We start from the raw sequence: 142,304 nt of genomic DNA, 5'->3' as shown, positions 1-142,304 counted from the left end.
ACTCGGGGCTTGTCACCTGTCTGGGAATCGGCGCCTATGTTCGGCTGGCAGGATTTGAGTTGCACCGAGGTCTGCTACCGCTGTTGGTGTGTTAAATTCAATTTTACGATCCTGCACTGCGCAGTGTTAATAATAGACCTGCACTGCTTGAGAAACATGTACGGGTTTGTTCTGTTTAAGAGTTGGCAACCCTAGATAATGGGGGCTGCGAGTGTATGGTCCTATTGTAGATCCACTGCTGGATGAGCATGGTGGAGGTTATTTGACCCGGTTATCACATCGATGTAACAGTGTACAAGTACAGTACAACAACCCTCTGCCACCCACTCCTTAGCCCCACAGCAGCGTCGAGCACCGGTCCTGAGCTGGGTGGTCACACATCCGAGCCCTGTCCAGGTTCAGCCAGGCCGCTGGAGACTGTGGACACGATGCGAATCTTCTTGAGTTGCGTCACGGGAATGCGATTCGAGGCTTTAGATGAGGTGACTCTTGGAACGTAAACCGAAAACACGCCTCTTCATCACGTTTAGTTGTCAATCGGGAGAAGGAGGGGGAGGGCCGATCGCCGAGACGGGCAGTGGAGCGGGCCCCACAAGTCCGACGACTCAAGGGAACAGAAGGCCAACGAGTAGACGGTGGGAGACTGCCAGGGCACATCGTAGAGGCCTGCTGCGTGGCCCCTGTGCAACATCAGCAGCTCGTGGTGGAGGTGGTAGTGATGGGGTAGTGGAGCGGGAGTGTCGTGGCGAGCGCACTGCGCTACGAAACCGGCGACGCGTGTTCGATTCCCGCTCACGGCCAATACCAGTGGCAGTTATTTGGGCCTCCCCTAGGTGGACTTAGTCTCAAATGAGTACCTGGTGATGCTGGCCACCCACCCCTCGTGTGTCGTACCGGTCTTCATAGGTGCTCGCTAAAAGCACTTGCCACAAGAATCTGTTAAGGCTATACGAGGGATCTTTGGTGGTGATGGTACATCTCCCCTCTCGTCTAAGTATACTCCCCCCCCACACACTATCCTAGCCCTCCTTTCTCATCGCACTCGACTCTGCTTTGCTCCACGCTTCCTCTACTCCAGCAGCCAAGGTTTTCTATAGAAGCTATCAGTCAAAACCTTCGCTCAGTGGATGGTCGTACTGATGACGATCATCGTGCCCCACTTATACCATGTAAACATACTTCGCCATAGTAGCAACGTGTGTTATACACCGGGAAATTATAAACGACGTATCACAAACTACCATTGCGCCCTCTTATCAGTTCCCCAATTAGATGATTATCCCTCCACTTCTTGGCAGCTCATCGCAGTGGCGGAAATCGAAGTGGTTAATGAGGCAGGGCGGTTTGTTGAGAATGAGGCGGATTATTTAAGATCCGTGCCGGAGCGAGACCGTGAGCCGGCGGCGGGCTCGGAGGAGTGGAGGAGGAAGAGGAGTGGAGGAGGAAGAGGAGTGGAGGAGTGGAGGAGGAGTGGAGGAGGAAGAGGAGTGGAGGAGGAGTGGAGGCGTGGAGGAGGAGGAGTGGAAGAGGAGTGGAGGAGGAGGAGTGCAGGAGGAGGATAGAAAGAGGAGTGGAGGAGTGGAATAGGAGGAGGAGTGGAGGAGGAAGAGGAGTGGAGGAGGAGGAGTGGAGGAGGAGGAGTGGAGGAGGAGGAGTGGAGGAGGAGGAGTGGAGGAGGAGTGGAGGAGGAGGAGTGGAATAGGAGGGGTGGAGGAGGAGTGGAGGAGGAGGCATGGAGGAGGAGGAGTGGAGGAGGAGGAGTGGAGGAGGAGTGGAGGAGGAGTGGAATAGGAGGGGTGGAGGAGGAGTGGAGGAGGAGGCGTGGAGGAGAAGGAGTGGAGGAGGAGGAGTGGAGGAGGAGTGGAGGAGGAGTGGAGGAGGAGTGGATCTGGAGGAGTGGAGGAGGAGTGGAGGAGGAGGAGTGGAGGAGGAGGAGGAGTGGAGGAGGAGGAGTGGAGGAGGCGTGGAGGAGGAGGAGTGGAGGACAGGAGGAGGAGGCGTGGAGGAGGAGGAATGGAGGAGGAGTGGAGGAGGAGGAGGAGTGGAGGAGGAGTGGAGGAGGAGGAGTGGAGGAGGAGGAGTGGAGGAGGAGTGGATCTGGAGGAGTGGAGGAGGAGGAGGAGGAGTGGAGGAGGAGGAGTGGAGGAGGAGGAGTGGAGGACAGGAGGAGGAGGCGTGGAGGAGGAGGAGTGGAGGAGGAGTGGAGGAGGAGGAGGAGTGGAGGAGGAGTGGAGGAGGAGGAGTGGAAGAGGAGTGGAGGTGGAGGAGTGGAGGAGGAGTGGAGGAAAGGAGGAGGAGTGGAGGAGGAGGAGTGGAGGAGGAGGAGGAGTGGAGGAGGAGGAGGAGTGGAGGAGGAGGAGTGGAGGAGGAGGAGTGGAGGAGGAGGAGTGGAGGAAGAGGCGTGGAGGAGGAGTGGAGGAGTGGAGGAGGAGGAGTGGAGGAGGAGGCGTGGAGGAGGAGGAGTGGAGGAGGAGTGGAGGAGGAGGAGGAGTGGAGGAGGAGTGGAGGAGGAGGAGTGGAGGAGGAGTGGAGGTGGAGGAGTGGAGGAGGAGTGGAGGAAAGGAGGAGGAGTGGAGGAGGAGGAGTGGAGGAGGAGGAGGAGTGGAGGAGGAGGAGGAGTGGAGGAGGAGGAGTGGAGGAGGAGGAGTGGAGGAGGAGGAGTGGAGGAGGAGGAGTGGAGGAGGAGTGGAGGAGGAGTGGAGGAGGAGGAGTGGAGGAGGAGGAGTGGAGGAGGAGTGGAGGAGGAGTGGAGGAGGAAGAGGAGTGGAGGAGGAGGAGGAGTGGAGGAGGAGGAGTGGAGGAGGAGGAGTGGAGGAGGAGGAGTGGAGGAGGAGTGGAGGAGGAGGAGGAGTGGAGGAGGAGTGGAGGAGGAGGAGTGGAGGAGGAGTGGAGGAGGAGTGGAGGAGGAAGAGGAGTGGAGGAGGAGTGGAGGCGTGGAGGAGGAGGAGTGGAAGAGGAGTGGAGGAGGAGGAGTGCAGGAGGAGGATAGAAAGAGGAGTGGAGGAGTGGAATAGGAGGAGGAGTGGAGGAGGAAGAGGAGTGGAGGAGGAGGAGTGGAGGAGGAGGAGTGGAGGAGGAGTGGAGGAGGAAGAGTGGAGGAGGAGGAGTGGAGGAGTGGAGGAGGAGTGGAGGAGGAGGAGTGGAGGAGGAGGAGTGGAGGAGGAGGAGTGGAGGAGGAGGAGTGGCGGAGGAGGAGTGGAGGAGGAGGAGTGGAGGAAGAGGCGTGGAGGAGGAGTGGAGGAGTGGAGGAGGAGGAGTGGAGGAGGAGGCGTGGAGGAGGAGGAGTGGAGGAGGAGTGGAGGAGGAGGAGTGGAGGAGGAGTGGAGGTGGAGGAGTGGAGGAGGAGGAGGAGGAGTGGAGGAGGAGGAGGAGGAGTGGAGGAGGAGGAGTGGAGGAGGAGGAGTGGAGGAGGAGGAGGAGGAGTGGAGGAGGAGGAGGAGGAGGAGTGGAGGAGGAGGAGTGGAGGAGGAGGAGGAGTGGAGGAGGCGTGGAGGAGGAGGAGTGGAGGAGGCGTGGAGGAGGAGGAGTGGAGGACAGGAGGAGGAGTGGAGGAGGAGTGGAGGAGGAGGAGTGGAGGAGGCGTGGAGGAGGAGGAGTGGAGGAGGCGTGGAGGAGGAGGAGTGGAGGACAGGAGGAGGAGTGGAGGAGGAGTGGAGGAGGAGGAGTGGAGGAGGAGTGGAGGAGGAGGAGTGGAATAGGAGGGGTGGAGGAGGAGTGGAGGAGGAGGAGTGGAGGAGGAGTGGAGGAGGAGGAGGAGGAGTGGAGGAGGAGGACTGGAGGAGGAGGAGGAGTGGAGGAGGAGTGGAGGACAGGAGGAGGAGTGGAGGAGGAGTGGATGAGGAGTGGAGGAGGAGTGGAGGAGGAGGAGGAGGCGTGGAGGAGGAGGAGTGGAGGAGGAGGAGGAGTGGAGGAGGAGTGGAGGACAGGAGGAGGAGTGGAGGAGGAGTGGAGGAGGAGGAGTGGAGGAGGAGGAGTGGAATAGGAGGGGTGGAGGAGGAGTGGAGGAGGAGGAGTGGAGGAGGAGTGGAGGAGGAGGAGGCGTGGAGGAGGAGGAGTGGAGGAGGAGGAGGAGTGGAGGAGGAGTGGAGGAGGAGTGGAGGACAGGAGGAGGAGTGGAGGAGGAGGAGGAGTGGAGGAGGAGTGGAGGAGGAGGAGTGGAATAGGAGGGGTGGAGGAGGAGTGGAGGAGGAGGCGTGGAGGAGGAGTGGAGGAGGAGGAGTGGAGGAGGAGTGGAGGAGGAGGAGGAGGAGTGGAGGAGGAGGAGTGGAGGAGGAGGAGTGGAGGACAGGAGGAGGAGGCGTGGAGGAGGAGGAGTGGAGGAGGAGTGGAGGAGGAGGAGGAGTGGAGGAGGAGTGGAGGAGGAGGAGTGGAGGAGGAGTGGAGGAAAGGAGGAGGAGGCGTGGAGGAGGAGGAGTGGAGGAGGAGGAGTGGAGGAGTAGGAAGAGTGGAGGAGGAGGAGTGGAGGAGGAGGCGTGGAGGAGGAGGAGTGGAGGAGGAGTGGAGGAGGAGGAGTGGAGGAGGAGTGGAGGTGGAGGAGTGGAGGACAAGAGGAGGAGGCGTGGAGGAGGAGGAGTGGAGGAGGAGGAGTGGAGGAGGAGGAGGAGTGGAGGAGGAGGAGTGGAGGAGGAGGCGTGGAGGAGGAGTGGAGGAGGAGGAGTGGAGGAGGAGTGGAGGAGGAGGAGTGGAGGAGGAGGAGTGGAGGAGGAGGAGTGGAGGAGGCGTGGAGGAGGAGGAGTGGAGGACAGGAGGAGGAGGCGTGGAGGAGGAGGAGTGGAGGAGGAGTGGAGGAGGAGGAGGAGTGGAGGAGGAGTGGAGGAGGAGGAGGAGTGGAGGAGGAGTGGAGGAAAGGAGGAGGAGGCGTGGAGGAGGAGGAGTGGAGGAGGAGGAGTGGAGGAGGAGGAGGAGTGGAGGAGGAGGAGTGGAGGAGGAGGCGTGGAGGAGGAGGAGTGGAGGAGGAGTGGAGGAGGAGGAGTGGAGGAGGAGTGGAGGTGGAGGAGTGGAGGACAAGAGGAGGAGGCGTGGAGGAGGAGGAGTGGAGGAGGAGGAGTGGAGGAGAAGGAGGAGTGGAGGAGGAGGAGTGGAGGAGGAGGCGTGGAGGAGGAGGAGTGGAGGAGGAGTGGAGGAGGAGGAGTGGAGGAGGAGGAGTGGAGGAGGAGTGGAGGACAGGAGGAGGAGGCGTGGAGAGGAGGAGTGGAGGAGGAGGAGGAGTGGAGGAGGCGTGGAGGAGGAGGAGTGGAGGAGGACTGGCTGATGCGGCTGTTGCGTTTGGCAGTAGTGCACAAGTACAATTAATAGAGCAAAAATCACTCCACACATCCCGTCTCAGTAATAATACCATGTCGCCTTATTCCAGCAGCAAGATATATAAAAGGTGACCTTTTGGGAAATGCCCTTTCTCCAAAACACATATAGAGTTTTTGACCCATGGCACGCATGGGTTTTCTCTAGGCGCTTTGATTTCCTCTCACATGTATGAACACTCATTCATTGGATGAAAACATCTTAATATATCGAGGACCGAAATGCTTGGGCAATTGTCGGTCGCGCTGGCTCCTCACCTCGTGGCTGCTGCTGGTGCCTTCCCGCTCGCCCGTGGCTCCTCCTCCTGGCGCCTCTGTGCGCTGCAGAGCGTTTAGCGACTCGCATGAACGACCACGCAATATGAAACTATATTATTTTATTTGATGATTTAGTCCGATAGCAATGTGACTTCTCCGCATACCTCACTAACCACCGAATTCCCAACGGTGATGCAGAGTTCACGAACGTGAGTGTGCGAGCGGAGGCGCCGACGACACGGCAACACTGCGAGTCGCTTTGCTCACGGGGCTAAAGGTTCCTCCACGATCCTAATGGAGTCTGGCAAAAGGATAATGATGACGGATAATTAAGTGGCGGGGATGTGCCCCCCCGCCGCCGCCACCCTCTGCCGGGGTCTATCATCCCTCGCTCACCTCCATCTCCCCGTGGCCCGCGTGCCACCACGGACGCCGCTCAGCGTGAGCTGCCTGCGGCTCGCGGGGCGCCTCGTAGCCGGCGCCGTCATCGCGGGCCTTGGTGGCGCAGAGAAGACTGCTCTTGCCTCGCGACAAGAAACCCCTCGGCTCCATTTCCAACTCGAGCGCCTTTTTGTGCGGATTATGTGTTCTCCCGCTGTGTCCGGAGAGTGCTCAAATGAGAATCTGGTGCGCTGTGTGAAAATCGCCACTTGGGAGACAAAGGCGGCGAAGCGTGGTGCTGACCACCAACCCCCGAGTGTGCCGTGCGGCTTTGATAAGTGCTACTCGCTAACAGCACTTGCCCCAACAGTCTGTCACAGGCTATAGGGGGGATCTTTGTTCGTGAGTTCATGTAAGTGAGAGTGTGTGAGTCTGCATATGTTCCCCCCCTGACGTTCGTGGTTTTCCCCCGGGTTTTCTGTGCAACTGCGCGCGGAAGGAAGGGCCACAGGGGGCGATGCGCGCGGGGTCGCGGAGCGCGTGGCCCCGCGCCTCCCACGGCGAGGGAGGGAGGCGAGGGAGGCGAGGGAGGGGAGGGACGCGAGGGAGGCGAGGGGAGGGAGGGAGGAGAGGGAGGGGAGGGAGGGAGGGGAGGGAGGCGAGGGAGGGGAGGGAGGAGAGGGAGGGGAGGGAGAGGAGGGGAGGGAGGGAGGAGAGTGAGGAGAGGGAGGCGAGGGAGGGGAGGTAGGAGAGAGAGGGGAGGGAGAGGAGGGGAGGGAGGGAGGAGAGGGAGGGGAGCGAGGGGAGGGAGGAGAGAGAGGAGAGGGAGGGGAGGGAGGGGAGGGAGGAGAGGGAGGACGGCGCGGGTCGCCCGCGTCCCCGTCTCGCCAGAAATGAGTCTTGACATTTTTTGAAAATCATTTGTGTATAATATATTTATTTATGTTAGTGGGGTGGTGATTATTCCTTACATCTCATGATCATCGCGTTAGGATGGTCGTGTGATTTTGATGTCATCATCAGGACGATGTTAGATGTGTATGACGACAATGATGGCGTTAAGATGATGATGCTAATTGATAATTATGAATGTTGATGGAAAATTATGATGGAGGCGATGATGAAGAAGACGATGCTAATCTCGTGTTAATGATGATCATGTCTGAGTGGTGCGTTACTCGTTTTGAATGTCATGATAGTGATGCATGAAGGTTTCAATGCCTTATCGTTTTAATACCTTGAGGATGATGACGGAACCATGTTAATATATATCTGATGCACCTTCTAACCCTCGTTTTATTCTCAAATGTTCACTGAGTCAGACCCATGTCCATTCACCGACTCACGTCTCTTCAAGACCTTCTCTGCCCCCTCCATCACCCCCAACTCTCAGAAGATCTCCTCCCGCGCCCGTCAAGTCACAAGTTTATTCCCGACTACACTTCGCACGTGTGCTACACAGAACAGAAGCAAATGGAACGTTACTGACATTTCATTAATCGCCCATGGGCTGGCCATTAGCCTTGGCATGGGAACGCGCGGTGACATTTTAACGAGATATAATTGCAACGTGCGGTCGCAACGTGATCGGTTCAAAATCTATTTTAATAATTGCTTCCCTTGAATTATCCGCAGTGAAGGAGTAAAAATAAAAATCCTGAAGCCTTCCATCGGTGCCTCATGCCATCTGCCCCGTGCACGCCATTAATGAATTCCCACGCGGTCCTCCGCCTCCTCCGCCTCCTCCTCCCCCGCTGCTTGGACACCGTCCGCAATCGCGTGTCGCTCTGTGGTCCGGGTCCCGGATAATAAATAAACAAATACGACTCATGTTCAGTAAGATATAATTGCGTTTCTCGCAACCGCTGAGTAGCAACCACAGACACGAGCTGGAAGGCTCTAGTCTGGCAGTGAGCCGGCGCTGTCAACAATAGTTCTGCGGTTCTCGACATATTCAGATGTGTTCAGCCGATTAGTGAACGTTGTCCATACGCGTGGGAGGAAACCGGAGCAGACGGAGAAAGCTCACACATGCGAGGAGTGCAACACTCTGTCCCGTCGTAAAGAAGAGACATATCATATCAGTCCACACTTTGCCTCTACTGCATTCTGCTGACAGAGCCAGGGTACGGCTCCTCCTCGATATCGCAACATTTGTCATTGTGGTGATCCACCAACCCTCGCTGCTGCCTGCAGAGCCCACGTGCACGCGCCGCCTCGCCATGATCAATCCACTGCTGGATGATGATGGCCTCCCCAAGCTGTCGCCATTCGTCGAAGTGGCACGAAATATGAAGCCGCGCAACAGCGGCTGCGCACAAGCCGAGCTTCAATCCCCGTGGTGGGCGCTCCCTCGGGCGCGTTCCCACCGTTGGATGTCGTTCAGTAGCTGGCCTCGACCACCGACCTCGTGAGCTGACGAAGCACTCTCGCTCTCCTTAGCAGTGAGGGTCTCCAACCTGTGCGCGTTCTCGAATTCACGTGTTCCTCATGAAGCTGGACTCGGTGTGGGGTCTGTAGTCCGGCCGTGCCAGGTCCCTTGAGTATAAATGAGGGTTGGTTTAGACCAGGGTTGGTTTAGACCAGGGTTGGTTTAGACCAGGGTTGGTTTAGACCAGGGTTCGTTTAGACCAGAGTTGGTTTAGACCAGGGTTGGTTTAGACCAGGGTTGGTTTAGACCAGAGTTGGTTTAGACCAGGGTTTATTTAGACCAGGGTTGGTTTAGACCATGGTTGGTTTAGACCAGGGTTGAATTAGACCATGGTTGAATTAGACCAAGGTTAGTTTAGACCAGGGTTGGTTTAGACAATATCCGATTGTTTGACGAACTTGTTGCACGTGATTTTTGCATGTCTTGTCTTAATCCCGAGCCCAACGTTGCAGACTCCTCTCCTGATTCCTTCCAGCTCTTCCCGCAGCTAATTCCCATTGGAATATTTGAATTACGTTACGTGGTCGCCGTCATGTTAATTGAATGCTCAGTCGCATAACAAATTTGACGCCGTGGGTTTTTTTTGGTTTGAAAACCCGAAAGCCACCGTGAGTTTGTTGGGCGATTGTGGCCACCAACTGATTCTCAAAGCAACTCGCCCGCTGTTTCACTCGATCCCACTGCGGTAGAAACTCTGAATGCACTTGCTCTGTTCGTCTATGACGGGCTGCTCCGTGAACTCTGCTCCATTATGATCCGATAAGAAATAAAACTTAATTTAAAGTTGCGTTCCAATTTGGGACTTTATTCTCTATAACAGGGCGGGTGAAAAAGTGCTGCCCCCGACAGTGTGAACCAGCAGTGACATTGAAGAGACCTCAGAAGGAGTTCTGCGATATCCGCTGCCGTGGGCTGCTCTCAAAGGCGAAGAGTTGAACTGCTCTGCGCGTGTTCCCAATGGGTTCTTTGTCTCACCACGCGACGCCGGAAGCCCAATCGGGATGAACTTGGGCAAATGAACAAAACAAGCGATTCTCTTTGTGTGCTTGTGGTTCGAATTGCTTCGATCCGAGAATGCAGATGACGTCACTATTGTATTCCATTTTCCTTCATTTCGTTCAGAATGAAAAGATAACGGAGGGGATTTGAGACCCATCCGAATGAGAGTAGCGCTTCTCAAAGTACCGCACGTGTCGCGTTGGAGAGAAAACGCATCGCCGGTGCCCCCCCCCCCTCTGTCTCGTGCACCCAATTACAGGGCAAACACGCGCGTGGTTGAAGATGAGCAGGAAATGACCCCTTCAGCCGCACGTCACGCGGCCAGCAAATGAGCCTTGCGCATTCATTCTCCTTTGAGCGGCTCTTCCACGCAGACACGCGATCCAGCGGAGACGATAGAAAGGAAGCTACCATCATCATCATCATCACCACGAGTTTGTGCACAACCGCACTGCAGTGCCCCCCACCCCACCACACGCACTTACTCACCTATCCACTCACCCACCCACTCACCCACTCACTCACCCACCCGCTCACGCACTTACTCACCTATCCACCCACTCACTCACTCACTCACCCACCCGCTCACCCACTTACTCATCTATCCACTCACCCACCCACTCACCCACTCACTCACCCACCCGCTCACGCACTTACTCACCTATCCACCCACTCACTCACTCACTCACCCACCCGCTCACCCACTTACTCATCTATCCACTCACCCACCCACTCACCCACTCACTCACCCACCCGCTCACGCACTTACTCACCTATCCACCCACTCACTCACTCACTCACCCACCCGCTCACCCACTTACTCATCTATCCACTCACCCACCCGCTCACCCACTCACTCACCAACCAGCTCATTCGCTCGCTGGATCGCGCGTCTCCCTCTGATTACACTATACATGGCACGCTAGGTGCATCAATACCAGAGGACGAAATGTAATTGGCGATCGTGCGGTAGGTGTCGCGTGACGAGATGAAGCGTTCGTTCCGAATGCTCACAGATCAGTGCAACGCTTCGTGCCAGAGAACGATCCGTGGAAGCAGATATCGCAGAACTACTTCTGAGACCCCTTCAAGCGACCTGTTAGAGCCACACATGATGAACTTGCAGGTTCCAAGACTTTAGCATTTTCCTGCTGGGGAGGCAAGTATGTCGCGTGACGTGATCAGCATCAGGGTCGCAAAGTCGAGGGGAACCTTCGCGTCCAACCAACGAGCGCCCTCGGGCGAATATCGCGTGCGGCCCCTGTGTGTCCCTGTGTGCCCCTGTGTGTCCCTGTGTGCCCCTGTGTGCCCCTGTGTGTCCCTGTGTGCCCCTGTGTGTCCCTGTGTGCCCCTGTGTGCCCCTGTGTGCCCCTGTGTGTCCCTGTGTGCCCCTGTGTGTCCCTGTGTGCCCCTGTGTGTCCCTGTGTGTCCCTGTGTGCCCCTGTGTGTCCCTGTGTGCCCCTGTGTGTCCCTGTGTGTCCCTGTGTGCCCCTGTGTGCCCCTGTGTGTCCCTGTGCGTCCCTGTGTGTCCCTGTGTGTCCCTGTGTGTCCCTGAGCCGGCGGGAAACAGGGCGACGGCACCAGTGCGCGGGGCAGCTGACGGCGGCCTTCGCCCTCAGAGCCGCACGGCCACGCCTCGAGCGGACGACGCTGCCGCGGCGCCAGGCCACGTGGGTGCGCGACAGCAGTCGCCGGCAGGCCTGGGGGATGCCGCAGCCCGGTCGGAGTGCCGGGAGGTTGGCGATCCACGCCAAGATCGGAAACCGCGTGCCGATCCGACGGACGGTGTCGGGCGGTTCGTGAGGAGGCGGTACACGGCCCAGGGGGTGTGCAGTGGTCGACACCCTCCACAGCGCTCTCCCTGCCGATATCTTGTCCTGCCACGTGTGTCCTGCCACGTGTGTCCTGCCACGCTCGTCTTTGCACGTTTGGAGCTGACATCTAATGCCAGATGAAGTGAGAAATCGAATTAAATTGTTTTTTTTCCTATCGTGTTCATTTGGGTGACACGGTGTGTACAACATACAAGTCTTGCTTTGCACATCACATATTGCTGAACATTAGACGGAAATGCAAATTAATGAAGATGTGAATCCGGTCCCCAGTCTTTTACGAGTCACGTATTCTTTGGGTAAACGAGCTCAGGGAATGCTGCGCAACACAGCGCACAGACGCGACACTTGAAACGCTCGCGAAGCGCGTGCACGACGGCGCTCAGGTGAGCGGCGCCCCTCACGAAATGTTCCCCTCTGATGGCTCCCACGCCGCCGCTTTGATGCAATTACCCCGCGCGTCTCATCTCGGAGCCGCGTCTCCTCACGCGGAGGGAGCTTCCTTTGAATCCAACTTTTTCGGCAATTAGCGCAAAGGTGAAATGCGTCAGCAAAAAACAAACTGCATGCGTCAAATATATATTCACGTTGTTGTTGTTGTTGTTGTTGTTTGTTTTGTGCGCGCACGTCCTGAGCGATTGATTAAAGTAATCACGGTGAGTGTCTCTTCCTTCCGCCGATCTCTGTTTGCTTCCAATTACGAGGCCGCCCCCGCCATTGTTGTTGTTGTTGTTGCTGTTGTTGATGTTGTTGCTGTTGTTGATGTTGTTCTTGATGTTCATCATCATCGTAATTCGCGTCCTCCGCCGGGAGCCGAGCGGAGCCGCATCTGGCGCGGCGCTCCCAGGGGCGGCGGGAGGAGCGCGAGTCGCGCTGCGCTCACTGATCGCGGGGCGTTCGCTTGGTAGTGGTCGTGGTGGTGGTTGTGGTGGTGGTTGTTGTTGTTGTTACAGAGTCGTCCAGGTGGCGCGGCTGTTAGAGTGAGTGGCTCGCAGGCGGAAGGTTGCCGAGTTCAAATCCCAGTTTGGGGGGATGGGGGGGGATAACTCAGTCCATCATCCTTCCCTCAGGGGTCGATAAAATCCCTACCACTTTGCGGAGAAGTCAACAGTGGATGTCCTATGGATAGACTTGCCCCCTTCATTCCCAGTTTGGGAGGGGAGGGCGGGGTTGACTCAGTCCATCAGCCCTCGCTCCGGGAGCGATAAAGTAGGTAATGATTTCAGGGAAATCAAGAGTGGCTACATTTCGATTTAAAGCTTTCGTGACTGCAGGGATTCATATTCTTGGTTATTTCGGTAAAGTCGCATAGAAGGGAAATAACAAAGTAATAAAAATAAAACATAATAAAATAAAATTCTCGCATTTTATTTGTATTTAATTTGATAGTGTTTAAATATTATTTTATTATTTCCCTTCTGCGTGACTTTACCGAAATAATCTCAAGAGTGTTTCATACTCTTAGGTTTAAATCTAGAATCAAGAGGTGGTTGTTTTATGAATAGACTTGCCCAACACCACCGGAATGTGGAATGTTCACCACTCATCCGCCTTCTTGGTTTGTGTCATGATTCGGAGTCACGATTGGATTCGATACGTGACTCAAAACAAGTATTACTGTCATTGTGGAAAAAGTATATAACAAAGTAGATTGGCAGACAGTCTCTCCCTCACATCTCCGTCTCTCCACGGAAACAATACCATCTTTTTTACACAACCCATCAGCCGCATGGCCTCTGGGAGTGCGTCATTTCACCAGCATTGATTCAAGACAAACACACTGTGGACTGATCTATCGGATGTCGAACTCATACCCATATCTGACTGAGAGCGTCTTTACTTTTCGGTAGTACACCGACACTGATTCAAGCACGCTAGGTTCTACTGATGAGACACTAGAATGGCTAAACTGGTCCAGAGTTTGCTTGAGTTGAACTCGATGCTGCTGAAATTGGAATGTGTAATAAATGCGTTCATTATTGTACTTGGAGAGATGGAGATGTGCAAGAGATTCAAGAAGAGAAAACAAATTTCACCTAATTTTCCCCTCTCCTTTGTATCGTTACTTTTTATTTTCTCTCCCCCGTTAGCCGCATTACCCTCCCTGTCGCTTGTGCAAATCGCAAACTATAGATTTTCACACGTGAGATTTGATGCATATGTCATTGTGAGAGGAAGAATTGATTTTAAATCGGGTTCTTATGGGTCTCTACGCGAGGCGATGGATCTCTATGTGTCTCTTTGTGCGTGTGTGGGTCTCTATGAGTCTGTGAGTATCGTCGTGAGTCTATAGGTCTCTATGCCACTCACTGGTTCATGGTCGGGCTCAGACCACCACATCACTGCACTTGGAAGTTGATTTCTTTAGAACTGCTTTTTGTGTTTAGTTTGTCATCCTTCCCCCGCACCTCGGATTAGCGCGATTGGCTACGTACGGTGCGAACGAATGTCAACATACAGACTTGAGAACCCGGCAGCGACTGAGACCCGGGTTCGAACTCAGGCATCAGCGGTGCCAGCTCCGCGCCCTCACCCCTGAGCCACGAGATGTTTATATTTTAAATGTAAATGGAGGGTAGAGACAAATTGCAGAAACCCTAAGAGTTGCTCATTTCAGATTCCGCGCGGTGTTTACCGAATGCAAATTGGGCAACTGCCGGCACGTGGCTTGCAGCGACCTGGCATTTGTCTGCGCGGCTCGCGGTGACACTGGCGCCCCACAGAGACCCCCCCCCCAGCCGCAGCGGGGCCATGGGCGGAGAACTAGTCACGTGGGCAGAACACCAGCAGAGAGCACCAGCAGAGAGCACCGGCTGAGAGCACCAGCTGAGAGCACCAGCAGAGAGCACCAGCTGAGAGCACCAGCTGAGAGCACTGTCTGAGAGCACCAGCAGAGAGCACCAGCTGAGAGCACCAGCTGAGAGCACCAGCAGAGAGCACCGGCTGAGAGCACCAGCTGAGAGCACCAGCAGAGAGCACCAGCTGAGAGCACCAGCTGAGAGCACTGTCTGAGAGCACCAGCTGAGAGCACCAGCTGAGAGCACCAGCTGAGAGCACTGTCTGAGAGCACCAGCTGAGAGCACCAGCTGAGAGCACCAGCAGAGAGCACCGGCTGAGAGCACCAGCTGAGAGCACCAGCAGAGAGCACCAGCTGAGAGCACTGTCTGAGAGCACCAGCTGAGAGCACCAGCTGAGAGCACCAGCTGAGAGCACTGTCTGAGAGCACCAGCAGAGAGCACCAGCTGAGAGCACCGGCTGAGAGCACCAGTTGAGAGCACCAGCTGAGAGCACTGTCTGAGAGCACCAGCAGAGAGCACCAGTTGAGAGCACCAGCTGAGAGCACCGGCTGAGAGCACCAGCAGAGAGCACCAGCTGAGAGCACTGTCTGAGAGCACCAGCTGAGAGCACCAGCTGAGAGCACCAGCTGAGAGCACCGGCTGAGAGCACCAGCAGAGAGCACTGTCTGAGAGCACTGTCTGAGAGCACCAGCTGAGAGCACCAGCTGAGAGCACCAGCTGAGAGCACCAGCTGAGAGCACCAGCAGAGAGCACCAGCTGAGAGCACCGCGCGACAGCAGCCGAGTCGCGGTGGCGGCTCTGCGATCCGAGCATTGGTGGATCGCGTGGAGATTTGTGAATCTCTCAAACCCCGCAGGGGCTGCGATATGGCAGCATAGCAAGTTGGTGAGTCACCCCACATGTGTTCAACTCCTCTAATACGCGTGGTGGGGTTTGTCCGGGTTCCTTCACGTTTAAATATTAGTCTGTCTAGGAATTAAACAAGCCAAACATCCCAGCGCAGGACTTTCCTGACAAGTACATCTTGAGATTCACCGATGCTCTTCTCACCAATGTGCACTGATGCCTACTGTAGTGAGGGTGACATTGGCAAATTAAAAAATAACATTGATGGAGTTTATAGAAATAATATAATTATTGTCAGACACGCGTGATCCAGGCTTTGACTAAATCAGCCGCGAAATGCTCGAATCCGAAGCTAAGCTCCGCGGGTTTCGCCTGGATAGCTCTTGGATTGGGGATCACCATCGACTGCGTGTCGTGTGTCATCCCACTTGAGGAGTATGCAGATTGTTTTCACCATTGCGATGTTTCACCAATACCAATTACGGGAGAACGGACAACATCCACACACTCACACGCTCAAACAACAAGACAAAGATCCCCGTATAGCCTTTATAGAATGTTGGGGAAAGTGTTGTCAGTGAGCACCTATGGAGGCCGGCACAGCAGACGAGGGGGTGGGTGGCCAGCACCACGTCTAGCCGCCTTTGTCTCACGAGTGGTGATGTTTACACATCGCATCATGTACTCATTTGAGTCTAAGTCGACTTAAGGAAGGCCCAGGATCGGTTCAGATAATTGTCACTGGTGTTGGCCGTGATCGGGAACCGAAATCAGGTAGCCGGGTTCGAAGCACAACGCGCTAATCGCTACACTACGGCCCCCCATTCACTGACACGCTGAAGATTAGGGGCAGAACATGCAAACTCCACACACTCACACACTTCACCCTCAATCGAACACATACTCCACATAACGTAAGGACATGCAAACATACACAAGTTCCCACACAGAAAGGCGCCCGAGTCGTGAATCGAGCCCAGGCACTGCTTGCTGCCACCCGTCTGCCACTCAGCATCAGCCGGGATGGTTGATGAGCATTAATGCGGCACTCGTAATGAGCGCGCAGGCCACGCGGCAGTGCGTCAGCGCACGTCTAACTCATGCTAGCGGCGTGAAAGGGCGCGGGTTAGATCTCAGCGAAGCCTCCGGGGGAAATGAGAACCATGGACAAGAGATCCATGCGTGCTGCTATTTTTAGGCAAATCCTTTTTATGTATAAATTTATCTTTTTTTGTCAATTGCATCGCAATCGTGCAGCTATCAGGGTCGCGGTGTCCTGAAACAAATCAAGGTCCGTCCCGAATTCTCACAGTGAGCAAGCGCATCACGGTCCGGGGAAGTTGACCTAACAGAACTACCTGCGAACTCCCTTCGGTGGCCTCGATGCCCTCTCCCCCGTGCATTCACGGTATTCGCCGCGTGACAGTCAACCCGGAGACCGTGAGTCCTTATATCTGGAATGTAGTGATGTAAAACAAAACCAACACCGAGTCACATGTTCCCCGTGTGGTCACTACAGACGATGCTGACGCGATAACGCGCAGCCGGAACGCGGATTCACATCGCGGTGTGGGCGGCACGCGCACAGGGCACTGACCCCTCAGCCACTCGGCCAGCTCCCCGTGATTGGTGTCGTTGTGCGGGCAGTGGTCACCAGGCTGAGACCCATCGGCTCACCGCACTTCACGGGACTTCACGGTCGGGTGGCGAAGACCCGGATTCGAATTCCGGACCTAACGACCCGGCCACCTAATATATTAACCAATCTCAAGGCTGATACCCATTACAAATCCGCCTCTCCAGAAGCCCACTAAAGGAACGCCGCCTTGGTTAGCAGGACGCGCACTCTTTCTACCTTCCCTGTGCACGCGGTTGCATTCAGCCTCATTGCTTCTGCTCCGTAAGCCCCGTTTCACACGGAGCACTCTCCATATCAAATCGATCGATTGATTTGTCTCAGTCGCAATGCACTGCCTTTCCACAGACTCCACGTGAGATCTTGAGCTCAGAGTGAATGTTGTGCTCTCTGTCCACCCGACTGTCCCTATGTCTGTTTGTGTCTGTCGACCTGTGCAAGTGTTCGTCTGGCTGGCTGTGTCATCCATTCATCTGTCCGTAGGTATGTCCGTCCGTTTGTTTGTATGTCCGTCCCGTTCTCTACCTACTCGTCTCTATGTCTGTATGTATGTCCCCGCGCCTTTTGTCGTGTCTGTCTCTGCCTAACTCCCTTTGTGTTTGTGTGTTTTCAGTGTGTGTCTGTCATTGTGTCGAACTCCTTGTCTTCCTTTCTTCCCAATAGTCTACTTCGCTATCCATAAATCTGTGATTCTTTCTGACTGCCTGTTTGTCGACTTCTTCGTATGTCTGTCTATCTATCCCTTTGTTCGCATCATTCTTTCGATCGCTGAGTATATCTGCCTACCTGCCTGCCTGTAATTCCGAATCTTTATCTAACTGCTCGCATGTTTGTTAGACATATCTCTCTATGTTCTCTCCGTGCAGAGTCACCACGTGGCGCGTCTGGTACCGCTTGCTGAGCGCGTGTTGTGCGCATTATACATCAGACTTATTACTATTGTACTCCTGTATACTGCTGGGGCAAGTGCTGTGAACGAACATCTATTAAGGCCGACAGGGCTCGCAAGAGGGAGCTGTATACAGCACCACGCCCACCCGACCGCCTTTGTATCCCCAGTGCTAATGTTTACACACCGCACCGGCCTGACTCGATCGAGTGGGGAGGTCCAGAACGGTTATGATCCCACTTGCCACTGACGTTTGGCCGTGGCCCGGAATCGAACCGAGGACGCTCAGGCCAGTACACGAAGAAAAATCAGTCCCGAGACCAGTTCAATTATCGCTCGCCACTGATGTTAGCCGTGAGAGGGAGTCACACACACGCACGCACTCGCTTGTAAAACCGCTGGGCCACGTTATCTTTAGAACAAACCTTCCCACTAAAGCATTGTGCCAGCAGCATCTGAGACAAATTCGTTTATTTAGTAGTAGTAGTTATAATACATTTGTGATCATTGAAGGGGTATATTTGTTACGCAACATCTACTTCTGCTTCCGGTTGGCTGATGCAAATTCAGAGCAACAACTACAATTTCACATTCAGGTGGTCAAGCCGGACAACCGCGTGCATTTATTCATGTAACTATTCATACGCCTGTTTAAAAACTTGTCATGAGAAAACACAAAAAATTCATTGTAATTCTCATCAGTCCCCCACTGTAGCTTTGGCATCACTATATGTATGTGCTGTGAAGAAGGGTCATTGGCCGAAACGTCGCCGTTCATTTTTATGCTTTAAGGCCACAGTGTTCTTGACGAATGTGCTGAGTATTTATAGGGCCGGTGGCTCCACAGAATCTCTCCTGGAATTGACGCGCAGGTCAAATGTCTCAAAGGTGAACGGTAGCCCAGAGCTCGCACGCCTCTGCGCCGCTGGCAGTCTCGACCCAGCGACATCAGCGGCAGCAGCAGCGACATCAGCAGCAGCAGCAGCCGCCGGGACCTCGTGCCGCTTCATCGATCCCGACGCGCGTCTCTAACGCCGCCGAAAACGCAATAAGTCCGGCGATTGCTTCATTCGCGACACGAGACAAAATGTCAAAAATGTTAAAGGTCGCGGCGCCTTCGAGATTTTGTTCTTCTTCTTCTTATTTATCCGTTTTGTGTTCATCCAGGAAAGCCTCGCCGAGTCTCATGACGCGTTGTTCAGGAGGCTCCCTGCCGTTTGATTCCAACTGAGTCATTTGCAGTGTTTTTTTACCATTCAAATTTAGTTGATGACGCCGACACACAATGGCCTCCTCTTTCGAACGACCTCACGGGATCTATAACATCAACCGTGAATCAGACGGCGGGTCGTGTTTTTCCCGTTCATACCCAACCGCAGTATTAATCTGGGCGGCCGCTGGATTCGAACCGGCAACGTCTACAACCAGCTGCGACCGCGCTCCCGCAGGGCCGCGTCGCCGCCCCTCGGCCACGCCAACTGAGGCGAGGGGCCTTCTGGGTGAAGGGAGCGGGCAGCAGCCATGGCGCCGATTGCTTCTCATCGCTGGTGTTTGGGCTCTGCTCATTGCTCACGGGAGTGTGAAAGAGACGTTTCAGATCGTTAGAGAGGGGAGAGGGCAGGCGAATGATTCATGAGATGACACAGCTGATGCACTCTTAGACTGTGGGAGCAGAGGAGTACAACTGTGGATGTTGATGCCGATCGGTGATGCCTATGATGCTGCACGTGGCTGCCCGTATTTCGTCACTGTCGAAGCAGCAGCGAGGGTTGGTGGATCACCGCACAGATGCTGTTGTGGAACTCCCTTTCTACCACGTGGGTGGGCGTCGAGAAGGAGCCATTACCCCTGGTTTGCCAGGAGAAGGCGGTATAGCAAAGTGTGGAACTCACTTCCCGTGGGTGTCGAGCTGTACCTGGCTCGCCAGGAGAAGGCAGTCCAGCAAACGTTAACTAATCTCCATCTGTTCCATATTGAAGTCTGTCGCCTTGCACGCGTGGATGTTTCCCTACCGCGTGCCCCGGCTTCCTCCACCGTGCATGAACGCTAATTGATTGGTCAAGAACGCTTTCATATGTAGAGGACTGCAAAGCTCGGGCAATTGTTTTGCGCCAGCTCACCGCGTGGCTGATGCTGCTGCCTTCCCGCTCGTGTGTGGTTTCTCCTGACGCCTCTGAGTCGTCCTCTCTCTCTCTCTTTGAGAGCGAGTGAGTACTGCTGAGCACAACTTAAGCACACCTTCGACGCATCCTATGATTGCCTGGCATGTATGGTGGTCGCCCATCCAAGCACTGGCCAGATCTTGCGCTGGGATCTGACTATGTTAAAATGTGAGCAATCAGTCAAATCGCCTGCTTCACACAGCTGTCCCTCCACGTGAAACAATAATTGTATTTGTGTACACACATTCCATCAGCCACTCGGCCTCTCGGAGTGCATAGTTTTCAGCTGGAGTTGTGTGGAGGGACTGAGATGTGCAGCAGGCGAATTGTCTCTGTATTCATATTGTGCATTATCTTGTCCACAAGTGCACAGTTGATTATGTGTGGTAATAAAGGGCAGCTCTGTTAAAAGAATTATCATCATCACCGTCATCATCACAAGAGACTCGTGTTCTCAATGGGCTCCTACCTGCTCATAAAGGTCGTATATCTAGATCCTCGTGACAGCAATCTGCATACAAAACGAGAGTGCTGAAATCCGCTCATGAATATTCTTACATCCTTTGCGTGTGTGTGTGTGCACATGTGCGCTCCGCTATGAACTCGGCTACCCGAGTTCGATTCCCACTCATGTTCAAGATCGGTGACGAATATCTGCACGGGACACCCTTGGATCTCCTCTAGGTCGACTGAGCCTTAAATTAGTACCTGCATGGTGCGGTCGAGCGTACTGGTGTCGTGTGCCGTGTTGGCCTTCATCGGTACTTACCACAGCAGTTACCCCAACAGTCGGTTAAGGCTATGGGAGGGATCTTTGTATTTTTTATGAGCAGAGGCGCAGTGGTTAGCACACGTGGATACGAACTAGTTAGATTCCCTGCCAGGGCTCACAATGGAAAGCGTTATCTGAAGGTGCTGCCGTACGACTGAGCCTCAAACGGGAAGCTATAGCGCGGTGTGTGAACATCAGCACTGGGGAGTGAAAGGCTGGTCGAGCGTGGTGTTGGCCACGCAATTGCATCGTGCATGCTCCGTGTCGGCCTTGGAAGGTGTTCACCAATCGTCGTTGCCCAAACAGTCTATGCTACTGGACATTTGTGAAAACGATCTTCATAGCCCCTCGTACTTCCACCAGTCTAAAAACAGCTTCTGAGTCGATGCGAGCCGGTGGATCTTTGCCTTTTGAGAGCGTGGCCATCACAGCTTGCGGGTCGCACGTCAGGGCAGGCGATTCATGAGAGCATCGCTCCCTCTGATAATTACGACAACACATTTACATACCACGATAGCTTCTCTAATCCCATTTGTAATGATAATTGGGCACAGAAATGCATCACTAAGTGGAATATGATAATTATGGAGACAGATATGCCATTTTTGTCAATAACAATGTGGCCTTAAAATTATGATATGCGACGTTTCGGGCAACGGCCCTTCTTCATAGCAGATACATGTGTGAATTGTGCTTGTGCACCACTGCCACCACAGCATCGCCAAATAAAGCAATCCGTGATGGGACCTATAGCCGTGGTTTGAGAGTTATTTTCAGACAAACAAGCGGTCAGTGCCATGTTCATTGACACAGCGGCTGGATGCGTCGGCATCTCACGGCGCTGTCCAGAGAAAGACACAGGGACGCCTCGTATTAACACGACTGGCTATTCACGGTACGGAAGAAGTTAAACATTCATACACATACCACAAGTTCAACATTCATACACATTCTAGATTTGAAGTTGTCGTGACTGCAAGGATCCATATACTCTTTGGTTCTTTCGGTAAAGTCACGTAGATGAAAAAATAAAATAAAATGAAAATAACTAAACTAATTTAGTTATTTTCATTTTATTAAATTAGTTTAGTTATTTTCATTTTTTTTCATCTTCGTGACTTTACCGAAAGAACCAAAGAGTATTTATGCACATACCACAAACACGCGCGGCCAATCCTGGCCAGACGGGCCAAGGACGGTCATGAAGCTTGGTGTCAAGTGCAACATGCTTTCGTTCGCTCGTATTTACCATCAGTGACTTCCTTACAGGGAGATTATTATCCTTTACGGGGTTTCATGCGACTGTCCACTGGAGCTCCCTTCCCCAGCGAGGATTGCTGGGGAAGGGAGTGCCAGACAACAGTCCAAGCTGTTGCAGCTACCCGGTTCAGGGCTTTATTTCGGCCGCCTCTGTCCGGATCGGCGAGATGATGACGCAGCCACCAGTGCACATCCAGAATACTTCGTGATATGACTGTGGCAAGTACGAGGAGTTACGATCCTACCCGCATAATTACGGTGAAACGCAAATGGGTTCAAAGCCTCGACGCGATTGTGAGGGTTTGAGGGTTATTATTTTATCCACGCTGATATCGTGGGTAAAATAATGATACCGTGCTGTCATCATATTTGTGTTTCCACGAGAGCCAAACGGAATCGTAGGACTCATTTTCATGAGGATCCTGCCGCTGCTGCTGCATATAGGGTATTTATTTGTAAGATGTTTTCCGCCGATTAATAATGAGTCGTGTTATTATTCATGTGGGGAGGAAACCGGTTCACCTCTAGTCAACCCACGCCTTGCGCGAGGGGGCAACACTCGATTCCCCCCGTATAGATGGAAACAGATAAAGATGATTCCACTTGCTGTACCGCCTTCTCCTGGTGGCGAGCCAGGGTGCGGCTTCTCCTCGGCGCCCACCCACGAGAAAGGAGTTTCAGAACCATCTGTGCGATGATCCACCAACCCTCGCTGCTGCTGCTGCTGCTGCCTCCGCACTGCTGGACCACAGAGAGTCAAGTGCAGCGTAGCCACCACCTCCACCACCTCCACCACCACCACCACCCCCACCGTCACCGCCACCACCGCCACCGCCACCGTCACCGCCACCGCCACCACCACCGCCACCACCACCGCCACCACCCCCACCACCACCACCACCACCGCCACCACCACCGCCACCAACCCCACCGCCACCACCACCACCACCGTCACCGCCACCGCCACCACCACCGCCACCACCACCGCCACCACCCCCACCACCACCACCACCACCGCCGCCACCGCCACCACCACCACCACCACCCCTACCACCACCACCACCACCGCCGCCACCGCCACCACCACCACCACCACCCCTACCCCCACCGCCACCACCACCGTCACCGCCACCGCCACCACCACCGCCACCACCACCGCCACCACCACCACCACCACCGCCACCGCCACCACAGCCGGTTGGTCATGGCCCTGCTGGGAGCGCCTGGGTCCCACGCCTCTCCACTCAGACGCAGCAGCAGCGCGGCTGCCCAGGGGAGCGGAGCCGCACGGACGTGACGCCCCTTGAGGCATCATTAGCGCAGATCGCTCTCCCCACCCACACCTCTCCTCCCGTCGCCTCTCATCATCATCACCAACCACCACGTCATCATCATCACGGTGGTTTACACGCCACGGCGTTGTCGGGTTCATCATCGTTAAATGTTTATTCATATTTCTTCAAGGAGCGGGGTTACTTGCAGCATTCACCCCCACCGAGCTCTGCGCCTTCTCGCCTGCTCAGCTCGTTCTTCAATCGCATGAACCTCGTGTGGACGCTAGGTTCGGCCGGGTAGTTCATCGGCAGAGTGGGCGGTTCGCAAAAAGTCCAATCAATTCAACGCTTTGACCAGAGTTTAGTAGTCACATTTGGAAAGGTCGCGAATTTAAATCCTGTTTGCCGAATGCCGCAGCCCCATCATCAACCCCCCACACAGCGTTCGATACAATAAGTACCGCTTTGTGGGAAGTGAAAACAGTTTGGTTGTTCTTCGTCCACGCCATAGCAAAGTGGAATTTCTACCAGCTGAATGCGCCCGGTGTCAATGGATGGTGAAGGCGGCTCGAGCCTGGTCACTGCAACCCAGGAACCCAACCCCCTCGTGCACAGCGCGGCGCTGCGTGTTCCACGGTGTCCTCCCATACGAAGCCCGGCTCGTCACGATTGGGGTTGGCCAAACATCGCAGCGTAGCAGTTCCCTTCTGAAAGAAGAGCGATTTCTTGGGTAAATAAAGGCATTGGAACTTTTGTGAAACCTTTGCAGCCGAGGCACGCACCGCGCGAGGCGCAGTCGAGCCGAGGGGAGGATGAGTGGGAGACGAGCGAGGGGCGGGAGAGGGGAGGGAGCCCGGGACAGAAGCCCCCCCCCCAAAGAGGGTCAGAGAGGGGGGAGGGCACGGCTCAAGATGACCAGCAGTGGACTCAGAGGCAGAAGTGGTTGGTTGACAACTCGTTTATTATTCATGAGTGTACAGAAGTGAAACTCAAAGGGACTTCCGTTGTACGATCAGGGGATGACCATCGATGAATATCAATGCACCGAATAAGAACATCGGCTCCCGAACGCGTCACCTTAAATCATTGACATCTTTTTCGGCTACAATCATCACAATGTTCACACCGAATCGAGACCCTTAATCGCGAGGGAGGGATAAAGGGTTAAACAAACAAGGAACAACAATCATGCCAACAATGGAATATCAAACAATTTTCACAATGCCTATCTAAAACTAATTGTTTCCACATCCCACCAGCCGTACGACCTTCTGGGAGTGCATCCTATCAGCAGCATTGATTCAGCGCAAGCAACAGGGCGAATGCGTGGACTTTTTCAAGCTCATTTGGGAAGCTGAGAAAGATAACTCTTATCGCCACGTCGTTACTCCACTTGCGTCTCACTGAGTCTCGAGGCTCTTTTCTCAGGAGGGTCCTGCCAAGTCTTCGCAGTAGATGAGGGCTGCTGCTGCTGCTGTGATATCAATTGAGTGATTTGAAGTATCATGTTACATTCGTGTGGTGTTGTTTAGCTATGGGAGGAAACTGGCGAACCCGGAGCCAAGCCAATGGAGTGGGGGGACATGGACATTTACAGATAGACAGGAGCCCGAACGCGGTATCGAACCCAGGTTCCTTTTGCCGCGAAGTGGTACCACGCCACATGGTATAACACCGAGGACTATGTTACACAAAAACGACGTTGGTTGTGTTTACCTGACTCAAGGATTTGCACCCAAACCCCAGGTAGACAGCTCGCACCGTGTCGCCGTTGAGACGTCGTCAGTGTGAGGGCCGCCACGCATTTGAACCCGTTGGGGTTGGCAGCAGCACGATGGGGATGCTTTCACATTTTGTGAATTGTCAGGGGCCGAACTAAAGTCCACCAGGGGCCGCCAGGGGCCCGCGGGCCTGGCAGTGGAGGACGCTGCTGGAGCGAAACGCTGAATCTCGAGCTGCCGCTCCACTTCATGCCATGTATGGAGCACAACTATCGAATGGGTTGTGTCTATTCCACCAGAAGGGGCGGGGCTGTAGCGACCGAGGGGAGGGGCTGCAGGGGGATAGATCAGCGAGGGACGGCACCACGTAGTAGTAGTAATAACAGCAGTACTGGAATAATAACTCGTAACGAGGAGTCGCGCGCTCTCGATGAGAGAAGACGACTCAGAGGCGCGAGGAGGAGGAACCACAGACGAGCAAGAAGGCAGCAGCAGCCAAACCCCCCTTCTCCCCAAGTTCTGCGGTCCTTTATATATGAAAGCGTTATCGGCCAATGAATGGACCTCTAAATGTGGAAGGAAAGCCCACGCGTGCTGTACTGCCTCCTGGCGAGCCATGGTGCGGCTCCTCCTCGACGCCCACGGGAAGGGAGCTTGACAACATTCGTGCGGCGATTCACCAACCCTCGCCGCTGCCGCAGCACAGTGCTGGATCACAGGCACACGATGCATGGGGACTAAGAGCAGCAAGTTGGCAGAGATGGAAATTGAGGACCGTGCGTTACCAATACCGAAGCAATGCGAGATGCAGTGACGTCCCTGGTGTGACGCGTTCGTACGCTCTCGTGGCGGCACTGCGGTACGGCAGCCTGGATGCGCAAGTGCAGGAGGACTGCAAAGGGCTGTAACGACGCATCCGTTTTTATCGATGACTATGGGTGATGTGCACATCGTATGGTGCGTGAGAACACGTGGTCTGGTGACGCCGCCGCCGCTGCTGCTTTCGTGGGCAGTGGTGCACAAGCACAGCCAATAAACTCACCACGTCCCATGTCAAGAACAACACCGTGACCTCCGTCATCGGACATATATAATAGGCGACGTTTTCGGGCAATGGCCCTCTATGTGATGTGAAGAAGAGCCATTGCCCGAAACATCGCGGATTGTATATATGTAATGCCACAGCGCTCTAGACGAATGTATTTTGAGTTTCAAGGCGGTGCAGATTCTTTGCGCGCACGAGCGGATGTGTCGGGGGCGCCAGGGATAACCGAGTCGTCGTGGCGTCGTGATGAGAGGAGATGGTCGACGTGCGGAGATTGCTTCAGATCATCACGCACGCCGGGACAGCCGCGCAGCGCTGCTGCTGGTGTTTGATGCCTCTGGTTGTTGTTGTTGTTGATGATGTTATTTTGTTGTTGTGTTATCCTCCGGTCTGAGTGTTCGGCAAGGCACATCCTGGGTTTTACATTCCCGACATCTGCAAATGGAAATGTACACACAGAACCGTGACGACGATAACGATGCCCACTCGTGTCGCATCGCGCACGGTGTTCTCTCCTCGCTCTCGCAGAGAGAAAGAGCGCGGAGACGACTCAGGGGAGGAACCACGGACGAGGAGGAGGAAGGCAGCAGCAGCAGCAGCAACAGCCACGCGGTGCTTTAGTGTTCATCCTCCCACTGCGCTACGAATCCGGCAACTCATATTCTTTGGTTCTTTCGGTAAAGTCACGTAGAATAAAAAAAACTACGACGTTTCGATCGCAACACAAGCGGTCGTCATCAGGAAAAGGGGGTTCGCCTCTAAAGGCAAACTGTTGATAAAGGTTTAAAATGAGCGTAGCCCAAGTGTCAGCAGCATGGGTGGGGCAGCGAATGTTAATGTGAGTGATGGGCGATGGCCGGCGTTGGTGGTGGGTTTCCACCAATTAAAGGGCTGCCAGGTAAAGTTTTTTTTTACCGAAAGAACCAAAGAATATGAATTGCTGCAGTCACGAAAGTTTTAAGTCAAAATCCGGCAACCTTTCCACATTACTGTGACAGTGCCAGTCTCCCCATAGAACAATCACTGCGAACGACTCAAGTGCGCAGAAGACCGTGACAACGTTACGCGGACGGTGGTTTAGCGCGACGAACCCCGCGACCTGACCTCGACTCCCGGTCACAGCTCTCATCAGTTCTATGTGGCTCGATGTGGCTCTATGTGGCTCGATGTGGCTCGATGTGGCTCGATGTGGATCGATGTGGCATGAGCTGCCCTGCTGCGGCTGGGTGCCGCGGTCAGTCGTGGTGAACGCGAAGAGCGCAGGGAGACTTTCCGCTCTCTAACGATTCTGGGCGCATTGGTGCTCACTCCCGTGTACAGCTCTGCAGAGCCAGTGGTGGCCATTCCACAGTCCCATTGCGGCGTGAGTCTCGCTAGAGGACAATAGCTGTTGACTTGCCCACAAAGTGGTCGCAAGTTTATCAACCGCTTGGAGGAATATTGGGCTGAGTCAACCCCCAACTCGAATTCGAGCTCGTGACCTCAGGATTGCGAGCCGCTCGCTCTCCCACCGAGGCACCGCGGCTGGGATAACGAGGCCGAGGTGACAACTCCCAGTGACGTCACTGAGGCATTACCATGACGCGGGATTGGCGAGTGACGTGCTGCGGCGTGCTACATATGAAGTCTCCCGCTGGGTTGACGACGATGCCGTCCCCAGAGTTCTACAATGGAGCAGCAGTTCGGTGTGAGGGCTGGGCCAGCGATGGATCGGAAAGTCAATTGCCAATGAGAGCCACTCTCCTCGGCCACCGAGTGCCAGGGCCTTCAGAGGGGCGCTTGTGCCAGACTGGGTGCACCTGGGTACCTGCAGCGTGATCTGTATGAATTCCTTGAGCTTCTGGAACTCGCCCGTGTCGCTGGACCCGTAGACGGGCGGCGGGTTGTCGAGGAGCAGGCTGTGTTTGCGGCTGCCAGGAGCGGGAGGGGGAGGGCAAGGCGGCACATCAATCCCGGCAAGGCGGCACGTTAAGGGGGGGCCTCCTGTGGTTTCCTGCCGCGCGTGCCCAGACAGGCAGACTTGGCACGCGGACTTCGACCTGCATAGAGACCCAGTCAGAGGCACAGAGAGGTAGTGGCCTTTATGTGTGTTGTTAAGAAAGGTGATTGCCCGAAACGTTGCCTATTCTATATTTTCCTTTCATGCCACACACTGTTGCTGATGAGTGTGTTGAGTTTTTTTTATTTTGTTAAGTAACAGCTCACACGTCTTTTAACGTGGCCGTCCGTGCATCTCTCCAGCCAGCAACACTGTTTGTAGAAAAGAGTGTCGTGCTCCCTCCCCCCTCCCTCCCTCCCTCCCTCCCTCCCTCCCTCCCTCCCTCCCTCCCTCCCTCCCTCCCTCCCTCCCTCCCTCCCTCCCTCCCTCCCTCCCTCCCTCCCTCCCTCCTTCCCTCCCTCCCTCCCTCCCTCCCTCCTCCTCCCTCCCTCCCTCCTCGCTCCTCACCCGCGGCGGCTCTCGAGCAGAGACAGCAGCAGCTTGCTGGCCGCCTGCTTGTGCCGGTAGCGGCTGAAGCCGTTGGTGAAGATGGCATCAGCCTGGCGCTTGCCGAGCACGGGCTCGCTCGTCTTCATGGCGTAGCTGCACACAGCGCCGGGCGGGGGGGGGGGGGGTCCAGGTACCGGCCACGACGCACATCAGAGGGCGTGAATGTCCCAAGCGGTTCCCCTACGCATTGCCCAGCAGCGCCGTGAAGCCTCAGTGAGTGAGTTCCTTCATGAAGTGGTGGAGCCAGCTGGCCAAGATTGGGAAAAACGTAGCCCACTTCCACCCAGGCAACTGAAGAGCACTGCCTTAGTGTTTATAATCTAACACTAAAACTCACAATAACATTTAAGAAGCACAGTTAAGAGACAAAGACACATACTATATGTTTTGACGTTTTTTTACGTAACATCTCATCAATGGTCATCGTAGTGGGCCAGGGACCCAGTGGTGACGCTCGCGCCTCACAGTAAGAAGCGTTCTGGCTCGACTCCCGACTCGGGCGCCCTGACTGTGTGGAGTTTGCGTGTTGACGACTCCTGGCTGCGTGGAGTTTGCGTGATTGTCGACTCCTGACTCGGGCGTCCTGACTGCGTGGAGTTTGCGTGTTGACGACTCCTGGCTGCGTGGAGTTTGCGTGATTGTCGACTCCTGACTCGGGCGTCCTGACTGCGTGGAGTTTGCGTGTTGTCCTCCTGTCCTGCAGAGTGCGCGCGTGGGCGATTGGTGGGGCGTAAAGGTGAGTGTGCTACGAAGCCGACAACCCGAGTTGGATTCCCGCTCATGATCAACATCAGTGATTAATATTTTAAACCGTCTTGTTACTGGACCTCCCTTAGGTCGACTCAGCTTTAAACGAGTACCTGTTGCGGTGTGTAAACATCAGCACTAGGGAGATAAAGGCGGCTAGGCGTGGTGCTGGCCACCCACCCCCTCGTGTGCCGTGCCGGCAATGATAGGTGCTCGCTCACAGCAATTGCCTCAACAATCTGTTAAAGTCAGAGTGTGCAAATGTGTGCGTGGTGTTTGTATATTCTCTCCCTGTTCTTGAAAGGTTTCCTCCGTCTTTTCCGTGTTCTTCCAATAGCTAAAACAAACACTCAATGCTGACTAATTACACTGCACATTACTCAGTTGGGATTTACCTGCAGCAGCAGCAGCATCGTCTCACCTGCTGAGACCCTCCCCCTCGCGACCAGGCGCCACGCGACTAAGCGAGGCTGCCCTGGGCGAGCGAGCGAGCGAGCGACAGACCCCGAGCTGAGCCCCCCCACTTACCCGAGGCGTGCCGCCACCAGCCCGTCCATGTACCTGCGCGCAGACATCTGGCCGAGCACGTGGCGGTAACCGCTCGTGAACAGCCCGTCCGCGTGGCGCTCCGACCTGCGCACAGCGCACAGCGATCACCTATGAAGCGGGTGGTGTGGCGAGGCGCAACGCCTGCCCGGTCGCCTTTGTCTCCCCAGTGCTCATGTTTACGCACCGCACCAGGTATTCATTTGAAGATGAGTTCCACCTGGCGGAGACCCAGGCTCCAGGACCGGTTCAGATAATCGTCACTGATGTTGGTCATGGGCGGGACAGTTCCCTGCTCTCTGCGAGTTACGAACAGACATTGCTTGCTGCTGTATCTCATCACAAGATGACGTCAATGACAGCACAGCTGGAATAGCATCGGGGGTGGGGGGTGTAATAATTGTATGATTACTATGATAATGTGTCATATCTGTGTGTAAGCCAGGCGCTTTCGGTGTACTAGGCGGTGTTTATCGCGACGGCATCGCGCGCGCAGGATTAGGGGAAAATGATTCACGAGAAGAGACCCGCTCTTCCCGCCGCTCTCAGCCCTAATCCCGGCCGCGTTCCTTCCGCCCAATCACCTCGCCCCGCGTGGCGAGAGCGCGCGCGGACACATTTCACGCCGAGTGAGATCTCCATTGAGCAGTGCAGAGAGAAACTCTCCTGCCCCCCCTATCTCGCTATCTCCCCGACATCCATTCCAGCGTCGTAGCTTAATGCGCTCACCCCCCACCTCTTTCTCTCTCCCCTCATTTGCGTTTACAAGGTCGTTTGCACGCCTATTTATGAGACCGCTGATCAAGAGCTTCTGTAAAAACGAAGTCGCTTGCTTGTCAATCAAAGAGCAGATATGACGTCAACGTGACCAAAGCCGCTACGACCTCTCCGCCAGGTCGCGCAGCTGCTTCGCAGGAGGCGCGCAGCGATCTCCAAGCTCGGCCCTGGGAACCTCATTACACCGTCTGCTCTTAGACTCACACAGAGACCCATAGACTCACACAGAGACCCATAGACTCACACAAAGATCCACAGACTCACACAGAGACCCACAGACTCACACAGAGACCCATATACTCACACAGAGACCCACAGCCTCACACAGAGACCCTTAGACTCACACAGAAACCCAGAGACTCACACAGAGACCCACAGACTCACACAGAGACCCATAGACTCACACAGAGACCCACAGACTCACACAGAGATCCACCGTCTCACACAGAGACCCATTGACTCACATATGGACCAATAAACTCACACAGAGACACGTAGACTTACGCAGAGACCCACAAACTCACACAGAGACCCAAAGACTCACACACAGACCCATAGACTGACACAGAGACCCAGAGACTCACACAGAGACCCATAGATCTGCCCCGACAGGCTCCCACCATCTGCTCTTAGGTATTCTCTTTCCCTTGGTCGCTGGACTCGTGGAGACCGCTCCACTGTCCGTCTGGGCCCCCATCCCCTCCCTCCTCCCCCTACCTCCCCCATGCTGACCTCGCATCCCGCATGGCGATGGGAGTAGTGGGAGTGGTGGGAGGCGATGGGAGTGGTGGGAGGTGATGGGAGTGGTGGGAGGTGATGGGAGTGGTGGGAGAGGTGGGAGATGATGGGAGTAGTGGGAGAGGTGGGAGTCGGTGGTGGAAGGGCACCCTTACCGCGTCGAGTCCGTGGGTGTTGGGGCCGCCCAGGGGTGCGGGCTGGCGCACGCGACGAGTCCCAGCAGCAGCAGCAGCAACGCGGAGCGGCACGCGCCTCCGCGTGCCATGACGCGGCCACCGGGCGCGGGAGGTGGGGGGCTTGGGGGCTCCTGCGTCCATCGGGCACACAGCGCAGGCGCCATCCCACCTATCAACATCCCCCAACCGCCATCCCTCACATCAACATCCCCCAACCGCCATCCCTCCCATCAACATCTCCCAACCGCCATCCCTCCCATCAACATCCCCCAACCGCCATCCCTCCCATCAACATCCCCCAACCGCCATCCCTCCCATCAACATCCCCCAACCGCCATCCCTCCCATCAACATCCCCCAACCGCCATCCCTCCCATAAACATCCTTCAACCGCCATCCCTCCCATCAACATCCCCCAACCGCCATCCCTCCCATCAACATCCTTCAACCGCCATCCCTCCCATCAACATCCCCCAACCGCCATCCCTCCCATAAACATCCCCCAACCGCCATCCCTCCCATAAACATCCCCCAACCGCCATCCCTCCCATCAACATCCCCCAACCGCCATCCCTCCCATCAACATCCCCCAACCGCCATCCCTCCCATCAACATCCCACAACCGCCATCCCTCCCATCAACATCCCCCAACCGCCATCCCTCCCATAAACATCCCCCAACCGCCATCCCTCCCATCAACATCCCCCAACCGCCATCCCTCCCATCAACATCCCCCAACCGCCATCCCTCCCATCAACATCCCCCAACCGCCATCCCTCCCATCAACATCCCACAACCGCCATCCTTCCCATCAACATTCCCCAACCGCCATCCTTCCCATCAACATCCCACAACCGCCATCCCTCCCCTCAACATCCCACAACCGCCATCCCTCCCATCAACATCCCACAACCGCCATCCCTCCCATCAACATCTCACAACCGTCATCCTACCATCAACATCCCCCAACCGCCATCCCTCCCATCAACATCCCACAACCGCCATCCCTCCCATCAACATCCCCCAACCGCCATCCCTCCCATCAACATCCCACAACCGCCATCCCTCCATTCATCTGCCATAACCTCCCATCACCTCCGATCCGTCTCACCGCTTCTCCTAACCTCCCGTCCATCTCATCCCTCCTATCACCTTCCATCACCTCCCTCAGCCTCCCATCCCTCTGCCAACCTCTCATCCCTCCGATCTCCGATCATCACCTCCGATCATCACCTCCTATCTCTCCCATCATTCCCAACTCCGCTCCCCACCTCTCCCCACAATAGCGCACCCATCCCCATCTCCCCTAAACAGACGGGAGAAGCGCCAGTGTCATCGCTATTATGCCAACGCCTTACCTAAGAAAGCCTCACGCAGTCTCAAGCCTCCTTTCAAGAGGATGCTGCTGAGTCGGGATATTTGGCCAATTCCATGAATGCGAGCTGGGCTTCGTGTGCGAGGAGAAACCCCGAAAACACCGCGCGCTGTGCATTCGGCACTGCCACCTGCTGGCCACCTCGCAGCCCAAGCCTTTACCACCTCGAATTCCAATCCAAGTCGTGCACTGACCAGGATCAACGCCGGCTTAGCTTCCCAGCTCCGGCGCGATCGTGAGCATGCAGCGTGAGGTGTCACGGTGCACCGTGTTGATGGTGTCTGTGTGCGTGGTGATGGTGTCTGTGTGCGTGGTGATGGTGTCTGTGTGCGTGGTGATGGTGTCTGTGTGCGTGGTGATGGTGTCTGTGTGCGTGGTGATGGTGTCTGTGTGCGTGGTGATGGTGTCACGGTGCACCGTGTTAATGGTGTCTGTGTGCGTGGTGATGGTGTCTGTGTGCGTGTTGATGGTGTCTGTGTGCGTGGTGATGGTGTCACGGTGCACCGTGGTGATGGTGTCTGTGTGCGTGGTGAAGGTGTCTGTGTGCGTGGTGATGGTGTCTGTGTGCGTGGTGATGGTGTCTGTGGGGAGCGCATTGCTCTACGAGTCCAGCGACCCGAGTTCCGATTGTCATTTACGGCCGACATCAGTGACATGTTTTTGAAGCGATGTTTGGGCCTCCCCCTAGGCTGACTCGGCGTTAAATAGATACATTAAGCGGTGCGTGAATATCAGCACTGGCGAGACAAAGGCGGGAGGGCGCGGTGTTTGGCCACTTAATTGTTCGTGTTTTTTTTCCAGCCCTTAACACGTTTTCGTTAACAGCCCTTGCCCCGACCATCTATGCAGGCTACACGTAGAAGCTTTGTCGTTGTGTTGACTCCGGCAGGTGGCCGCGTTGTTTTCTAGTTCAGCGGTAGCATCCGGCGCCAAGAGGCGCGGTGTCTGTGATGAACGCGCCGCGTGCCCAGAGATCCCCAGCCCGTTCGCTGTGCTGACACGGGGATGTGCTGAGTTTTGTTTTTAGTACACAAGGATACTCTTAATATCGCCCTGTTATCATCGTCATCATCAGCCATGATCGATCTACTGCTGGAGGAAAGCCATCACTCTGGCTCTGCAGGGCTGTGAACAGGAGATGAGCACAAATGTTTCAATGCTCGCGTGAGCAGCAGAAACTCGCTCTGACTTCGCTTGATGTGGTTTGACATTGTGTGGTGGTGGTGACGATGATGATGGTGGTGATGGCGTTCGTGACCCAGCTGACGCTTGACAAAGAACGAGGCTCGAACCGGGATCTACTGAGCTGGTATTAAGTGAAGCATTTGACTCAATGAAGCTGGTCGTGTTCTACAGAGTTGCACGTTACCTTAACGTCACCCGACGATGCCGATGCTGCTGATGTCGTGGTACGGGACCGCTGTCCACGGCTCTAGGACACAAGCCACTCCTGCTGCTGTGTGTGTGTGCTTATTTGGCTAATCGTGTCCACGCGAAACTTCAGCGAGAGCGGACGCGTGGAGTCATCGAGGCGTTCACCCGCTTGGCAGCAGCAGCAGCACGGAGCGATCCAGCGAGCCGGCCCAAAGCACGCGTTTAAGTACACGCGAGAAGTGGCGGGGGAGAGGGGAGGGGGGAGAGAGAGAGCGGGCGAGGCAGGGTGGAGAGCAAGGAGGTTTAGAACGAGTTGAAGAAGAGCGAGGGACGGGTGGGTGAGGGTGGAGCGTGGGTGGAGTTGATGCGCTGGAGAGTAGAATGAATGGTGATTATGGTGATGACTGTGGTCGTGGTGGCGGCTGGGATGAGAGGACTGTGCCTTGTAAGCCCCACTGAGCCCCCCAATATGCGATGTCTCGGGAGCCCGTGGCTCTCCTATGCGACTCATCGCAGACTCCTCACTGGAAACTGGATAAGAAGAATCTGGTCCACGCAATTACCGCCGTGCGAGCGTTCCCAGCCAGATTACGGGATTCTGATCTCCACTCCTCCCTCTCCTCGCTACTCGCACGCGACACAGAGCGACCGAGTTGCACTCCGCGCCGTGGCCATGGCGCTCTGCTGCTTGGCAGAGCGGTGGAGCAGCGTTCACACTCGCGCCGCTTCACCGCAAGAAGCAGCCACTGGGTTCGATTCCCGATTAGGGCGCCTATCTGCGTGGAATGTGGAAATTCTCCCCCTGTTCTGTAGAACGCATCTACAGTGAGGGACAAAAGTATTTGATCCCCTGCTGATTTTGTACGTTTGCCCACTGACAAAGAAATGATCAGTCTATAACTTTAATGGTAGGTTTATTTGAACAGTGAGAGACAGAATAACAACAAAATCCAGAAAAACGCATGTCAAAAATGTTATAAATTGATTTGCATTTTAATGAGGGAAATAAGTATTTGACCCCTCTGCAAAACATGACTTAGTACTTGGTGGCAAAACCCTTGTTGGCAATCACAGAGGTCAGACGTTTCTTGTAGTTGGCCACCAGGTTTGCACACATCTCAAGAGGGATTTTGTCCCACTCCTCTTTGCAGATCTTCTCCAAGTCATTAAGGTTTCGAGGCTGACGTTTGGCAACTCGAACCTTCAGCTCCCTCTACAGATTTTCTATGGGATTAAGGTCTGGAGACTGGCTAGGCCACTCCAGGACCTTAATGTGCTTCTTCTTGAGCCACTCCTTTGTTGCCTTGGCCGTGTGTTTTGGGTCATTGTCATGCTGGAATACCCATCCACGACCCATTTTCAATGCCCTGTCTGAGGGAAGGAGGTTCTCACCCAAGATTTGACGGTACATGGCCCCGTCCCTTTGATGCGGTGACGTTTTCCTGTCTCCTTAGCAGAAAAACACCCCCAAAGCATGTTTCCACCTCCATGTTTGACGGTGGGGATGGTGTTCTTGGGGTCATAGGCAGCATTCCTCCTCCTCCAAACACGGCGAGTTGAGTTGATGCCAAAGAGCTCCATTTTGGTCTCATCTGACCACAACACTTTCACCCAGTTGTCCTCTGAATCATTCAGATGTTCATTGGCAAACTTCAGACGGGCATGTATATGTGCTTTCTTGAGCAGGGGGACCTTGCGGGCGCTGCAGGATTTCAGTCCTTCACGGCGTAGTGTGTTACCAACTGTTTTCTTGGTGACTATGGTCCCAGCTGCCTTGAGATCATTGACAAGATCCTCCCGTGTAGTTCTGGGCTGATTCCTCACCGTTCTCATGATCATTGCAACTCCACGAGGTGAGATCTTGCATGGAGCCCCAGGCCGAGGGAGATTGACAGTTCTTTTGTGTTTCTTCCATTTGCGAATAATCGCACCAACTGTTGTCACCTTCTCATTAAGCTGCTTGGCGATGGTCTTGAAGCCCATTCCAGTCTTGTGCAGGTCTACAATCTTGTCCCTGACATCCTTGGATAGCTCTTTGGTCTTGGCCATGGTGGTATTTTGGAATCTGATTGATTGATTGCTTCTGTGAATAGGTGTCTTTTATACAGGTAACAAGCTGAGATTAGGCGCACACTATTAAAGGGAGTGCTCATAATCTCAGCTCGTTACCTGTATAAAAGACACATGGGAGCCAGAAATCTTTCTGATTGAGAGGGGGTCAAATACTTATTTCCCTCATTAAAATGCAAATCAATTTATAACATTTTTGACGTGCGTTTTCCTGCATTTTGTTGTTGTTATTCTGTCTCTCGCTGTTCAAATAAACCTACCATTAAAATTATAGACTGATCATTTCTTTGTCAGTGGGCAAACGTACAAAATCAGCAGGGGATCAAATAATTTTTTCCCTCACTATGTGTGTGTGTGCGTGTGAAATGTTTATGGGGAGCGGTAGTATCGCGGTTAGCAAGCTGCGCTACGAACCCGGTCACCTGAGTTCGAGTCCCGATTCCCGTCAATACCAGTGACGATTATCTGAACCGGTACCGGGGTCCCCCTAGGTCGACTCAGCCTCAACTGAGTACCTTGTGTGCTGTGTAAATATCGCCACTGGGGAGATCAAGGCGGTCGCGCGTGGTGCTGGCCACCCACCCCTTCGTGTACCGTTCTGGTCTTCATAGTGCTCGTAAACAGCACTTGCCCCAACATGCTGTTAAAGCTACACGTGGGATCTTTGTCTGTGAGTGTGAATGTTCCCTCCTGTTCTGCATGGATTTCTTCCGGATTCTCCGTTTATCTCCCTTCGCGAAATAATTTGGCCAAACATACCAAAGCATAAAACAAATCTGAAAATTACTCTATTGGGATTGCACACATCAGATATATCCCCCTGACTGCGAACACTTGGCAGACGATCGTGGCTAAGGCGATGATTCTAATGATGTTACAGGATCAGACAGCTGATATTGACGCAATATGGTCCATACTCAAAACCAGAAACATCTGAACGCCAGGTCTAAGGGTCATCACGCAGACAGCAGGGTCAGCCGAAATGTCGAGCTTTCGTTTAAGCGAACCAATCAAAATCACACGAGGGCCTGCATGCTTAGCGGAGTGTCACGCTACAGCCGATAAAAAGCAGGCGGCAAGGAAGACACAACGATCGCAGCAGCAATGAGCACAGGCACAAAGGCCCACAACTCCAAGCGGCCCGCAACAAACAGCACTATCAAAGTTGTAGTATTCTACTCTTGCGCATGGCAGCAGCAAGATGGTTCAGGAGCTCGATGTCAACGTTGAGGTCTGTTGCTGGCCACGACGAGAGGGCTTCAGTCGGGGGCTCGTGTCGTTCTGCTGTCCATAGCCTGGGCTGCATGGCCACAGTCGCACTGCTGAGTGAGTGAGTGAGTGCCTGTAATCTGTCTCCATGAGTCGATGTATCTCTGGGTCTCTATTCATCTCTATGAGTCTCTGTATTCGGCTATTATTTTGTCTCTGTAGTTTGGATTGGATGGCCACAATGGAACTACTATGGCTTGCCTTTAACGTCTCATTTATCGCCCTGTTGATGTTCTGATGCGGTTGATGGTTCCAGTTTCTTAGAGGTGAAATGCCAAAGCCAGGAGGTGTGATGATGTTTGGGTCTCAAATTAGGAGTTTATTCTGGACGTCCGCGTTGTTCCGCTCTGTTCTCACAGCAGCAGCAGCTTTCTTCCCGATAGGTGTGGTTTCAGTTTGTTTCATTTATTAGGTATGACCCTTTGAGCCGTGCGGCTCTTGACTCAGGTGCAGCCGCAACAAACAAAGACATGAACAAGAAACATCTTAAAGTGACTACACGCAACAGAAAAATCCAGGAAAAAATAGCAAAGTCTTTTGTGCGCGATTCTAGGATGGTGACAGCAGCAGCAGGGCGATCCCAGAAGGGGGATCAGCACTTGAGTCAGAGGTGAGGGGCATTGCTGAGGTCTTGGTTGATAATGGGTGGGTGGTTGTCGTTGGCAACAAAACAACGTGTAAACTACCAAGCAATTTGCATGTCTCGGAGGATATTTGGTGACAGAATGTTCGCCAGAACAGGGGGCCAGGGGGCCTGGTGTCGGGTTCAGTGTTCCGTGAGCCCCCTTCTCACGATGGCTCCACTTTTTGCGTGTCGTCACGTGAAACACAACAACTGCTGCCATCATCTGGGCGAAATGGACGTCGTTCATTCTTATTCAGATATGATGGGTAAGGGCAGAGCTCAAGTTGTAAAGGAAAATATGGCAACACGCTCCTTAAATTGAGCGAGGTTATTGTCATGAGAGCTTGGGGGGAAGAGACGATGTTGCTGCGAGACGGAATTCCAAAGCAGAGCGGTGCAAGAAAATGGAAAAATAGAAGCGAGGTGACCTGCAGTGTGGTGAGTGAGTGGGTGAGCGGGTGAGTGAATGAGTAGGTGAGTGAGTGAGTGGGTGAGTGAGTGAGTCAGTGGGTGGGTGAGTGGGTGAGTGAGTGAGTGGGTGAGTGAGTGAGTGGGTGAGTGAGTGAGTGAGTGGGTGAGTGAGTGGGTGAGTGAGTGGGTGAGTGAGTGAGTGAGTGGGTGAACGAGTGAGTGGGTGAGTGGGTGAGTAAGTGGTTGAGTGAGTGGGTGAGTGAGTGGGTGAGTGAGTGGGTGTCTGGGGAGTGGGGAGCGGTCGTGTCGTGGGGAGCAGTGGTGTCGCGGTTAGCGCTCTGCGCTACGAACCCAGCAGTCTGAGTTCGATTTCCATGCACGGCCGACACCAGTGACGATTATCTGAACCGGTCCTGGGTCTCCTCTAGGTCGACTCAGCCTCAAATGAGTACCTAGTGCGGTGTGTAGTGAACATGACCACTGGGGAGACAAGGGTGCCCGGGCGTGGTGCTGGCCACCCACCGCCTCGTATGCCATGCCGGCCTTCATAGGTGCTCGCTAACAGCACTTGCCCCAACAGTCTGTTAAGGCTATACGGGTGATCTTTGTCTTTTTTTCTGGACTAGGGTGTTGTTGTGGCCTGCAGTGGGCAGTTGGAGGCAGTCGCCCTTCAACAACAGCGAGCGACGCTGACAACAACGAGCGGAGCGCCGGGCGGCTAGACCACGAGGTGGCCCAGTGGGGGACACAGCCGGTGCATCCCCCCAGTCGTCTCAGCCAACCCATGGCACCTGGCTCTGTTCCGTCACCTCCTGCCAGCGAGCCTTTGGCACTTCACGTGTCCTCAAGATGCACCTCGTCTGCCACAAGTGCCGTGGTGATGTCACCACCATATCGTGGCAAATTGCGGTTGTTGTTGTTGTTGAGTAGGTGGATGAGTAGGTGGGTGATGCTGTGTGTTGTTGGCGGGAGCGGTGGGGGAGCGGTTAGCGCGCTGTGTTACAAACCTGGCGACGCGAGTTCAATTTGCGCTCACGGCCAACACTAGTGCCTGGTGCGGTATGTTAACATCGCCACTAGGGAGACAAAGGCGGCCGATAGTGGTGCTGGCCACCCACCCCCTCGTATGTTATGCAGGCCATAATAGGTGCTACTCGCTGACAAAACTTGCCCCAACAGTCTTTTCAGGCTATACGGGGGAACTTTGTATTTGTTGTTGTGACCTACAGTGTGGTGGCTGATGAGACGTAGCAGTGAGAGTCTGGCAGACCGACGCCTCAACACGGGAGGAGGACTGAATGGAAAGGAGTCAGTTACACGGAGAACGAGGCAGAGAGATGCTGATTGTGTTCAACATTGACTTCTATTTGTAGTCGTGGCACATCGCCAGAAGGGGAGTCAATGATGTAATGCATGGGGAAAGGATCGGAAAGAGGGGAGAGAGAGATAGAGTGGGGGGTCAGAGGAAGAGGGATGGAAAAGGGATGGAGAAACGTGAGCAGAGAGGGTCGGGAGAGACGAGGAGGGGGGAGGGAGAGACGAGGAGGGGGGAGGGAGAGACGAGGAGGGGGGAACGGGGAGGCTGCGTCAGGGCCTCTGCTGCTGCTGCACGGAGCGGCGTCTGTTTCCACAGTGGGCGGGGGGAGGAGAGGGAAAGGGATCAGAATGAAAAAAGGGCCACTGCCTGAAACGTCGCCTATTATATGTTTTTCCTTTGAAGGCCACACACAGTGTTGTTCCTGACAGGCAGCGTGTTGAGTTGTTGTTGGTGATTGTGCACCACTGCCAACGCAATCACCACGGCAAGGAGGCGTTTCTTTGCCGGTTCCCCGTCGGATCCCCGTCGCCTCGTGGGGAGCGATGCGGGCAGTGGCCACGAGAGGGCGAGCTCGGCCCGCGCGGCCTCCTGGGCCCTGCAGAGGAATCGGGTCAATTGAGAATAATAATAATAACGACTTAATACTTTTTAGTGATATATCGAGGAGAGTCACAGTAGTCGGGCTGCAATGGGTGTTTGTTCGTAAGCCGTTTTCACGTGGGGAAGAGGAAACCGGAGACAACCCACGCCTTGCGCGAGGGGTATCAACGCTCGGTCCCCGTACAGATGGAAACAGATGCAGATTAGTCCACTTGCTGTACTGCCTTCTCCTGACTCATAAGAGATGTGCGGTGATCCACCAACCCTCGCTGCCTCCACAGTGCTGGGCTACGGGCCACGTGCCACCACCAAGGGCGAACTGTCCATGGACCCTCAGCTGCGCTCAAATAGAGATCACACAATGATAACGACAACTCAGCAATGCGCTACCTTTCGTTATTCCACTGCTGGATGAAGGCCTCCCCACGCCGTGTCGGTTGTTTGATCATACTTCACCACACTCGGTCAGTGCGGGTTGCGAGAATGCGGGGAGCATCGCCGTAGAAGCACAGCAGCACGACAGTGCGCAGTGAATCGTTGCTGCTCTGATCTCTGCTGCCCCATCACGGAGCGGTGCAGCAGCAGCCTGTAGCCTGTAGCAGTAGCAGCAGCCTGCAGCAGCAGCAGCAGCCTGTAACAGCATCAGCCTGCAGCCTGTAGCCTGTAGCAGTAGCAGCAGCCTGCAGCAGCAGCAGCCTGTAACAGCATCAGCCTGCAGCCTGTAGCCTGTAGCAGTACCAGCAGCCTGCAGCAGCAGCAGCCTGTAACAGCATCAGCCTGCAGCCTGTAGCCTGTAGCAGTAGCAGCAGCCTGTAACAACATCAGCCTGTAACAGCATCAGCCTGCAGCCTGTAGCCTGTAGCCTGTAGCAGCAGCAGCAGCCTGTAACAACATCAGCCTGTAACAGCATCAGCCTGCAGCCTGTAGCCTGTAGCAGTAGCAGCAGCCTGTAACAACATCAGCCTGTAACAGCATCAGCCTGCAGCCTGTAGCAGTAGCCTGTAGCAGTAGCAGCAGCCTGTAACAACATCAGCCTGTAACAGCATCAGCCTGCAGCCTGTAGCAGTAGCAGCAGCCTGTAACAACATCAGCCTGTAACAGCATCAGCCTGCAGCCTGTAGCCTGTAGCAGTAGCAGCAGCCTGTAACAGCATCAGCCTGCAGCCTGTAGCAGTAGCCTGTAGCAGTAGCAGCAGCCTGTAACAACATCAGCCTGTAACAGCATCAGCCTGCAGCCTGTAGCAGTAGCCTGTAGCAGTAGCAGCAGCCTGTAGCAGTAGCAGCAGCCTGTAGCAGTAGCAGCAGCCTGTAACAGCATCAGCCTGTAACAGCATCAGCCTGCAGCCTGTAGCAGTAGCCTGTAGCAGTAGCAGCAGCCTGTAGCAGCAGCAGTCTGCATTGAGCAGCAGTTTGCAAGAGCAGCTGCCTGTCGCAGTAGCAGCAGCATGCTCCTTTTGCGAGGTCATCTGTTCAGGCACCACCCACTCAGCCAGGCTCATCACCGCTGAGCTTGCACCACGCACGTCAGTACGGATTGCTGAATGGTGATGTTAGCGAGCACCTATTAAGTCCGGGACGGTGCACGAGGTGGTGGTGTGGCCAGCAATCACTCCGACCGTCTTTGTCTCGCCAGTGGTGACGTGTATCGTTTATATATCGTAACATATACAGTAGAACCTCTGGTCACGAATGCTTCTGACCACGACCAAATCGGGTTCCGACCAATAAATTCACGACATTTTTGAATCTGGTCACGAACACAAACTCGGGTGGCGATCAAACACGGCCGAGTTCCCCTTCCGCGCCATTTTTTTTTGTTGAATTACACAAAGCGTAACAGTTATGTACATAACTTTTGTTATATAAAATTCCTAGTAAGATATTAATTTTGTGAGTGTAGTCATACCCATACCCCCTCATTCAAGCCGTAATTTCGAGATCGAAAGCGCTGAGTACGTAAATCGCTAACATAAGAACCCGTTAATCTCTTCTTGCATCATTCATACGATGATGCGGTGAAGTAAACGTTCATACGATATTACGGTGAATGCTTCCAAAAACAATACTGTACCCAAATATTACTGTTAACTTACTTTCAATAGAAACATGAATATTATCTCTCTCTCAGAATCGACCGACTGATGTAGCAGACGAAACAATCATCTTGTTGAACGATTCTAAACCTTGACGCGGCAATGTTAGTTTTCTCTGTTGTTCAAGGTTTTCTAAGTGTTATTCAATGTTTTTACATTTAGTTTACTATTACACTGTGAATTCTATGGCATAATTAACTATTTTTGTGCTTAAAAGTCTTTAAAAACAATATTTATATACAGTTCGTAGGAGTCTGGAACGGATTGATCATATTTACATACAATCCGATGGCGAAATTAGGTTCGAGTCACGACCAAATCGGGTTGCGACCAAAGTTATGGAACGAATTATGGTCGTGACCAGAGGTTCTACTCTACTAATTTTCAGGCTGAGTCGACCTAGACAGGGACCACGACCAGCTAATATATCACTCGCCGCAGATGTTAGCCGTGGGCTAGAATTGAACTCAGGATTGTGAAGGGGGGGGGGGCTCATAGCGCTCTCACCATTGCTCAATCGCTTCCCACAAGTCAAATTAGCATTGACTCGGTGCAGTTAACGCAGTTGCTTTACAGCGACGATGTTGGCCTCGTGAGTGATGATGGAAGTGTTTTTGTGCACGGGCTGGAGAGCCGAGATCTGGTACAGTCGGTGCCTCCTTCTGCTCGCCTGTAACCAGAAAAACTCGAAACCCGACATATTTCCGATTTTGTTCCACAACCATCGGTGCTGCCCGCAGGCGGGTAGCGGTCTGATTTGTTGCGTATAGAGAGCGGCTCGCAGTCGGGAGGGTGTGAGTTCATATCCTGGCTGGGGGTTCACTCAGCCCATAATTCTTCTGGGGTCGGTTAAATAAGTACCACTCGATGGGCGAGAAAACAGTGATTGTTGTTTCACATATAGACGTTCCCTCCGCCAAAGGAATGTGGAATTTACGGCGTCGGAACTGGAAACACTTGGGGTAAACGTATTACAACACCAGCAACCGCTTTCTGATGGAGCGCGACTCATCCATCCACCTCGGTTCGCGTCCCAGCCACAGCGAACATCAGTGGCGAGCGTCATCCCAAACGGGTCCCACACTTCATCAAACCCGGCACTGGCCATTGTGGTGAAGTATGGTCAAAACAACCCCCTTGATAAGGGGTCAGCAAGTAACAAGAAGAGACTTTTTTTCCAATTCGGCAAAAAACACCATCCGCAATAATTAACGAGCCGCAATGTCCTGTGGTGCACACGAGACGGCGGCGTCCTCAATAAACGACGTCACGAAGCATTCTTTAAAGAGCCACCGCGCATACTGCTCGGGAGCTGGAGGCTGCCGAGCCCTGTCCTTGACACGGCTTTGCTCATCCAGCAGTGGATGCACAAACGAGAGGCGAATGCTCATGGTGACTGCGGCTGCGAACACCGTGGCGACTCGATCCGCCTGCTGAGTGATCAGCGAGCAGCAGCAGCAGCGCCACCCGCCGCGAGCGGACACCGCCTCGGAACAGCGGCACCACGGCTCCGATTCCAAATCATCCTCCACACCACTACCCCGCTGTGCAGGCTTTGTCATCCTGCATCGCTTCTCACCCCCTCCCCCACCCCTTCCCTACGTCCCTCCTCCCTCTCAGTCTCCCTCCTATTGATTCGGCACGTGATGCCGAGTGCCTGAGCGGCGTTTGGATCTTACGTTGCGTGGTGAATAGGAGTGGGTGGGGGGTGAATAGGGAGTAGCGAGGAAGAGGAGTGGGGAGGAGGCGCGGGAGGGAAGTAGGAACGGACTGGGGATACGGCGGTCTGGGTGCACGCGTGTGTGTACAGATGAGGGGCAGGGTGGGCTGGTGAGTGGCTGTGCGGTTGGGTGGTTGTGTGTGGTTGGGTGTGTGGTTGGGTGTGTGGGTGTGGGGAGCAGTAGTGTAGCGGTTAGCGCGCTGCACCACGAACTTGGCGACCCGGGTTCGATTCCCGCTCACGGCAAACACCAGTGACGATTATCTGAACCGGTCCTGGGCCTCCCCTAGGTCGACTCAGCCTCAAATGAGTACCTGGTGCGGTGTGTAAACATCGCCGCTAGGGAGACAAAGGCGGTCGGGCGTGGTGCTGGCCACCCACCCCCTCGTGTACCGTTCCGGCCTTCATAGGTGCTCGCTAACAGCACTTGCCCCTACAGTCTGGTAAGGCTATACGGGGGATCTTTGTGTGGTTGGGTGGTTGTGTGTGGTTTGGTGGGTGGGTGTGTGGTTGGGTGGGTGATTGTGTGGTTGGGTGTGTGGTTGGGTGTGTGGTTGGGTGGGTGTGTGTGTGTGTGTGGTTGAGTAGGTGGATGTGTGGTTGGGTGTGTGGTTGGGTGGGTGGTTGATTGTGTGACCGGCTGGCTGTCTGGGTGGGTGGCCTTGGTGTGGTTGGGTGGCCTTGATGTGGTTGGGTGGATGAGTGGCTGTGTAGTTGCGTGGTTGAGTGGCCGTGTGATGGGGTGGGTGTGTGGGCGGATGGTTGTCTGGATAGGTGATTGTGGTGTGGTTGGGTGAGTGGCTGTGTAGTTGGGTGGGTGGGTGGGTGAGTGGCTGTGTAGTTGGGTGGGTGGGTGGGTGAGTGGCTGTGTAGTTGGGTGGGTGGGTGGGTGAGTGGCTGTGTAGTTGGGTGGGTGGGTGAGTGGCTGTGTAGTTGGGTGGGTGGGTGGGTGAGTGGCTGTGTAGTTGGGTGGGTGAGTGGCTGTGTAGTTGGGTGGGTGGGTGGGTGAGTGGCTGTGTAATTGGGTGGGTGGGTGGGTGGGTGAGTGGCTGTGTAATTGGGTGGGTGGGTGGGTGAGTGGCTGTGTAGTTGGGTGGGTGAGTGGCTGTGTAGTTGGGTGGGTGAGTGGCTGTGTAGTTGGGTGGGTGAGTGGCTGTGTAGTTGGGTGAGTGGCTGTGTAGTTGGGTGGGTGGGTGGGTGAGTGGCTGTGTAGTTGGGTGGGTGGGTGGGTGAGTGGGTGTGTGTCTAGGTGGGTGGATGCGTGGCTGGCTGTCTGGGTGGGTGGGAGGTTGTGTGAGTGGGAGGGAGGCTGAGCGAGTCGGCTGCTGCTTTGTGTCCCGCCCAGTCCGTGCTGTTGGAGGCGCACGCTGCAGAGGCTGCTGCTGCTTCGCCCGCGCGTCTGTCTACCCCGTGCAGGTACAGGACCAGGTGTCTCTGCGGCCTCTCTTTGTCTCTCCGTGGCTGTCTCTGTGTGGGGAGCGGTGGCGCAGTGGTTTGCGCGTTTCGATACGGACCCAGCCTGCCACGCCATTTCGTTTTGCAGGCACGGCTAACATGAGTGGCGAGCGGTATCAGTACTTGGACTGGTCCTCACCATCTTAAGTCGACGCCGCCTTAAACGAGTGACTTGGTGGTGAGGTGTGTGTGCGTACATCGGCAATGGGGAGACAAAGACCGAGGGCGGATCCCAACACCGCCGTCCACTTGTGCGTTGTGCCGGGCGTTATAGGTGCTCGCTAACACAGCACGTGCTTGACTGTTCATGGGATGCACGTGGGTATTGGTGCAGTGAGGCTGCATCACAAGGCTAAGTGAGTGGTGAGTTTGTGAGCGAGAGAGTGGTGAGGATTACGACACGGTGTGCAATTGTGGTGAGTGTGCAATTGTGGTGAGTGTGCAATTGTGGTGAGTGTGCAATTGTGGCAGTGTGGAATTGTGGTGAGTGTGTGTGAAAGGGTGACTGGTGAGTTTGTAAGCGAGAGATTAGCGAGGTGTACGCTGCGGTGTGCGCGAGTGGGTGAGCAACATGCGGGGACCACACGCGTTGCGTCAACTTGGGCGCAACTTCCACCGTCGCCACAGTCCGAGGCTCCCACTCAATCCGTCGATTCGGGGAACGAATCCGTTGAGCTCCGAGCTCTCATCCACAGCTCCCTTTCTATTCATCACCACGCTTCACCTGGATAATCCCTGGAGATGGAATATGCCCGATGCGAGGGTGTCCCGGGATGTCAACTAACGCTCAGCGAACACGCAGTGGGCACGTGCACGCACGGTTGAAATTACTAAACCTTCCACAATAACTCCGCCGCTCGTCATCATCCGCCGTGGTCTATAAACTGCTGGATGAAGGCTTATCTTCACATCGTCGCCATCCCTCACGGTCCAGCGAATGCCACGATCCATCTCCCTTCTTGCGACGTTTCATAACTTACGTGGTCGCTCCATATCCGCGGTGGTCATGCCTCTGGAGGGTGTTCCATCACCCACCAATATTGTTCGCCATCCCCAACCCGAGCTCCCCTTGTGCTCCTCACCCATGAGACTCGTGTCGATGGTTACTCGCCTGGTTCTCAACAAAGTCGCGTGTCTGTGTGCGGTGAGCGGTGGCGCACTGGTTAGCGCACTCTGCTATGAACCAGGCCCACCTGGATCCGATTTGCGTCCGCGACTACTGTCAGTGGCGAGTGATATTTTAGCCGGTCCTGGACCCTATGTCGACTCAGCCTGAAAGTGAATACGTGGGGCGCTCCGATTAGCACGGTTGACTACGTACGGTGCCAAATAAATTAAACTCGCATAGCACTGGCGAAACAAAGACAGCCAGGCATGAGTATTGGTGAGTGCGCCGTGCCTGTATTGCCAGGTGCTCTCTAACAGCACTTTACCCACAGAGATGGCAAGTTATATTCGGGTGCTTGTCGCAGCGAGCGAGGGGATTAGTCAACGTGTGGTATCATCCGATCGCTACGTTAATGCACGAGGCCTTGTGAGGCAAAGGTGGCCGGGTCACGCCACGCTCGGTCTCTCCAGTTTGAACGAAATTATTTGTTCACGTGTCACATCGCCGACGATTGTAACCCCAGCCGTTGGCAGGTGCTATACTGTACGTGGTCCCGTCATGTGAATGGGGAATTTATGTTACTGGCTTGGGCCCGCACACCGCGCCGTGAGAGGGGAGTCAGGCGAGCTGCGATGAGCGCTGTGAAGTGCCGCAACGCAAGTGCCGTTGCAGCGCAATTACCGGCTCGACATCAGCCACGATCAAGCCACTGCTGGGTGAAAACCTCCCCAAGCCGTCGCCGCCTCTCACAAGCCTGCCACGTAATCATCCATCTATCGATTTGCGCTAGAGCCCGATTTCATTGCTCCATCTCCTCGGCGAGCGCCTTAAACATCAAATCGGGTGACCAGGATGAAGGGTCCGACAGGAGCTGCCGTGCCACGCGGTGTCCGTGTCAGCGCGGCTTGCGCTCGAGCGCCCATTGGCTGCTCGCGTCGACGCTCCGCGTGGGCGAGCGAGGCGAGGAGGAGGAGGAGGCCTCGGGCGACGACGCTGGGGGCGAGCGGGGAACCCGGCCACGTGGCGCAGCGGTAGCGCCAGCGGCTCGCAGCAATCGGAAGCGTGCGAGTACAAATCCTGGATGGCATGGGTTGACTCAGCCCCACCATCTCTCCCCTCCGGAGTCGATACAATAACTACCAGCTTGTGTTGAGATGCCAACAGCGGTTGCGAAATGGATAGATTCACCTCCCGACATAGGAATGTGGAATGGTCATCATTGGATCTGCAGGGTTGTGAACGGGAGATGAGTACCAATGCCTCAATGCTCATTTGAGCCGGAACTCGCGTTTTTTTAACTTTCCACAGCGCTTCTGGAGGTTTTTTGTTATTCATTCGTGGAAAAACCCGCACGGCTCTGGGCTTTGTAGGCAGCCACTGCGCGTCTCCGTGTTCACCAATCAGTGTGGACCAGGCAGGGCGCCTGCTTAACTTCTGTCTCTCCATGTACACACACGCGGTATATATTTTACCCATCCCATCAGCCAAACGGCCTTTTGGGGAGTCGATCTTCTCAGCAAGATCGGTTTAGCACAAGCTAACTCTGGACCGGTTTTAATACTCGGCGAAGAAGAAGGACGTGTGGCTGATGGGATGTGAGAAAACTCTTAATTGTATCATGTAACGAGAGGAAGATGTGTGAAGGAGGCGAATTGATCGCATATTTATTTTGTAACATTCTTCACGACCACGCTGATGATGATTGTGTGTGGACCAGAGGGTCACGCGAATTAATCTAAGCATTAGCCCTGTGATATCCGCTTCTGTGGGTCTCATTGCTCTGCCCTGGCACCGAATGGATTCGGAGCACGAGCGGGGCAGTGTTGATGGAGACGATTTGAACAGAACTACTCGCTGGCGTTTTAGCCGTGGGGGAGGGCGGGTGGGGCTCGCCCCGATCCCCGCTCACCCCCCGTGTGAGCCTCGGCTTTTGTCAAATCAACACCGTGCCGCGCATATTTCGGCACGTCCAGACCGGGTCCTCGGGCCGCACCTTGGCCTGCCGAGGAGCCACGCGGAGGGGGGGGGGGGGCTGGAGGGGGATGAGGACGGCCGAGGAGCCATGAGGGGGGAGGTGGGGGAATGGTGGGGGAGCCACGAGGGGAGATAGACAAGGACGGTCGATGAGCCACGTGGAAGAGAGGGAAATAGACGAGGACGGCCATGGGGCCATGACGCCAAACAGTCATAGGCAGCAGCAGCAGAGAAGTCAATCATTGACGTGCCGGTTTTCTGTTGGCGCTGGAAACCAGCTTCTGTGAGGATGATAGAGGCAATGATCTGTTAGCAGCAGAAGTTCCGGTTGGTTTGGAATCCTCCGGCTCTTTCGGGAGGCAGTTGAGGGTCAATAATGGGGGTGTGGCGAGCACGGCACGTTCCACGCGCGGGGAGGTGGAGGACGCGAAGGATCGTGGCCTGGAGCTCGAGGGCGAGTCTTGTGGCTTTCCGGGTTTCAGGATGGCAATGACTTTGACTTCCATGCTTTCAGGATGTTGCCTGTCTTGTGGATGGCGCACCAAACCCATAAACATCACCAAGACCAATAATCCAAACTAAAACCCTAGCCCTAACCAATAACCAAGACCATTAACTCTCACCAAAACCCTACCCCTAAGACCAATAATCCTAACCAAACCCTTCGAGCTAACAAAGACCCTTAACATAACCCTAAACAATATATCTCATAATTAGATCTCCTTTGCCCGTACCAAAGTTTAGTAATAGAGTTTCCCCCCTTTTTTCTGGCAATAAAACTGAAACCTTTTTACAAGGAATCATGTGTGCATTAACCACAATACTTGTGGTCAAAATGCAAACAATAAACACACTCCCTATTGTAAAAAGGTTTCAGTTTTGTTGCCAGAAAGAAGGGGAAACCCCCTATTATTCTACTTTGGCACTGGCAAAGGAGGTCTAATGATGTAGATGCTTACCCCGAGCCCTCATTACTCTGATGGTGCATTGTCTTTGAGCTGTACGCCATTTGGCGTGCTCTGGTCTAGCACCAATTGAGACGAGGCTCAAAAGAAAGCCGTCTCTGGTGTGGACCAATCAGTTTCAAGGACAATGCCAATATATTATTAGATATCGTCATAGGGGTTTTCCCCTTTTTTCTGGCAACAAAATGGAAACCTTTTTACAAGGAATCACGTGTGCATTAACCAATGCTTGTGGAGAAATTGCAAAAAAAAACACTCTGATAATATATTTTCTCCACAAGTATTGGTTAATGCACACATGATTCCTTGTAAAAAGGTTTCAGTTTTGTTGCCAGAAAAAAAGGGAAAACCCCTATTAAGATATATAATGTAACCCTAACCCTTACTACTGATGTCAGCCGTAGCCAGACATCGAAATTGGATAATTTCGGTGTAACTGCCATTTTGCAGTCACCCCCAAACACATCCCAGTGGATGATATAATTGCCCAGGTTGATGTATCCCTCAAATGCTTGGGACACATCGCAGCAGATCCCACACCGGCACTGAACTTGGCTTTGTGCTCTGGCCATGCCAGGTCGGCCTGCGTGGACCTCCCAGCAGCGACCATGAGACTACACGTGGCGAGTTTCGTGGCCTGGGCCTGTCTCCTCTCCCTCCACCTCACACCGCCCACCACCGCTCAAGGTAACATGCAAACACGCTGACATATAATGCATGCACACATGCCCACGTACGTGAACAGTGTATGGACAACACTGGCATACGAACACGCGGACACATGGATGCACAAACACATGCACACACTCATGCGCGGACAAACACGTGAACACGTGATTCAACATGCGAACCCGTGCAAACATTCACAAATGGACACACGCGCACACACACTTCAACACGCACACACACTTCAACACGCGAACACACGCGCGCGGGCACATGAACACACGCGTTCATTACCCATTGGCCGTCACGCTGCCATGAGCCGCAGGCGTCGGGCCCCGGCCACCCAGGGGCAACTCGACTCCCTCAGCAGTCACGTGGGTGGCGCCCGGAGGTTTCAATGGTTGGTGGAAGTTCACGCGGCTGCTGCCCACTGCTTTCGTTGAGGGTGGTGCTCTTTGTGCTTTATTAAAAGTTTACACTCCACTTGGGCTCTCAACGCCACGAGACGGCGAGAGGTTACAGCTGCCAGCAGCGAGCAGTGAACTGCCCTGCGTGAGAACATTTCTCCAGAAGATGATAATGAGGTTCATGGGCTCCTGGGACAGACGCGTCACTCAGCCTCTTCCTTCACATGAGAGGCACCAACAAGCTCGCGTGGGTCGTGTCACGCGTTATTGTAGTCGACTTAAATCCAAGGAACAAAAGCAAAATGAGCACAATCGCAGTTGCTGAGCACAGGTCCAGTGGCCACAGAACGCCTCGCGGCAAGCAACAAATAGCACCATTGAGGTTGAAATATATATATAAATAAAGACCTTCATCTGTAAACCTCTAGGGTATTTCCCGACAAGGTAGAAAGCTGAAATTTGTTACGTAGGTAGATTTTAGGATAGAAACAACAGGAGAAATCTAAACATCCTAGATTTTTCATTTTAAGGCCCCCAAATATCGATTTTAAGTGCCCCATGAGCATGTTTGTGCCTGGTGTCATTCGGACACCGTTCAAAATATAAGATTGAGTGTTTTTGTTTGAGAGAGCATGAAACATCAAATCACATTTAAGCGAGAACCATTGTTCTATCTTTTATTGTTTGAGATGTTTCGGATTCAAGCGGTTTTGAACAAAAAAAAACGCATTTTATGATATTCAAATCTGAATAATTAGAAAATGGTAAAAAGTAGAGAAGCTTTCCCTCAGGGTATTAAGTTCATACATTTTTTAGATTTCTAATAAAAAAGAACAGAATCTTTAAATCTAGCAGTTTCTGATGGGTATTTTTTAAATATAAGAAGTTTAATCAAGTCGTCAACAATCTTTGCGTTTTTTTTGCGGAAATGTTTTTAAGTAGTTGTTCACGTCTGATCGTAGATACAAATTTTATAAATCATATCAGGTCAATTATTATATTTGTTGAAAACATTTGCCGAGCAAAGAAAGCCTTTATGAACTAGTTGAATAATAAGAGTGATCACACTTCTTGAATTGAGCAAGGCTTTACACAGCTTGTAAGGAGAGACGGCGGTGAGGACATTCCAGAGTCACTTAGAATCAATAGATGCGGTCGCTTGCAGGCCTCCCATCGTCACGTTTAGTTTCCTGCCGCAGTCAAACAAGAACCAAGGCGTAAAGCGTTCCCCTCACCCCAAGACGATTCCCCTCTAACTTTTATTTTCTACGCTTTTGAGTTGAATATTTAACAGAACATTGATGCGTTTTTAATCGCCCGCCGTGGAATATAAAACAACAACCACCCACACAGCACGGAGTCCGAGCCAGGCACCGACTCTGCCAGGGGATCGTTGGTTGATGGAGATCCAGCCACGAGTCTGGCTCCGCTTGCCGTGACTCACGCGTAATCCGCGAGGCTGCATCCACTGAGCCGAACCAACCGCACTGGCGTCGCCAAGATGGCAGCTGGCAAGCTCGAACTGCAGATGGGCCACACGGGTGCAGATCGACGACTGGTGGATAGATAAATGGATGGACAGGATTAGATAGACGGATGGACAGACAGGAAAGATGGACACGATATTTCCCAGTCATAGCAATAATGGCCACACCTTGTGAGCCGAGTAAAACTGATTCAATTCTTCACTCAGAGAGGCCTCGTGCTGGGTGGGTAGCAATACCTCGTGCTGGGTGCGTTATGGCCCGGCCGGAGAGAATGGGCTGTGCCCACAAGCGGAACTCTCAGCCCGGCAAGACGCCGCCAGGCGAAGATGCCAATAGACGGAACACTCGCAGGACACAACCACGGTGAAGTGACATTCCCCACGGCCGAGAACGGAGGCTGCCCGGAGCGAACTGAGAGACGGAGCCACGCGCCACATTCGTGGAGTCAGGGAGATGGGACGTTGGGTGCAGTGGCCGCGACTCCAGCGGCCGCCCGGCGCTGCCTGGTGCCGCGTGCTGCTCACGAGGGGGCAGGGGGCGTCGCGTGCGCTTCACGGGGCGGGGGTCGCGCTGCGTATAAATCCATGGATCCACGATGGTCTGGACCCGAGCGCCACGAGGGGGAGGCGATGCCGGAAGAGAAGAGGCGGAGCCGAGTGATGCCTTGAGCCACGCCGAGTCGGGCGACTCGCGCAGAGGAGGACACCTCGGAGTGACAAAGCTGCTGCTGCTGCTCAAGTTGGTGAGACAACAGTGGGTGGTGGTGGTGGTGGTGTGGACCATGGTGGCAGCGGTGCTGGCTATGGTGGTGGTGGTTCCGGCTATTGTGGTGGTGGGGCTATAGTGGTGATGGTGGTGGTGTTATATTGGTGGTGGTGCTCTACATCACGCGTGCTGGTCGCTCCTGGTTGCTATGTTTGATTATTTAAATATGGTTAGTTTTCAAACATATTTAATAAGCTTAATAATAGGGGTTCCCCCCTTTTTTCTGGCAACAAAACTGGGGAAATAGGGGAAATCTCTATTATTATATTTTTGTACTGGCAAAGGAGGTCTAATGATAATTTAATAAGCTTATTTAGTATATCCTCAATTATCGACAACATTAAATACGTAACTTAATTTTGCCAATAATTGAAGATATATTTAATAGACACTCAATATATTACTTTAAGTCAAACATGTATAACTAATCCAACATAGCAGAAGTTATGCAATATATGTTGCCATTAATTTAGTATCTCCAAAATAAATGTATGAAGAATATTTATGAAAATCAAAGATATACAGTACTAAAAATCAAACGAAGCAACATACATATCTCCATACACGGCCATCCACCGTCACGCGTGGGAATCATCCATGATTCAATATTTTCGGCGTAATGCGTCCATGTGAAAACCTTTCAACAGCCACTAAAGGCCGCTACAATTCCCCACAGTGTAAAGAAAATAATAATACATTCTTTAATCGATTCACGATCACGGATCGAGATAATTCTCCGACAGCCCCCCCACCCTAACCCTTGATGAACTGTATCGCAGGGTCACCATTCAATCCGGTTCTTGTTTACCCCGTCCCATTTCTAGAGTTGCGTCCAACCCCTCCCCTCCCTCTGGCAAGGGCCTCCTCGCTGGGGCGCTGTGCCAAGCTGGCGGAGCCTCGCTACGCTCCGTGGGCAGCAGGGGGAGGGATTCGTGCCCAGTCTGTTTGGGTCAGCAGGTGTCAACAGTTAGCAGGCGGTGGCACCGGTGTGCGCGGTGAAGGGGAACGCGTCCGGAATCGCAGCGGCGCTCTCCCGGCCACGCGACGGGCAGAGCCGACGATGACGCGAGGCGCCTCGCCACGTCGAGGCAGCGGGCGAGAGTGATGACGTGGCTGGCCAAAAAATAATTTCGCGAGTTTGCTGAGCAAAGCTTTTCCGACTCTCAAGACTGTCTTTCAGGAGGGCCCTACCAAGTTATTGCAGTAGGGGAGGTGGGGGGTGAGCAGCGACGTTGCTGCTGCGTGTGGAATCCCAAGTGTGTGATTAGCGGGTGATTTTTCAACATTGGGATGATTTGGCCAATACCAGTTCCACTGTGTGTGCACGTTTAGCTATGGGGAGGAAACTCATGCAGAACAGTAAAAAAACAGACAAAGATCCCCGTATAGCCTTGAACAGATTGTTGGGGTAAGTGCTGTTAGCGGGCACCTATACAGGCCAACACCACGCCTTTGTCACCCATTGCTGATGATGGCACATCACACCAGATGCTTTTTTTAGACTGAGTCGACCTAGGGGAGGCAGGAGAGATTCAGGACCGGATCAAATATTACGACTGTTATTGGTGGTGAGTGGGAATCGAACTCGGAACCCCAGCCGTGCGGTAACCCACTGTGCTGCCGCTCTCCATGTACACACACAGGGGGAGTTGTGTGAACGGCCTCGTATGTTTACTCCGGGTTCTCTAGTTTACTTCCATTAAAGCCAAACTGGAATTGGAAAAACATCCCAATGTGGCAGCACCCTCATGACAAGGAGTCTTGAGACTCAGCGAGGCTATCCCAGGCAAATTAAGGTCCACCTTGATTTGTTTTTACAACTTCGCTGAGAAGGGAAATCGATGGGGAGGCATCGCCACACTTCTTGGCTCATCACTCGCAATTCCAGCGCGGGTGCTGGCGCACGCCGTTTGTATCGCCGTGACCTCCTCACCCCCGACATTGCGGCTCTCTCCCCCTGGCTGTCGCCCCGCACAGCGGTGCCGGCGCCGGCCAACATGCAAGTCAGCGTGCTGTCCGAGAGCAGCGTCAAGGTGTCGTGGAAACCAGCGCGTGGGCGGTTCAAGGGGTACCGCCTCATTGTGCTGCCCAGCTCGGGTCAGTACCCTGCCAATCTCTCTCTCTCTTCCTCTCTCATTTTCTCCCTTCCCCTCTTCTCGTCATTCCCCTCTCTCGCTGCCCCCTGAGCTCAACCGACCGTGGCCTCTCTGACCACTGGGCTATATGCGGAGGGTTGTATCAACTCCTCGACTACAACTGATTCTTCCGCTTAGAGATTTGTCTGATCACGTGCCCCCAAATCGATTATTTATGATTTACGTTTATATGATTCGCGATTATTTGCTAATTTCTTCTTAAGGACAACGCAGTGAGAAAAACTGCACAGATGAGAGAGAAAAATATTTCAATGTTATTGCTTGTGCGGATAATAGGAGTAGATGTGGCGGATATTAGGATCTGTCCTGAGTAGATCTCACATCGGGGAGGTGGAGAGAACCCTCACTGCCCGAGCACGTGCAGTGCGGAGAGAGGGGGGAAGTTCTTCAGAGGGAAGAGAATTCTTTGTTACACACGAGACTTGAGCAGGAAATCATAGAGCAGCGCATAAGTCGTGCTCCATGGGTTTTGGCTCAGGGAAGCAAAGAGAAAATAAACTTGAAAAAAATAATATAATTACACTCGGGCGGCATTACAGAACGCCAGCACGGATTTGTTCTGGGCCTGGGGGGTGGGGTGGGTTTCTGGCTCGGCTGGAAGCGTCTGGCTCTGTGCCCCCCTCCCCCGCCCGCCCCCCCCCCATTTCCCCCCACCCCATTTCCCCCCACCCCGCGCTGTAAGCGCTGTGTCTCGCGGCGCCTCCTCCATCGGTCGGTGTGGGCGACTCGTGCGCCGCCCGCTCACGGGGCGTCCCTCTGAGCAGCCTGAAGTTGGTGTGGGGGAGCGAGCCCCCCCCCCCTCTCCTTCCCCTCGCCACACGGCGGCAGAGCGGCGTCCTCGGCTCCTCAACCTTCTCTGGGTCACGGCGCTCGCTTCCCATGGCTCCCCACGTTTCTCTCTGCCAAGTCCTCAATCCAGCAGTGGAATGACCATGGCCACTGCTGCTGTTGCTAATGATGGTGACATCCTCTTCGCGCTTCCAATCCTCTTCGCGCTTCCAATCCTCCTCTTGCGTGGCTGCCCCCTACATCTCGGTCTCGCCACGTGGCAGTGCAGGGTCACCGATGGTGGTACTCTAATGCCTTCCCTTCTGGTCGCATGTCCAAGACACGGGAGTCGGTGTCGTTCTCTGCGTCTCGTGCTGACCCAATCCGTTCAGCATTTGTAGTCTCAACGCTTCCAGGATCAACCTCAGCTGGATCATTGCGAACAGCGTTGGTTCAAGCAAGTCTGACTGCTGATGAGACATGTTGAATCCAGTCCCGAACTTGCATGTCTTGAACCAATGCTGTTAAAATGATGCACTCTCCAAACGAAGGCCGTGTGGCTGATGGGATGTAGAAAAATAATTTTAAATGTTTCGTGTTGGGCCAGATATGTGAAGGAGGCGTGGTGTCCCATGATTAAAATGTTCGCTTACGTTCTGCACGAACGACGCTAATGATTTAATTTCGACCGCGAGTGATCGCCAGTGCCTCCTAGAGCCTGGTCTGGCTGCTGGTGCTGATGCTGAGGTCCGAGCGAGCGGTGTGGATCTCGCCAAGAGAAGAGCCGCTATTTTAGCGAAGTGCACATCCATCGCTGGTGTCGCCAATCAGTGCCCCCCCACACACACAGGAGGGTTCTAGAACCCCAGACATAACAGTTGCCCCCCCCCCCCCACCCCGTTTTGGCCATGCAACGGAAGACTCGGGTTGTCACCAGTCTGGGAATTTGTATTGTGTGTGAGAGTGTGCCAATGTGTTCTACATTCTGATGGGTGCGCAGTAAACATGCATCGTTGGCCCAATGTCGGTCAGAAGTTGGCTCAATGTCGGTCAACATTGCACGTTCACTGTGCGTGCCAGTGTGCTCGATACATCTTGACGGAAAGCGTGCATCTGCCGCTCGCCGAGTAGGCGAGGGCTCCCCACAGGAGATGACGCTGGCACGCGACGCCACGGGGGCGGTGGTGCGCGAACTGGAGGCCGGCGTTGAGTACATGGTCAGCGTGGCCGCGTATGGTCCTCACGGGGAGAGCACGCCGCTCGTCAAGCAGATCGTCAGTGAGTCCGCAACCTCCTCCCCAATGTAACGACTCACGCACGCATGCACGCGTGTAAATATGCACACGCGTGTAAATATGTCTTCACCTCGCACCCTGTGTCTGTGCATTTGCTTGGCGAGGCCGCGGCGCAATGGTGAGCACACTGCGCTACGGACCCGACAATCCGAGTTTGATCCTCGCCCACGTCCATCATTGGTGACAAATATCCGAATTCGACCTGGGCCTCCCCTAGGTCGACTTAGCCTTAAATAAGCACCTGGTGGGGTGTGTAAACATTAGCACTCTGGAGGCCGGGCGTGGTGGTGGCCACACCCTCCTTGTATGTGTTCTGCCGGCCTTCATAGGTGCTCACTAACAGCCCCAACAGCCTGGTAAAGGTTATACAGGGGATCTTTGTCTTTTGTGGGTATGTGAGACAACCCCCTCCACAAAAGTCGAAAGCCCCCCACGCCTTGTGGAGGAGTGTTTTTTCTGGCTCTGAGGCCAAGGCTAATGGCCCATGGCATGCGTGGGGAGGCGCGTGGGCGAGTGGGTTGCTGTTGTTCATGAACAATTCGCTGTGCCGTCTGTGTTGGTCTTTGTGTATAAATGTTCGCGTCACTTTGTGATAGTTGTCTGTGTATGGTTACATGTGTTTCTTCGTGTCTGTGTCACTCATGGCCCTTTACCTGCATGCCCCCACGGATTTTCATCTTCAGTAGGGACGCAGGCCACCACCTCCACCACCAACATCGCCATCACCACAACCATCATTATCATCACCACCATTCCTTGCCTGCTATTGATTGATGGGGAGGTGAGCCTACAATAGACTCAGACTCACGGCTTCCCTCACCTCGTCGCCACGATCCTTGATGTTTGGCAGTTGCCTGTCCCAAGTTAAGAACTGGTCCACTCGTGCTGACTGGAGCCAGAAATAGCCCTCCGGAGCTCCCGTATTCCTCAGGTCCAAGCAGTGCTGGTCCAGCTTCTGAAAGACGTATGGCAGCCTCCTCTGCTCCCCAGCGAACGTTTGGCTCTTCCACGTGGCCAGCCACCGTGGTTTATTGCTGTTTCTGGAGAAACCCCAAGGGGCGAGGGGGGGGGGTATGGGGGGGGGGGGGAGTTGTCTCCTGGCTTCAGAATCTGGGGTTTGACCAAGAGACGTCATCGACCCACGTTCCCTCGGGGTCTCCGGCACAAGCTCAGTTTGTTTTTTCCGTGGTTCTTTGGTCAATAATTACGGCTCTTCGTGCCCGCGCCCCCCGTGAGCCACCTCAGTGGCTGTAAGCGCCATGAGGATAAACGGCTATTTTCAGCCTTTTCCTCCGATGGCATTGCTCACAGCAGCACACACCACGGTGGACCTCCAGTCCCCATTCCTCGCGTGATGTACGCATTACAACGCCCCCCAGAACCCTTCGGTAATTCATCAGCACGTTCCACGAGAGGGACCACCTTATGAACGTTCTTGAGAAGTCATCGAGCGGTGTGGTGGGACGAGCAGGACGTGGCTGACATCTCCCTCACGCTCCCTATCCCCCATCCCTCCCCCTCTTCCTTCCCCCTCCACCCCTCCCTCCCTCCCCTCTCCAGTTGAAACAACATCAGCCTCTCTGGCAGAGGCGCCGAAAATTCAGAAGGAAAAAGAAGAGAGCAGCAGCCCCACGCACATCAGAGGTACACATGCGTGGGTACACGTGGCAGTGTGTGTCAGCTTTGTCTTGTGAGTGTGGGTATGTGCGTGTGAAAAGGGCATGGTGCAGGCCACCCACTCCCTCGCGTGTCCCGTTCAGGCCTTCTTAGGTGGAACTCACTCACAGCACTTGCCCCAACAGTCTGTTAAGCCTATAAGTTTGTATTTTTTACACCGAGACGGCGGGGAACGCGTGGGGCAGAGGAGAGGCGCAAGGTCGAGGTGGGAGCCTGGGCAGGCAGCGGGAAGAGGAACACATGGATGTGGAAGAACATGAATAACAACCCTTCCCATCATCGACCAAGACCTCGACTGTGAACCTCATAACCTCCGGCAATTCAAATCCCGATGCCATCCCATGTGGGATCGCGATGCTGCTGTTGTCGCCATCCTCCTGGAATGTCACCACACAGATCCAGAGGAACGTTGCTGCTGCTGCTGCGCGAACAGAGGTAGAACAACGCGGTCATCCAGAATCAACTCCTCATTCAAGACGCAAACATCAACTCATCTCCTCATGGCTTTAGCATTCCTCCTCCTTGAAGACACTGGTGGGACCATCAACTGCATCTGCACATGAGCAGACGTATGTCCACATCTTCTTCCTAAATTGAACATTCCAGACAGGAGTCACAGCGGTGCGATGATGGCCATGCAACACAAACTATGGACCATGCAGTAAGCCCACTTTGGTCTGCGCTCCTTCATAAGAGGAGGAGGAACAGGAAAGTGACACGAACCCTCTGCTGAGCCATCTCATCGTGGCCGGCACCGCACCTCGAAATTGGCATCGAGCTCCTGAACCATCTTGCGGCTGCCGTGCGCAAGAAAAGATTAGGAGACCACGTGGGTTATTCGGCATTGACGGTGGTGCACAGGGACATAATCACACATCAAACAAGTCCCACCGCTCTGTGTATTGTCCTACTCTACGTGTTGTATACACGTGTATAGTTGCACACGCATATATAATACTAAGCTGTGACATACGGGGCATTCACATGACCGCTCATGCATGAGGGAAGGAGGGGGGAGGGAGCGAGTGAGTGAGGGGGAAAGGGGGAGGGAGGAGAAGGGGAAAAAACCCCAAAACGCGGAGCTCCCCCAGGAGATTCCTCTCGTCTGGGCTGCTGCGAGGTGGATTAAGGTTGAGCAAGACGCAAGGAGGAGGAGGAGGAGGCGAGAGGGGAGAGCGAGGGTGGGAGATGTGAGTTTGTGGAGTTTGGGGTGAAGGGGGGAGGGGAGGCGGGGCCGGTTGGCCGCGTGCTCTGCCTGGGGGAGACTCGGCGCGGATTGCCGCGATGTCCTCGCGGTCACGGAGCCATCTGCCACCGCTGCTCTTGAGTGGCGTGCGATTTGCCGATTCGCGAACCCCGGTCCATTACATCCGCTCGGCCCGGTCCGGGTCTTGGCTCTTGCCGATGGCCATCCCACGGGGATGGGGAGCAGAATCAATGCAGGACATTGTGAGATTACTCTTCTTTAATTTTGCCTCCGTGGTTAATACAGTAATGTGGAATCCTCACCTATTGATGGACTCGCCATGCCACTTAAGGGGGTTGTTCGTCCGTAGATCACAACTCTCGTCAGCGCAGGTTGGAGAATTGAGGGCCCAGGACCGGTACAGATATTACTTCACCTCAACCACGGCAGCCTCCTTAGCTCACCCTCCTCACCTTACCCTTATAATACCTCACAATCACCTAGGGGGACAAAGGCGGCCTGGTGTGGTGCTGCCCCCCCCCCCCCCCCCCCACCCTGCCTTGTGTGTCGTGCCGGCCTTCATAGGTCCTTGCTAACAGCACTTGCACCAAGAGTCTGTTACAGGCTATACGGGGAACATTTCTATTTTACGAGTGAGGTGGTGGGAAGAGGAATCTCAGGAACAGGTTGATGAGGTCACAGTCCGCACTGCCGGTCAGGGAGAGGAGACAGTGGCTTTATGAAGGAGCAGACGAGGTCAGCATCTAGCAAAAAGAAGCCGGCCACAGAGGAGGAGGTGGGAGATGAGGAGTTGTGGGCAGTGGAGGCAAATTGGGGTCACGTGGCGGTGAGAGACACGAGGCGAGTCCGCAGCTGAAACGTGGCGGAGTATCATGCATGGCGTGTCGACTCGGGCGTCCGTGAGAACACGTGCTCAGCACCACGGGAATGATTAGCTGGCCTTGACGCGTGCACGTGAAGCCAACCCCTCCATCTCCCCGTCCCTCTCACCACCTCTCCTGTCTCTCCAACCATCTCACCATCTCTCACCATCTCAACATCCCTCTCACCATCTCCCCATCCCTCTCACCACCTCCCTGTCCCTCACCACCTCCCTGTCCGTCACCACCTCCCCATCCCTCTCACCACCTCCCCATTTCTCCCACCAAGGCTGCCCGCCGGACGTGCCCGCGGAGCTAGTGTTCGTGGTGGACGGCTCGCAGGGTGTGAGCCGCGCCAGCTTCCAGCGCGTCAAGGCGTTCGTGTCGGCACTCGTCTCTGCCTTCACCTTGGGGCCGGACCGTGCGCGCGTCGCCCTTGTGCAATTCTCGGGCGACGCGCGCCTCGAGTTTGCGCTGCACCGCTACCGCAGCAAGGCGGAGATCTACAAGGCCCTGCGCGCCGTCACACTCAAGGGTGGCAGCGCTACCAACACGGGTGAGCGGTGCCACGGTCGCCCCGGGCCCCCCCCCCCCCCCCACCCTTCGTTGACTACGGGAGATGTCCAGGGCCCCAGGCAACCATTCGCCTGGTAAACACGCAACGTTGGACAAACGTTGGCTTGTGGTTGGAACTGTTGGTTCAATGTATAACACGTAAGCTTTCGCGACCAATATTATGGTTCAACGTTGGCCCGACGTTTTACGTTAATTGGGGAAGTTCACGATGTTCATCTTAACTTAATTTTGTAGTTATTCACGTGAGTGCTCGTGTTTACGCAGGAGCATTTCACCGAGTCTCCACACTCCCTTCTCAAGAGGGTGCTGCCAAGTATTTGCAATAAGCAGGGGCCACGATGTTGCTGCTGCTGCTGCTACTGTGTAAATCCCAATTGTGTCATTTAGAGGTAATTATCCTGCAGTGGGATGTTGGTTTGACATCGTATGGCTCTTTGTTTAGCCCTTAACGTCAAGATGCGCGAGTCTCTTGGCTCGCTCGTAGCAACTCTTTGCTTGTGCCACCTGTCGAGTTGGGTCCATGCCGACCCTGACCCCAGGGGGCCCCCGGTGGTGCCCTGAGACTCTGTCCAGACCCCCTTGGCCTCGCCTGGGAGGAGGAGGAGGAGGGGCACAGCCCCGTCGGCTCCCGGAGCCCTGAGGGCACGTGATCTGTGCCCGCTGTCCTCCTAGGGTGGCGGCCTTGCTGTTGCTGCTGTTGTTAATGTTGTTGCTGCTGTTGGTAATGTTGTTGCTGTTAATGTTGTTGCTGTTGGTAATGTTATTGCTGTTAATGTTGTTGCTGTTGGTAATGTTGTTGCTGTTGTTGCTAATGTTGTTACTGATGTTGTTAATGTTGTTGCTGTTAGTAATGTTGTTGCTGTTGGTAATGTTGTTGCTGTTAATGTTGTTGCTGTTAATGTTGTTACTGCTGCTGGTAATGTCGTTGCTGCTCTTGGTAATGTTGTTACTCGTAATAATAGCAAAGGTTTTTGTGTTAGTAAATCGACAACATTTTAATCGAAAACATTTACTCTCCAACACACCGGTGGGCTGAAGTAGTCACTATTTGGTGTTTTGTTTACGTGACAAATCCCTTACAAATTGGCTGTGCCGGGTGGTGGAGGGTTACGACGCATTTCTACTTTTATTATCAATAATATTGGTCGCGACAGCCTACGTGTTAAAGTGTTGTTGCTGTTGTTCGTAATGTTGCTGTTGTTGGTAATGTTGCTGTTGCTGCTGTTGGTAACGTTGTAGTTGCCATTGTTGCGACGGCACGCAGGCGAGGCGCTGCGCTTCACCCTGGCCTCGGTGCTCACGGCGGCATCGGCGGAGGGCGGCGGTGCGCGGCGCCGCGTGCCGCAGCTCGCCGTGCTCATCACCGATGGCCCGGCCGACGACGGCGCCGACGTCGCCGAGCACGCACAGGAGCTGCGCGACGCCGGCGTCGAGCTTTTCGCCATCGGTGCGAGCACTCGCCTTCCCGCTGAACCGCTCGCTCGCTCAACTGCTCACTCGCTCAACCACTCGCTCGCTCAACGACTTGCTCGCTCGACCACTCGCTCGCTCGACCACTCGCTCGCTCAACGACTCGCTGGTTCATGAATTCATACACTCTCTCACTCACCCATTTACCTGCTACCGGCATTAGTCTGCTGGGAGTGGGTAATGACTACTGCTGCTGTGTGCGAGCTCATTTGATCTCGATCTTCGTGCCATTAAAATGAGTTTGTTCCGCTGACCGCCTTCCCGTCGCTTCTCTGCGTCAGGCGTGGCCCAAGCGAACAAGAACGAGCTGCGTCTGGTGGCGTCGCCGCCGCTCTCCACGCACGTCTTCTCCGTGCGGGGGTTCGAGCAGCTCGAGTCGTCTCAGGGCGTCGTCATCGGCCAGATGTGTGCCGGCGTGGAGGCGCAGCAAGCGCGCATCGAGGAAGAGACCAGCCGTGAGTGACCCCGGTCACCAAACGTCGCTTGCGGCCGACCGCCATCGGCCAAGGTCGCCTGCCGTCGACCGCAATCGCCAGCGATCCCGCGGAATCGCCAGCAGCTTATCACGATTGCCCAAATGAAACCGATTGCGAACCCTTAAGATCACCGCCATTGTCTCGTTTCTACATCTCTCCCCTCACTATCCCCCCCCACCCTTTGCCCCCCCCCCCCACCCACCTCACCGCCCCCCACAGAAATCCTACCTCCCCAGAACCTGCGCACGCTGGAACGGACGGGCGACTCGATCCGCCTGGGCTGGGACGCGCCGGGCCCCGAGGTGTCGAGCTACCGTGTGTTCTACCAGCCTGTGGGCGACGACGAGGGCACCGCGCGGCGCGAGGCGACAGCGCCCGGGGGCGCCACGCACGTGCAGCTGTCGCGCCTGCAGCCCGACACCGAGTACCAGGTCAGCATCTATGCCGTGTCGGGCCAGCGCTCCAGCGAGCCGCTCGTCGTCACCGAGAGCACCACCGAGGACCACGGACGAGGTGAGACACACACACTCGCATAGAGACACACAGACTAATGTAGAGACACACAGACTCGCATAGAGACACAGACTAACATAGATAACTATAGACCACTATAGACCAATCCTGAATGTATATAGCCATTCCCACCAGGTCTATGATCACAAACTGTGCAGTGCAGTATTATATGGTAGAGTTCAACACCGCTACCAGACCTTGAACAAATCAATTCCTTGCCACCCACGCACCACTCCCACCCTGTCTGGGTCCAACCCAGAGAGCTGGTGACCCTGGTGTGTGGGGTGCTGAGGGTAGCGAACTGGCAAGTGATGAGGGTAGCAGACTCGCGGGTGATGAGGGCAGCAGACTGGTGGGTGATGAGGGTAGCAGACTGGTGGGTGATGAGGGCAGCAGACTGGTGGGTAATGAGGGCAGCAGACTGGTGGGTGATGAGGCTAGCAGACTGGTGGGTGAAGAGGGTGGCGAACTGGTGGGTGAATGTGCTGCCTGTGCCGTGGGGCTCTCCTTCTGCTGCCTCAGGGGAGCTGACCCCGCCAGGCGACGTGGTGCTGACGGAGGCGTCATCACGCAGCCTGCGAGTGTCCTGGTCGCCCGCGCGCTCCTCTGTGCGGCACTACCGCATCGAGTACCGGAGCCTGGTGCCCGGAGATGACAGCGACGAAGACGAGGAGGATGATGAGGGTGAGGACGGGCGTCATCGCCCCATCCTCCTCATCCTTTTCCCTCCCACCATCAACATTTTCCTCCCTCTTCCTGACTACCTCCCTCCTTCCTCCGCCTTCTCATCCACTTGCTCATTGTCTCTTCCTATCTCCTCCTCCACCCCCCCCTGCTCTGGCTGATTGTGGTGATGGTGGTGGTGGTGATGATGGTGGCGACCATAGCGGTGGTAATCTTGGTGATAATGATAATTATGATGATAGTGACGATTGTGATGATGATCATGATGGCGACCTCTGCCTCAATCACGCAGACCGGGAGCGGCCGAGCCTGCAGGAGGCCGAGGTGGATGCGGCAGTGACGATGCTGGCGCTGAGCGACCTGCAGCCTGAGACGCGCTACCGCGTGCACGTCGTCGCCGTGTACGACGGGGGCGAGGCTGTGTCAGGGGCCGTTGAGGAGACCACGCTCGATGGTACGGCCACTGCCTCCACTGCGGTGCCACCACTCCCTATGCCGCCCACACGAGGCTCCGGCCGATTGGCTGGGCGGGTGCAGCAGAGGTGGCTGGGCGCTCGTGCACCGAGGACACAAACTTGTGGGGAGTGGTCAGCACGCTGTGCTCAGAATGCGCTCATGACCAACAACAGTGGCAAATATGTGAGCCTGTCCTGGGCCTCCCATAGGTTGACTCAGCCTTAAATGAGTGCCTGGTGCGGTGTGTAAAACATCGCCACTAGGGAGACAAGCTCGGCCGGGCGTGGTGCTGGCCACCCACCCCCTTAGTTTAACACATAGGCTTTCGCGACCAATATTATCCAGCCAATTAGTAAGGTTTGTCACGTTAAAAATAATGCCAATTCGTTACTAGTACAGCACACTGGTGTGTTGGAAAGTACTCGAATTGTAAATGTTGTGGGTTTACTCTCCAACACACCGGTGTGCTGTACTAGTAACGTGACAAACCTTACTAACCGTACTAATTGGTTGTGTCGGGTGGTGGCGGGTTTAACGACACATTTATATATTTACGTGATCTAACCCACCCCCTCGTGCGCTGTGCCGGCCTTCAAAGGTGCTCGCTGCTAAAGGGTTAGGTTTTAGGTTTTATTGCGGCACAGGTAAAACCCTTTGGGCAATAAGCACTCATTTATAACCTGGTTACAGCAAAAACACGAACAAAACCTGGTGAAGTTCTTGGTGGCAAGGTCATGCATTGACACGGTCCGACCAGCACAAAGAACATACCGCGAATAGAATGCATTGCATACAAGAGAAAGATTTATAATTGCAAGATTGCAAAGCGGCTACATGGGGCGTCTCCGTGTGCAGAGCGGGGCTCCCCGAGCGGCCTGGAGGTGGAGGAGCGCTTGTCGGACAGCGTGCTCGTGCGCTGGCTCCCCTCGCCGGGCCGCGTGCTCTCCTACCGCGTGCGCTACGCGCCGCTGGAGGGAGGCGCGGGGGCGGCGGAGGGCACGGGTGGGGAGCGTGCGGTGAGCGGCGAGCTCGTCGGCGCGCGGCTCGAGGGCCTGGCGCCCGGCACGCGCTACCGCGTCACGGTGATCGCCGAGTACGCGACCGGGCTCAGCGACCCACTCGTCGCCGACGTGGAGACGCTGGGCGGTGAGGGCGGCCGCGGCGTCATCACCGTCGCCATCACTAATTGTCGTCGTTATCATCAATCATTGCCATTACCAATCATAATGGTCATCACCAGTTAGTGCCATCATCATCGTCGTCATCATCATCACCATCGTCGTCGTCATCATCATCACCGTCATCGTCGTCATCACCAATCATCATCGTCGTCATCATCACCAATTATCGTCATCGTCACCATCATCGTTGTCACCTTAATGATCATAAATCGTCATCGTGAGATGAGAGGGGAGAGACAGGCAGTGGCCAACATGCAGCAAATCCCCGCTCTCTTTGCCCCTCCTCGCACACAGAGACGGGCGGCGTGACGGAGCTGCGAGTGCTGGAGACCACATGGGGCAGCCTGCGCCTCACCTGGAGCCCTGCGCCGGGCCCAGTAGCCCGCTATAACCTGCGGTACTCGGCACCGACGGCGGAGACGGAGACCGCGGGGGGGGAGGAGGCCGGCAGCGGGCTCTGGGACGTGGGCGCGGGGCCCGGGCTGGGCGAGCAGCAGGCCATCCTGCGGCCCGATGCCACGGGAGCTTGGATACGAGGCTTGAGGCCGGAAACGACGTACGCCATCTCCGTGATGGCGGAATATGCGTCGGGAGAGGGCGAGAGGGCCTCCGTGGAGGGCACCACGCTGCCAGGTGTGGGCCCCGGACATCTGTGAATAAGAACTTTGTATCTCATAAGATTCTTCCAGTCTGAATAAAGATTCTGATTCTGATCAAGTCTCGCTCTGCTGACGTGGTGACACTCGTCCCGCTTTCGTCAGCTGTCATCTACTCAGTTTAAAATGTTCTGGCCTCATACTCGACTTTCTACCCTTGGAGTCTAGCCCCCCCCCCCCGTCCTTTGATCCGTCACTGCCATCTATCCTGGCCACGTATCCATTGTATAGGAGCCCGCTGTCCTTGACCTGGTGGCCTTGATTTTCTCCTCTCTATCCAGGACTCCGGGATTTTTTTGTCACTCTTTATTGATAACAACAACAAAAACGATGAGTCGCTGTTGTGGTTGTTGTGGTAGTTGCTTCTTTTGGTATAAACGCCCTCCTTTACACCAGGGCATCTTATCGGAGAGCTTTACACGTGATAAGTGACTCACATCATCACATCTCATCTTCAACACATTAGGAACGGGTACACCCCGTGGCAGCACTACCTGTGTGACACAATTTTATTCGTGGGCTTCTTCAGCCGAAATTAGGGGTCAGACTTGGTGTCTCAAGGCTACACAGGGTTGGTCAGATCGCTTGCGAGTCGCAGCCAGGACGTCTTGGATTTAACCCCACGGCTGCGGCGTTACACTTGCAGAGATGGGGCCGGTGTCACTCCTGGAGGCCTCGGACGTGGCGGCAGACTCCGCAACGGTGTCGTGGGCACCAGCGCCGGGCCACGTCGAGGCGTACAGCATTGAGTTCCGCTCGGCCGCCGGGGACGAGCACGGCGCTCGTGACGCGGTGGCGCGGGCGACATCCGGCGCGCTCGACGGCCTCACGCCCGGCACGGCATACCAGGCCGTCGTTACGCCCGTGTACGCCGACGACGAGCGGGGCCCTCCCGCCTCCGTCAACTTCACGACCGAAGGTGGGTGCCGGCACCACGCCACGATTTGTCAGATAAAAGTCGAGCTCATAAAATCGTTTCGTTTTTCGCATTACTAGTGTTGAGTAGTGAAATACGCGGTGCGCACAATGAACCGAGGGCAACTGAGGGCAAACAGGTGCGCGTGAGGTTTACACGGACAAACCACCAGTTGTTAAGGGGCGAAGCAGGTGCACACGGGGTCGACCGGTTGTGCACGCTGAGACCGGAGGTGTTGCCAGGGAGACGGGAGATGAGGGTTGATTGATGGGCCAACAGGCGCCAGCCTGGTGAGAGCTTAAAGAAACGCGTGAGAGGTCTCGGATAATTAGCAGCTGAATATAAGGGCGTGTGCGTGAGCGGAGCGGAGAGTTGTTGCCCGGGACCAAGTGTGAAGACATTTCGCCGCTGCCGCTCCAGCCGTCAACAGGACCTCAACCCTCACGCCGTCGCCGGGCGGGTGGTGGCTGACCCCCCCGCCCGGGCCAGATGGGTGAGCGGGTCTGAGGGAGCGTAGGTGAGGGCAGCGGTGGCAGTGTAGAGTTGCTGCGTGCGGAGACGCTGCGTGGGGAGACGCTGCGTGCAGAGACGTTGAGTGCAGGATAAGCGAGGTAAAAGGTAGATAAGAGTGGGGAGAAGTTACCGTATAGATAGCTCTAGGAGTGCCTACAACTGTTGCAAGATTATGTGAATAAAGTGTAAGCAGGTGACATGTTACAACGTGTCGGTGTGAGTAATTTTTGAAGACACTACACTAGTAACCGCGTGAGAAAGAAATAAAAAAAACGGTTAATACTGGTTAAGTTTTCTATCCGAGAAGCGTAGGGAGCTCCCGTGGTGCACTGATCAGCACCACGATGTTCAGCACCAATCTAACAGCAATGTTTGTGGTCTCAATTTGGACTTTGGCACAGCTGGTGCCTGACTTTTAGCACCAGTTATCGATTCTGCAAATGGTTACCGGTTTACCATTTGGCGACCGTACTGGAGAGCGAAGTTCACAGATGGGGAGGCGGTGACGTGGCGGGGGCAGCGGGGCTAAGGGGGTCCTGCACGCTGGTGCAGCCACGCTCCAAACGGCACCAACAAAAAAATATCCCAGAGCGTGGACATTCTTTTGGCAGCGAGTAAACCACGTTTTGTTTCACACGCGTTCCCTGCCTGTGCAAAAAGTGAAATCCAAGCCGTACTTGAGTTTCGCGAAGTGCACCATTTAGCGCTTGTTGACTTTGAGATGGCTGTGAAGATTTGCTGACCAGCAGCGTAAATCACACAACCACTGTGACATCCAGACCTACCCAGGCTCTCTCTCCCTCCTGCTCTCTCCAACTGTCTCTCACTCTCTCCACTCTCTCAAACCCTCTCCTACCCTCCCTCTTGTAAGTTTTCTATATTTTGTAAAATAAATGTACACGTATAGTATTCGTGATTGCGGTAAAGTTATGGATTTGTGTTGCTACTAGAGTTAAAAAGTATCACGTTCACTTTCCCGCTCTCTCTCCCATTCTCCGGCTCTCTCACTCACTCTCTGGCTCTCACTCTCTGGCTCGCTATCGAGCGGCGCATTCCACCACGTCTGGTGCGATTGTCCCTGGAGCGTTTTCTGTTCCGCCAGTCGGAATGCGCCTCATCCCGCGTCGCTCGCGATGGACGACATGCGGGTGAGCGATCGTGTCCTCGAGTTTGATATTTTCTCTTCGGCAGTCGAGCCGGATTTGGTGTGGGGGGTGACGGCAGTATGTCCTGGCAATGTGGCCGCGTGAAGATTTCTTACTTTAAAAAGTAGTTTGCGCAGTAGCGAAATCAAGACGACAGTGGTAAACGTCGGGGAGGAGACTCCTGTGCTGGAGCAGGCCTTCGTTAGCTGCGAGAGCCGCAGCGTAGGGGATGATGCCACACGGCAGGGCTGGATGTCGTAGCAGGGAACCAATTGTGACGTCGTTTGTAATGCAATGAGAAAGCGCAACGGGTGGGGTGCTGAGTGTCGGGTCCCATGCTGGGAGCCCTGACTCAGCGTTGCCAAGCCTTTGAGCCTGCATGTCAGACCCACAACGTTATCCTAACGTAGTTTTTGCATTCACATTCGTACAAAGGCAAAGGTTCCCCATGTAGCTCCCTTAGACTGTCGGGTGAAGAGCTCCCCAGGCCATCATCGTCTCTCAATGCTGTAATGCACCACTCCGTCTCGCTCCTGCATACGAGTCATTCTATCGCTCCATCTTCGTGGTAGATGTCCTGTTGGTCGTCACTTCGTCGTTAGTATCAACCAATGGGCATTGTCCGTTACTGTCACAACGTGTCCTGCATAGACACGTCCCTGTCATAGTAATGTGGAATTCTCACCGCTGAATCTGTAGGATTTTAAAGAGGAGATGAATGCCAATGCCTCAATGCTCATTTGGCCAAGATGGCATTTCTGATTAAGTTAAGTTAATACCGTGAGTGTTAAATCAAAAGTGATAGAAAAAATTCCTAAAGTCTTTTAACATATCTGATTGGTGTATTGCTGCTTGGCCTGAATTCTCACTTGGGGAATTCAGGCCAAGTACTTTGAAGCGAAATTGCCTAAAGGAGAATTTGGGCTCTGCGCCAAAATGACAGCCAACTGATGATGACGTTGTGCGGGACCCGCCAGATGTCTCGGGCGGAAGAGTGGGCGCCTCAATCGGAAGTTCGCGAGTTCAAATCCTGGTCAGGTGGTATAGACTCCACTCTGGGCTCAATAAAATTACTACCGTCAATCCACTGCTGGATGAAGCCCTCCCTAGGCCGCCACCGTCACCACTCGCGGTCCCGCGGAGCAATATTCCTGAGCTCTCGTACGCTATCTGATCTCGTCGCTCCGTCTCCGCGACGGGCGTCTCTCCCTCCACAGATTCGGCAGAGGCACGCGCGCTCCGCTTCTCGCACATCACCCCGGCGAGCGCGCGCGTGCTCTGGAGCGCTGCCCGCGGCGCCGTTACGCAGTACCGTTTATCGTTCCGTGCCGCCAGCGGGCCCGGCAAGGCGGTGGTGCTCAAGGTGCCCGGCGATGCCACGACCATCCCGCTGCGTCGCCTGCGGCAGAACACCAACTATGACGTGCTGGTGTACCCCGTGTACCGCTCCGGGGAGGGCCAGCCCATCAAGGGCCGCTTCTCCACCGTGCCTAGTACGTGACCGCGCCTCCGTTGCATCCACCACCGCCACCGTCGAAATCGTCGTCGTCGTCATTGTCGAGGTGGTTTGATGACGTCTGCGCCCTCCCCCCCCCTCCCCATCTTCAAGCGGTCAAGTTCCGACCCCCGCGCGACCTCCGCGTGACGGATGCATGGGCGAGCAGCCTGCGTGCGTCGTGGCGCCCGGCGCCAGGGCCCGTGGTGGCGTACCGCGTGGCCTACGCTGCCGAAGACGAGGACGCGGCCTTGCCTCGTGAGGTGATCGTCGGGCCGCACGACTCTACGGCCGTTATCGATGACCTCCGGTAAGAGGGGAGAGGGGGTCATAGGTGGAGCAGGGGGGTTTGGAGGGGGTCAGCGGCTGTCCACCGTCGCATGGAGCCGACGGTGGCAGTTTTGGCGTGAGTGTTTCTCACCGAGTGTTTTTCCGGCACTACGGTGCAGGCCTGACACGGCGTACGTGCTGAGCGTGCACGCCATCTTTGCCGATGGGGAGAGCCTGGGCCTCGAGGGGAAGGCCTCGACTGGCGACATGGAGCCGGAGCCACCGACTATGGAGCCGGAGCCCTCAGGTAAACCCAGGGCCCGGACCGCGGCCTGCACCTCGGGCTGGACCATGGGAATTTATCGCAGGAATATGCAGCATTGTCAGGGGAATCGTTTGAATAGGCTGCATAATGTATTGAACAGCTGCACTCTTGCCTTGAGTGAGGCATCGTGTCTAACCCACAGGAGGTTCTCACAGCCAGCTTCACGATCCAAGTCTGCATTAACCACACGTACTTGTGGTAAAACATACAAACGTTCTTTGATAATGTTTGCATTGTCCTTAAAATTGAAAGGCTTAAACCAGGGACAGACTCCTTATGGTCTTGTCTCACCAGTCTGAGACAAAAGGGCGCCAAAAGACAAACGGCACACAGATAGGCGCAAATATCAAAGCATTAATGGCTCGTGTTGAGCAGTATATATGACGTGTATTTTCTCATCGAAAGAGATCTCTGACCTTATTTTAGGCCAGTGTGATCCAGCGGTGTGTCCAGTGATGCCAGCTTGACTCACGCCCCCAGGGATTGGGCATGCAGCGCTGAGTCTTTCAAACTCTGTGATGAAGTCCGGAGCAATTTAAATCGGGCAATGGCGGTGCGAGCAAAACGCTGCCTTTCAGCCGAGTCGTTTTTTCCTCTGCGCACTTTAACAGATCGCGTTGACGCTTTGAACAGGGATTGTTCTTGAGTAACAGCATGTACTGCATGTGTTGCATTAATGTAACGCGTGTGTGTCCGTCTGTGTCTTTGTTTGGCCTTGATAGGTGCTCCACTAACCGCACATTACCCAGCGGTCTGCCGGGCTGCACGTCTTTGTACCCTAACTGAAGTCCTCACGCTGTGATCCTTACACGCATGCGCATAACGTGTCGCGACTAGAATAAACGTGCGTGCGTGCGTCGGTGTGTGCATGAGTGCATGCGTGCCACGGGTGAGAGCGTCAGCAACAATTAAAAACCGAGCAAGTGACCCCACGTTGCGCCCCAGTGGACGTCTGACCCTGACGCGAGAAATGACCGCACGCTTGCGCCAATTGTACATTTCTGCCGAGTGTCTGGGGAACAATAAACGCGATGACGCGCGTGTGATTTTATTTCTGTCGCGTGTGTCAGCGGGCGTGTATTTTCTTTTTTAAACCCCAATTTTCCGTTGTTTCCTCGCGCACGGCCGATCGGTGCCGTCGCCTTGGTTATGCGCACACCACGGTGGCACACGTTCTAACCGCATGGCCCCACCGCCTGACCAGTGAGTACCTCCACTCGGCCCCGCCACCACCACCACCGCCACCACCCCGCTCCCCCATGCATGGCCACCGCTGTCATCAGCGCGGAGCGGAATGGCAGTAACAGCAGCAGCAGCAGCAACAGCAGCAGCTCGCTCATGCGGTGACCACAGGCCCACCGCAGACACAGCATTGCACGTTTGTCGGGTACCGCATACACACACACAACACCGCCGCACCCCACACAGGCACAACATCGCACACTCACATTATCACACATTGCACACGCAACTTTGCACCATTGCTCTATACAAACAAGACCATCACACGATGCCATCAACATCAATCGCATGACATTCTACCCTTTTGTGCTTATTTTAAATGGTCAAATATTTGTTTGTTGTTGTGTTTGTATACAACTCTTGGTCAAATCAAATCTGTGAATTGCATGCCTCATATTGCCTGTCATGTCTGCATGCATTGCATTCAGAGTGCCCCTTTTCTCATGAAATTGAATTAATTCACGGGCCCATTCACGAGCCCATGGTTTTCCTAGCGCATTCTCATGCAGGATAGGGATACCTGTCTCCAGCTCAAAATACAAGTTGCTTCACGTTTGTGCAGTTGGGAATGCGGTACAATGTCTCTACTCAGCACAATGCATCCATGATGAGTCTGCTGCATTGAGGTTGCTTCACTTACAATCTGCACCCAGTTCATCCATCGCAGTACCAGTCATCCAGACATTTGAATATTGTCTAAACCGACCGTGAGGTGCACAGAACATCGCACGGGGAGCTCAACACAACATCTTGAAATGCAATACAATTTGGCCGATTTTAGGTTTCACAATTTGTAGTTCTGTACTTATTTGGTGTGACCAGGTGAAAGCTCAGGAGATCAGGTTTGGGGTCTAATTTGCAAGAGCGAATTGGGTCACCAAAATGTCAAAAGCGAAAACATAAAAGTGCAGTAATGAAGAAAATAGAAGACGGCGCAAAAACAACGGCGGTGCAGAATCATTTGGGCAGACTTCACAGACCGCTCGTGTGCATGCCTGCGTGTGAGCCTGCCTGTCTTTGTGTGTGTACTCGTGTGCGCTCTGCCCTGGCGCAGGCGGGCGCTTTGCGTGCTCGGCGCCACACGCTGACATTGTGCTGCTGCTGGACGGCTCGTGGAGCATCGGGCGCCACAACTTCCGCCTCGTGCGCCAGTTCCTCGAGGCGCTCGTGCACGCCTTCGACGTGGGCGCCGGCCGCACGCGCGTCGGTGCGATCCTCCTCCAGCACCGCCGCCACCACTGCCGGCACCGCCGCCACCACTGCCGCCACCACCGCCACTACGGCCATAGAGTAAAACTTCTGTGGGCTATGGTGCTTCCTCGTCTCTGGAGGATGAGTCGCCGTCATCACCTGCGCGAGAAGAACAGCAGCCGATTCGTGTTCGATCTATTCGAATCCATCTACCGGCGCAGAAATTGCTCAAATTTTTTTTTTAAAATCCTCAATCCACATCGCAATATCATTGCTGTCGATTCATCGACATTTTTTACCAATTTTACCCCCACCCCACATCCTGCCTCTAGAAGGCGGGAAACCCCTTGCGAGCCACGCAGAGCGTGGCATGGCTAATGATGTCGATGGGCTCGCCACGCCCTGTCTACCACACCTCCCATCCAGCGGCACACGTGGGAAGAGGGTTGAGACTTTTTGTTAACCGATGAGTCCAGAAAATAAACCGATAATCCGTTGAGTGACGTGTATCTGTAGCTGTTAAAATCAACTGTGGTGTAATAACTGGCAATTGATTCGGAAAACGGTTGTTGGTTGTGGTTACGGTGTACGAGCCATAATTGAAATGGCACTTTCTCTCCCACAGGCCTGGTGCAGTACAGCGGGGACCCACGCACCGAGTGGAACCTCAACTCGTACCCCACCAAGGGGGCCGTGGTGCAGGCCATCAGGGGCCTGCCCTACAAAGGGGGCAACACCCTCACCGGTGGGAGTCACAGCGGCGCACTTCCACACGCTCTCATTCACACAAACACAAATATCTCCCATATAGCCCTTTTAGAAAGCACCTTCGGAGACCGGCATGGCACACCAGGGGGTGGGTGGCCAGCACCACACTCGGCCACCTTTGTCTCCCTAGTGGGAATGCTTACACACCGCACCAGGTACCTTACTCATTTGAAGCTGTGCCAACCTCGGGGGAGGCCCAGGACCATTTCATAAAACGTCATTGGTGTTTGTAGTGAGCGGGCATCGAACTCGGGTGGCCGAGTTTGTAGCACAATGCGCCAACTGCTCCACTACCGCTGCCCACGCTACATACAGAGACACGCACAGGCACGTGCTCACACGTTCCTATTCCTGATTTGTATTGAGGGCCCTGCTCCATTTGGTCCTTTGCCGAATCCGTTACTGACTGTAGTCTCGTGTTTCTGTGGCGGGTTGGGGGGTGATGCGGCGGTGGTGGTGATTGTGGGGCAGGCCTGGCGCTCTCCTACATCCTCCAAAACAGCTTCACGGTGAAGGCGGGAGCACGGCCCGGCATCCCCAAGATCGGGATCCTGGTGACGGACGGCAAGTCCCAGGACGGTGTGAAGGGGCCCGCGCGCAGCCTCAAGGACGCTGGCGTCGAGCTCTTCGCTATCGGTGAGCAGCCACCGCGCGGGGTCACGGCCACAACCACCTTGGGGGGTCACAGTCGCAGCCACCGCACGAGGTCACGACCGCAGCCACCGCATGAGGTCATGACCGCAGCGCTCTGGGGCGCACATTGTCTCAAGGGATCGTGACACTCTGATTGTGTGTGTAACTGTACACAAGCATGGATGAGTGCACGTGCTTCCATACACGCTTAGCTTGTCCACTTTTGAACGTCGACAGCACGGGAAGATGACGTCAGTGCAGTGTAGTCTTGATGGGCGAGCTCGTGTAAGCAGCTGGTGCAGTGAGTTATCTACAGGAGGGCTTTGTGCTCCTTCCAGGTACACAGAGCGGTGTTACTGGCTGTGCTGTAGAAAAGGACCTTGAGTCAAGTGTTCGGATATCTAGAGATGTCTGCTGGCCTCCTGCGCACCCTAAGCTGGGAAAAGAGAGGAACAGGCTACTTTTACGCAAGTGTGTCACCATCGATGGGAGAAAGTCCCGCACGCCTGGACAAGTCCAGATGCGTGTTCATTACATCTTGAGTGGCACCAGACGAACGCCTGGGGCCATCCGGGGAGGATTTACCACTGAATTTCACTCTCGTTTGATTCACGAGCTCCGCCCCATGTAGAAACCTAATTTGATGGCTCAGAGTGGAGCGGAGTCGGTGGAGAGTAGTGAGTGGAGTGAGTGGAGTGAGTGGCCATGCATATCGAGCTCCAGGTTTGTCTCTAGGATGCAGCAGCAGCAGCCCAGGCCACAAATGGGGCTCCCTCCCGCAGAGCGGTGCTCTGGCCGCTCTGTTGTCTGTGGCGAGGATTTATTTGCCTCTCATGGTTTAGCTGTCGGGCGAGGTTTTCTGTCACTGCTGCAACGCTTCTCTCTCACTCACCGACAGCACTCCGAGCTGGTAAATACCTGTGATGCCGTGCGTTTGGAATGCCAAGCCTAGCGATGATTATTTTAAGCGGGCTCTTATGTAACCCTCTTTCGTGAGCATCTCTCAAGCCTTCACAATGTCTGTGCTCCTCCGTACGGGTCAGAGCTCCCACTTGTTAGCTACGCGAAGAGATGGATGGGACTCTCCAAGGCACAGAGGAGAGTCCTGTGTTCTGATAGATTAGGGTCACTTCTGGTCGAGCATCCTGCTTCGAATGTTGCAACCGACCGCCCGGAAAGGTTTGAGTCCCTGGGGTTTGTCCTTTGCTTGTGCGAGCAGGTTATCCCCCCTCAGCTCCACGGTTCCACAGAAGCCTCATCCCATTCTCCCCACGTCCCTCGCCTCGGTGGATACAACCAATCCCTCAGATTAAACATTCCAGACGCTGGGCAGCAGCAAGTCCGGCAGAGCCACGCCCCCCTCCCTCTTCCCTCATGTCTGAGTCATCAGCTCTGTGTGTGCTTCCCGATGAGCGAGGTAATGCAATGTTGGTTGGGATAGCCCTAAAGTGATATCCTGTTATAGATTATTCTGGGTCTCAAGGGGGGAGGGGTTGATTGCCCCCATTGCCCCTCCCCATGGATCAGGACACTACTGACTCGCTGAGCTGGGCAGCAATGGCAGTCGGTCCGTGGTGTTCATATCGTCATGTGACGAGGACGTTTCATTCAGAACTCTGCAGTGAGCAGTGTATCACCTTGTGACAGAGAACAGCTCCCAAAATATGACGTTGCAGAGCTGCTTCTGAATTGGTCTCTCGGGGCACAACGTGCATATGCCCTGCAGAGTGTTCATCGTCATGCCAAAGCAGACGTAAACTTAATTACACGATGACCTAAACTTCATCATGGGACCTCCTTTGCCAGTGTACCAAAATATGAGAATAGGTTTTCCCCTTTTTTCTGGCAACAAAACAGGTGTTAAGATGTTAAAACACCAAACTGAAACCTTTTACGAGGAATCATGTGTGCATTAACCACAATACTTGTGGTCAGAATGCAAACAAAAAACATACTCTAATAATATTAGCATTTTCTTGGTTCTTTAGGTAAAGTCACGTAGAAGGGAAATAATAAAATAATAAAAATAAAACATAATAAAATAATTCTCACGACGTTTCAGCCACAACGCAAGTGGCCGTCCTCAGGTGAAGGTAAATATACGCTGCCAAGCCTGGTGGTGCCCATTCAGACGCTGTCTTTCCGACAGACCTGTTCTTCACCTGAGGACGGCTACTTGCGTTGTGGCCAAAACGTCGTGAGAATTATTTTATTATGTTTTATTTTTATTATTTTATTATTTCCCTTCTACGTGACTTTACCGAAAGAACCAAGAAGATGAATCCCTGCAGTCACGAAAGCTTTAAATCGAAATATTAGCATTGTCTTTGAAACTGATTGGTCCACACCAGAGACATCTTTCTTTCGAGCCTAGTCTCAAACGGTGTTAGACCAGAGGACGCCAATAGGCGTACAGCACAAAGACATTTCACTATCAGAGTAATGAGAGCTCAGGGTGAGCAGCTTACATCATGGGACGCCTTTTGGCGTCCTCTGGTCTAACACGCCTCGAACACAAAGCTGATGGGCCTCGAACACAAAGTGACCATCTGACCGGAGACCCCAGTGAAGCTGGGCTGGCCGTATCACAGCACAAGGTTTGTATTCATGTCTAGCAGCAGCAGCCGCAGCGCCAGGGTCACCGTGGGGTGCGGATCATAGACGGCGTCGATCGTGGCCCGTTGAGGCCGCCGCTGCGCACTGCGTCGCGTGGACAGCCACCCTGGCTGGCGGTGCACGACGGCCGGTGAGCAGTTGCTAGAAGCACCGTCCGGTCAAACGCCTGATGCGAGCGGCAAATGTCGCCTCAACGTCGACAAGGACGCCGAGATGCGTTACATCAGCTCGACGCTTGGAGGATGTGACAGCTGGTCACGTGAAGGGACCTCAAGATCGTGGTGTTCTGGAGGAGAGAGGGAGGGAAGCATTGTGTACTGCAGTGTGGTGGTTGAACAGATTGTTTGAGGAAACGGTCCGTCTGGTAGAATGGCTGCTTGACGTGGCTGAGGTTTTAGGGTTAACGCAAGGGTCGGCGGAGTGAAAGGCGACCCCCCTCCCATGCCGCCGCTCCTGTATTCCCTGGCTGCATTCCGGCGCACGCGTGGTGTTACGTCACGGCTGGCAGCTCCGGGAGGAGCGCTGCTGGCCCAGCAGCCGCCCTCGCGGTGCAAAACTTTATCCTTTCCTTAGTTAAACCATGAAGCGAGCCTTTGTGCTTTCGCTGCTGACACTAATGGCTTTTAGCATTGCGCTCCGGCATGTTCCGGTTTCATTGTTATTACGATTATTTTACCCAGGAAAGCCTCACTGAGTCTCAAGACTCTTTTTCAGGAGGGTGCTGCTGAGTGTTTGCGGCAGGCAGTTACGCGTTTCCCAGTCGAGTAATTAGCGGTGACATTTATCATTGGACCGTGTTGCCGGCACAAAATCGCTGAATGTTTTAAAGCGACGTCACTGGGACCTTTAATATCCACCCTCTGACAGAAAGATTGTTACAAGTGAAAACCTTCACGGTGAACGCAAACGACCCCGAGAAAAATTACAGCACACCGCATCCAGTATACATGTCACTATAGCTGCGACTGTGCTTCTTAGCCACCTGCCACCTACTCCAGTCTACACAGTGACCTGGAGAATATTTTCGCACGCAGCACACCACATCGAGTATATATGTCGTTGTGGGCGTGTGTAGGCGTGAAGGAAGCGGACGAGGCGGAGCTGAAGGAGATCGCGTCGGAGCCGGACGAGATGCACGTGCATAACGTGGCCGACTTCGCAGCCATGAGCTCCATCGTGGGCAGCCTCACCAAGACGGTGTGCGCGCGCGTCAGCGAGCAGGAGCGGGAGATCGTCGGTGAGTGCCCTGCCACGGGGAGCTGGGGACAGCGAGGGGGGACACGCGAGGTGGAGGGGCTCTAGCTGAGGGGTAGGACATGAGGTGGAGAAGCTGTAGCTGAGGGGTAGGACACGAGGTGGAGAAGCTGTAGCTGAGGGGTAGGACATGAGGTGGAGAAGCTGTAGCTGAGGGGTAGGACACGAGGTGGAGAAGCTGTAGCTGAGGGGTAGGACACGAGGTGGAGGGGCTGTAGCTGAGGGGTAGGACACGAGGTGGAGAAGGTGTAGCTGAGGGGTAGGACATGAGGTGGAGGGGCTGTAGCTGAGGGGTAGGACACGAGGTGGAGAAGCTGTAGCTGAGGGGTAGGACACGAGGTGGAGGGGCTGTAGCTGAGGGGTAGGATATGAGGTGGAGAAGCTGTAGCTGAGGGGTAGGACACGAGGTGGAGGGGCTGTAGCTGAGGGGTAGGACATGAGGTGGAGAAGCTGTAGCTGAGGGGTAGGACACAAGGTGGAGGGGCTGTAGCTGAGGGGTAGGACACGAGGTGGAGGGGCTGTAGCTGAGGGGTAAGACACAAGTTGGAGGGGCTGTAGCTGAGGGGTAGGACACGAGGTGGAGGGGCTGTAGCTGAGGGGTAGGTCATGAGGTGGAGGGGCTGTAGCTGAGGGGTAGGTCATGAGGTGGAGGGGCTGTAGCTGAGGGGTAAGACAAGTTGGAGGGGCTGTAGCTGAGGGGTAGGACACAAGGTAGTGAGTTCAACTGTATGTCAGTGCATTCCTATCTGTTCTCGTGTACTTACATCCGTGTGTCCGTGTGCGTGTCTGCGCGTGTATGTTTGGATGTGCGTACCTCCCGCCTGCGTGAGTGCGTGTGTGCGTGTGTGTGTGCGCGTGTGCGGCTGCGCTTGTGTGTGTGCGTGTGTGTGCGGGTATGCCCATGCGTGCTTGGGTGTGTGCGTGCGTGCGTGTGTACGTGTACATACATGTACGTGCGTGTGTACATGTACGTATGTGCGTTTGTGCGCGCATGTGTGTGTTTACGCGTGCGTGCATGCGTATGTGTGTGTACGTGTGTGTGTGTACACGTGTGCGTGCGTGTGTGCGTACTTGGTGGCTCGCCCTGCACCGTGGGCGTAGCTGCGGCGAGCATTGCCGATGCCGGCCCCCAGGCCCCGCGTGACCTCGTGACCTCGGAGATCACGACCACGAGCTTCCGCGTGTCCTGGACACGCGCACCGGGCCGCGTGCTCATGTACCGCGTCGTCTTCTACCCCACCAAGGGCGGCCAGCCTGACGAGGTGTGGAAAAGGTTCCCTGCGTAGCCCACGCAGGCCGTCGCGGCAAGTGGCGTCAGCGAGCGCCTATGAAGGGCGACACGGCGCACGAGTGGGCGGGGTGGCCGGCACCATGGCCGGCGCTGCCTTTGTCGCCCCAGGGCCGATGCTTCAGGCCGAGTTGACCTGGGACCGGTTCAGATATTCGTTGCCGATGTTGGCCGTGAGCTAAAATCAAAATTGGGTCGCCGGGCTCGTCGCGCATTGCGCTAACCACTGTACTACAGCTCCCCACTCGGACACATGTGCACACACACGTAGATACGCATGCACACACAGATATGTATACATTTACCCGATGTCCAGGAGGACATCCCAAATACACATGCACATGTAGACTTTGCTTATTAATTTTTGTATGCAGGTGTCGATGCAAGCACGAGTGTGTGTGTTGGAAAGCGGTAGTGTAGTGGTTAGCATGTTTCAAGATGAAACCCATGGCCCAAGTTCAATTCCCGCCCATCTGAACCATTCCTAGGCCTCCCTAGGTCAACTTAACCTCAAATAAGTATCTGGTGCATTACTTAAACATCACCACTCTGGAGACAAAGGCGGCCAGGCGTGGTTCTGGCCACCCAATGCCCCGTGTGCCGTGCCGGCCTGCACAGGTGCCAGCTAACAGCCCCAGCCCCAACAGTCTTGGGGCTGCACGCGGGATCTCTGTCTGTGTGCTCGTGCATCCGTGTGCTCGTCCCGGCTCGCTTACCCGTGGCTCGCTTACCCATGGCTCGCTTACCCGTGGCTCGCTTACCCGTGGCTCGCTTACCCGTGGCTCGCTTCCTGCAGGTGGTGGTGGACGGCTCAGCCAACTCGGCCGTCTTGCAGAACCTCCTGACGGCCTCCGAGTACCAGGTGGCCGTGTTCGGCGTCTACGCCAGCGCGGCAAGCGAGGCCCTCCGTGGCTCTGAGTCCACCCGTGAGTCCTCCCCCCCCCCCCCACGACTCCAGCCGTGAGTCGTGAGTCCCTCCCCCACCCCGCCCCCACGACTCAACCAGTTAGTCCCCCCCCCCCCCCACCACGACTCCACCCGTGAGTTTTCCTCCCGTGACATTTTCCTTTCCATGAGTGACGATCAATCCACTGCTGCATGACGAACTTCCCATTACGAGTGTGTGGCTGTACCGTGTGTGTGTGTCCAGTGTGTGTACTATCTGTGTGTGTGTACTATGTGTGTATGTACTATGTGTGTGGACTGTGTGTGTGTACTACGTACTATGTTTGTGTGTGTGTGTGTCTACAGTGGACCTGCCCCCTATTCGGGACCTGCGGATCTTTGACGTAACGCACAGCAGCATGCGCGTCGCGTGGGAGGCGTCCCCGGGTGCTACAGGTTACCTGCTGCTCTACTCGGCCAACGCGGGCGGAGAGGAGGGTGATGCCAAGGAGGTGCACAATCTCACCACCACCATCATCGCACTCCATGCTCTATTCACTGCTGGACGAAGGACTCCCCAAACCGCCACCATCTCCCATGGCCACGTGATGCAACTGAGCTCCTACGCATCAGCTGATTTCATCGCTCCATCTTAATGGTGGACGCGTGCTCTCTCATTTGGCTGCCGCTCCATTGTTAGTCTCAAGCTCCGACCTCCAGTGACGCATCATGCCCAGAGAGCCAGGGCAACATTGGCGTTGGCTCTCTGATCCACATGTTCCCAATCCCGTCTTTCAGTGTCATTCCAAGTGTCTACATCTCCCAGCGTCCCCTGCCTGCCATTGGGCATTTAAGCGTGTTTACAACTCGGGTTTGCTTCCGCGTGGTTTCGCTGTAAGAAACTGAGCAATGTTAACGGAATGTTGCTTGTGGAATGGCGATGATCTCTTATCTGGCACTGCGTGTAAGGGGGCCACTGAGCAACCACAGTGGGGGGGGGGGGATTTTACCAACAAAGTTGACAGGCACAAGATCAAAGGCCCAAGACGCCAAGCAGCCAGCAAAAAACAGCACCATAAAAGAGTGCAACAGGTTTTTTCAATTGATAAAGATTATTATATATCGTCCGCTCATCTTGCTGAGCCAGGCACCAGCCACTTCATTGGCTGCGTGGAGGGAGGGTGGGGCCGGTCAGGGGCCATCCGTCGACAATGAGCGACAACCCGGCCTGGCGCTGAGTGCAGCCAGAGTGGGCGGTGGTCGCGACGGCCCCGAATGTGCAGGGAGGGTGGCCGCACATGGACGCCCAGACCCCATTGAGCAGCAGGGCCCGTGACCAGGGAGACGAACAGCAGCGGGGTCGCCAATGAGGAAGGGGTTCTCAATATTTGGATGAGATCATTCCTCACGACGCTACCTCGAGGAACCGGCAGCCGAGGAAGTGGGGTGACTCATAGCGTCGTCCATGCAACGGTGCGCGCAGTTGAGCCTAGTGCTTGCGCAACACTTGGCGGTTGAAGAGCGGAGGGCGATAGCAGCAGCAGTGCACGTGCACCCCAGGTTGAGCCGGCGGGTGTTTAAGGTGATTCAGAAAGAGAAGTTTATTTTCCAAGTAAAGCCCATTGAGCTATTTTTCAAGGGTGACTCGGCCGGAAGAGCTGAGGAAGAGAGTTGATGATGATGATGATGATGATGATTCCAAAGTGGATCGGTGAAAGGGAAGAAACAGAAAGAGAATTGAGGTGGCCTGCAGTGTAGTGAGTTGATGGGTGAATGAGTGAGCGAGTGAGTGAGAGAGAGTGTTGTTGTGACCTGCAATGTGGTGGTGGTAGTGGTGGTTGTGGTTGAACACTACGTGGTGGACAAGACGAGGCAGTGAGTGTCTGGCAGTCCGAGTCGCCAACGCGCTCACCGTTCCTGCAGAGCACCTTGGCATGCGGTCACATTCAGTAATCTCAGTCAGTCTCTACATGATGGCCTCAAAGTGCACTTAACCTAACACAAGCACTGTGGTGCCATAACTTTCGCTAAGTGTGACGAGTGGCATCTTGGAGTCGTCGTTGCTCCGTTCGTTTAGTCCTTTTGTGAAGTGTTGTATCTCTGCTCTCTTCTCCTTGTGACCCCCCCCCCCACCTCGGTGCCTTCGCCCCTTCACCACCATCGGCAGCAAAAAGTGGGAGCGGGGTTCACGGAGATCGAGCTGAGCCGACTGACGCCGAGCACGGAGTACACGGTGACGCTGTACGCCATGTACGGCGAGGAGGCGAGCGACCCGCTCACTGGCCAGGAGACCACGCGTGGGTCCCTCTTCCTATCGCCCCCTCCCTCCATCCCCCCACCTCCATCCCACCCTCCCTTCATTCCTCCTCTACCTTCAGGTCACTCTACTGGCCTCTATAGAGTTCTCACCTGGTTACACAAAAACAACTTGAGGTTGAACTCTCACCCCTCACTCTCCTGCCTTTCCCCTCTCATTTCGCTCCAGACATCTCACTCGCTCCACTACTTCCCTCCCTCCCGTCTCCTCCTCCCTCACCCGTGATGAGTGAGCGAGTGACCGGAGTGATTTGATGAGTGCTGGGTCATCAATCACCCTGACTGCTGCTGCACCCTGCATCCTGTCTGGTACAGCAGTGAGGTAGGGACTGGGCGCAGCAGGCCAGACGAAGTAGCAGCAGCAGCAGGAGGTCAGCAGCAGGAGGTCAGCTGAAGCCGGGTTTGTGCTGAGTGCTGTACCTGCAGCAGTGGCAGTCGTAGGGAGATTGAGACGAAGGCAGGGATGGTCTGTCCAATCAGGACATGCGTGTGCTCGGTGTGTGTGCTCGGTGTGTGTGCATGGTGTGTGTGCGGTGTGTGTGCGGTGTGTGTGTGTGTGGTGTGTGTGTCGTGTGTATGCGGTGTATGTGGTGTGTGCGGTGTGTGTGCAGTGTTGATATTCGTTGTTGTCACGCGGATTGTGCATGGTCAGTGCCGATGTCCGGAGCTCAGAACTTGCACTTCTCCGCCGTGTCCGAGTTCGATGAGGGCCAAGTGCCGCCCGTCACCGAGGTGACGCGTGGGTCCCCCCCCCCCCTCCTGTTTGCATGCACTCGCAAGTTCCAGATGCCCGTGGGCATGTCCGCGTACATGCCACTTGAGAAAAGCTCTCTTACAATCGGCCTGCTCCAAACCCCGCAGCTCACCGGGGCTGCGGCACGTGGGAGACGGATCCCAGACTCCCCAGCAATGCGTGGCAGGAGGCGGTGCCGACGCTCGTTCTCACCAACTACTGGCACGGAGATGAGCAGGGAAAGAATCTGCATTGGGCGACCATTTGAAATGTTTTCAAATTTTACTTTTTCATGCACAGAAGCGCTTCTCCCATTGGGTGGGGAGTCTGGAGGCAGCCGTGGGGTTGTTGGTTTTGGCTCGCTCAGCTTCCCGTGCCCTGGGGGGGCGGGGGGGGGGCGCCAACGATCATGAGCCCAGGAAGCCTCCCACCTATTTTCCAACCCCCAACCACCACTACCAGCACGAATAACCATCCCCACTACCACTACCACCACCACTAACCATCCTCACCACCACCACCACCACTACCAGCACCACTAACCGTCATTACTATCCCCACCACCACCTTCCCCACCCCTGTACAAGCACTACTGTCGACCTCACATTGGGGAATCGTCAGGGTTCTGGTAACATTGCTGTGCCACCGTCAAAAGCACAGTGAAGCCTCATGTGCGTGGGTGAGTGGAGCTATGGGTGAGCAATGGGGCTATGGGTGAGCGAGGCTGTGGGTGAGCGGGGCTGTGGGTGATAGTAGCTATGAGTGAGCTGAGGCTTTGTCGAGGTTCACATCAAAGTGTTATGCTTCCCAAATAGGCATCGCGTATTGAACATTCCACGTTCGTATGGCGTGACGGGTTTTTCCATGGCCCAACCACTGCCGTGTGGGGTTGCAACTGAATGAAGAAGCCTCCCTTTCACGAGTGCCAGATGTTCCCTTGCTTGTGTCGAATCACGTGAGGCAGACTGCCTTCTGTCCCACTTTTGGAAAAACGTCTCCACGGCAAGCGAAGTGTGGAGGGGTGGGGGGCGTGGGCGGCTGTGTAGGGGGCGGGGGATATGGGTTGATCTTCATCTTTCACACCATCCATCGGCCGCACGGCCTTCTGGCAATGAATTGTTTAAGCAGCATTGGTTCAACTCAAGCAAAACTCTGCACTGGTTCACACCTTCAGTGGGTCATTGGTAGAGTTAGACTCGCTTGAACCGATGCCGCTGAACAGAAATGTCCAGAGCGACAAACACAACGTGTTTAGCGTTTACTGAGAACCGACTCGTCGCGTGCCGCCTCCAGTCTAACTAGTGACGTGGAGACTATTCCCACACCCGGCACACCGCATCCAATCTACCGTGAGTCATGGCCGTGGCTACTAATTACGTGCCACGTCTCAGTCTACCAGCGACGTGGAGAATATTTTGTCAGAGATTGATCCCCGGTGACGCCACGAGCACAGGGGCAGGTTACGATTGCTCCGTTTCAGGAGCACTCAGAGGTAGGCACGCGGATGTCTGCACCATCGATTAATAATGATGATTTAGTACATTTGGAATTCATTCCAAAGGCGCAAGGCTATCGTCCTGAAGGCACTGTTGTGTTTCAGATGTGTAGTAGTTTGACAAGAGGGGGCGTTGTTGCTGCTGTATGCGATGCCATTTGATTTTTTTTTCTAATTTGTCAAATTTGGACCCAACTGCTGCTGCACTCTAAACCCTATTGGGTGCAGCAGTGAGGCAGGGACTGAAGACTCCACCCCAGATGTGGCAGCAGCAGCAGCAGCAGCTGTGATCATTTATCCAAGTTAAAGACGAAGGCACTGCCATGGACAAGAAATCCAAGCTTCCTCGATGACTCCTCAGCCAGATGAGTGACACGGACAATGTTCCTTAGCCGAGACAGAGGAAGGACACGGTGGTTGGGTAGGGTGGGGGTTCTCGCAGCGCAGAGGCCGATAGGATTCAGCACTAGAATTCAGATTCGGAGTTAGGATTCGGCGCTAGGATTCAGATTCGGAGTTAGGATTCGGCATTATGATTTGGCAATTTGGCGCAGCTTCGCTGGCATTTCCTGACGTTGGCAGCGGTCCGAGGTGCCGGGAGCGGAACGCGCGACGTGTCTCGGCCAAGACAAACGGCCGTCGCCGGCGCCGCAGGCTCGCCGCCAACACACCGCGCTAACTGCTTGCAGGCCACCTGCTTGCGGTGCAGCGCCGGAATGTGTGACGGGTTTGGAGTCGGCGCACACATTGAGTAAATATACCGCATGCTTGCGTGGATGCGGGGGAAATAATAAAAACGTAACTAAGAACCTTTTAACTGGTTGGTTTTCGCAGAAAATATTAGGATTTTTAATTTAAAGTTTTGGATTGGGCCATGTGATGATCTGGATAAATTTGTCGTTAATCCCCTCCACCATCCGATGTCGACAAATAAATGTAATTGCCCCCCGTGTACACGAGCATTTGAAGCCTGTACATGTGGCACGTTCGTTTGTTTGACTGTGTCATGTGGTGGAGGTTCTTATGACATAAATTTGAGTAAATAATTACGTGGCCTAATCCAAAAATCGTTGTGATTCTTATGCTTGTAACCACATTGGTGAGGAAAAAAGCCTTACATTGACTTTCAGGCGCCCCGTCAGGAGACTGCATCAACGTCCAATTAAAACTCGTCAAGGACTTGGCAGTGACGTTGTGGTGATGTCACCAGCATAAAGAGCCGCTTGGCGGTAACTTTAAAATACTGTACATATTTTTTTTGCTTATTAAGAAAGTCTAAACAAAACTATGATTGTAGGAGCCCGGGACACGGGCCGCGTGGCAGAGCGCAGGGGAGCAGCTGGGTGAGAGCGGAGCCGGTCGCGTTGTTAAGTGGCAGCAGTAACCAAGCCTGTTGCACTTTGTCATTGGCAGTTGCACGAGGAGCCGCTGCAGCCACGCCAAAGATGCCCACAAGCAAGATGCCCACAGGCAAGCCCTCCTCGTTCCACCTCGTTAAGGAAAGAGTCGACGTTAGCTCATCATCGGGTAGGTCGGTCGCTGGGTGGATCGGGGGGGGGGATAGGTGGGGTCACAATTCCCAGCCTGAACAGGTGCTCGCTAACAGCACTTACCCCACCAGTCTGTCAAAGGCGACACGGGGAACCTTTGTCTTTGTGTGTTTGCAGCCGGCCTGGCGGCTCCCAGCAACCTGCACGTGTCCGAGGAGTCGTACGACCGGTTCCGTCTCTCCTGGGAGGTCCCTGGGGACTCCTCCGTGCTGGGATTCCGCGTCGTGCACCGTCCCTCTGGTGCGCACCGCACGCGCGCTGCACTCACGGCAGCGCCCGGCGCCCGTGGAGGGATTGCTCCTGCCATAGGAATGTGGAATTTCTACTAAACTCACAGCAGCACCCATTGCCTGTCGATAGACCTATCCCTGTCATAGGAATGTGGACTTTCGAACATTGGCTCAGGGCCGCCAAGAGTACAATAGAAAACAGTGCAGATTAGTACAGCGGCGTATTAATGTGATGCCTTGTGAAGGCGCTGGGCGGACACCGTGGGCGTGTTTGTTGCACCCAGAGAGAGGTGGTGCAGCCAGTCGTAGGTAGGAGAGACGCGTGTGAAGCATGCACACGTATGCTCCACACATGTTTGTCCTTAATTGTATGTAATTAGCAGTGGCAATGATAAGCATCAGCCACACAGGGATGCACTCTGCGTGCAAGCGTATGTATGTGTGTATGTATATATATGTCGAACTTGAACTTCAGTCACACCTTACGGAGCCAACCGTGCTTATCGAAGGTGCAGGGGAAGGACAACAAACTAAACACAAATCGGTTCTAAAGAGATTCGTTTTCAATCTAGTATCTATTTATGTATGTTGAACTTCTTTCGCACTATAGTGGTGTGAGCGAGAACCTACTGTTCAGTCACCACACTGTAGGTCATAATAACACACTCGCTCACCCACTCACCCACACACTCACACACTCACTCACCCACTCACTCACCCACCCACTCACTCACCCACTCACACACTCACTCACCCACTCACCCACACACTCACCCACTCACCCAGACACTCACCTACTCACTCACCCACTCACCCACACACTCACCCACTCACACACTCACTCACCAACTCACTCCCCGCACTGCAGGACACCTCACTTATCTTCCTACTTCTCCTTGCCACAGCTCCTCTCTTATCCCCAATAACCTTGCTCAAACTCAAGAAACGTGTGACACCGTCATCGGTTCCAGTAAAAGTGCTGTTTGTTGCTGGCCGCTTAACGTGGCCCTTTGGGCTTGCACTCAGAAGCGGCGTTTAAAGCGTGAACGTGGGACCGGCGTTCCCGGCTCCGGCACTTGGCTCGACCGCCCCCCCTCCCTCTCTGTGTCATGATCTCATTCGCCACTCGAAGCGCTCATTATAATCACCGCTCATAGTTTCCCCCTGACGTCAGCTGAGGTCACTCGGCGGCCGCACCGCTGAGAATCTCCCCCCCCTCCCCGCGTGGCCGCGAGACGTGGGACATCCCCCGTGCTGCTGCCGCACCCGTCTGACCCACTTTCCATCGGCACCGTTGCAGGCTCCTGCCAGGAGACAGTTCCCAGTGGCGCAGAAGTTGTGGCCCTAATCCAGATGGTGGCTGGTTCGATTCCATCTCTCGGCACAGTAGTTTACACATTGGCACAAGCTTCTTAACTCCCCCCCCCCCCCCCCCCGCTTGAGCAGCCCACTCCGCGCTGGGGTGAGGTTCTTCATCTCGGAGACTGCCGTGCCGGCTCATGACCGATTTGTGCCGCACCATGGGAGTTCCGGTGCGAGTCCAGAACAGGGGTCGGGTTACTCGCAGAGGGCCAGTGCTCCGCATCGCATCTTTTGTACGCTCGCGCGAGCGCACAGACACCCACGCATACACATACATACACATACATACACATGCACACACGCACAAGTATGCACACACATAGGAACCGCATGCACGCACATACAGTAGAAACAGCACACACGGACGCATGCTCTCCCTCCATACACAGATACACACACACGTAAAATCCCCGCGCAAGACACACGTGCACACACACAACCCCCACATGTGCACTGTCAGCGTCGGTGTAGAACTAGCCTGGAGATTTGCTCATTTCTGAAAAATATTTGCCTCTTTCCCATATCTGTTCCTCCACATAAATATATAAAAGTATTATTTTACACATCCCATCACGGACCTATGTCTAGGAGTGCATCATTTCAGCAGCATTGGTTCAACACAGGACAAACTATGGACCAGCTTTGACAATCAGTGTCTCATCAGTTTAGCCAGGTTCTCTTGAAACATTCGCGGCAAGTGACATGTAAACGTTCATCATCATCTAGTAATAGGTTTTTACCCTTTCAACTGGTACATCATCATCATTGTGAGCCATGGTCTATCCGCCGCTGGATGAAGGTCTGCCCACGATATCCCCATCTCTCACAGTCCTGCGATACCACAATCCATATCGCTCCTGTACATGAGCTCACCACATCTCTGCATCTCCACGGTGGCCGTCATCTCCAGTGTGTCTTCTCCATGAGCTGCCATTCCACGACGTCTCACTGATGGGCCGTCGTCCCTGTTGGCCACGATGAGTCTCACGCCGACCCGCTCTGCGTTCTGAGTAATGCGGCCTCTATCGCTCCAGCCCATTCCTCGGTCCAGGTGCCCCTATTTCCATCTCCCACCTCTACTCGTTTCTCTGCGCACGCTCTCGAGCTTGCGGTGTTTCGATCGCTGCAATCCCACGGCTTTGGCACGCGGGTCAGAAACGCGGAGGGAACGAGGGGTGAGCCCAGAAGCCTGGGTGGGGGCATCGTCACCAGGCAGTACCGTGAGCGCCGGTTCGCCAAGCGATTAGAGCGAGCGCCTGGGAGGAGTGATCACCTTTCATTCCGGCGTCTTTAGGAGCGTAACTCAGATCAACTCGGAGGAGCCGTTAACAGTTTTCTGGTCGCGGCTCCCCCACTGCTCCCTTCCCCTCCCCGCTGGTCTTGGCCGTCCGCAGGTGCAGGTCACTCCGGCAGAGCGCCCCCTCTAACCCCGTGACCCCCGTGACCCCCGTGTGAATCACGCCGAGCGGGTTTGCTCCTTGGCCTGTGCCCACCCGGTGCTGTGGCAGTCATGACGCTTGTTTCAGAATACTTTTTTTTAATACAGTTGATGAGCACAGAACCCAGTTACCAAAAACTTCAAGCATCTCGAAACAAACAGCACTATCACAGTTTAAATATATGAGTGAATACATTTCTTGAGGTTGGGGAAAAGGGACGATTATTGGAAGAAATTCCGAAGCGGAGCAGTGCAAGGGAAGAAGCAGAAAGAGAAGTGCAGTGTGGTCAGTGGGTGGGTGAGTCTGTTTTTGTGACTTGTGGTGGTTGAACACAGTGTGGCCAGTGGGTGGGTGAGTCTGTTTTTGTGTCTTGTGGTGGTTGAACACTGTGTGGATGCGACGAAGTAGTCGGTGTCTGCTAGAGGAGTGAAGTTTTCGGCAATAGTAATCATGGTGGTAGTTGCAAAAGAATAGTGGTAAGGAGGGGACTGGCAATCAACACCCTGGGCAACTTTGCAAACGAGATGTTCCATCTCAAGGGATTACCCAGGTGGAATGCGTTCATAAGCAAACAGAAATAACCTCGGCCAGGTTGATAACAGTTGAGCCCCCCTGTGGCCGTGCTCGATGTCGAGGCTCCACCACCCTGGGCTCCACCACCCTGGGCTCCATCACCCTGGGCTCCACCACTCTGGGCTCCACCACCCTGGGCTCCACCGTGGTCGTCCTGCGGTGGTCTTGCCGCTGCGTTGGCTCCCTGCCTCGGTGGGACGCCAAGGCGTCGTTTGTGTGACGATTTGCAGCAGGAAACATCGTGGAACGCATCCCTGCCCTCATTCCCCGTACATGTCTGTGTCCCTTGCACACACGTGCTGACAAACGCACACTCACTCGCACACGTACACACTCACATGCACACTCACTTGCACACATACACACAAACACACGCACACTCGTACACACAAACACACGCACACTCACTCGCACACGTACACACTCACATGCACACTCGCTTGCACACATACACACAAACACACTCACACGCACACTCGTACACATACACCCAAACACATGCACAACACTCGCGCGCGTGCGCAGCGGGAGGCGAGGAGAAGGTGCTGTTGGTGGGAGCGGGCGTCAGCTCGGTGTTGCTGCAGGGCCTGCGCGCCGGCACGGAGTACAGTGCCCACGTGCACGCCACCTACAGCACGGGCGAGAGCGTCGGACTCACGGGGCTCGCACGCACACGTAGGGGCACGCACGCACACACGCACGAGAGCACACACATTTGGGCAAGCACACGCACGCACGAGCCGACACACGCACGAGCCCACACATGCGCACCTCCACCATAAGAGAGAGGAATGTCTGCCACTGCCTGGGGGCTGCCAGCAGGAGATGAGTACCGCTGCGTCCATGTTCATTGAGCAGGAAATCACTTTCGACTTCCTTCATCTGGCCACCCAGCCCGTGGTGGCCCTGAGTGCTGTTCGCGAATAGGGCCTCTGAAGGCCGACACAGCACATGAAGGGGTCGGTGGCCAGCACCATGCCCGGCCACCTTTAACTCCGCAGTGATGCTGTTTTCACACCACACATCGGGTACTCATTTAATGCCGAGTCTACCTGAGCGGGAATTAAACTCGGATTGCTTGGTTCATAGCGCGACGGTCTGTTTACTCCAGAGGGGAGGTGCGGGACCGATATTAGGCTATCCGTGGCAGGAGTCGAATCCGGGTTCGTCGTAAGGCACGCACTCCGTTACTGCGCTCCTCCGCGTTGTGCCGGCTGGGCGTCACTGGCGTGCCCCGCGTCTCCGTCCCCGCTTCTTTCTCGCAGGGCACCTGGGCATCAACCACCTCTTCGTGTACGATGTGAGAGCCACGGGGTTCTGCGTCGAGTGGCAACCCCAGCGCGACGCCACTGCGTACCGCGTCGTGCTGCAGGAAGCTCTAGGTGACACCTCGCACCCTCAACGAATCGCCTGGCGATGCTGCCAACAATGTCGTCGTGTTGGCAGTGGTGCACCAGCACAACCAACACAACAACTCGATAACTGCCCTGTGAGCGTGTGGCCCTAATAGCTCTTCTTGAGTGAGAGCACGAGCTTTTAAAATAGGGCCCTGCATTGATATGCTCTGCTAAAATATCAATTCCAATTTGTTTGGTCTCAAGGGGTAGGGGGTCTGGGGGAGGGGGCATCACCCCATCACGTGGCCCCAGCCCCCCACCTTGGCTCGGCCACTTGAGAAAATATCCTTGGGGCGGCCTCCGGCCTCTCAGGCCCCTTGGGGCCATGAGCCTCGCATCCTTCACCGCTGTCTCCTGCAAAGCTCTCTCAGCGGAGGTGCCAGAGATGATTTGTGGGCACCGTGGTCACAGACATCGGTCGGACGAGCACAGCCAGTGTCAGGATTCGTAATGGATGATTTTGGGCTGGGCCACGTGGTGGTCGTGTAACCCTCCACTACCTGGCACGACCAATCAAGTTAAATGGTCACGCTCACGAGAACAATTCTTACCGCCACATGCAGTAATCATGGACAGCTGGAACAATGATAATTGGCACATTAAATAAAAGCCTGCGCTAGTGACAATTTAATTGGTTTCGCTGTGTCTGGTAGCGCAGATTTACACAACACAAATTTGGCCAGGTTATTACATAGCCTAACCCAATAAATGTATTAAGAATCATTGGACAAGCTATACAACTTTAATACATCACTATCGTCTGCAATCGAACAGAGGTCCTTCTTGCTCTGAGGCACAAGTGTTACCACTGCACCACCACCAATTAAACTACTCTAAACCACACTGGGTTAGGTCGCATTTTGATCTGGCCAAATTTGTGTCTCAACCCTCCACCACTCGACACAGCCTGCCAAATCAAACTGTCGCCGGTATGAGCATCGACGAAATGTGTGCAGCTTTGTAAGGAATTCAACAGCTGTTATCATATAGATAGGCTTGCCCCCGCCATAGAAACGTGTAATTCATAATATAGTTTTTTAGTTAGATCCCGTAAAAAAAACCTATCTTATGGATGATATTGATCGCGAAAGCCAACGTGTTCAACAGAAAATTGTAACGTCCACCATTGCCCCTGCCCGCCTTTCAACAGGGCATGAGCATCAATAATGCTCTTGTGTATGGTGCGGGATAGAGTGGAGTTGAGATGTGTATGGTGCAGAATTGAGTGGAGTTGAGTTGTTGGGTGTTGCTGCTGGCCTCAGGCGGTCCCCAGCAGGACGTGACGCTGTCCTCCAGCGTGAACGCGCACTGCTACTACGAGCTGCTGCCTGGCACCGAGTACCGCGTCGGCGTCCACGCGCAGGTGCGGGAGGCGGAGGGCCCAGCCGTCAACGTCACGCAGCGGACACGTGAGTGGCGCGGCACGACCCACATGCGGCACTGGCACCAGCAACGGTGTCGCACTGCCAACACGAGCACCGCCATCACCACCACTACTACCACCACTATCACCACCACTATCACCACCACTATCACCACCACTATCACCACGAGCTGCGTCACCACCAGGGCTGCGCCAGCTCGCGGCAGTGTTACCTACTCGATACAGGCTCATGATGGGCCGCGTCACGTGATCCATGATAGCTCCTCACGTTGCCAGGTGCTGGTGGCACACAGGTGGCCTGCGATCCAGCACTGTGGAGGCGGCAGTGAGAGTTGGCGGATCACTGCACAGATGGCTGTGAAGTTATTTTCCTACCAGTGGGCATCGAGGAGATGCTGTACCCTAGCTTGCCAGGAGAAGGTGGCATGGCAAAAATATGGTCTCCACCTGTTCTCTCTGCATGGGATAGAGTGTTTCCCCCTTGCATGCATGGGTTTTCTCCGTGTGCTCCGGTTTCCTCCCACATGTAATTGGTCGATAACACCTTAATATATAGAGGACCGCAGAGCTTGGACAATCATTGGCACCGGCTCGTCGCGTGGCTGCTTCCCTGCTTGTCTTTTTCTTCACACTTCTGAGTTGTCCTCTCGTTACACGAGTGAGTGAACACTGCGGCGGCGGCGCATTGTGAGTTGACAATGTTACGATGATTATGATTGTTGTTATCGCTTTGTGTTTGTGATGGACCAGGCTCCGTGGTGACCGAGGCTCCCTACACGACGCCCATCGGGGCTCCTCCCACCACCGCCCCGCAGCCTCGCGAAGGTGATCCTGCGTTCGTGTGTGCGTTTGTGCGTGTGTTCGTGTGTGCGTGCATGCGTGCATATGTGTGTGTGCATGCGTGCATGCGTGCATGTGTGTGTGTGCGTGCCCTCGTGGTGGCGAGTAGTAAAGTGCGTTGCGCTACAAACCCCACAAACCCAGATTGCAGCTCACTGCCAAAGAATTTCTACAGGCTCATTATATGTATATATGCATTCATAAATATTCTCCGCGCGTGTGTGTGTGCGCATATATATGCGTGGGGAGCAGTAGTGTAGCGGTTAGTGCGCTGTGCTGCAAACCCGGCGACCCGAGTTCGATTTCTCTCTCGGCCAACACCAGTGACGATTATCTGAACCGGTCCTGGGCCTCCCCTAGGCCGACTCAACCACAAATTAGTACCTGGTGTGGGGTGTAAACCTTGGCACTGGGGAGACAAAGGTGTGGTACAGGCCACTCACCCACTCGTGTACCGTGTCAGCATTTATATAGGTGTCAACTCACACCACTTGCCCCAGCAAATTAATTATTAAAGGTATATGGGGCATCTTTGTATTTCTCTTCATGTGCCCTTGCTTGCCCCTGTAAACTGGGTTCATTGTTACTCAGCACAGGCCCCGATGCCCAAAGTGACAAGTGGCCAGCAACAATCAGCACCATCAATGTTGTAATAAATAATGGTATAACATGTCTCTTGAATTGAGATCGGTTATTTATTGCAAGAGGTTGGTGGAAATGGATAGTAATTGGAGGGCATTCCAAGGTGGAGCAGTGTGAGGGAAGAAGCAGAAAGAGAAGTGTTGTGGCCTGCAGTGTAGTGGCTGCAACTCTGGGGACGAGTCAAAGCAGTCGGTGATTAGCAGACTGAGTCCTCAACACAGCAGGAGGAATTGGCGAGTGAAGTTTAGGGTCACAAAAACTGCAGCACTAGCAATTGAAGAGCGACAAAGAGGCGACTGGTGACCAGTGAGCAAGCGAGTGCCCGGAGTGGATCGGTCACGGGGGCATCTCTGTCTGCGTGGGTGCACTCAGAGTGCCGCTCGGCCCGCGCCGACCTCGTCTTCCTGGTGGACGGCTCGTGGAGCATCGGGGACGACAACTTTCACAAGGTCATGAGGTTCCTGGGCAGCCTGGCGGGCGCGCTGGAGAACATCGGCCCGCACGGCACGCAGGTGAGGGCCCGTAGCGGCCGTACGCTGCCGCTCGCCGCCCGCTCGGCTCGTCGCCAATGCTGTGCCGTTGCGTGGTGTGACGCGGTGTGGTGTGACGCGGTGTGACGCGGTGTGGTGTGACGCGGTGTGGTGTGACGCGGTGTGGTGTGACGCGGTGTGGTGTGACGTGACGTGGTGTGACGCGGTGTGGTGTGACGCGGTGTGGTGTGACGCGGTGTGGTGTGACGTGACGTGGTGTGACGTGACGCGGTGTGGCGTGACGCGGTGTGGTGTGACGCGGTGTGGTGTGACGCGGTGTGGTGTGACGCGGTGTGGTGTGACGCGGTGTGGTGTGACGCGGTGTGGTGTGACGCGGTGTGGTGTGACGCGGTGTGGTGTGACGCGGTGTGGTGTGACGCGGTGTGGTGTGACGCGGTGTGGTGTGACGCGGTGTGGTGTGACGTGACGTGGTGTGGTGTGACGTGATGTGACGTGGTGTGACGTGACGTGGTGTGGTGTGACGCGGTGTGGTGTGACGCGGTGTGGTGTGACGCGGTGTGGTGTGACGCGGTGTGACGTGACGTGGTGTGGTGTGACGCGGTGTGGTGTGACGCGGTGTGGTGTGACGCGGTGTGGTGTGACGCGGTGTGACGTGACGTGGTGTGGTGTGACGTGGTGTGGTGTGACGCGGTGTGGTGTGACGCGGTGTGGTGTGACGCGGTGTGGTGTGACGTGACGCGGTGTGGTGTGACGCGGTGTGGTGTGACGCGGTGTGACGTGACGCGGTGTGGTGTGACGCGGTGTGACGTGACGTGGTGTGGCGTGACGCGGTGTGGTGTGACGCGGTGTGGTGTGACGCGGTGTGGTGTGACGCGGTGTGACGTGACGCGGTGTGGCGTGACGCGGTGTGGTGTGACGCGGTGTGGTGTGACGCGGTGTGGTGTGACGCGGTGTGGTGTGACGTGACGTGGTGTGGTGTGACGTGACGTGGTGTGGTGCACCGCCGTGTGGCGTGGCGTGACGCGGTGTACTGCTGCGTGGCAGGTGCGGTATCAGAGATGCCAGACAGTGATGATCTTGGTCACGACGATGATGCCTCGGCATGACTTGTCACCGCACGACGTGCCACGGCGTGCCCTTCAGGTGGCCATGGCCCAGTTCAGCGACGACGCGCGCACCGAGTTTAACCTCAACGTTCACCGCAGCCGGGAGTCTCTGCTCGACGGGATCCGCAACGTCCGCTACAAGGGGGGCAACACTAAGACAGGTGCGACCAACACCCCCCATCCCGCTTAGCCACAACTCCCGTAACAAATGTAATATTGAGTTGGGTTTATTTAGAGCGTCATCATTTAACCAATTAATGATGGGTGCTTGTTATACATGTGGGAGGAAACCGGAACAGCCGGAGAAAACCGACGCATTTGAGGGGGCAACAATCTATCCCGGCATGAGTCTGTGGGTTATATTAAGTGAGTCCATAAGTCTATGGCTGTCTATGGCAGTGTGTGGTTTCTATGTTCATGGATCTCTATGTAGCACTACAGGTCTCTATGTTAGTCTATGAGTTTCGAAATTATGACAGTATATGGCTTGTCTAAGTGAGCCAGTGGGTTTCTGTGTAAGTTTATGCGTTCTTATGTGAGTTTCTGGGTCTCTATACAAGACTTTTTTATTTCGATTTAAAGCTTTTGTGACTGCAGGGATTCATCTTCTTGGTTCTTTCGGTAAAGTCACGTAGAAGAGAAATAATAAGATAATAAAAATAATAAATAGTGAGAATTATTTTATTATTTCCCTTCTACGTGACTTTACCGAAAGAACTAAGAAGAAGACTTTTTTTTAACTATAGACCACCTAGTAACAACCCTGCCTGCTATGTCTCTGTGTCTATGGGCATCTATAACTTTTACCAATGAAAACTTTGACAGTGCTGTTATTTGCTGGCCACTTGGTGCCTTTGGCCTGTGCTCAGCAACTGTGTGAATGAGAGGTGTGGATGGTAGCAGGGGTCAGGGGTCAGGGCTTGCAAGGGACCACGGGTGGCACCGCACGTGGGCCGAGCTGGTCCTGGCGTCGTGCTCAGCCGGAGGTTCGTGTGTGGACAGGGAACGTCGAGAGTCCCACGACTCGCACCGCCCCCCCCTTCCCCCAAGCAAACTCTGTAAATGCTTGAATAACAAAAGACAGCGCCTTGGCACCATTTTCGCGCCATTCCTCTCTGGGAGTTGTTGGAAGATGACTTCGTGGTTGCGGGCTCGGCTGAGCGCCGCCAGGGCAGGGAAACGCGAGACGAGCCGCGTCCGCTGGCGTCCCCCGCGTCCCGCACGTTCTGCCAGGGGGATGGGTGGGGGGGGAGATATGAGAAACTTGCTCCATAGAATTGTTCTGATTTCCGCGCCGGGAGATAGAATCGAATCATTGACCCCGGGGTTGCGAGCCCAGTGCGCCACTCACCATTGCGCTGCCAATGCCAATGAAGGTCACGAGTGTGGTGTTTATTTCTGTAAGAGCGGCTGGATGTCAACATGCGATGCGGTAGAGCGTGGTGAGCTGCAGTGCTCCTAAAGTTCATTGCCGTTGTGTAAACTCTGCTTGTTGATCTTTGTTCTGCTCAATGGAGATGTTTGGCTTTTTACATCCTCATGCCACGTTCAGGGCCTCGTTTTCTAGCAAGCAGAGCTCGTATTGATCCAGTTCATAACCCACAACTCCCTTCACCAGTAGACGCCACAGTCACATCATCAGCATCATCAGCAGTAGCAGCGATGATCTATCCATTGTTGGATGAAGCCCTCATCATCAAGCCGTCGCCATCTCTCACGGTCACGTGATGCAACAATCCACCTCGCTCCTGCACACGAGCATCAGCTCTCAGTGCTCCAGCTCCTTGGTGGGCATCCTCCCAAGTGTTGAAGTGTCCGCAAAGGTGGCGTGTGGAGATGGATGTGTGTGGATGTTCACTCGTGTGAACTGCACATACACAAAGGGGGGCACGCGGATTGGGCAACATAGCGAGTGGAGACGCCATCACCCTGTAGAGGGGCATGTTGATGAAACCACGCCTCCTTCTCAAGGCCCAAGACTGGAGCAGATGTTCACAATTCTGGCCACTTGCCTAATCATGCTTGCTATATAACTAACAAGACAAACCACATGTCCACTGAATGACCGGTGAGTTGGTCACCCCCCAGGCCGGGCCATGAAGCACGCACGCACGGAGATGTTCGTGTCGGAGTCTGGGATGCGCCGCGGCGTTCCCAAGCTGCTCGTCGTCATCACGGATGGGCGCTCGCAGGACGAGGTGACGCGCATTGCCAAGGACGTACAGCACGAGGGTACGCACGCACACACACACACACACGTGCACACACACGCACACGTGCACACACACGCATGTCTACAAGCACGTGCACACATGTCTCTACACGAACATACGTATTCAAACAAACACTCGCGCTTCACCAGGGGCGTACAGCATGAGGGTACGCACGCACGCACACACATGGGTTATTCTAAGCAACAACAGCAAGGATCGCCCACATATCCTTGAAAAGACTGTTGGGTCATACGCTGCTAGCGAGCACCTAAGATGAAGGCCGGCACGGCACACAATGGGGTGGGTGGCCAACACCACGCCAGTCCATCTTTGTCATCTCCCCCCCCCCCCCAGTGCTCATGTTTTACACTTCCGCACTGGTACTGAGCCACCTCGAAGTCAATTCAGCTCTAAATTGAGTACGTGGTGCAGTGTGTAAACATCATAATTGGGGAGACAAAGGTGGCCGGGCATGGTCCTGAACACCCGCCCGCTCCTGTGCGGTGCCGATTTTTATAAGTGTTCGCAAACGGCACTTACTCCAACAATCTAAGGCTGTATGGAGGAGCTTTGTTTTTGGTGGCATAAGACGAATAAATGCATCTTTTGGGCTGCAGTACAACTGCAATTGTTAGAATTGTGGGCGGTTGGAAGCGATTTGTTGAAAGTATTTCTTTAATTTGTTTCCAACTTTGCCAAGAGTTGAGGAAAATCTAAATCGACAGCTGCGCTGTGGCGCACGGAGGAGAGGTGCGCGTGCCGGTGAGCGCCAGAACGCGCCGGGGCATGCCGCGGTGTACCAGGGCATGCCGTGGTGTACCGGGGCATGCCACGGTGGTCTGGGAAGCGCTGCCGGGAAAGCGCGGCCACGTGCCCCACAACACAGTCCGGCTCCGATTGCTCCAACTGTGGAATCCTGGTTCCTGTACTGGCTGTAGTGTTCCAGTTAGAGTGTACTGGCTGTGGTGTTCCAGCTGTAGTATTCTGGATGTCGTGTAGTCAGTTGTGAAAAAGACCAGACAGGGAGAGGAGGGGTGAGGAAGGGGGGGGAGAGGGGTGGGGAAGGGGGGGAGGCATCATAGTACTAATGACCAGGCCAAGATGTCGGGGTTGAAGGGTGATGATGAGGGGGGAGGGAAGAGCGGGAGAGAAGGAAGGAGCTAGCAGCGGTGATCTGTATGGAAGAGCGGAGTCTGTTTTCGCAGTGGGCGGTGGTGGGGGAGAGGGGAGGGGTTCCGAGTGAGCGTCACCACAACGAAGCTGCGTGTTTTATGGGGGGAGGCTCGAGCCACTTTCTGCAGCTGGAGAGATGAGGGGGACACGGATTTCTCTGTGTGGTGGTGGTGGCGGTCGCGGGCGCGGGCGCAGGCTACAGCGTCTTCTCTATCGGCATCGCGGACGCCGACGTGGCAGAGCTGACGAACATCGCGAGCCGGCCCAGTGAGCGGCACCGCTTCTTCGTCGACAGCTTCGACGATTTCAGGAAAATCGAGAACGAGCTCATCGGCTTCATGTGTGAAGCGGCCTCTGCAAGTAAGTGCACCCTTCGTATAAATGCACATGAAAGAAATTAATATAATTTTTTACACGCGCAGTTTTTTGTTCACTCGCAGAAAGAGAGAGTGATTCAGAGGTGCGCGGAAAACCACAGAGAAGGGGGAAAGCGGCCAGCACCCGGATGTGGCCTTAAGAAGATAGAGTACACAAAAGATGGAAATTAACCCGCTTGCTGTACTGCCATCGTACTGTGCTGCTAAGACAGAAGAGGGCCACCTCGATACTCACGGGTAGGGAGGGAGTTTCACGTTCCAGTGGGCACGCAGCAGCAGGGCCACCGGCGCCCCACCGCAAACGACCGCGGCGACGCAGCAGCATGCGTCGCCGCGTGCCGCCCATATGTGGGACGTGGGGGGGGCGTCTTGTGACGCCTGCACGTGTTCCCTGCATTGTGACGCCTGCGCGTGTGTCCATGTTCCCTGTCTTCTCCGCAGCCTGCCCTCCAGTCTACCTCAACGGATACTCCGTGGCAGGTGCGGTGCCCCGCCCCCCTCTCGCTTCACGATGGATTCTTTCAAGAATTAGTCGCTGACCACTGGCCCAACAGTGGCCAGCAACAAACAACACCTTTGTGAAAGCCGCGATAGATAAGAGTGTAACGCATGTCTGGAATTGAGCAAGGTTATTGTTGTAAGAGCTTGGGGAAGGAGACGATGACGACAATGATGAATTCCAAAAGAGAAATAAGGTGACCTGCAGTGTGGTGAGTGCGTGAGTGAATGAATGAATGAATGAGTGGGTGGGTTAGTGAGTCGGTAAATGAGAGATTGGATGAGTGAGTGTTGTTGTGACCTGCAGTGTGTAAGACTTATTATAATCACCCAGGAATGTCCTTGATGCTCGTGACATCACTCCACGTCGACCAGCCCCCCTCATTAATATTCATTAGCAGGTGCCGTCCTGAAAATGGACACCCCCCTACCCCTCCTCATTAATAATCATGAACGGCTGACGTCACTCCATATTGGGTACCCCCCCCCCCCGCGTCATTATGTCACTCCACATGTTTCTGCTGCTTGGCGGCCATTGACTCCAATTACAATTGTTTGCAACTCTGGTGAGCTAAACGGGAACATCACTGCATCTCGGAGCACTGCACCTCAAGTCTTTGAGTGTCCGTTTAATGCAGTGGCACAGCGCAATTGCGTCAGCTGTTTCATCACATTGTTGCGTGCAACAAACACTGCCATCAATGCAGTGCTGCAGTCTAATGCAGTACAGTGTTTTATGATTTTTTTTTGTGCAAATATTCCCCGCCATTACATTCAGCGAAATAATCAACGTTAACGACTGAAGGCACTCCGCAAGGAGAAACGTGGAGCAGAAATGAAAATTTGTTTAGGCACAAATGACATTTTCTAACGTCCATTGTCCCCAATTTATCTAGAGCTAACCAGACAATTTATTCCACACCACATCCCACTGCATTTTCTACCTTCATTTATATCTTTGCCACGTCTAACAATAGCAAGGTCAACTTTACACTTGCAAATTATGCTAAAATCAACATTTCTTTGCTGTTTTGCCACTATTGCCTCCTATTCAAATTGTTTGCTACTCTGGCGAGCTCCAGCACACCACAATAAGTAAGTCGCAGAGCACTCCACCTAAAGCTGTTGAATTTGTTTAGGCGCAAAGGACATTTTATAACGCAACTTGTCCCTTCTTTATGGAGACATTTCTCAGTGATTTTCCAGATATTGTATCAATTTCCAATTTATTTTAAACACAGCAACCGAAAGCAGAAGAGAATAAAGTATCAGAGCAGTGAATTTGAACAAATTGAAGGTCAGTTATATACAGTGCTGCAGTGACATGAAGTAAGGTGTTTTATGACGTAGTTTCGTGCAATAATTACTGCCATTAATACAGTGCTACAGTGAACTGCAGTGAAGTGTTTGATGACTTCGTTTTGTGCCAGATTCACTGCCATTAATACAGTGCTACAGTTAAATGCAGTTAAGTGTTTGATGACATACTTTCGTGCAAGATTCACCGTGATGAAATTTACACAAGACGTAATTATACTCTGCTCAATTTTTTGGAAATATTACAGCTTCCGTCCTAGGATGGGCAAAGATGCTAGTGTCTGTATGTTTGTCGATCTTCTTTCATACCGTATGTGTCTAACCGTGCTAATCGGAGGTGACCGCAGTGTGGATGTGATGAAACGGTGAGTGTCTGCTAGAGACCGAGTCCTCAACATTTCTGGAGGAATCAATTAGTGAAGTTCCCAAGAACAGTAACCACAGTTTGTCATTTGTGATAATAGCCCCACGTGGAGATGCCACATGTCATGTAATCGTCTTGGCTGGCAAGGCCCGTGCTCTTGGCGCCAGTTTTATCGCTGGTGCCTGGAAACGGGCCTGCGCCGCTGACTTCTCCCATTTTCACCTTTGTGCCTCTGTGTGCCCCTCCGGGCTGCTTGCTGCAGGCTTCAAGATGATGGAGGCATTTGGGCTGGTGGACAAGCTGTACTCGTCCCTGAGCGGCGTGTCCATGGAGCCCGGCTCCTTCAATGCCTTCCCGGCATTCCGCCTGCACAAGGACGCCATGCTCTCTCAGGCCACCAGGTGCTCGCTGCCATTCCTGCATTGGACATTCGGCATTCCTCTGACGCAGGGATGCACAGAGAGCCCCGCGTCTCTCCGCGCATCCCCGTGTCTCTTTGTGCATCCCCGTGTATTTCTGTGGTTCTTCTGCGTGTGCTGCAGGGAGCTGCACCCCGAGGGGCTGCCGCAGGAGTACACGGTCTCGTTCATGCTGCGCATCCTGCCCGACACGTCGACGGAGCCGTTTAGCGTGTGGCAGGTGCTCGACAAGGACAGCTCCTCGCAGGCCGGCGTGCAGCTCGACGGTACGGTCCGCACCGCTCGCCGCGCCACCGTCACCCGCCCGGGCCGGGTTCGATTTCCCGTACGGCGTCACGGAGAGGTTGACGGGGAACACTCGCGTATCGCATCTCCCATTAAGGGCACGCCGCTCCGGTGCATTGTAACGGTCGGAGCACTGGGCTCGCAAGCTGTTCAATCTCCCGGTTTGTGCATGTGCACGCAGTCGGCGGTCGCACCCTCACCTACTTCACGGTGGATGAGGAGGGGAAGCCCCAGTTCATCTCGTTCGACGGCCCCGACGTGCAGAGGATCTTCTTTGGCTCCTTCCACAAGGTATGGACATGCAGTCTCGCAGGATCAAAGTGGCCGTGTCCGGGGCACTGAGCCGCCATCGCCCAGCACCTGCTTTCTAATCCAAGGTTTTAGCCGCCCGCAGGTAATCCATTGTTTTGGAGCGGTTTGAGTTGATAGGCTTCGGGCTGCTGGCCTACGGCCACGTAACCCAGACCGTGCTCGACCTCATCAGATAGCGGAAGCGAAGCGGTTAGTTCTTGGGTGAGTTGCAAGGTGGGCTGCCAGATGTTGCAGGCATGAGGTGGTGTGGCCACGAGGTATACAGCACTGAGGTGCTGGGTCTTTTCCGTGACAATCCGGCCATTTATCGATGGCAAAGGGCAGAATTGTGGCTGTTGGACCGGTCCTCGCCTCATCCCTTGCCAAGCCACGTAACGTTTCACCCTACTGCTTGTGCTTTTGATTTATGAATCGGAGCAGTTGTATGTATGTATGTTGAACTTCTTTTGCACTGTACATAGCCAACCGTGCTAACGTTCCAGTCAGGAAAAGTTCTGGTGTTATGTGAAGAAAAATAATCCTCGTGTCTGCAAGAGCATCGCCGATCGCAGGGTGAGAACCACCGCTCTTGAAAAAGAGTCATATAATGTGGGCACATGGGGGTAATGCGTGGCTGTGTGAAGCGACACTGGGGCTGGATGGGGAGGCAGGAGGAGGAGTCGGAGTGTGCAAGGGGGTGGGGGTGCGATGGGGGGGCGATGGGGGGGCGATGGGGGGGCTCGCGTAATCTCTCGCGGTCCGACGAGGACGAGGGGCGTCGTGCAGCAGGGCGGGCGGTGGACGCGCGCGCGACGGCTTCCCTGCCGCAGGTGCACGTGACGGTGGCCAAGCAAAGTGTGCGCCTCTTCGTCGACTGCACGCTCATCGCGGAGAAGCAGAGCCGCGTGCCGGGGAACGTGTCGCTTGATGGCAGTGAAGTGCTAGGCCGGCTTGCGCGCTCCACACCCAGCGCGCCAAAGTCCGCCACGGTACGCACATGCAAGCCGTGTGCACAGACGCATGGACGAGATGCGCACGTGCACACAGACACGCACAAACAGAGATGCACGCAAGCACGCCTGCGCGTGCACCTGCACACGAACACGCACGCGCACGAATGTGCTCGCACGCTCTCTTCGGTTTCCCCTACAGTTCCAGCTGCAGATGTTCGAGATCGTGTGCGGCACCACCTGGCCCGCCAAGGACAAGTGCTGCGAGCTGCCGGCGCTGGTGAGTCCCGTTTGGTGAGGGCGTTTGTGAGACGCGGGGGGCGGGGGGGGGGGGCACCGACCAGCCAGCGGTGGCGCCTTCGACCGCTTGTTGCAGATGTTTCGCTGTTCGCTTCTGGAAGGCCGCCCCGGTTAATATCACGGTATTTAACCATAAACTACTCTGCCAGTTGCTTTGCAGCGGGCGTTGAAGGTCCCTTGATGTCATTCTAAAGTGAGGAGGCCATCGTGTCCCGGAGTCACAGTTAAAACTTGCAAGATTTCGAAAAAATAAAACACTGCAAGTTACTCAATTTCAATCTTAATTTGGAGCTTTCGTGACTGCAGGGATTACTCTTTGGTTCTTTCGGTAAGAACCAAAGAGTAATCCCTGCAGTCACGAAAGCTCCAAATTTAGATTGAACCACTTCTACGGGGAAGTTTTAAGCTTATCTTTTTTTCTCTCTCTCTGGGTTTTTTGTTTTCTCTCTCTGCCTGTGTCCTCTCTTTGGAATTTTCACACTTAAATTCTAACTTAGCAATCTTTGAAATACGTAATCAACCAGGCTATGCGTTAATTGTGTGTTGACCGACTCTCTGTGTTGCATTACATTACATTTCTATATTTTGCTAGGTTATTTAATTTTAGTGTGTCTCTCTCCCGTTCTCCTAATTTTTCAAGCTTGCGTACCGTACCACGCGTTGTCCTACCCATTGACATGCTAATTTTTTCTTTGCCCCCTCTCTCCGCCCCCGCCCCCCTCTCTCTATTTAAGGCCTCATCACAGAGACGATCTCTCTCTTTGTGCCGATGCGTGTTTTCTCTCTGTGTATCTTTGTGATATCTGTCTGCTTATATGTCTGTCTATAGTTTTCTGGTTAGATTTTTGTTGCTATTTCTTTTATACCTGATGATGATTGCTTGTGTTGCAATCGAAACGTCATAGTATGCTATTATTTAATTTGTTATTTTATCTTTATACGTGACTTTACCGAAAGAACCAAAGAGTTACTCAATTTCGATTACACACTGAGCAACGTCGCTGCCTCCTGGCAGATGGTGTCTTCATCATAGCCCTGTGCTATAATTTGCCATTTGTTAGAAATTCTACATTTTAATGGTGGGAGGGGGGGGGGGTAAGTCTATCCATTAGACAGCTGCTTTCGACATCCGCACAAAATGATACTCATTTTATAGATCCAGTCGGGATGATTTTCTGAGTGACCCCCCCCCCCCCCCACCAACTAGGAGTTGAACTCGCAACCTTGCGATTGCGAGGCGCTCACTCTACCACTAAGCCGCCATTAGTGTAACAAGCGACGACGTTGTTGTTCTCTGTGTTGTTGTTTAACGCAGAAAGCAGTCCTGGACAGTGTGGATGTAGGGGGTGTAAGGGGTGTAGGGAATATAGGGCTAGTAGGGGAACACCGTGGGGTGGGGATAAGAATTGTTGTGGACACTGCCGGTATTTGCACGTGTGGTGTTGTGAGAAGTGCTGGTGTGCCGTGTACTGCCGTACACCACACGGATCCCGGTGTAACGCATTCACCTTCGACTCTGCAACACGCGGGAACTCTGTTTTAGAAATAGCATTTGATGCGTTGTCACAAGCAGCACGAGCTCCGATTGGCTGGTTGGGGTCACGTGGTTTTGCTGCTTGTTGCTGGCCACTGAACGTTTTGGGCCCTGGGACCTGCACTCGGCGGCTTCGTTTAAAGCAAAGGAAGGTGCCGTGGAGTGTGCATCGAGCTGTGGCCAAGAGCCCCCCTCACGTCCTCTTTGCACTTGCAGAGAGACGAGGCGACGTGCCCCACGTTGCCGCTCGCCTGCTCCTGCGCCCAGGACAGCAAGGGGCCCCCCGGACCTCCAGGGCCCCCCGTAAGTGCCCCATGAACCTGTTACCGCTTGACACACTATCTGTCTCTCGGTCTGCTCTCTCGCTTTCTCTGTGTTTGTCTCCGTGTCTGCTTTCTTGGGAGAATGAGAGCCACGTCGACAGACAATTAGCCATACAAACCCAGTGACGTATAGACACATAAACACAGACTCACGGATGCGCGGACACAGACATACAGACGACACAGACGCATGGACACAGCAACAGAGAGACACAAAAAAAGAGGGACACAGAGACGCAATCTCCATACAATATTTCCTATGTCCACCCATGCGTGGTGTTTTTGCTACGGTGCCGTTGTGCCGGAGGTTTTCCTGCTTTGGACGAGGTTGCAACGATTGGACCGCTGGGTGGTCACGGGTTAACAGACCCCTCCAACCTGCTCCTCGCCCACTCCTCAGAGTTTTTGCCCCTTCGTCTTCTTCGCAGTCTGTACAGGAAGTGGCCTCCCCCTCCCCCGCGAGAGAGATGGATGAGTCGGAGCAGAAACGTATGAAATGATCATAACGTCGATAAGAAACACGAGCTGCCCACAGATCCTGCGCAGTCGCCTCCGTGGGTCCCGCTGGGCCCCGGCATCCGTATCTCATGATGATGGTGGTGGGATTCTTGGCGTGCGGTTGGGATAGGACTCGCGTGCCAAGCGCCAGTCCGACAGATCGGTATTAATGATCATGAATTGTGTTGTTGATACTGCCGCCCTCCTTTATGCCGCGCGGTCCCAGAGAAATCTTTACACGCGATAAGCGGCTTACGTCACAAGGGGACTCAGCACCCGGCCTGCAAGAGGCCATCAGTCTGCCAGTAGGGGAGGGGGAGCGATAATTGCCGTTGATTTGTGTCATCCCAGTTGATTCATTTGTTTTGTCAATTTTCGAATTTTTTTAATTTGGACGTTGACGCCGGCACTCACTTTCCACAAAGTCCAATGTGAAACAAACGACAGGTTTGTTTTTTGGTTAAATCACCCACAGTAATAACTAGGGTGCCCTGCTGGATGCGAACCACAAAGTTCTGCAACAAGGGCAGGGTCGTGACGCCCGATTCGCCCTCCCTGGGTGCCAGGGCGAGCAAGATGCCCCTAGGTGCTGAGTGAACGCTGCAAATAAATCAGACACCCCCCCCCCCCCCACCGCGTGAATCAACAAATCGCGTCCACGCGCCGTACAAACGAGCCTGGTCTGTAGATTAATGCCGTCCAGATGGGCTCGTGTGTGCGGGAAGAGGGGTAATCACGGAAGTCTTCCGGCGAGCTGCTCAGCCTCGAGCGCCTCCTCCACCTCCTGGCCAAATAAGCAAACGGCAGAGCCAGCGAGTGCATCTGATTTTGGTCAGATACCGGGCACCTGGTCTATGGAGTTCAGTGTAGCGTGACGAGGGCTGCCGCAGGAGGGGGTTGGGCTGCGCCCTGTCCTTCTCCCTCGCCGCGTGCGTTCTCGTGTCTGCGAGCCTCGTCTGCCTCCGTGCGTGTGCGCGAGTGTGTGTGCTATGTGTGCGTATGTGGGGGACGGTGGCGCAGTGGTGAGTGCTCTGCACTATGAACCCGGTTACTGGAGTTTGATTCCTTCTCTTGGGAAACATTGGTGACGAATATATCTGTTCACGGCCTACCTTAGGTTGACTCAGTCTTAAATTAGTACCTAGTGTGGTGTGTAAACATCAGCACTGAGAAGACAAAGGTGGCAGAGCATGGTGCTGGACACCCACCCCCTCAGTGTCATGCCAGCCTTCATCGGTGCATGCTAACAGCACTTGCTGCATTAATATAGGAAGGCTTATATGGGGAATCTTTTATCACAGTTAAAATATTTTGTTTGGATGACTGGAACATCCATGAAAAAAAACAATGGTAAAAACCGGTGAATACTGGTCTCGTAACCAAATAACAATTCTAACCTTTTTAACTGATAAGTGAAGGGAGCTGCCACAGTGGTAACAATTTCATCTTCCGGCGTAGTTCCAATCGGTGCATTCGTGACCAGGATTCCGCTGGAATCGGTTGCCAGTTGCCGCCAACCTGCGGTGATCGAGTTTGAACTCCGGTTTCCCGGTCACTCGTGCCGTGCGCAGGCAACCATTCAGGGGGGGAGGGGAGGGGGTGTCAGGTGAGCCATAAGTGGGGAGCTATGCGGTGCCATTCAAGCACCACCCGGCAGACATGCCAACGTTGTCCCAACCCAGCATGTGGTTGGACGCGTTTGATCGACGTCGGCCCAATGTTGGGGTTGACGGGGAGTCTGCCGACGCCACAGAATGCCCCACTCGTGTTGGTCATCTGGTATGTGGGTTTTTTTCAGTGGTTATTTTTGTTACAGCTGTGGCTCATTGGTTATTTATTTGCACAGATGCGTCTGCTTGCCGATACTTTTTTTAAATATTTTTTTCTAAATGTCGTTCTGTGCCAATTGTGCCATCCCAGCGAGCTTGAGCAAACGTCGGTGGTTTTCTGCTGTCATTGCACTGGTCCTCGCGATGCACAAGCTGTTAGAAAGGTGTCCTCAGGATCACGGATGTGTAACTCCACTTGGCAGTCGAACTGTGTCTCTGATTATTTAAGGAATCGATTACTTACGTAAAACACTAAACACATAACACTTGAAAACCTGACTTAATCTCAAAGCAGTCTTTGTAAGTCTGTGGGTCTTCATAAGAGTCTGTAGGTATCTATATGAGTCTATGGGTCTCAGTGTGAGTCACCAGTGACCGGACTGAGACTATCGCCTCACGCCTGGAGAGGCCAGTATAATCACCGTCAGTGGCTGAAACCTGGATTAGAACCCAGATTCCAAGTATTGTTGGCTCGGTGCGTTACCTCTGACCCACCCGGCCGCCCCCACCCTCGCTCTTCTCAATTGGCGTCTCCTGACCCGGAGTGGGGTGTCCTTGACACGGGCGTGACGCGGGGTCACGGGGTCAGTTGTCCGCGACACGATTGCTCGATCGGTTTTGGATCAAATTGCCAGATGCTCGGAGCGAGCGCCCGCAGTCAGGGCACGTCGTGCGCACTCCCACGTGCAGCTCGTTAAACCCGTCCATCCGGGCCGTTAGCAAGTCGGCGGTGGGAGCCGCGGCATTCCCACGCCGGGCGAGAGCCGCGTTGCTGCCGATCGTCTTTCATGAGTCAAGTCGCAGCGGAGCATTGAGGCATTGGTGCTCATCTCCCGTTCACAGCCCAGAGCCAGCGGTGGAAATTCCCACCGACCTCACGAACTTCCCTTTGAGCCGGCGCGTCTCATCTCACCGCCGTCGATCTTGATAGTGCCGCGTGGAGCGTGTGACCGAGCGGGCGGGTGAATTGAAGTGTTGGTTCCAGACCGAGCGAAATCTCTTAGAGATGACGTCACTTTGAGTGATTGGCCAAGGATAAGTTCAGGGTAATAAATAATAATACGAAACAACAGTCACAATAAACACCCTCAACGTTTATATAAGAACTAGCTTCTTTGCCCGTCCTAGGACGGAAGCTGTAATATTTACGAAAAAATTTAGCAGAGTATAATTGCATCTTGTGTAAATTTTATGGCAGTGAATCTTGCACAAAAGTATGTACTTAATCACGTCACTGCATTTCACTGTAGCACTGTATTAATGGCAGTGAATCTTCCACAAAACTATGTCATAAAACACCTCACTTCATGTCACTGTAGCACTGTATATAACTGACCTTCTATGTGTTCAAATTCACTGCTCTGATACTTTATTCTCTTCTGCTTTCGGTCGCTGGGGTTGAAATAAATTGGAAATCGATACAATATCTGGGAAATCACCAATAAATGTCTATTTTACCATAATGTAGAAGCATAAATGAGACTTACCTTTTGTCTCAAGTGTTGAATAAATAAATAAATCCACTTTGTTGCTGCGTAGAATTATTTATTAGCTGCACTTTCAATAAAGAAACGTCAAACTTAAAGCGAATTTACGAAAAAAAAGTATTTCCGCTCGACCTTCTTTTGCGTGAGTGTAAAAATCCACCCGCTCATGAATATTAATGATGGGGGGGGGCATGTGGAGTGACGTCACGCACGGGACATACCGTCATTCGGGTGGAGCAGTGGCACAGCGGTTAGCACCTGCCATGCTCTGAAGCCGCGGCGAACATCGGTGGGGAGCAGTAACTGAACTGGTCGTGTGCGTCTCCCACCCGCTCCTCCCACTTAATCAATTCGCATTGGCCAACATGGGGAAGCATCGTCAAACAACCTCATGGTCGTTGATTAGCAAAAGTACGTCAATTAAGTATGACTGGAATGTTAACTATTTCATCTCAAACAATTACCCACACTGCCAATTAATGTCGTGAAAAAACTCAGTGGAATGTAACAAAAAGATGTTTAAGCACACCACTCCAGTGGAAGGACGTCACACACATGCGACAGTGCAGCTCGTTCATTACAATTCCCATCGCTGATTGCAGCCCTCTGTCATCCCAATGCTGGCTGACAGCTTCCCCACACCACGACTGTCACGGGGGTTGTTTGCCCATGCTTAACCGGGCTGGTGCGTGCGTCATGGTGCGCAGGGAGGGACTGGCCCCAAGGGTCCGAGAGGAGAGAACGGCGGCATCGGGCCCCAGGTGAGCGCCCAGCGTCCACTACTCCATCCTGGCGAAGCGCGTGCCTGTGCGTGCGTGTGCGTGCACGTTCGTGCTGGTGCATGCTTGCGTGTGCGTGCGCGAGCGTGCGTGGGGAGTGTTGTCTCTGTGCGTGGGGAATGGTGGCACAGTGGTTAGCGCACTGCACTACGGACTCGTGACCTGAATCAGATTGCCGGTCACAACTGACATCAGTGGCGAGTGCTGTCCGAACCGATCGTGGGCCCCGTCTGGATTGGTTCGGCTTTAACAGACTGTATGGGGAGACAAATGCAACCCAGCGTAATGTTCGCTTTTAAAGCACCCTCTCGTGTGCAATGCCAGCCTTAATAGGGGCTCCCTAACAGCACTTGCACTTGCCCCAGCTGTCTGTTAAACGCTACATGGGGGATCTTTGTCTTTGTTGTCATGAGCACAGGGGGCAATGGGTCCACGGGGGGAGCAAGGACCCCCTGGCTCTCAGGGACAGCCTGGACCTCAAGGCCCCAATGGAATATCAATGGAGGGAGAGCCGGTGAGTAGGGGTTCTATCCACTGCTGGATGAAGGCCTCCGCAATTTGTCGCTATCTCTGATGGTATTGCGATGCAATGGACCATTCATCTCCAGCTGATTGCCATCTCTCCATCTCTGCGCTCGATGTCTCTCGAAGTCGAGTTGCATCCTTTGGTTGCCACTCCATTGTTAGTCTCGACCACCGGTCATCGTCTTTTCTTGAGTCAGAATTACACCATAGTTTACGTGTGTTCTCTAATCCTGAGCAAATGCTGGACTGGTTTTTCACATGCATAGTCTCATGAGCATAGTCAGGCTTGTTTGAAGTGCACAATTGGCATAATTTAATGAGACACTGAATGTCAAAACTGGTCCAGAGTTTTCTCGTGTTGAACCAATGCCGATTAAATTATGCACTCACATAATGGCATGTGATTGATGCAATGTGTAAAAAATATTTTCTTTATTTTTTATTTGCCAGGACTGATATGTGAAGGAGGCAAATTGTCTGCGTAATAATTTTGTTACCAATATTCTCTGACGCAATACTAACGATCGTTTCCTCATCATTGGTGTCTGATGGCAGGGCCGACCGGGTGAGAAGGGAGACCAGGGCCCGGCCGGACATGCAGGGCCCATGGTAACACCGGCGCCGAACTTTCAACTTGGCAGCCTCGATCCCTCGCCCGTCTCGCTCCCTCGCCCGTCTCGCGCTCCGCTTGTGTTCCTTCTGCCGCACACACCAACAACGTGGCGATATGTTGAGATTCCAGACATTGCCACACTTTCCATTTCAATCAAAGCATACGTCTGCACCCGACTCGTGGCCGTGCAGTTTAGCTGTTTGCACCTCCCTCCCTCCCTCCTTTTTTTTTGCACATGCAGACCCGCACGTTTATTTATTTTAACGTAAACCACCACGATTGTGCGCGTCTCATCTTCGACGAGACCGCTCGCAAAACGGAGTGGCTTGAATTCCCGATTTGCGGTGGTTGCGGTGGTTGCGGTGGTTGGCGGCGTCTTTAATATAAAACGTCACATCGTGCCAACGATGCTCCCTGCTGGCATCGCGTCCCTCTGGCTCCCCTCCCTCCCCCTCCCTCCCTCCCTCCCTCACCTCCCTCCCCCCATCCCTCCCTCACCTCCTTCCCTCACCTCCCTCACCTCCCTCCCTCACCTCCCTCCCTCCCTCCCTCACCTCCCTTCCTCACTTTCCTCCCTCCCTCACTCCCTCACTCCCTCACCTTCCTCCCTCACCTCCCTCCCTCCCTCCTTTTTTTTTAAACGATCAGACGAGAAAGATGCTCAGTCTTTCGGCACTTTACTTCGTTCATCATGTCGTTTGTTTGTATTTTTCTTTTAATCAAAGATTTAACGCGAGTTTCCCGTGTAACATTAGTCCCATTGTGTGTTACGGTGTTCATAGACACCAATAAGAAAACAAATCATCCTCAAAATACCCATCACCAGATCCCCTGCTGCTGCTCTACCAGCACCATAGCGGCGAAAGGCACCTGCCTGACCTCCCTCCCCTCCCTCCCCTCCCTCCCCTCCTTCCCCTCCCCTCCCCTCCCTCCCCCCTCCCCTCCTTCCCCTCCCCTCCCCTCCCCTCCCTCCCCTTTTTTTACCATTCTTTTATTAAACTTCTTCTAAATCCCTAAGCAAGCTTGAACATTACAATAATTAAAAAGAACATCAGCTGCAATACACAGTAACTACTTACTGGAGACCTTGGCATATCAGGTGACCAAACACAGCACTGAGTGAACAACCAGCACACAGGGATGGTTGGTACCCAAAACATGTAGTAACTCGGTAAGCAATGGCAGTGAGCACACCCTCATGGGGAGCCAACCCAACGCCCAGTAAGATACACCAGACTGCTAAGGATGGCCAAACAGGCAAAAAAAACTCTTACAAAAAAAAACCCTGCGGAAAGTACTGCTCTCTCCTTTCCACAAGCAGGTACACAGCATAAAATTAAAATCAACAAACATTCTCAAAATTCGGCGCATATACACACAAATTACATAGGATCTGGTTGTTGTACATTAGGTCTACTCAGATTCTATTGGCCACTGTGATACAAAATACTCCACTATTAAGGCATTTATGGTTACAATGTTCCGCTATCCGCAGCATTACATGTTAGTGGAGTTGTCGTCAGGTGTGTTTTGTTTCCACGTATTTATTTGGCCCAGGAAATACCTGATCCTTTTCCTTTCCTTTCCATCTGACAGTTTTCCCTGTCTTTTGAAGCCCCGATCAACATGGAGTAGGGAGGTTATTATTGCCTCCACATTTCGCCACCTTGATAGCGTTGCAGCCACCCTTTCGTCTGTGCCACGTACTTCATCTAGAAAGTCCCATAGCTCCGACTGCGAAAATATTGGTGCCCCTTCGGTCAGCTCTGCTGATGTCAGGCTCACCCCACTTCCTGTGCTGAGGGTTTCTTCCAACTCCTCTTCTTGGCTTCCCCCTTCATCCCCCAGGCTTTGAGGATTTTCAGTCGCCGTGGTATCCTCCGTCAATGTTTTATCGGGCGATGCCGCTTGCCCCTCAATTGACGGCCTTCCTTCGTCCTTGTCTTGGTCACCCACTGTTTGGTCAGTGGGGTCCTGTGTGGGCTCCTCCGTGCTCTTGGCTGCTCGTGTTTCCTGGGAGCCCTCGGCCCCCTCGCTGGGCGCGTCGTCAAGGTCTGAAGTGCGACCCTCTTCACCTGTGTCCTTCGCCACTTCGCAGATTGCGGTTTCCCCCGCTTCCATCTCAGGCTCCAGATTTTCATCAGGCGTCTTGCGCTTGAGCTTGGTTCCTGCACGGGGCTTCTTCCCTCTGCGTGTCCCACTTCTAGGGGCATCTGGGATGGCGAAGACCCCGTCCTTGCCACCAGTGCTCTCCGCGTCTCCCCCAGGCGTCTGTGCGATGTCAGACTCCAACTCTGGGAGATCTTTAAAGGGACTGACCTCATCCCCACTGGTCTCTGGAGATAATGAAGCAGAGTCCTCCGTAAATTTCCTCTTCAGAGGTCCAGCTGTCAATGACGGCTGGGTGGCTGGCTGAGCCTCGGTCTCCATGGCAGTAGCTGGGGTTGGAGCGGGGTCTACCGCCACCTCGTGTGATCTCCGTGGTGAGGGACCCTCTCCTGAGTCACTTGTTCGGTGTGCCTCTTTATCACCCTTTTCTACCGTTGTCTCGCTGGTAGATTGGGCATTTGCTGTCATTGGGCAGTGTTTTTTAACATGCTTTGCATAGGTTGCATCTTAGCACGTCCTTGCAGTAAAACAGCCTATGGGCCCTTCCTCCATTCATGACCACAAAGGAGCCCTCTTCAAGCTGCCCATTGGGCACCAGCATGTAGACCTGCCTTCTAAAAGACAAGACATGCCTCAAGGCAGGATTTTTGAGGCCCAGAGGCACACGCTGAAGGTTGGAAGTCAGCGTGCCCAACTTAGCCAGGTGGTCTTGGATGTCTTTATCGGGAATGTAGGGGGGGACGTTGGATACGATCACGCGTACCGATGGTGATGACATTGGCTCCAAGGTAAGGTGCCAATCGCCAACCGTCAGCCCCTTCTCCATGGCGGCGTTTGCCACCTTTTCAGACTCCATGAAGAAAACCACTCTTCCGCTCACCTTGGAGGCGTACCTTATCGAGCCCCCTGGCACGATGGCGCGCAGCGCATCCACGTAAACTTCAATCGGAACATCGTGAGAAGCCGGGCAGCGGATCCCAGCCTCCCGTGGAGGCTCCGGGTGCTGCTGCAGGCGCCTTGCAGACCCCAGAGACGGGCCTTGCGTAGGTGCGGTAGCTTTCGCGTACGTTGTTGCGGGTCGGGTGGACATCTTCACGTGTGAGATGTCACACACAACTACGAAAGCAAACCTCTCTACTTTCTAAAGTCAGGAAACAATTACCAAAAAAACCAAGAAACGTAAAAAAAAAATGTTTTATATAAAGATGGTCAAATCTGTGTTATGACCACCTTCTGCTAATTATTGTTACTGCTGTCCACCCAAAGCTCCCCTGGAGAGAGTACAATTATTTTAAGTCCTTGGTTTTTTTTTTTACAAGAGGAGGAAAAAAACGAAAACGTAAGAAAAAAAGCACACCAATAAAAATAAAATAATGTAAACACGCTCGCAGCAATAAACAAGAGGGGATTCTAAAGGGGATGTCTGCCCAGCACCCACACCGGCCGGTGTGGTACAGTGCGAACACGGGTGTGAAACACGTGGGAGCACACCAGACAAAGGAACGAAAAAAGACACGAAAAACACGAAAAAGAATCACAAAACTCAAAGATTGCTAAAGGAAATCAAGATCGAAAAGAAAGCAAAGAAGAGCGTGATTATGAAATCAACTATCAAAATAAAATTGGAGGATTGTGCGGAAAAAAAACACACACCTTTCCACTGCAGTGAGCGCAGCTGCGCACTGAACAGTGAAAACAATATAAAAGAACAAAGAAAGAAAGAGAAAGGAAGTCTAAATTAACAAACAAACTGATCACAAATGTGTATAAAGCAAGACACTTACTGTTGGTGAAAATAAATCCCGAAAAAAGGTGAGAAAAATAAAGATTTTAGAGGTAAAGGCCGGAGCTCTGGGTGAACGCGTCTCTCCTCCCTCCCTCCCTCTGATTATTTTGTTTTATTTTCCCTCTCTCTTTTTTTTTACGATCAGAGGAAACAAGAATATGCTCGGTGTACACTATGGGGACCTCATTTGCCAGTAAAAATATGATAATTGGTTCTTTACCCTTCTATCTGGCAACAAAACTGACACCTTTTTACAAGGAGTCATGTTTGCATAGACCGCAATACCTGCAGTCATAAATACAAACAAAAGACATAACTCTGATAATGTGCACTGTCCTTGAAGTTGATTGGTCCACACCCGAGACAGCTTTCCTTAGAGCCTAGTCTCACATGGGTTGGACCAGAAGACGCCAAAAGGCGCACAACTCAAAGACAATGCACCATCAGAGTATGAGAGCTCGGGGCAAACATCTACACTATGGGGACCTCAGTGTAGTCGGCACTTTGCTTCGTTCATCATTTAGTTTTTTATGCTTTGCTTTATGTAAATCCCCCCCCCCCCTTTTTAAATAAAAATATTTCACAATAGATTTCACGCTCTGCTCTCCTTACCCCTTCTCTCTCTCTACCCCCTCTCTCTCTCTACCCCTCTCTCTCTCTCTACCCCCTCTCTCTATTTACCCTCTTTCTATCTCCACCCCATCTCTCTCTCTCTAACACCCCTCTCTCTCTCTAACCCCCCTCTCTCTCTACCCCTCTCTCCCTACTCCATGTCTATGTTCCCCCTATGTTTTCTATGTAATATTTGTAATATTCTTCACCATCTCTGAACGTTGTGTCTGCAGGGTCCCTCTGGCCCTCCCGGGCAGCAGGGCAGGGAGGGCTTGCAGGGCCCGCGGGTGAGTGGCTCCACGACATTAGTACTCTTCAAGTCAGTGTTTAATTACAACTTAAGAGACTTTTAACTTTAGATGTGTGTCTTTTGTGTGCACGCACGAGTGTGTGTGAACAGCAAGCAAACCCAATAACCTTCACTTTATAACTTAGAAATTATTTTGTAAAGGAATGTGACGTATAGATTCTACTTGTATTCCGTGAACATATAAACCCGGACCGGTGGCTACCCCGACCTCGGCTCCCTGACCGCTCGCCACTCACGCTGCATCAACCGCACCCCTCGCTGTGCCCTCACGTGGATCGCGGTGTGTTTTCCTGTGCAGGGCCCTCCGGGGAAGGAAGGTGGACCTGGATTGCCAGGTCAAGCGGGGCCCATGGTGAGTGGCGAGACCCCTGGGTGGTCGTGCATCACGTGGCGTGGGCCGACGAATTCACCGACGATCGCAATCGACCGCTCGCTGCACTCGATTGTTCAGCCCCTTTAAAAACCGCGGCCACCCCCACATCCTGCCTCCCATAGGCAGGAAACCCCCGTCAATCTGCACCCAGCATAGTGCCACTGATGATGTTAATGAAGTCGCCAAGCCCCACCCATCAGCACCCATCCAACAGCACACATGGGAACAGAGGCGACATTTCTTATTTTTCCCAATTGTGTTTTCTGATGGAGTGATGAACTAATAATTGATAGAGTAATCGATCGCTTAAATCATCAACTCGCCAAGCTTGAGCTGGCTGCGTGCGGTGTGCCTGTGCAGAGGTGCCGTGTGTCTAAGAGGGGCACAGTGATAGAGGCTGCGTTGCCCTTGCTCGACCCGTCGTTGTGTTGTCCACCAGGGCACGTCAGGAAACCCTGGACCCCCGGGGCCGAGCGGCAAACCTGGCTTCAACGGCGAGGGTGGACTTCAGGTGAGCGGCCCGGCAGCATGGACGTTACCAACCTGGGCCGCGCTTGAATGGGCCCCACTCCGGGCCATCTGGTTCTTGTGCACAGATTCCCGACATGCTGGTGGCTGTCGCTGTCTCGATGTTCCGCACGTCTGCTCCAGCAACTGAGAGCTCACTCCATTAACGCTCCAAAGCATTCACGCTTTGGATGTCATTCTCCTTATTGCTCTCATATCACTATGGCCATGGGTACTGTGTCCGTAAGCTTTGCTCATTGTTTCCTCCACCCACATTGAGGAATCGGGCTACCAGACACTGTCTCGTCTCACCCACACTGTGTCCACTGTGCTGCAGGTCACAAGAATACACTGCCGGCGTATTAACTGTACACATGACATCAGCTTCACAGCGAACGTGAAAGATCCCGTGACGTCGTTCAGTATAAGTAGTCCTTTGTCTGCCGGGGTCACGGTCCAAATTAGAAAAATTACCTACAAATCACTAAATTGGGATTTCATGTAGAAGCAATTATCGCCCCCAACTAGTGAACTCGTGCCTACTTGCAGGCCACGTGATGAGCACTTCGTGCCGCACAGGGACAGTTGCCACTGGTGGTGTCCTTATCAAGGGTTGAGATGAGTTGTGATGCCAGCTGGTTTTGAGTGCTGAGGTTTTTAAGCAAGCACCGTATTAGTGCAAAGATGATGATTATGATTATTAAACGGCAAACTCTCGGCAGAGCGTACGATGGTGGGTAGCGAGATCTGAAGTCTGGGGAAGCCTGCTCTAGAAACATGATGAAACATGATGCATAAGCATGGTTTTGTGTGTCAGCTGTCTTTAAAACTGCAGCTGCCCAAATACGCGCACACGTGCACAGAAGCATAGATCATCCTTCCCATCAACGATGGCGCCTTGCAGTGCAGATGCTGATGACTATTTCAGATGAGCTGGCACAAAATCGTATTATTTTAATATCATGATAATATTTCATTTTTCTTGACCGTTGGTGTTTGTGTGCACGCTCCTGGGCCCTGGCGGCAGCGGAGGCGGTGCTGGCACGGCACGCCGAGAGCGCCGGGGGCGGAATTCTCTCCGCGTCTTAGGGACGTCCGATGATGGCCCAGCAGGGGCAAGAGAAAGCTTGGGATGGCTCGTGAGGTGCAGAGATGGGTTCAAATGGCCCAGCAGAGGGCAGGGAGGGCTTGTAATGTGCCACGAGGGTTCGGGAATGCTTACAATGACGCATGGGGTGGTGGGTAGAGAGAGACTGACTCCACAGTTGCAACCAAAGGAGGGAGCACAGCTGAGGACGCCCACGGCAGAGATGGAGCGACTAAATAAGTTATTGTGCAAGAGCCAGACGAGTGGCCTTCCTCCAGCAGTGGGTAGATCAAGGCTTAAGATGATGAACGCGGTGCGTTTTATAGTCGGGGTGACCCTGCACGGGGGGTGGGGTTGGGGTCGTGTTTTGCTTGAAGTGGAGTTCAGCTGTTCACTGCAGTCCGCTCACCGCGTGCATGCCCATCCCCAGACCTGCCATATTAAGACTACGACCGACAGCAAGTGTTGCTCGCTCATGCTGCCCGGTGTTTTGTGCCAGTCTGCACACCTCCACACGTGTGTGTTTGGCAGCACCAGCAGCTGTGAAAAATTCTCTTTATTTCCGCCCAAGAGCGTGGTCCATAAACCAAATTCTTAAACGTAATAAATATTTATGTATATATAATCATCATCAGCAGCAGCCATGATAAATCTATTGCTGGATGCAGACCACCCCAATCCATGGTGTGTGTCTGTCTGTCTTACTACAGTTGTGCTGCTGATGTCGTGGCATGAACTCTGAACTTTGCCAGAGTAGTGTGTTAGTGAGCGGTCTGTAGAAGGAGACATCGCAGAACTACTTCTGAGGCTGTTTTCAGTGATCACTTATACACACAGTACCGGGGTACCACACTGCGCCACATGTGCTGCTACGAAGAAGCGTTCATCATATGGCAATTAAACAATCTTGCATTCTCACAGCCGTCAATTTTGCCAAAATAGGTATTAATCCCAGTGTAGCATTGTTTTATTTATTTATTTATTGCTTGAACAGCCAGTGGTGACCTCAGTTGAGATCAACTTGGTTTGAGCCCAAGCCTGGGTTTTATCTATTCTGTGCCGACTCGGCCTCCCCTGGCTGCCGAGCCACCCGGTCTCTGCCATGTCACCGTCTAGAACCGGGCCGCAGGCTTTTCTGCTGGGTGGATTGAGAAACCTCCCACTGTAGGGGTGAAGGGCGGGGGCCAGGCAGGGGGTGGGGGGCATGGTCTTAAAATCCCAAACTCTATAAACAAGGCTCTATATTAATAAATATAAATAAAATTTATATTTTTTGGTTCTCAAGGGGGATGGGGGGGGGAAACCCGTGTGGATTTTTCTTTCAATATTGAGTCACACCGCTCGTTCGCTCGCTCGCTCGCTCGCTCGCTCACAAGCTTGCACAGAGTGCGAGTGAGTGGCTGCTGTTTGCGCCGCCGAATACTGCTCCGGGCAGTGCCGCTCGCGGCTCTGGGCTCCCGGCTTCGGGGAGTGGAGCCAGCGCGGTTCCACGCTCGGCCTCCCTGCCTGGAGCCCGGCGATCTGCACGCACGCGACGCGTGTAACTCCCGCTTGGCACTGATTCACAACGCGTGTGTTATTCTCTGTCCGTCTGTCTCCCCACCACGTCAGGGCCCAGCAGGAACGAAAGGAGAAAAGGGAGAGAGGGTGAGTGTGTACGCAACACGAGCACCGCTGGTGTTCCGGGGATCGGGGGTCAGAGAATTGGAGGGATTTGGATGTTCACTCCTCGGCTTCAGGATTACGCAGTCCAAGGTTTAATGTCTCACTGCCACATCCATGGTCGACTAGAGCAGCCGCGTGACTGGTAACCACAGCCAAAGCGAGGGGTTTATTTGGTTGTGGTGTGCCGGGTGCTGATATATTTTTCGGGCCCAGCTGAAACTAAATTCTCCCCACATGCCCTCACCTGCTGCAGTCACAGCAGGTGAGGGGACGTGGTAGGGCCGACTGAGCGCATGAACCGAACTTGGTGCATGATGGGCACCCCACCCACACCACCACGTGCCGCAAGGTCACAAACTCGTGAGCGTGGCGCTCCATTCCGTTCCTTCCGTCACCCCGTCTCTCGCAGCCTCGAGCCGTCGCTTCAATTCCCGACGGCTCAAATCGAGTGCTACAGCTGAGCTCGCGATTTCTCCTCGCGGCCCTCACTCGCTCCCCACACGTGAGCCGGCAGAATGGCGCTCCGGTCATCATCGCGTTGCGCGGTAATCTGGCTCGATACGAGCGCACGTTACCAATTGCCCTTTGGCCGGAGCACTCGCGGGAACAGCAATCTCGCCGTCAGGACTCGTAAATATGTAATCGTGACTGCTGGCACGGCCTCTGCAGAAGTAGCGCACTCGACCGTGCGGCCAGGTGGTGTCCACCCTGCAGAGGAGCCGTGGTGGGCACTGGCGGGAGCAGCGCTACAGTGATGGTTAATTGCACTGTAGCCAATCGATAGCGGATCTCGATCATCAACCTTTTAGCCTGAACCCTAACCCTCATCCAATCCCTAAATAGAACGCGAACCCAACTTTAACCTTAAAATCTTTAATTCCAACCGTATCCACATTCCAAACTCTAGCCCCGACCCTAACCCCAACCCCAACCCTAATCCAACCCTGATACCTGCCCCTAACCCTAACCTCAAACCTGTCCTCAACTCTATTCCTAACCTTATCTCTAATCCCCAACCCTATATCTAACGATATCTGTAACCCAAAACCTAACCTAACCTCAAACCTAATATAAACCTTATACCGAACCCTCACCCTGTTTCCCTAACCCTTGTTTCCCACGCAAGGTTACGTGGTGCCCATTCACTCCCTCATTTTCTTGCACGGCGCCATGGTGGAGACTCATTTTGCTTCCCCCCCCCCCCCCCCCATCGATTCCACTGACTCCCCCACCCCATGCCCCCACAGGGCGATGCTCAGGGACAGAATGTGGTGCGGATGCTCGCGCGGCAGGTCTGCGAGCAGATGATCAACAGTGAGTTCCTGCTGCTGCACATTCGTAGAGTCGTGCCAGAAAATAACAACACCAGTGGTATTCGTAGAGCCAGGACCGACTACCCACATATTATGCAGGACATTACTGTGGGTCTCTGTGTGAGCCTGTGGGTCTCTGTGTGAGCCTGTGGGTCTCTGTGTGAGCCTGTGGGTTTTTATCTAAGCCATTGGTGGTGACTCAGCTGAAACCATCAACGCACCACCGCTGAAACCAGATTCGAACCCCGGCTCTCAGGGGTGCCAGATCAGCGCTCCACTTCCCGAGCCACTCGACCACCTGGGAAGTTACTCGACACTGGGGTAGTGGCAGTGACCAGGCGCTTTTGAAAACTAAGTTATTACCTCGGTGAGCTTTGTCTGGTAGGATGGGGATGGTTTGGTGTTGTATTTATTTCGTGTTTGGGTGATTGTTGACCTTTCTTGTACTTTGCACTCCTATCATGTTATTTTATTGTTTGTTGTAACGTTCTTACCCGCCCCAACTGGACATTCGTGATTAAGAGCATCATAGCTCATCGGATTCCTCCAGTTTAATGAAATATTCTGATCATGATTAAACGACCGCCATCAGCGCTGCGGGGCTGCAGTTGCTGTCGCTCTTTGGCTCAAATCCATGCCCGGGAAACGTCTGTGGAAAGAATGACTTCGTATTTCAGCGCGAGTCATTCTTTGTTGTTGCTGTGTAATTTCCAGCATGTTTGTGAAATTTGCTGTAAACACGCGCAATAATTTGGGGAGCGCGCAATGCGGAGAGTTTGCGTGCTGGCGTGTTCACGTCCCCGAGGCTCGCTGCCAGACCCAGCTCGTAAATTAAATGCCGTGATGCACGCCGGCACGTTTTACTCTTCTTTTTGTTAAATAACATCGCCGGTGTGCCACCTGCAGTTGGAATTGTGGAGCCATCGCACGTGGCGTAATTTCTTAAACATCGCTACCTGCGTTTCCATAAAACCCCACGAGACAGTGGCTTCTGAAAGATGCAGCGATTAAACAGAACGTGCCACTTATAAACCACGTGTAAATCTCTCGGTTAATGTGCGGTTGCCATTGCTTTATAGACTTGGCACGAGCAAGAGGCCCTTGCACGAGTGGTTTCTGGTACAAAGGGTATTAAGAAACGCGTTTTGCAGTTTTGCAAAGGCGCAAGCTCTCAGGATCGTTTAGGAGAGAGGCTTGTCGTCACGCTCTCCCGGTGAGCTGCGTCACTGCTCACACTCGCACAACCTGCAGCACTTCACGCCGAAGGGCGTAAAATTTGGAATTCTCCATTCCGTCTCCGCTCCGGCGGTGGGAGATGTGTACTACTTATCTATGTCATGCACATCTCTGCGGCTGCAGGTGATTCCAAAAAAATGTTCCTCAAGGTTTGGCAGCAAGTAACGCACGTTTGTCGAGTCTAGCGGCTCAGAGCATGCTTTGTCAGAATGGCGAACATTCAGAAATGCACCAAACTTTGCATTCAATTTGGGTTACAAATAAATTGGCTTCCGTTCAATCATCTCTGCAGAAGCCTATCTCTTAATCCTCTCTGCCTCTTGACCTCCAGTATCGCTGGTCTGATTGCCTGAACGATACTTTATGTTAACGTGGCCATTCGGAGCTAAGAGCGAGTTATTCATACATTGCCCACAATCCTCCAATTATTTAAGGCATCATGATATGTGTCGCAAGCATTAAATATATTTTAATCGATAAGTCGACGTGTCGTTACAGTGATGAAACGAGTAACTTCTCAAGGTGGGGGTGGTCGCAAAATGTCAAACTTTACAAACAGGCCACCCCGAAGTTAATAAAAACGTGACATGCATGTTCCAAGAAAATGCTTTTAATTGATGTCATTTCTTGTTTTTTTCTCATAGAAAATTTTCGGTTACAAAACTAGTCTTGGCACAAAGAAACGTCAATAAAACACAAAAATTCGGGGTCTCAAGGAAGGGCCATCATCGCTCCCCCCGGTAGTGGCACGGGCACGGTGCTCGTGTCCGTCTGCCAGCACCGGCGGTGACGTCGAGTGTCCTCTGCTCTCACCACTGTGTCCGTATCCCATCTTCAGGCCACATCAGCCGATTCAACAGCATCATAAACCAGATCCCCAGCAACAACCACCACCATGTCCGGGCCCTGCCGGGGCCCAAAGGGGAGGCGGGACGCCCAGGGCCCCCCGGGCCGCCTGGGGAGCCGGGGCCTCTGGGTCGCCCGGGTTTCCCAGGGTCCCCCGGTATGCCTGGTCGCGGCGGGGAGAGAGGTGAGGCGGCTCCACTCTCGAGATTGTCTGACTCCACGCGCTCCATGGAGCACCCTCCCTCCCCATCTCTCCCTCTCTCTCATCCCTCCCTCCTCATCCACCTCTTCCTCCTCCCTCTAATGCCCCCTCCTTACTCCACCTCTTAATTTTCATCCAAAAAGTCCACTTTCTTCTCTTCTCTGCCTCTTGCTCACGTCCCGCTCATTGCGGCCCTCTGAGCAGCGGTACTCTCCCTGCCGCGAGGCGCATCCCACGTGTGGGCCCGCCGGGCATCTAAGGTATGGCTCTGCTAAATTGTAGAATGCGTTGACAAAAGTTTGCGCTTCAAAGTGCACGATATATTATGGCAGCCGTCACTCCTTTGTTTTGTTTTGCCGGGGTTGTTGGTTATTTATTCATTGAATGTCTCGTCCCATGCGTCACACTGCTTGGCGGAGATTAACTCATCCTGGGGTGGAGCGATGGTGCAGTGGTTAGCGCACTGTGCGACGAACCCAGCGATTAGAGTTCGATTTCTGCTCATAGCTAACATCAGTGAGGATTACCTGAATCGGTCCTGGGCCTCCCCTAGGTCGACTCAGCCTCTAATGAGTACCTGGTGTGGTGTGTAAACATGACCACTGGGGAGACAAAGGTGGCCGGGTGTGCTGTTGGCGACCCACCCCCTTGTGTGCTGTGCCGGCCTTCATAGGTGCTCGCTAACAGCACTTGTTCCAAAAGTCTGTTAAGGCTATACAGGGGATCTTGTATTTGGGGGACGTGGGGTGACCATGGCGTGGACTGTGTGCGTCCCTCAGGCCTCGCTGGAGAGAAGGGCGAGCGGGGATCCACGGGCATTGGAAGTTCAGGACTGCCCGGCCCTCAAGGTTCTCCAGGTAAATGCCCCCCACCCCCCTCCCCCTCTCTATCGTCGCACCCTGCCTCTCCGTATGCGCGCACGCACACACGCGCAGCCTGCAAGCCTCTCTCCTGGTCTCACTGCGCCTCCCATTCCTCCCCGTGCGTCTGCGTGTCTGCGCGTGTCTGCGCCTGTCCCCGTCACCGCATCTGTCTCGCTGCGTCTACCTCGCGTGTCAACGCGGGCTTTTCTTTTGTTCCTTTGCTCACCTCCCACACTTCCTCTCTCACTCACCTCCGTGACTGTGTCTGCACTGGCGTCCTCTCTGATCCGTTCCCCTGTCCCCTACCCATCTCTTTCCGACACCTCCTGCGTCTCTGTTGCTCGCTCCTCTCTCCGGCTCTCCACCCCCCTCCTTGCCGACTCTTCCCCAAGCCCCCCTTTCTCCGCGCCCCACGGCTCCTGCCCCGACAGTCTCCCCCACCCAGCCCGCAGAGGCCTGTCTCGGCTGGCCGGCCGAGCGTGAGTATTTTCCAGTGACGCTCGCCGCCCCTGACCCCCATTCCGATTCTGCTTCTCCGCTTCTCCGCTGCGCCCTCCACTCTCGCACCGGAGCGCGCACTTGGACTCGTGCCCAGAGGGAGAAAATATAGAACACATGCCTTCCTCCATGGCGGGCTTCTTGAGTTCCTTCAGAGCTGCCAACTATTTTCCACACAGAAGAGAAGAAGAAAAAGAAGAAAAACACGCAACCCTTGCCGCTTGATTTTTTTTCCATTTTTTCATTTTCCATATTCGTACATTTTTATGCTAATGGATATTCTGTGCAGGCACTGATTCGAATGCAAATGGTTCTCTGCCATTTGGCTGGGGAATTGGAAGCGAATGGTCGTGTTTTTAAACGAATATTTATCATTTGTCGTGTTCAGTGAGTCACGGGAAAATAAAGTGTGGTCTGTCCGCACGGCTAAAAACAAAGCTTCTCTTACAGCCGTGCACGCATTGGGCAAGTGCTTTTAGAGAGCACCTATTAAGGCCGGAACAGTGCACGAGAGGGCAGTGTCACCAGCACCACGCCAGCCAGCTCTGGGTTGCCGGAGCCAGGTGATTGCTGTAACGCAAGACTGGGAGGAAATGCGATTGTCATCATCCAGCAGTGGATAGGTCCTGGCTGTGGAGAGATATTGCCCATAACGTAGCGCACTCGTGCAGTGTCAAAAACACTCCTTGGTCGATTTGGATGCGAGGTGGCCAGGAGACAGAAGTGGATCCTTAAGTCTATCTGTGCGGAGGTTTGCGTGCTATCCCCCCGTGTGTGTGGTGGGTTTTCCGGTTACTCCAGTTTCCTCCCACAAGTAATTGGCCAGACATCCCAAAGTAGTGGGACCCGGAAGAATAGTCTCGACACTCGGCGAGACTCTCCCGGATAAACAGAGAGACGCACGACGTCATTTTTGACACCTATTGTTTGTTTCATGAGTCACATACCCTGCTGATGAGACTCAGAGAAAGTGAAACTGGTCTATGGTTTGCTCCTGGGAAATGCGAGCACAGCGCTCGTGGCTCTGGAGACTGTGAAACGTTACTTCATGTGAGCAACAAAACAGACCCGGCCCTGTGAGTTACTCCCCCAGATGTCGATTGCTACTGCCGTGGTATTAATGTAGTGACAGACGAGCAGCTTTTACACAATAAAGCATTTCACCCTGGTCGTAAAGACAACATTCTTGAGCGAGTGCCTCATTGTGCGGGTACTGGCAACAAAGGGTCATTGGGTTTGCGGTCCCACATGGGGCTCACGCTACAAAGAGATCCCTCGTGCATGATACCGTACGCTGAACCACACTTCTAGGTAAAATTATAAATACATATTTACAACGCTTTGCCAATCCACTGCTGGATGAAGGTCTTCCTATGCCATGCCGGTCGTGGAGGTTGTTTGACCATACTTCACCTCGTTGGCCAGTGCGGATTACCAAAGGGATGGGGAGGGATGGGTGGAGCCCAGGACCAGTTCAGATGTCACTCACCACTCACGTTAGCCTCGGCAGTGAATCAGACTGCGTGTTGCCTGGTATATAACACAGTTCACTAACCGCTGCACCACCGCTCCACCTTCGCACATGCGGTTGTGTGGAAGGCAGCCGAGTGGGGGGATTGAGAGAGGAGCAATCGGAGCGCTTGCCAAGGGCCCGCTTGTGTCGACACCTGTCCCACGTTTGACCTGCAGAGTCCGCCAATCCGGCATCTGTCTCCAGGTGCCCGGAATCTATTTTCCCCGAGATCTGGCACCGGCGTGGTGCTGTGCGCTGGTGCAGGACACTGCGCAGGTTTGGTGAGAGACCAGTGCTAGAAACGCAGACTAGTTAGGGGTTGCATTAAGCAAGGCTAAATTTGTCCGAACTATAATTATGGCGACCGATCTCCTCTCTGTCTTCAGGCTCCCCTGGAGAGGGTCGGCAGGGTTCTCCGGGCCCTGAGGGAATGCGAGGGCCCCCGGGGCCTCCAGGCTCCTTCGGTTCGCCTGGGCTACGGGGCTCGCCGGGCCCCAACGGCTACTGCGACGCGTCGATGTGCGGCGGCTACAACATCGGAGGTAACTACTGACGCGGGCACGCGTCACCGCCTCCGGCAGTACCGGCACTGCCGTTCTCGGCCTGCCGTTTAAACGCGGGCCCTCTCCTCATCCTCCTTCGTTTGTTTGATGCCGAGGTTTCGTTTTTGTGGCCAGTCATTTGATATTCTCACATTTTGCTTTTATGTTTTTATTTACTCGCCCGTCACGATATCGAACACTCGTCCCCTCTCCCATTCGACCGTTGCCCCTCTTCTTGCTGCCCCCCTTGTCTGCCCCTCTTGTCTGCTCGTTGGCCCTCTTCTTAATAGTTGCCCGTCCCGTTCGTCCATTGCCTCTCTTTGAGAAAAAACATCCTCTCGTAATATATTCATACAGCTGCAACACGCAGCCTCTCATCCCGCATTGCGGAGGCAGCAGCCAGGGTTGGTGGGTGTCCAGGTGCCATACCCTGGTTCACTTCCTGGCTGTACAGCTAAGTGTAGACTAAAGTCCATCTATTCCATTTGTACAGGATAGAGTGTTGCCCCCTCGCACACGTGGGCTTTCTCCAGGTGCTCTGGGTTCTTCCCACGTGTAAACACTCATTAAAAGGCTGATAACACCGTCGATATATAGACGGCCGCAGAGCTTGGTGGGAATGTGGTGCTGGATTACTCCCTGGCTGCCTCCCCAATCGTCTGCGGCGGCTCCTCACGCCTCCGAGTCGTCATCCATCTTCTCGCAGAGCAGGCAACTACTGTGCGCATTTTAAGTTGACATTGTTATTACGATTGATGTTTTGGTCAAGCCATCTAAGGGTCTGGCCATATATGTGTCGTTTAGACACTCCACCACATGACACAGCCAAATAAATACATTTGTCACTTGCTGAATTTTTATTCTGACTGCCTGTACCTTGATGCAGTTTCAAAGTAAACGTTATTGATCTTAACGCCATATTTGGCTGTGAGAATTGCTCTTCAACTCACCGGAGAGTGAGCTGAAACAATCAGAATTGCCACGTAAATGCTTGTGCGTGAAAATCAGACTTGTGTGGCCATGTTGTGTGTTGGTAGAGGGGCCTTCACGACATAGATTTGACCAAATAATTTTGTGGCCTGACACAAAAATCAATTACGGATCTTACTGTTGCCTGTGGAAACCCACTCTGTGTTATATTTTTCGTGACACTCACACTCTTGTAAGCAATGGACTCAGAAGAATGTTTTTATTGCCAAAGGCGTTTTTATACGATGAACATTACCGATGGCTAAATGACGCCACCGATGCCATTCTGAGCCACAGTCAGAACGCGGTTCACTCGTATCGGTGAAGGACGGCTCTTGACGTCCCACTGGACGGTGACGCCCTGCGTGACCTTGGGGATTCTGCAGCAACATGATCCCTTCTTCAACCGATCTCGGTCTTTATTCTGGTGTCAGTCACCCAGAGTGATATGAGCTTGTGATCACATGTCTGACCCCGAGCGGAGCATTGCTGAGAGGAGGAGGAGGAACCGCGTCTCTGCAAACCCCAGTGTCGCGCTGGACCAGCGCGGTGATGCATGCTCGCTTTCAGCTTGCGCACGGAGTGGGGGGGCACTCACATGTTGCCCCCCATCGCCCCCCACCGGCTTTACGAGGCATCCCCATAATGCTGCTCTCCTCTCTTCCTCTCGCACGCCCCCTGCTGCCTCTGGGCATCGGCACGGTCGCCTCCTTGGGTGTGCCACGATTTCTCGCCGGTTAGCCGAGGGACACATCGATGGCTGTGCACGGCAGATTTCTTCCATTCCCACCTCATCGCCATCATCGTTATCTGCAGCCATTATCTATCCACTGTTAGACGAAGGCCTCTCAGAGCCGTCGCTTATTCAGTCATTCCACCCTAACTTCGGTTAAAACCAGCCATGCGCCTGCAGCTTGAGAGGAGAATGGTGACCGTACGGGCACGTGTGTGCGCACACGTGCCCGTACATAGCGAAGATAGCCGCGAGCTTCGTGTGGCTTCAGCGCTGCCGTCGCTGTTCTCACTCTGAGGAGCTTCCACCTGCGCAGTCGTTCTGTGTGCGGCATTTGGCATGACAATAATAATGATAGAATGATCAATACTCACATTTATATAACTACTCCAAGGCACCTTGCAGTAAGCGTACACATCATACACCATAACAATCGTCACACTGCTCTCAAATACTTATCATAGGAATTCAAACATTTGCCATCTCAGAAATGCTGCCAATTCGTTAGAAGAAAAAACATTATTAGAGACCTGACATAAAACAAAGATGGGCATAGGCAAAGTTGGAAAGGAAGACATTTTTACAATTCCAGAGATGATTTGATACAAGCATCAGTCAGACGAGGTTGGTGGGACACCAAGAGATGGGAGCTGGCTGATGGTAGAGCCAGAGATGGGCCGTGCTGGATAATGCGTTCCATGCGGTAGGCTGGTGGAGATGGTCTTCAATGTTGGTGTCAGGGATTTGATATCGACAAGTTTCTTCACGAGGGGAACGCCTTGGTCACGCTGCAGCTCCAGCGATCGATTCTACGAAAGCGGGGGTAGGCGATGACCGGGCTGGCTGTGACACGGCTGTCTGGATCAAACACTTGCAAATATTGCAACAACAACAAATAACGAAAATTCCCCAAACCCATCGATAAATCAAAGTCTCCGTTCAATTACGATCTGGAATTTGAGTTTTTATTCCAAAAGCCATGATTGTAGATATTTAAAGCAAACTTAATATATTGAATAATTTAAATTTGACTGCACTGCACCAAGCAGTCGTGCACAACCACAGGCAACAGACTTGCCGTCCATCACCGTTTCCACTGCAGTGCTGCAATTGGAGCACATGTGGTCGGTCGCCTATTGGCAATGCCCAACTTTACGATGAAATCTTAGCCGTCCAGTGGCAGTTCCATAGATTTGGACGTACATTTCAGACACTCTGAAGTTATTTGTATGTGGTGAAGGATGTAAACCAATGAGGAATTCTTTAATGCAGATTTGAATCATTTGTCCGCCTTCCTTAGTGAGGGAGAAGCGCTCGTAAAATACCGCGGCAGTGTCGGGCGTACCCGGAACGAACTCGGGACGAACTCGGCTTTCCCATCCGCGTGGGGAGGGTGGCGATGGTGCTTTCCATTTCATTCGTTAGACCTTTCACTTATTCCTTCTAAAAGTACAGACGATTACCTGCAAAACGACATCTCCTGTGTGGTGTTAGGGTCAAGACTCGGGTTCACCCGGGTCTGTCTGGGTCAATTACCATGAAACTGTTCACGCGCCCTGCACATCCCATCCAAATATATCTCTTGCTCTGGCCGTGGCCTCTGATCACGTGACTGCCTACTGCAGTGTAGCAGCGACCCAGAATGCACCGATTGAGAAATGGAGCCCTGGGTTAGGACGACGATGTTGAGATCCGGACGGTGACGTTGGCCAATCTGCGGCACTGCCCAAGCGAAGCGTCGTTCTGTGAACATGCGAATCGCTGCCCGGCCAAGTTTACCGCGTGGCGGTCATGTCACGTAAACGCCTGTTCGCATTGTCAATGGCCCCGATTTGACTCGGGCGTGAACCCAGGTGACCTCGAATCTCGTGATTTCTGGGTGGCTTTGCATGCGCTATCGCGGCACAGCGACACACTAACCTGGCGCCGCACGTGCCCCTAACACCCCGTGTATCCCTGTCCGATGAGCGACTACAATTAATACCGACACACCAATAACAATTACACTTCTGTGGAGAGCCGTGTGTTGAAGGTGCATTGTGCAGGCCTACCTCCTTGTGCCTCGTGTGTGTTGAATGCATTAAACCTGCCTGTGAAATTAAACGATGGATCTCACTGACAGCGTGAATCCTTGTCTCGCCATCACCGCCGCGCTCCTCTTTCGCATGCGACCGTTCGCGACGCCTCGAGGCGTTTAAATCCACGAAACGTCTTGGCAAGGTAACCTGAGGTTTCCTCCGCGTGTGTGCGTGTGCGCTATTAACTCCATCAGCTGTAGGCGGACTCTCCGCTCTGTCGCGCCTTTTATTCGCTTTACGTTTGGCTGCTCCTCACTCGTCGAGGGTCGCAGACTTGGCACCCACGTGACCGCGGACGCGTCGCCTTCTACATCTGCACACCGATTGTACCGACAAGAATTATAATTGATAGTCTCATTCACTCAAGACTCACAATTGTGTTTTGGATTAGGCCACGTAATGATCTTGCAAAATGTATTTCGTAAGACCCTCCACCCCCTAACACAGCCAAACAATCAAAGTGTTGCGTGTACAAGCGTTGAACTACGTGCCAATTCTCATTGTTGCAGCTCACTCACCAGTGAGTTGAGAGCAATTTTCATCGCTCAAATTTTGGCTGTGTGCATTGATTTTCAACTAACTGGTCAGCTGAAGCAACATATTGATTGGAACTTTAAATGCTTGCACACCACGTGACAAATTCGATTTACTTGGCTGTGTTTGGTGGAGGAGGGCTTTACACCATATATTTGGCCAGATAATCGCGTAGCCTCACCCTAAATTAACCTATCTATCATCATATTGGCTGCGAAAACCTCCTCCGAGTTGAGCTGAGTTTACTCTTGACAACGACTTATTTCTGTTTCTTTCTGGCCATGCCCCCCTCCCAGCCCCCCCGCCCTCCCCCACCCAATACCCTGGTGAATTGGGAGTCTGCTCTGTGTGTTTGTAGGTCCGTTTGTGACGTCAAGTTCTTCTTTCAGCGAACTTGTACACAAACTAAGGTTACAGAAAAATAACACAAAAATAATCTTTCCAGTCACCGAGAGGAAAGGACCAATCATCCACGCTCCAGATGGCTGCTATTTTTATGGATATTTAATAAACTTCGGTTTGCTTCTCTGGAAGCAACGTTGCTGAATTGACACACTCCCAGAAGGCCATATTTTTACGTGAAGGAGACGTTTTGTTTGCTAATTTATTTTGTTATTTTATTGTTTCCGTTTCACGTAAGATCAGTTAGGATAATAGGGTCAGTAAATTAAAATTTAACCCATTGGCTGTAACGTTCCATCAAGTAATTGTTCGGCGCTAAAACCCTCGGTTCCCGTCCCACCCTGGTGGGGGCCTGCAGCAGTGGATCCTTTGCCGGGACTCTGTGGCAATGAAGCAACGCGTTGTTATTTAAAGTTAACCGACAGTTGTGTGCATACATAATGCATGCGTATGCAAATGTTAGCAACGTGTGCGTTTGAGTTTCTGCTTGCACTGTGTTCACGTCTTTTTTAGGTAGAAGGGCCAGTGAAAGTGTTTTGAGGATAGGCGTCTAACGTTTCACACCCAGTGTGGTGGGCGTCTAGCGATCCGTTGGTGACCGTCAACACTAGTGTGCTCGTGGGGACCGATTCGAGGGTCAAGCATAACGGAGTGGCAGCCGAGGAATGGAACGCGCCTCAAGGCGTCGACCGCCGAGGAGATGGAGCGATGAAATCCATTCGTACGCAAGTGCGGCTTGGAGAGGCCTTCATCCAGCAGTGGAATGATCATGGCTGATGATGATGTGCCTAGTATAGGTGCATAATAAAAACAACTTGGTTTGTCCACTGCTGGATGAAGGCTTCCCCGAACCTTTGCAGTCCATCGCGGTTCCGCCATGCAACAATCCGCCTTGCCGCTGCCGCACGCGAGTTGATCCGTCCTCTCGGTCTCCTCCTCGTCGACGTCTCCTTTGGCTACCGCTCACTCTGCCGTTCGTTCAGGGCGTGCGTGCACCTCGGGAGTTAATACCCCAAATGTGCACTTACCAGAGTGAGCATATCACAGACTTAAAAGACTGCATTCTCAAAGAATTTCTACAGGCTCATTATATGTATATATGCATTCACAAATATAATCTATGCGTGAGTGTGTGCATATACATGGGCGGGGAGCGGTAGGGTCGTGGTCAGCCCGCTGTGCTACAAACCCGGCGACCCGAATTCGATTCCCCATTGCGGCCAACACCAGTGACGATTATATGAACCGGTTCTGGGCCTCACCTCGGTCGACCCAGCCTCAAATAAATACCTGTGCGGTGTGTAAACCATCGCCACTAAGGAGACAAAGGCAGTCGGGAATGGTGTTGGCCACCCACCCCCATAATGTTCCGTGTCCACCTTCATAGGTTCTACTCACTAACAGAACTTGCCCCTACAGTCTGCTCAAGGCAATATGGGGGATCTTTGACAGTGATTCAAATCGCTGCTCTCTATATGACATGGGACATGTTTACCAATCATCAGGCTCAGGTAGTGTGTAACAACCTGGTTTGTATTGAAACTGAGAAATTCAGTGAGCGCGGAGAGGTGGGCCGTGGTGGGTGCCAGGGTGTGGCGTGCCGCCTCCCCCACGTCGCGGTGGTGACGGTGACGATGTGTGTCTCTGCCCTTGTGTGTGTCTCTGCCCTTGTGTGTGTGTGTCTCTCATTCTCTCTCTCTCTCCTCTTTGTCGGTGGTCGCCGGCGTTTGCGTTCACGTGTGGCCGACTCAACGCGTAGTCCACACTGGGGTGGAGAGGCTTGGGGAGGCGGAGGAGGGGGATTATGATGGTGGGGATCGGCACTATGATGGATGACGCGCCTGCCATCCCGCCCGAAGCACGAACGCACGCGCACGCATGCACACGTCCAGGGGTCATACACACCGCGACAGACACATTCTACAACACAGAGAACGAAGGGTCAGCATGGGGCTGAGCTGTTGTGATGCCTAAGGCGCAGAGCTGCCGCCAGTTGCCGACTGCGCGCCGTCGCTGCGGCGTCGACCGACACCGCGCGCCGCAGGGGCCGGGCGGAGAGCGGTGAGCAGCGTCTGTGCGCTCACCCTCCTCACCATCGCATCACCACCCGGCAGCTCCTCCCACTTGATGGGGGAGTGGGGGCGGTCTTGGAAGTTAAAGATTTTTCATCGGGCCCACTACATTAATGAAATAAAAACATGATATGCGGTTTCTACAGTAAATATCAAATATAATACCGATATTACAGATCTCAAAGGGCGGGGGTGGGGCGATTGACCCCCGACTTGGACCACCACTGCCCGCACTCGACACGACCTCTCGCTTCTCTTTCATCCACTCATCTTACGCGAGAATTATGCCTTGTTTTGAAACGTTGCATTCACACGCACACCGACACACACATAGACACGCGCACAAAGATCACCCGATAGCCGTAACAGACTGTAGGAGCAAGTGCTGTTCGCGAGCAGCACCTTTGCAGGCCGGCACGGCACACGAGGGGGTTGTTGGCCAGCACCACGCGCTAATCGCGACGTCTGCACACGGGGGGCAGTGTAGACACAGCTGGGCGCTGTCAGTGGCGTGCCACGCTCCACTGGGGTGTTTACCCTTTGCTGATTAGCCTTCGTCATAGTCGTTGTTCGGGAGCAGCCTGCCACATACCGTTCCCTGTCTCCCTGGAACATCGAACGCACACCACACGTGACGCTGAGGATGTCACACGCCGCATGTCAGAACATTGACGGGACAACCCGCACACCGCCTCAACAGCACCTGTGGAACAGGTGTTGCAATCACCGTGGCCTTATTTGGTTCTGTGGTGAATGATTTTTGATACGTTTTGTTTTCTGATTGTACATAAAGTGTGATATTAAAACAGACTTCTGACAGGTCTAACACGCGTTCTCCTATTCTGGTGGTGGGGGAACGGCCGATGCATTGCATCGTTGTTTGCGAAACAACAAACAACCGCGAAACGCACACACGAACATAAACACACGAATATAAACACACACGCAACAACCACCACGACAACAACAACAAGGTGACCACAACTCCGAGGGAGGAGGAAGAGGAGGCCGCCAGCAGCCCGCGGCGCCGCCGCCGAGACGGGGCGACTCGCCCGGCGAGGAGGGCGGAGACGAGGGCGGCGAGGAGGACGCGGAGGAGGAGGAGGGGCGCTACGGGGACTACGCGGGGCCCTACGGCCACCACGAGGGCGCCTACGGGGACGCGGCGGACGGAGCAGCGGGGCTGGATGAGGAGGAGCAGGTGCCGTCTCCCGGGATGACTCGGTGGATGGCTCGTTTCCGCCGCTCGCCACGATAGCGCCCGCGACCGCGTGATCTCGGTTATGGCAGACACGGGAGTTCATTAGCTGCACTGTGATGAGTCGTCTTGCACCGCACAGCGCCTTCAGTTGCTGAGAGTTGCTCCTACCTCTCCCCTTCAACCGCCCCTACACTTCCACCTGCACCCTCTAGTCTCACTCTACTCCCCTCTACACTTCCACCTGCATCCTCTAGTCTCACTCTACTCCCTTCTACACTCTCTCCGCTCCAGCCATCACGGCTGTCTTGTCTTGATTCGCCCAGTGGGAGGTCGCTCATTCTCCTCTGCTGTCCAGAAGGCCTTGAGTTGTCTTCCCCCAGACACCCGTGCTGTCAACTCCCCCAAAGTCCGGATAGAATTCCCTCTTCTCCGTTCCTTGACCCCTCCCTGTCCAATGGGTGCGCCCACCGCTTGTGCAGAGCGCTCGATGTCCGGCTGCCTGCAGGTGCTGTTCGGAATCACCCTCGGTGAGATTCGCTGTCCTTCTGCCGTAGCCGACGTGACGAGTCTGCGGAATCGCTCTCAGTTTTTAATTTTACTTTTCGGGTGTTTTTAGTCTGCAGAGGAAACTTCAGCTTTGCCTCCGCCTGAGAGCGGCTGTGCTGTTTATCCGGACTGTGTCGGGGTGTCACCTCGTGTTGTTGATGTTCACGAGGGCACGAGTTCTTCATTGGAGTGAAGTAACGCGCTCCGAAATTGGGACTAATTAATCTCCAAACACGAGATAGAGGGCGCCACCACCTTCCCGTTCACCAATTACAATAGATTTGCTTACAATGCAAATCGAAGCCATTATTTCCAATGTTTGCAAATAACAACTTGACTAATCACGTGGCATGTGTAAGGAGAACACTTCTCGTTTACCCCACCCGCCTGAGAGATTCAGAGAGGCCCAGGGAACCGCAGACGACACCGCAAGGCGGCAGCCAGAAGCTGCGCCGACCAACTTGTGTAGTCCTCGATGTTTTAGGGTTGGCCAACTCCAGAAATTATGATACGATATGCTCCCGTCACACTGAGGCTAATAGAGTGAACAAGATTTTTACAATGGTGCTTACTAATAATGGTGTTAAAACACAGGGGAGGACAGGTAACTAAAATTCCGTTATTGTTTTAACAATGAACTAAATGTAATATGAGATTAACTGTCGTGTTATTTTCTCCAGGTCTCTGAGATGAGCTCGTTTAACGCGTTTTCTAAAACACGGAGATCTCCAAAATCGTTTGGGTCGAACCTGTAGCAAAGTGATTGCAGCAAAGTGATTGTAGCAAAGTGATTGTAGCAAAGTGATTGTAGCAAAGTGATTGCGCTTACCGGACCTGGCGCGCAGCGTCGTCTCCGTGTCTCTCCAGCCCAAGGGATTCAGCGGTGCACAAGCACAGACAGCAACAACTCAACACATTCACCAATAATACTCGCCTTGAATGGAAATTAATATACAATAGGCGACATTTTTGGCAATGACACTAATGCATTGCATATTAAGAAGGGCTTTGGCCCAAAACGTTGCCTATTTTATGCATATATTATCCTGGTAAGGTGACGAATGTGTTAAGTTTTTACGTCCACGGCTGAAGAATAATGTGGGGAAATTACTATTCTCGTGACGATGAAGTCACGGTGTAAGCTGCGAGTGGCTTGGGGAGCGAGAGTTCTCCCAGGCAGGGCTATGGGGCACCCACGGTGATGGTGGTGACGATGGCCGCGTGTACGGCCCTTGAGGGCGACCCCTGCAGCAGGACCACGGCTGCGTGAAGCCACTCGCCGTTCTCTGTGTGGGACCACGGACCTCTCTCTATCAGCCCTGGCACTCCCATTCACCTGCATTCTGAGCCAGTTCCACATCAGGGGCCGAAACGCATCGCCCATCCTTAGCAATGGAGAAATCCGCATCGGCACGTCGTAGCTAAAGTCGGACGACTCGGAAGGTTGTCCAACACTTGTCCTGTGTTCTAAGTCTACCTCTTACACCTGAGCTGAAATCTCATCACAAAGTTCACAACTTGCCATTGCGAGTGGTGGACGTTCTGAGATCACGTTCCCTTGTTGGAACCGTGTGCACGTGTCCACAAGAGGACGGGTTTCTCAGTGGCGTGCGTTATGAGATGTGCTCATGTTGTTAGACTAGCCCTGATCATTACCAGTCCGAGTACTGGCCGATAGCGATTAGCATCTCATATCCAATGTGATCGCGCGCATTCAGGGTGATTTGGTGCGAAGCTGGGCCACTGCTTGCCCAGCTCAAGGGGGTTTCGTACCCGGTGCTTATAAACGTGAGCAGAGAGACCTTGAGTGTCGCTGGTTGTTACTGAGCCACCTCTAATAGTCCAGCAACCAGTCTTAAGTTATTTCCTGCTCATAATAACGTTGGGGTGGTGCTCATCTCCCGTTTATAGCCCGAAGCCAGAGGGTGAAATTCCAAATTTCTATGGCGGGGGCGAGTTCATTCGCATACAAATCACTATCCACCTCGGGGGGGGGGATGGTCGTTTGAATCGACTCTCAATCAGGATGTGAACTCACAACCTTCCTATTGCAAGCCGATAGCTCTACCTCTGTGCCACCTGGCCAGTTAATTCATTCTAAAGCCAAGGTCAACGTCTCTACAGAATCAATTGAGCAATGGGACAACACAATATATTCGCCAGGATAGTGTTGGAAATTCCACATTGTCATGGCGAGGGTCAATTCATCCTCGGGATGACCCTTGCAGACGTCACACTCAAGTGATAATGACGTTAATGACCGCCCCATCACGAAATTGAAAGGTCTGTATGATTACGGCACAGGTGTTCTCACTCGAGCAGCGGTTCTTAACTTTCACTGCAGCCTTTGGTTCTCAATCGTAAAAAAATATAATGTTAATAAATACATACTTAGTTTTTTTTTATAAAACAAAGGAAGTTGTTACTTTACATGCCCGTGTTTAATTTGTGTTTCGATGATTTACCTTCTAAACAATTCTGACACGTCTCACACCCACCGAAAGGGCATTCCACACCCCCAGGGTGTGCGTGCACTCCAGGTAAGAACCACGAGAGACAGGCAGATGCACGTTGTAAACGTTCCGACAGACGCATGCGTGTCAACTCGTGATATGCAACCCCCTGCTCAGCAAGGCTTATCGCGTTCCTGGCTTGGAGAGGAAAACAATGCCTCCGTCTCCTGCTGGACCAGATTTCCACGAACGTAGAGAGGCATTCTCAATCAGCAGTTGATCAGCAAAGTCCATGAATTTAATTGGTCTAATTAAACGCACTCTAACATTGGTATTCGTGACAACAACCGGTGTGACACAAGCCCGTTCATCACCGCGTGAGATGTTCACCGTAACAAGGAGATTGTTCTTTGGTTCTTTCGGTTAAGTCACGTCTAAAGATAAAATAATATTATTTTATCTTTAGATGTGACTTAACCGAAAGAACCAAAGAATAATTCCTGCAGTCACGAAAGCTCCATAATTAAGGAGATTGTTGTCATCATTGGATTGATATTTCCCACGGTCACTCTCGGCTTAGGTAGGCACAAAACCCATCGAGAAAAGGGAGGGGAAACGACTGCTAATTAGACCCTGACGTTTTAAAACCTGTTGGTTGAATGACTAATTGAAGTGTCCATTCCGACCCAGAGGCCCATTGCAGATGCTCGACTTTTCTTTTTAAACTCAGGTACTCAGCGAATACCCAAAACGTCAAGTAGCCAGCAACAAACAGCACTCTTATCAGTCGTCATTGATAAGAGTGTGGCACGTTTGAGAAAGGTTATTATTGTCAAGGCTTGGGAATTTAGACGACGGCAGGGAATTCCAGAGTGGAGCAGAGCGAGTGAAGAAGCTGAAAAGTGAGGCGACCTGCAGTGTGGTGGGTGAGTTGGTGGGTGAGTTGGTGGGTGAGTGGGTGGGTGAGTGGGTGGTGTTGCGGTCGATCGCGGTGCTGGCTACCCACCCCCTCGTGTGCCGTTCGGGCCTTCAAACAGCACTTTCCCCAACAGTCTGTTGAGGGCTATTCGTGAGATATTCGTCTTCGTGTTGACCTGCAGTGTCGTGGTTGAACACAGTATGAATGAAACGAAACAGTCCGGTTAGAGCGACTGGCCGCACTGCCGGTACGCACGCGAATTCGCATTCACAGAGCTGCGATGGAGGAGGAGGGTGACCGAGGAGGGTGACCCGGAATGTGGACCGAGTTTGTTCATCGCGTGCAGTGTAGCTGTGGGCCACGTGATCTCTGCTTCACGCTCGCAATTGCCCTTAACGTCACACTAAAGTATCCGAAACCCCGAGTTGATATGAAGGTTATTCCACGTATGCGGGTTCAGCCCCACATTTACAATCTCCAGTGAGGTCAAGGGTTCAAAAGAAAATGTGGAGTTCGCCATTGTTGTCTGACGTGTTCTGAGAGCCGAATTGTAATAGCTGTGGATTTTAGACTTTCAAATCTCATATTCACGTATATTATCTACGTGACTTTACCGAAAGAACTAATAATATGAATTCCTGCAGTCACGAAAGCTTGAAGTCCAAATTTCAAATCTCAATTTACGTTTTATTATTCGAGCACCATTCAGATACCAGATAGTGTGTAGGCCTAAGTTGACAAATAGTAACGTTAATATTACGATTAATTTGAAAAAATATTTTTTCGAATACTTGTACAGTATCGTGAATTTCAGCTTCCCCTCGATCGGTTCTGTGCCCACGTTTTCTTCCCGATGGCCAATGCAGAGCAACTCATCGATATTCCGTTGTAAGTGAGTTAGCCATTCGATTGCTTTGAGAGTTGGTGGATTACAGACACTGCCACCCACTCACCTCCTCGCTTAACGCCTGCGCGTGTACATTTGAGGCAGTGCGGAGTGACATGGTGTGTGTGGTTTGGTGGTCGTGGTCACAGTCGCGCAAGGGAGAGAGTGACTCGTATGCCAACTGAGCCTGCAGCGTTGGTGGGGAATGTTTATCTGGAGTAACTTACAATTACCTCGCTATCGTCGAACCCCTGTCGTGTTCTATAAGACGCTGCTGATGTGCCCAGACCTGTTACGGTCACTCCGCATTGCGTGGCGCCATGCACGTGCGCGGCTTGTGGAGAATCAGAGCCCCTGGGGCGTGCAAGGGAGCGACGAGCAAGCTGCTCACCACGATGGATGTTGTTCCTCTTCATTTTGTTACTGTTGATTTTGCTTTACACTTGTTGATTTGTGACGGTCGCCTCGATGAATAAACACTTAGGGGTCGCATAGTTTACTGGGAGTATTGCAGTCGCTTTAGTGTCCATGTTTCCAATTGTGTCTTCCCTGCCATGATTATGTTGATTGTGATGATGGGTGGTGGCGTTGTTGTTGCTGATGATCGTCCTAAAGGTGATGTTAGTGACATCGGTGTTGTCGATTGTAATTGTCGTGGTGTTGCTAATGAAAATAGTAGTGGTGGTGATGTCGGTGGTGTTGCTGCTGCTGCTGCTGATGACGAGAATGACGAAGGCAGTGTTGATGGTGGTGTAGGTAGTTCTAGGTCGCGAGTGAAGCTGCGCCGCGGAGTCGTCTCCTCTGCAGGTGAGACGCGGCGCCTCGAGAGCATTGCACTGTCAGCAAACTCATCATCCATACTCGTGTCCTCCACTCGCCTAGCCCGCCCACCCAGCCGCCTCCCATTACACCCACCACATACGCAATGGACTAAACGACTACTTGTATATATGCATGCGGACTGAGCAAGAGTAATACGAACGCGAGGGTCAAAACGAGCCGTGGCAGCACGGCGCGCAGTCACTTCGCTCGTTACACCGCCGTCTCTGGGAGCCGCATGCCGCGCACGGGCGGTCAGAGTTGACAAAGTGGAGCCCCCCCTCTCTCGGAGTTGAGGCGAAGACGTGAACAATGCTCCCCTGTGTGGGCGCGGGTACTCCCTCCCCCTCCCGTGGTTCGCAGACGCACAAATGCAAAGATCTCCCATTTAGCCTACACGTGATCTTTGAAGCAAGTGCTTTTAGAACTTGATAATAGAAGGCCCGGCACTGGGGCACGAAGTAGTGGTGTGTCCAGTATGCCCGGCCGCCTTTGTCTTCCCAGTGCTGATATGTTACATTACGCACCCGATACCAGGCCAAGTCGACCGAGCGGAGGCCCAGGAAATATTTAGATTTTCACAGCTGATGTTGGCCGTGGATTCAAAAACGGAATCAGGTCACCG

The 142,304-nt window shown here is 53.8% G+C and overlaps 2 protein-coding genes across 5 annotated transcripts; one reads left to right on the top strand and one right to left on the bottom strand.

Moving 5' to 3' along the window:
• Positions 1–25,905: 25,905 nt before the first annotated feature.
• Positions 25,906–33,998, bottom strand: LOC133344048 (glucagon family neuropeptides-like). Its single transcript, XM_061553996.1, has 6 exons — positions 33,820–33,998; positions 31,056–31,245; positions 29,368–29,472; positions 28,051–28,185; positions 27,412–27,514; positions 25,906–26,039 (listed from the first exon to the last, which is right to left on the bottom strand). Exons 2-6 carry the CDS (start codon positions 31,238–31,240, stop codon positions 26,025–26,027), a joined length of 543 nt encoding a protein of 180 aa, XP_061409980.1. The 5' UTR covers positions 31,241–31,245; positions 33,820–33,998; the 3' UTR covers positions 25,906–26,024.
• A 9,986-nt stretch (positions 33,999–43,984) lies between these two features.
• LOC133344078 (collagen alpha-1(XIV) chain-like) lies at positions 43,985–141,357 on the top strand. Of its 4 annotated transcripts, none has more exons than XM_061554027.1 (55): positions 43,985–44,039; positions 45,275–45,345; positions 50,009–50,118; positions 54,734–54,853; positions 56,812–56,958; positions 58,536–58,619; positions 61,009–61,275; positions 62,560–62,742; positions 63,047–63,220; positions 63,461–63,754; positions 64,277–64,438; positions 64,731–64,892; positions 65,750–66,040; positions 66,370–66,708; positions 67,378–67,650; positions 70,523–70,798; positions 70,915–71,110; positions 71,250–71,377; positions 73,692–73,844; positions 74,454–74,573; positions 75,068–75,232; positions 78,921–79,082; positions 80,201–80,361; positions 81,184–81,313; positions 81,639–81,784; positions 83,440–83,569; positions 87,230–87,343; positions 87,484–87,606; positions 91,496–91,645; positions 92,236–92,352; positions 93,630–93,776; positions 94,502–94,576; positions 95,606–95,745; positions 96,868–96,991; positions 98,919–99,062; positions 100,412–100,576; positions 101,035–101,073; positions 103,035–103,173; positions 103,315–103,457; positions 103,658–103,767; positions 104,598–104,756; positions 104,920–104,997; positions 106,768–106,854; positions 111,396–111,449; positions 111,886–111,981; positions 112,548–112,601; positions 117,346–117,399; positions 117,721–117,774; positions 118,235–118,306; positions 121,001–121,036; positions 122,302–122,368; positions 124,442–124,633; positions 125,431–125,508; positions 127,912–128,067; positions 134,543–135,821. In XM_061554027.1, exons 3-55 carry the CDS (start codon positions 50,040–50,042, stop codon positions 134,617–134,619), a joined length of 7,386 nt encoding a protein of 2,461 aa, XP_061410011.1. In that variant the 5' UTR covers positions 43,985–44,039; positions 45,275–45,345; positions 50,009–50,039; the 3' UTR covers positions 134,620–135,821. The 4 variants fall into 4 exon arrangements, with proteins under 4 accessions (XP_061410011.1, XP_061410009.1, XP_061410008.1 ...); XM_061554025.1 differs by lacking the exon at positions 134,543–135,821 and adding an exon at positions 135,830–141,357 and having other exon boundaries at positions 43,986–44,039; positions 87,230–87,286; XM_061554024.1 differs by lacking the exon at positions 134,543–135,821 and adding an exon at positions 135,830–141,357 and having other exon boundaries at positions 43,986–44,039.
• The last annotated feature ends 947 nt before the right edge of the window (positions 141,358–142,304 follow it).

Source organism: Lethenteron reissneri, chromosome 19 (assembly GCF_015708825.2).
Source record: "Lethenteron reissneri isolate LAM-NWPU_2019-01 chromosome 19, ASM1570882v1, whole genome shotgun sequence".
Lineage (NCBI taxonomy): Eukaryota > Metazoa > Chordata > Hyperoartia > Petromyzontiformes > Petromyzontidae > Lethenteron > Lethenteron reissneri.
This window is presented reverse-complemented; position numbering and strand designations above follow the sequence as displayed.

What these genes read in the sequence shown, in the direction of transcription:
- LOC133344048 (XM_061553996.1), bottom strand. Translation starts at nt 31,240, where the DNA reads ATGGCGCCTGCGCTGTGTGCCCGATGGACGCAGGAGCCCCCAAGCCCC. An exon ending in ACACCCACGGACTCGACGCG is followed by an intron (nt 29,473 to 31,055) that starts GTAAGGGTGCCC and finishes CGCTGTGCGCAG; the next exon opens with GTCGGAGCGCCACGCGGACG. An exon ending in CTGGTGGCGGCACGCCTCGG is followed by an intron (nt 28,186 to 29,367) that starts GTAAGTGGGGGG and finishes CGCTGTGTGCAG; the next exon opens with CTACGCCATGAAGACGAGCG.
- LOC133344078 (XM_061554024.1), top strand. Translation starts at nt 50,040, where the DNA reads ATGAGACTACACGTGGCGAGTTTCGTGGCCTGGGCCTGTCTCCTCTCC. An exon ending in GCTCGTCAAGCAGATCGTCA is followed by an intron (nt 56,959 to 58,535) that starts GTGAGTCCGCAA and finishes TCCCCTCTCCAG; the next exon opens with TTGAAACAACATCAGCCTCT. An exon ending in GGAGGGCACCACGCTGCCAG is followed by an intron (nt 66,709 to 67,377) that starts GTGTGGGCCCCG and finishes TTACACTTGCAG; the next exon opens with AGATGGGGCCGGTGTCACTC.